The 144,179-nt window shown below is 47.3% G+C and overlaps 2 protein-coding genes, 1 non-coding gene and 1 pseudogene across 3 annotated transcripts in view; 1 reads left to right on the top strand and 3 right to left on the bottom strand.

The window, feature by feature from the left end:
- Positions 1-3,682, top strand: part of HSP90AB1 (heat shock protein 90 alpha family class B member 1) — an 8,092-nt gene extending 4,410 nt beyond the window's left edge. The window contains exons 6-12 of the mRNA XM_088445387.1: positions 1-277; positions 356-521; positions 757-947; positions 1,463-1,610; positions 1,709-1,977; positions 2,116-2,449; positions 2,908-3,682. The exon at positions 1-277 is cut by the window's left edge and continues 32 nt beyond it. Of these exons, the coding sequence (XP_088301513.1) occupies positions 1-277; positions 356-521; positions 757-947; positions 1,463-1,610; positions 1,709-1,977; positions 2,116-2,449; positions 2,908-3,017 (1,495 nt within the window). The 3' untranslated portion in view covers positions 3,018-3,682. The remainder of the gene's footprint in view (positions 278-355; positions 522-756; positions 948-1,462; positions 1,611-1,708; positions 1,978-2,115; positions 2,450-2,907) is intronic.
- A 48,533-nt stretch (positions 3,683-52,215) lies between these two features.
- On the bottom strand, positions 52,216-112,420 carry SLC35B2 (solute carrier family 35 member B2). Its single transcript, XM_088445330.1, has 4 exons — positions 111,889-112,420; positions 80,738-80,928; positions 54,520-54,677; positions 52,216-53,510 (listed from the first exon to the last, which is right to left on the bottom strand). Exons 1-4 carry the CDS (start codon positions 111,909-111,911, stop codon positions 52,572-52,574), a joined length of 1,311 nt encoding a protein of 436 aa, XP_088301456.1. The 5' UTR covers positions 111,912-112,420; the 3' UTR covers positions 52,216-52,571.
- Positions 112,421-136,004: 23,584 nt separating this feature from the next.
- On the bottom strand, positions 136,005-136,115 carry LOC148507956 (U6 spliceosomal RNA). The gene has a single exon (XR_015869653.1). It is a non-coding gene; the product is annotated as a U6 spliceosomal RNA (small nuclear RNA).
- A 178-nt stretch (positions 136,116-136,293) lies between these two features.
- Positions 136,294-136,443, bottom strand: LOC148507955 (U1 spliceosomal RNA; annotated as a pseudogene).
- Between the last annotated feature and the right edge of the window lie 7,736 nt (positions 136,444-144,179).

The following is a 144,179-nucleotide window of genomic DNA, read 5'->3' as shown; positions in this document are numbered from 1 at the left end:
CGATGAGGCAGAGGAAGAGGAAAAGGAGGAAGAGAAGAAAGATGAGGAAGGCGATGAAGAAAAGCCCAAGATAGAGGATGTGGGTTCTGATGAGGAAGAAGAGGGGAAGGACAAAAAGAAAAAGACAAAAAAGATCAAGGAGAAGTACATTGACCAGGAGGAGTTAAACAAGACTAAACCAATCTGGACTCGTAACCCTGATGACATCAGCCAAGAGGAGTATGGAGAGTTCTACAAGAGCCTGACCAATGACTGGGAAGACCACCTTGCTGTCAAGGTAAGCTTGCTCAGTGGTGCAGCTGGAAAATAGTCTGTCATGGACCTTCTCTGAAGCTCTTGTGTCCTGTTTTTCCAGCACTTCTCTGTGGAAGGTCAGCTGGAGTTCCGGGCCCTTCTCTTCATTCCTCGTCGGGCTCCTTTTGACCTGTTTGAGAACAAGAAGAAAAAGAACAACATTAAGCTGTATGTGCGCAGGGTGTTTATCATGGACAGCTGTGACGAATTAATTCCAGAGTACCTGAGTAAGTCTCTTCCATTCATTATGACCTAAGTGCCAATGCAGAAATAAAATTAGTTTGTAGCAACAAGACTGTTATGAACTATTGTATGAGTTGGAAACTGTATTTGATTCGAAGTGATGTGGTTACTGGCTTTCTCTAATGCTGAATTGATTTTTATATTTTTTTTCATTGAGTTGCTCAATTGTTCTATCCTGCATTATATAATCTAAATGTCTACTTTATCTTCCTTTGTCAGACTTCATCCGTGGTGTGGTGGATTCAGAGGATCTTCCTCTGAATATCTCCAGAGAGATGCTCCAGCAAAGCAAGATCCTGAAGGTCATCCGTAAAAACATTGTGAAGAAGTGTCTAGAGCTCTTCACTGAACTGTCGGAGGATAAGGAGAACTACAAGAAGTTCTATGAAGCTTTCTCCAAGAACTTAAAGGTGAGGGCATATGTAGTGTGGTAGAGCTTTACCCACGTGTGAGTTGGGCAATATACATGTATACTGTTGGTGAAACTCGCATCTGGATATAGTAAGTGAGGGTATTTTAATCTCTATTTTATTATAGCATTTGCTAAATGCACTGCAAATATGTAAGGGGTATATTAATGTTTCCGCACTGTCTAATGCAGTTTCTGTTGGGCTTCAGTAAGGCTTAAACCAGAAAATGCCAAATACTACGCAGCTTGTGTTCGGTAGGGTCCTAGAAGTCTGATGGGCTCTTCACTCCTGCTAGGGTAGGACTTCCTAGAAATGCCGTACTTGTGTCATTAGACCTCAGGTGACTGGGTTCAGGGGGTAATGCAGCCTGTGCTGGAGTTCTTTAATGCAAGCCCACATCTTTGCTCCCTTATCTGCAAGATATGGTGAATGCAGCGCTGGTTGTAGAGACTGCTACTAGGGTTAGGAGAAAAGGATTTGGTTTTTCTGTTTTGACTTTCATTCTCCCTATCCAGCTTGGGATCCATGAGGACTCCACCAACAGGAAGAAGCTGTCTGAGCTCTTGAGGTACCACACATCCCAGACTGGAGATGAGATGGCTTCTCTCACAGAATACGTGTCTCGTATGAAGGAGACTCAGAAGAGCATCTACTACATTACTGGTGAGCACTTGATGCTGGTGTCATACAGGTGCATTCGATGAGGGTTGCTGGCTTGTTAACTGGGGTGATCTGATTGATCGTTCTAATCCTGGCTACAGGTGAGAGCAAGGAGCAAGTGGCCAACTCTGCTTTTGTGGAACGTGTGCGCAAACGTGGCTTTGAGGTGGTCTACATGACTGAGCCCATCGATGAGTACTGCGTTCAGCAGCTGAAGGAGTTTGATGGAAAGACTCTGGTTTCTGTCACAAAGGAGGGTCTGGAGCTTCCCGAGGATGACGACGAGAAGAAAAAGATGGAGGAGGACAAATCAAAGTTTGAGAGTCTGTGCAAACTGATGAAGGAGATCTTGGACAAGAAGGTGGAGAAGGTGAGGTCCTGACAGGAGTACATGATTGATTGAAGGGTCTCCTGTATCCATAGTATTTGCTAACATAGGTGTCAATGAATATGTGGAACCTTATATTTTATACTCTGGCATTAAATTCAGTGTCATTATCTCTGACAGGTGACTGTATCAAACCGCCTGGTGTCCTCTCCATGCTGTATTGTCACTAGCACCTACGGGTGGACGGCTAACATGGAGCGTATAATGAAGGCACAGGCTTTGAGGGATAACTCCACAATGGGCTACATGATGGCCAAGAAGCATCTTGAAATCAACCCGGAGCATCCAATTGTGGAGACTCTGCGGCAGAAGGCAGAGTCGGACAAGAATGACAAAGCCGTTAAAGACCTTGTTGTTCTGCTGTTTGAGACCGCTCTCCTGTCTTCTGGCTTTTCCCTGGATGACCCCCAGACACACTCCAACAGGATCTACAGGATGATCAAGCTTGGCCTGGGTAAGTGCTGCACTGTCCCTAGATTAGTTAGCAGTGTGCTAGTTCATTGTTGACCTGTCAATAGTTTTAACAATTCAGAAGTGTCGCTTTCTCCTTGGTGGAGATGTAGAAGAATTTAAAAGTTCAAAAATCTCAATCATGGCTTAAAATACCACATTTAATGGTTATAGCTGAAATCCCTGAATTAGGTGTCAGTGACTTCACTTCCTCCACATGCTAGATGAAATGTCTCTTGCCCAATTCTGAGGTAATAGATTTAGAATAGATTAATCTTGTTTCACTGTCAGAATTGTCCTGGAATGGACTTTTCTATAGGAAAGCTGGCAGTGCAGTTGTCCTAGAACTGGCAGCAAGTAATCTGTAGCTGCGACTTCCATATAAGGAGCACTCTGGCTGTCTAGTTGTGTAGGACAATCATAGCCGCTGGCTCACTCGCTCACTGTCTGATGTTCTTGCAGGTATTGATGAAGATGAGGCCACGGTGGAAGAGGTGTCTCAGTCTGTCCCTGATGAGATCCCCCCTCTGGAGGGTGACGAGGATGCATCTCACATGGAAGAGGTGGATTAATCTCCGGTTGCAGCATCCTGTTTCCAGTGAGCTCTCTGCTCAGACTCTGGACTGTAAATTATAATTATAATAATGGGAGACTTTCTCCCTTCCCAAATGTAATGGGGTGAGGAGGAAAGGCTTCAAGACAAATGGCTGCTGAGAATCTTTCCTCCAGCCTCTAGTTAATTTGCACTGTGGTACACCCATGCTGCGGGGGCTGTAATTTATCGTGTGCTTGTCTGTTAGATGCTCCCAGCTCACACATGACTTTACATCTGATCTCTTGTAACTTGAGTGGGTGCTCCATACTGTAGTAAAAACCTGTACACGTAATGCCTGTACTGGCCTCTAGATGGCAGTCAGGTGTCTGTTTCATAAGCTGCTCTGGGAACATTATTCCCTATCGGGCATTGTAAGGTCCTGGAACATGGACAGTACTGTGCACGCTTGTAACTATGGCCCAATCCCTTCCTCTTCTCTCGGCTTGGATCCCATAGCCCATACCCTGGTGAGTGTATCCCAGGGTTCAGACTGGTCCCTTACCCCCCTGCAGTGCCCTCAGGAAGTCTTGAATGCTCATAAACCCCTTTGCAGTCTCCTCAGTTGTTGTGTTTGTCCACAAAACTATTTTTTTTGTTGTAAAACTAAAAATGTTATGCAGAATAAAATCCTTTTTACAGTGATTTCTGTTACTTTGGTAAAGTCTGTCTACACCACCCTGTGTGATTCCCGGTCTACCCTGATCTGTGCAGCTTGTCCCTGACAGGATGGTAACACAATGGGGCAGGTGACATGCAGGCATAAGAATAGGTCTTCAGGGACTTCTCTAACACAGCTTATGGATTGTGTAGCTCAGGGGTTCTCTATCTTAACCCTCAGGTTTCCCAACAGGTCACTGAGTATTTTGGTCTGTGGATGCAGGGGGGCTTATTGACACAGCTACATTACCTCACCTGTAATTAAAGAAATCCACAAAACATGACCTGTTGCTGGATTGAGAACCCCTTGTTTAGCCAATTGGAACCCTTATCTTCTGCACACAGCTGTGTATCCTCTTCTCCCTCCTGTCCCCCTCCCCACTTATTCTGTGTTCTTTAAACCTTCTGGGGGGAGATTTGATGAATACGGCTTGTGTTCTGGGATAGATGTATGAAGTAGTGGATAAGTTGCCCATGGCAAATCTGCTTTGAGGTTGCATTTATAAAGTAGATTCTATAAAATGATGGGCAGAAGTTGGTTGCTATAGGCAACTCTCCACTGCTTCATACATCTACTGTTATGTATCTTATAAGATGTTGCTATGCAGCCTGGGTATTCAACATACAGCCCTCCAGCTGCTGCAGAACTTCACATCCCAGCATGCCTTGCCATTATGTTAGCATGTCCTAAAACTCTGGCATGTGTAGTTAAACAGCAGTTGGCGTGCCGCATGTTGAATATACCTGCTATACGGTATGTTGTGTATTTTATGGCAATAAGCTCCACCACCTGCAAGTACTGTGATCTGAGGGTTCTACAGGCTCATGAGAAGGTGCGAGGAATGGGAGTCTTGGCTTAAAGTGTAGTCGTAACACAACTTGCTACTGCTGTGATTTGGGGTTAATTCGTAGTACGAGAGGATGGGGGTAAACTATTATATGAAGTCTCGGATGCATAACTCCTTATCTCCCCAGAACATGAATCCACATGTTCCTGATGGAGGTACTTGTGGACCACTGATATTAGTCTCCCCAACAGGTCAGGTTTTCTAGATCTCTATAAGCATGCACTGGTGAGTGCCTAATTTGCTGGATAAATTTTTTCCACCTCATTCCAGGCAGAAATCCTGTGAACATGGCCTGTTGGGGATGCTTGAGAACTGGAGCTGAGAACCACTGCTCTAAATGACTACCCCTTTTACACTGGAGCTAAAACCTGGGTTTTCTAAATCGGGGTCCATAGGGTATCCACAGGATACCTTGGGGTATAGGTGATGGCATCGGGCACCATAGTTAAGTTTTCAGTCTCCCAGGATGCACTAGGGGCCCCCTCCTATACCCCACCCCCGAGCCAAGGCATCTCAGTTTTGTTGGTGCCCGGCTCTGGGTCGGAGCACATGTTCAGGGGCTATCCTTAGCCCCTCTAAAGTTTTCTTCAAAACAGCTGTGGCTGCACATCTAGGAGTACAGCATGGACAGTCACTGCTGATGTCCATGCTGTCTCTCCTACACCCCACCGGTACTGATCCGGGGATGCTGGTAAGCATCTGGGGTCACGGCTAGCAGTGACCCCAGATGTTTCGGTCCATGGCCGTATTCAAGGGGCAGAAGGTAAGCAGAGGGGGTCCTGCGGTGGGTCCCTCCTGAGCACATGGTCCACAGTCCCCAGACGGGGCTCCCTGGGGACTGGCTGCAGCGTGGAGCCAGGTAACTAACCTGCGCTTCCACTACCCACCTGGGACAGTGGGCTGCAGCTGAGCGGCAAGCGCGGCGTCCCAGGGGTTAATTGCATGCCAGGGGAGCGCGCCTTCCCTGTACACAGCTGGTGCCTCCCCCGCTGCACACAGCCCTCTCTGCGCTGCCGATTGGTCCTGTGGCAATGCTCCACCCCCAGGCTGGCCTCCTCGGTGGCCATCTTTGTATGGTGAACGCTGCTGATGGTGGCATCGCGGTCTTGGTCCCCCGGCATACCTCTCCTCCATTGAAACAGGTCTGTGTATGCAGCGCTGTGTCCTACCAGACTCTGGGTCTGTGTAGTTGAAGGTCAGCGCTGATAGTGCAGGGATTAATTTCTTCTGCATTGTATGTGACTTCTGCTAGCATCTGCTGCCTGTACTTTCACTTTCTGTCAGCCTTTTCACTGTCCCTGCTCTTCTGCTGAAGCCTGTGCAGTGCTTGCAGGGTGGGTCTCCCACTATACTAACGAGTATCAGTGAGAGGGGTCACATACTTAGTACACAAGCTGGAGAGGAAATTCACTCAGACAGCATGTCTTAAGTGCAATGTACTAATAGCAGAGGGGGAGGGTAATGCGGAGGGGCTATGTCGGCAGTGTTATTTATTGGCGCGGCCAATTACTGTCACGGTTCCGGTACAGGAACCTCCCTGGGCTTGTCTCGCTAAAGTGCTTACAACCCTAGTGGGCCAGTTAGCGCTGCCACCTGCGTTTTCCCAGATGGGATTGTCCCAGCAGTCAGTGGTATCGTCCCAGGAACCCCTGCATGGGTGACAACTGATGGTACCCCACAGTCTCCCTATTTCCCCTCCCCAGGTTTCACAGGAGCCTGTGTGGGTTAATTCACCGACAAATGCTGTACCGAATTTGTCAGACGTGTTACAAGGGGAGTCTGTGTTGCAGCCGGTGACGGGGAGTGTCTGGATCTATCTGATGAAGAACCTCTCCGTACTAAAGAGTTGGACGCTAAGTCCAAGGTTTATATTCCTGGCCTTATTCGGGCAGTCCACACGGCTTTCGTTATTGATGATGACGATCCTCCGGTGTCCAAGTCCAAATATGCCTTTTTTTTTAAGGATATTAAGGGTGACTCCAGTGTTTTCTCTTTCGGGTCAGTTAGTAGACTATTTAGCGGAGGCGTGGAAACACCCTGGCAAACGATCAGCCCCAGAGGCGTTTAGCTGTGGCTTATCCATTTGCGGATAATTATTTTTCTAAGTGGGAGTCCCCTCCACAAGTGGATTCTCACGTGACACGCCTAGTCCAATGTGCCACCTTGCCCATGCCCGCCATGTCCTCGAAGGATGCTACGGACCGCAAGGTGGAGATCTGTCTAAAGTCAATTTATTCCCGGGGGGGCATCCAGACTGGCTATGGCTGTATGTTGGGTAGCTAGAGCTATGGAGCGCTGGGCTGATAGTTTGGAGGCGTCTTTGGATTCCCGACTTTTTGCCTACCAACTCGGCCTGTTCAGCCAATCTCCGGGATTTGGCCACTTACATAAATGAAGCGGCCTTGGATATCAGTATCCTCACATCTAGGGTTTCTTCGGCAGCTGTTGCTGCTCATCGCACCTTCTGGATGCGATCTTGGAAGGTGGACGCTGATTCCAAAAAGGGCTTAGAAGCTTTGCCTTTTAATGGAGAAGTCCTATTTGGTCTGGATCAGGACAAAATTGTAGCCACACTGGCGGCAGCCAAATCTGCATGTCTCCTGTCTGCTGCAGTCCCTTCAAATTGGGGTACGTCGTCCTTTCAGCCTTACAGGGCCCAGGGTAGGCCTAAAGCAGTCTTTTCCCCGACAGGCTAGGCCCAAGAAATCTGCCAAGCCCAAGAAACAGGCCTGAAGTACCAGACGGCCGGCCCCTAAGTCAGATGACAAACCTGCGGCCTGATGGTCCGGGCCTCCCTTAGGGGGATCCCAAAGTGGGAGGCCGCCTGCTGCAGTTCGCCCAGTGTTGGTCGATAACCACGACAGACAATTGGGTTCATGAGGTGGTTTCTTACGGGTATGCCCTCTCCTTTCGGCACAGGCCCCTATCCTGGTTCTTCACCAGGGGCCTTCCATTAGACCAGAACAAAGCCTTGGAACTGCGGAAGGTTTTGCACACTATGCTCCAGGCTGGAGTTATAGTGCCTGTTCCATTCTCCCAGGGTTTCTATTGCAGTCTCTTTTTGGTGCAGAAACCCAATGGGTCGTACCGTCCGATCTTCAAGTCCTTGTGGGTGCTGTGGTTTTGGATGGAGACCCTACGGTCCATCATTCTGGCGCTAGAACCTGGAGATTACATGGCGTCATTGGACATACAGGACGCTTACCTGCATGTCCCTATTCTCTTGCGACATCAGTTCCTCAGGTTTGCAATCCGCAACGATCACTTCCAGTTTTGGGTGTTACCTTTTGGCCTGGCGACAGCACCACGAGTGTTCACCAAGGTCATGGCGGCTTACCTGCGGCTGCAGGGAGTCCGCATGTTGCCGTACCTAGACTTTCTGTTGGTGGCAGGATCTCCAGAGCTCCTTCTACGCCACTTGGACCTGATTGCAGTTCTGCAACGTCACTGCTGGTTAATAAACTGGCAAAAGTCCACCCTGATCCCGTCTCAGAGGATTCTGCACCTCGGAGCCTTATTGGACTCCAGACAGCAGAGGATCTTTGTGACGGGGGAAAAGATCTCTGCCTTACAGTTGAGGGTGCGCAGTTGTCTGCAGAGTCGCCGAGTGTGTCTGCACTCGGCGATGAGGTTTCTGGGCTCCATGGTGTCAGTATTCGACATGGTGGAATATACCCAGTTTCACTCTAGACCTCTGCAGCAATTGATCCTGTCCAAATGGAATGGACTGCCTCAGACTCAAGTCCCAGACGATGGTGCTCACTCCGGAGGTTCGCCTGGCTCTAGCCTGGTGGTTGCAGACGACCCACCTCAACAAGGGTCCTCCATTTTGGGTGGTGAACTGGGTCCTGTTAAAAATGGACGCCAGCCTTCGGCGCTGGGGAGCTGTCACGGGTCCACACTTGTTCCAGGGCAGAAAAGGAGCTTCCAATAAACGTCTTGGAACTTTGCACAGTTTTCAATGCTCTCCAGCAGGCACATTGGGTTCTCCAAGGTCACCCCGTGCAGGTCCAGACGGACAACGCCACCACCGTGGCCTACATAAACCGACAAGGAGGAACCCGAAGTCGGGCGGCACTCGTAGAGGTGTCCCGCATCCTGGTATGGCCGGGAGATTGTGCTCCGCCCACATCAGCAGTATTCATCCCGGGAGTCCTCAACTGGGAGGCGGACTTTCTCAGTCGCCAGGACGTACATCCGGGGGAATGGTGTCTGCACCAGGACGTCTTTCAACTTCTGGTGGACAGGTGGGGTCTTCCAGAGATAGACCTCATGGCGTCACGGCACAACAACAAGTTGCCGGTGTACGGGTCTCGAACAAGAGACGAAAAGGCATCTCTGGTGGATGCTCTGTCCGTCCAGTGGACGTTCCGGTTTGCTTATCTCTTTCCTCCCGTTTTCCCTTCCGCGGGTAATCCGGAAATTCAAACAGGAAGGAGGGGACGCTCCTGTTGATAGCTCCCGAGTGGCCCAGTCGGCACTGGTTCTCAGACCTTCAGAGTCTGTCCGTGGACATTCCTCTGCGGTTGCCGCTACGACCGGACCTGCTATCACAGGGTCCTTGTCTTCACCCGGATCTGGCTCAGCTGACGGCGTGGCTGTTGAGACGGCCATGTTAAGGTCCAGGGGGTTTTCCAGCTCTGTGGTGCAAACCATGCTAAGAGCTCGGAAACCATCCTCTGCGAGGATATACCATCGTGTGTGGCATACGTTCTTCCAGGGATGTCGACCGAGAGGTTATGCCCCTCGGGAGTCTCGTCTGTCTAGAGTGTTAGCTTTCCTACAGGCGGGGCTAGACCATGGGCTTCGCCTTGCTTCTTTGAAGGTGCAGGTGTCTGTCCTGTCTGTCTGGTTCCATCGTAGGATTGCTGCGATCCCTGATGTGCGCACCTTTATGCAAGGTGTTCTTCGAATTCAGCCACCTTTTTGTTCCACCGGCGGCGCCTTGGGATTTAGCTGTGGTCCTGAGGGCTCTCCAAGGACCGCCGTTTGAACCACTGGGCTCAGTGAAGCTTAAATGGCTGACAGCTAAAACAATATTCCTTCTGGCCATTGCTTCGGCTAGACGTGTTTCTGGCTTAGGGGCTCTCTCCTGTAGACCCCCTTTTCTGATTTTTAATTTGAACAGTGCGGTGTTGCGCACTCGTCCTGGATTCCTACCCAAAGTTGTTTCAAGTTTCCATATCAACGAGAAAATCGTTGTGCCGGCTTTTAACTCACCTGATCTTTCAGTGGGGCCACTTTGGACGTTGTGCGGGCCTTAAGGATTTATGTTGACCGCACTTCTTCGTTTAGGAAGTCGGACGCCTTGTTTGTCCTCCTAAGGCTTCCATAAAAAGGGTTGGCCTGCTTCAAAGCAAACTTGGCAGGTTGGATTCGTATGGCAATTTCAGAAGCTTATCTTCATGAAGGCCTTCCGGTTCCATCCTCTGTGAGGGCTCATCGCACTAGGTCTGTGGGTCCTTTGTGGGCAGCTCGACGTGGTGCTTCTTCAGTCCAGATCTGCAAGGCTGCCATGTGGTCCTCTGTCCACACCTTTGTGAGGTATTACGCGTTTGACACCTTTTGCCTCTCAGGATGCTTCCTTCGGGCGGCGGATTCTCCTCCAGCACAGGAGCGTCCCCACCCTTAAAGGATACTGCTTTGGGACATCCCAAAGGTATCCTGTGGATACCCTATGGACCCTGATGTAGAAAATATGAGATATGGTAAGAACTTACCTTTATCTCTATTTCTACGAAGTCCATAGTGTTCCACAGGACTCCCCCCCCCCCCCCCCGTCGCACCTGTGCTGCAGATGGGCTTTACTCTGGTCACCGTTTTTTTCCGTCTCCCTCTGGTGAGAATGTGATTCTTGTGTGTGTCCAGATCTTTTTTTTTTCTCTCTTCCTTCTCCTCCTGCGGCCTATGGCTTGGTACGTAACTGAGATGCCATGGCTCGGGGGCGGGCTATAGGAGGGGGACCCTAGTGCATCCTGGGAGGCTGAAAACTTAACTCTATGGTGCCTGATGTCATCACCTATACCCCAAGGTATCCTGATGAACCCTATGGACTTCGTAGAAATAGAGATAACAAAGGTAAGTTCTTACCATATCTCATATTATTGCAGGGGTAACCCGGGCAGCTGCCTGGTGTAAAAGGGGAGAGGGTTAGATCGCCGGGTCGGGTGACCCGGCAATCCAACCCAGCTAAATAGCAGGTTTTAACACTGGCGTAGCCCGTGAAACCCTGCTGTGATAACAGCGCACTCTGGGTCACTATGACCTGGAGTGCGCTGCGAGCTGGCCGATTGGTCCGGCTTCAGTGGTGCTTGGAAATTATGTCATCTCCAAGTGACCACTTACACGCCGGGAAAGCCTGGTCTATGCAGACCCGACTCCAGTGTGAGTGGCGCCGACTCTGGAATATCCTGAGTCGGCGCCGGCTTAATTACGGGTCTGATCCGGATAGGAGTTCCAACTCCGGTTCAGACCTGGAATTTTGGTGGAAAAGGGGCATTAGAGATTTCTCCCAGGTTCTCCTGGGGTCAAAGCTGGAATCTGGTCTAATGGTGCAGACACACTGTCAGATCAGACAACGATGACTATCGTCCGATCGTGCTGGTCTGCCCGGGTCCAAGTCTGCAGGGCCTCGCTCCTTGTTGCTGGCACATTTGTGCAAGGGGTCAACCCAGGACCAAGGTGTAGTGTGAAAGAGGGTTTTGGAGCAGTGACCTGGGCCCAACCTGTGTTCAATAACAGGAGGGGGGGGGGGGGGAAGTGGTATGAGGGGTGAACTGATTGTACATAATATGTGCCACCTACTTAATCAGGGACTAGTTTCGTACACCCATGGATTTGTAACTTGTACCAGCCAATCGGTTCCTAACTGCCATGTCACAGGCTGTGTTTGATAAATGACAGTTACGAGCTGGTTGGCTGGTACCTTTTATCTCTGCACTTTAGCTTCATCCAAGGCTTGGTAAATAGACCCCTTGGTTACCAGTGTCTCCAGCAGTGTATACTGGGATAGTTAATGTCCTCTGCAGCAGAGCACTGTCAGTTTTCTTTGCAGTAGTATTAACAATGGTCTCTGCCATAATGTGATGCCCCATTATCTGGCAGTGCTACAGCAATGCTCTGCAGGAAAAGAGCAATGTTCTGATTTTAGCTATAGCAGAGCCCTCCAGGAGTTGGTACCAGGGTTTGTTGTGCCCTGCTGTGAGATGTCACATTGCTGTGATCTCACAAGGGTGGCTCAGAATGCCAGGGTACATGAGACAGGGTTTCTGCATTATTGCTGTATGCCAGAAAACTGCATTAGTCGTCTTATTGCCAGAGGTGCCTGTATTGCCATTCACTAACTAGGAGCCAGACCATTGTACATGACCAAAACATATGGCAGGGAGGGGGGCCTGTAGAGGCACGGGGAGCAGGGAGGGAGGACTGTACATGCACAGGGGGACAGGACAGTAAGTGATCGGCCCAGGGGTATACATATTACTGGTTGAGTCTCCGATATCCAAAATGCTGGGGACCAGGGCAGGGCTGTAGGCTAGGGTGGTGCGGTCGGTGCCTCCGCACAGAGCGCAACATTGCTGAGGACGGAACACTGACCGCCCACCATCTCTCTATTGTTGTTTCATCTAGGGCCGGGCGTCCGCTGCTGCGTGTCCGCGGCGCCCAGCACAGAAAAGGCAGGTCAGACAGACTCTGCTTCTCCGCCTCCTTATGACATAAAGCCTCCGGCTCCGGCATCCACAGTATTAGAGCAGCCGGGCAGGAGAGACGCAGACGTGATGACATCATGACGTCTCCCCGCCCAAGGCTCCAAGAGGACAGAGGAGCTGCTGGCTGCTGTCCTGTGTGCTGGGGGTGGCTGGCAAGGAAACGCGCAGAGTGTGGACACAGCAGACAGCACACACCAGGGCTGGAAACCAGATGCTACAGGACCGGAGAGCTGCTACTGCCAGGTGAGGTCTGACTGTGACTGGCAGTATTAAAAGTAATGGCCAGCCCAGCAGCCTCCCCATTACAACTCGTGTGCTGAATTTATTAAATAAATGTGTATACTATATATATATATATATATATATATATATATATACACACACACATATATGCAGTATGTGTATATATATATATATATATATATAAATTTGTGCAATGGCCCGCACTCCCTTGCTGTAAGCAAACAGCCGCGTCCGTCACCCTCTCGTGTGTCCAACCTTGATGGGCACACCAATGAAATGTTACGGAATGAGGCGGCACTCAGATGACTCAGATTTTGTTATATAGGAAGTTGGGGGGGGGCACCAATGTACTTTCTCGCACAGGGCACCAAAATGTCTAGCTACGGCTCTGGACCAGGGGTATTTTGGATAACGGAATATTCTGTATTTTGGAATATTTGCATATCATGAAATGTCTTGGGAATGGGACCCAAATATACACACAGAATGCATTTGTGTTATACACACAGCCTGCAGGTCATTTTATACATTATTTTCGATAATTTTTTGGCTCAAACAAAATTTGTGTACATGCATAAAATTCAATTGTTTCATATACACCCTATACACAAAGCCTGAAGGTAATTTTATACAATAGTTTTAATAATTTGTGCCCTAGACAAAAGTTTGTGTACATTGAACATCAAAAATCAAAGGTTTCATTATCTCAGTCATGCCAAAAAAAAAAAAAATCCGTATTTTTGGATATGGGAGACTCAACCTGTATAGGTAACCTTTTCCTCCTGCTGTGGCTGCTCCCAGTCACTCTTCTGCGGCTCTGCTCCATCCTCTGGCTCCTTATAGTCCTAGCTGAAGACTATGCGCTGCGGCCTCTGTCGTTCTACTGGTCGGCTGTGTCTCCCCAGACGGCAGGGTCCATTAGCTGCAGGGGTACTAGGCTCAACGTGTCTGGCAGGCATCGAACACCATGTGTGCGGCGGCAGCAACTCACATCACATGTCACAATGAGGGGGCGGAGCTGATCCTTCCTCTCTACCAGGCAGGCTCCATTGTGACTGTAATGCCTGACAGTGCCGTTGATCGTGGCCCGAGATGCCGCCTCCTTCTTAATGCCCGCAGTGACTGACCGGCCAGTCACTCAGACTCATTATTAGTACTGCTAATGCCAATTAGCTTTATTTTTTTTAGAGTACCTGGCTTTTGTAAAATAGGGTCGCCAGGACGAAAATTTTAGTTGCCATGGCGACCTGGGATTTGTCGAGCCCTGGTCTAGGCCCAGGGAATGAGTGCCTGTAAGCAGCAGGACACCTGTTTGCTTAGAAGACCTAATGGGATCTATCCACTCCATATAAGAATATCAATGTTCTACCCTTTACTGTAATGTTAAATGGTTCCCAGCACCTCCCTGGGTAGTATCGAATGGCTTCTCCTGGGGGTGACCCTTCATAGGCCAATCTGATTAGGGTTTATCACTTAAACATTTTCTGAACCCTGGGGGCGTGGCTGGTCACCGCTCCCAGAAATGGGGGCATAAGGCCAGGGTCTGCATTGGTGGATGCAGACTTCCTGGCTTTGCAAGTGACCAGAAACCGAGCAGGCTACGGTAAGCTGCACTCTAGCCAAAGGAGCAACCATCTGTCACAATGGTTATCCAAAGCTGCGTCCTTTGTAGACCAGTGGTTCTAAAACTCTGTCCTCAGGACCCCAAACAGTTCACGCTTTCCAGGTCACCCAGCAGGTGCACAGGTGTAGTCATTACTCACTGACACATTTTAAAAGGTCCACAGGTGGAGCTAATTATGTCACTCGTGATTTGGTGAGGAGATCTGGAAAACATGCACTGTTTGGGGTCCTGAGGACTGAGTTTGAGAACCTGTCCTATAGACACCTGCTGCCGCATTAGCATTTTGGATGGATGGAGTTGCAGAGCTGCTTGTGTGTGGCTTTGCAATTTCATCCATCTCTGACACAGGCCCCTCTGTGTGTAGTCTCTGCTCTGTAGCTGTTATATGCATGAGGTCTGGTCAGTGTGACAGGAGGGTGCAGCCGCTATTGAGGCTGATACAAGTTTCAGCTGCTAAACAACCCCTAGCAATCTAAATAAATATAAAAACCTGCACTCCCTGCCATACAGCTAGTTAGGCCTATTTGTGGAGTACATGTCCCACCTGCTGGAAGAGAGGCCTTTCTTCAGGGTCCATAGGGCTCCCCAGGGAGTCCTGGCGGTGTAGATGGTGGTTGAGGACTGGGCACAACGCAGTTAAAGCTTTCAGCTCCCAGGATGCATCGGTCCATCCCCCTATGCCCTGAGCCAGAGGTACCTCAGTTTTGTTGGTGGCTGGCCGGAGTCGTGTCACCATTCTGCAGTGGGCTGCTTAGGCAGCCCAGATAGCTTTATTTTATTTTTTTTTTGTAGTTTTTCTGCTGAGCGGGTAGCAGCAGACTGTCCACAGGACATCTGCACTCCCACCCCGTCACCCCTCCAGGTGCCGCAACGCCGGCTGGTGGTTAATCAGCATGGGGAGGTCAGCTTTCCCCATTAAAGCGGCCCCTCAGCTCAGGGTGCCATTCCACCTGAGGTCTTGCTTGCCTGAGCTGCTCTCCTCCGACCATGCCGACTCAGAGGTCTCCAGAGGGCATTTTCTCAGGCTCAGCCACAGCTCTCTCAGGGAAACGCTGGGTCCGGTCCCCCTACATACCCTGGAGTCAGGTTATGTAGCGCTATAGCCTACCAGATGTTGAGTCTCTGACCACTGAATCTGTGTAGTTGACTGTAGTGCCATTCTGCAGTTATATTGTATTTCTGCATTGTATGTGACTTATGCTAGCGCTGCTTGTCTGTATATTTCTCTATACTGTCAGCATATATCTTTCCCTTTTTTTCCTTCCTTTGCCCTAACATACAGGTGTGTTCAGGGTTTTCCTGTGCCTCACATCTCTTGTATTTGTGAGGGTTGTCACATACAGTTGGTTACTGCACTGTGCCATATTTGTGCTATGTGCTCCTGCAGCTTGCCCAGGCATAAGACAGGATCAGTATATTGTATTCCTACTTGTATTCTACATACCTAGTGGTTGCATTATACCCAGTGCTCAGGCTCGGCGACAGGGGGGTACTACGGGTACAACCGTCCCGGGCCCTGAGGTGCAAAAAATAGGACCGCAGCACCCAATTGTTGCTTATAAACTGACTGGCCACCGGCGCGGCACCAGTGGGCAGATCATAAAATTAATAAGCGGTAGCCGACCAGGGTACCACTACCCCATCCTGTCACCTGGTCTTGTGTCCGTGCGCATACCGCATAGCCTTATTATGAAAGACGTGGTGATGTCAATATGTTTGGGGCGGCATCGTACTGCCCCAGCCTGCCTTCCTGCTGCCACGATCCACCTAATAGGAGCACGGACAGGCAACCTGGCGGTGAGTGCAGTATATATATGTAAGCAGAAGTTGCATTTCATTTGTTAAGACTTTTGTTGTCTGTATTCATCACGTAGATATTTTAATATGTGAATCTTAGTTGTGCTTTGGGTACAAGTATATTTGAAATAGATACTTGCTTTGGGTTGATAATAGCACAACATGCACAGTATATTGCAAAGACGGAGGTGTAGTAGGTGCGGGGTCAATGGTGGTGGTAGGGGGTCGGGAGGGGCCCCAGAGATACCAGTGTACCGGGCCCCAAGATTTCTGTTGCCGGCCCTGCCAGTGCCATATTGTGTGCTGTACTACTTTGCAGCTATGTCTAGCAAGAGTAGCAAGCAAGCATCTGCAGCCATACTGCTATCATGCAAATTATGTGCTGCAGGCTTAAGTGAGGAGGATTTCATACAAGATGGGTTATGTGCTAAGTGTTATACCCCACCAGGCCCATGAAACTCCCCAGTTCCTGCACAAGAGCCCCCCTGGGTTTCCTTTTCTCAGATGCTGGCTACTATTGCGGACCGCCTAGCGGTCCCGGCTGTAATCCCCCCTATGGGGTTTCCACAACAGGTTCAGACTATACAGGTACCTCCTGTTCCCCCTCCATGGGTAGACATATTTTCTTGCTCAGTTATGTCTGGTGGCTACCTCTACAGCCTTTCATACTATGTTGCAAGGTGAGAAGCCCCCACTCAGTAAAACGTCTAAGCGTCCTGTCCACGCAGCTCTCAGATTCTGAGGTGTCATCTGAGGCGGCAGAAGATGTAGATCTCTCTAACACTGACTCCCCTCCGGAGGAGGATGAGAGTCGGTCAAAAATAAATTTTCCTGCTTTGGTGCGAGCTGTTAGATCCATCTTACTAATAGAAGATGACGAACCAGCCCCTAAATCAAAGCACCCACTGTTTAAACGACAGAAGGTGGCTTCAGCAGAATTCCCTCTATCGGATCAACTAGCTGAACACATGCCAGCAGCCTGGCAGACACCTGGTAAGAGGTTTCTGCCCCAAAAATGTCTGACCTCCTGTTATCCATTTCCTGCGGCTCATTGTTCAAACTGGGAGACTGCCCATGCGGTGGATTCTCATGTTATGCGATTAATTAAGAGAGCTACATTGCCTATCCCTACAGTATCCTCTCCGAAGGACCCTACGAATAGAAAGGTTGAATCTTGCCTTAAATCGATCTACTCTCTTTCAATAACTGTTGCTCGTCAGACCATGGCTATTGCATGGATGGCTTAAGCAATAGAGAGCTGGGCTGACGCACTTGAAGACTCTTTTCCCTCAGACGCATCTAAGGATCAGATGTCTTTCATAGCTCACATATGAGATGCAGCTTCCTATATTGGAGAAGCGACATTAGGTGCCAGTCTCCTAACTTCTAGAGCAGGGGTTCCCAACCACGGTCCTCAAGGCACACTAACAGTCCAAGTTTTAAGGATAGCCATAGTTGAGCACAGGTGACTTAATTAGTACCTTAGTTATTTTGATTTAACCATCTGTGCTTAAGCATGGATATCACTAAAACCAAGACTGTTAGTGTGCCTTGAGGACCGAGGTTGGGAATCACTGTTCTAGAGTCTCAGCCACAGCGGTGTCTGCCCGCCGTACCCTGTGGCTACGCTCATGGAAGGCCGATGCGGATTCTAAGAAGGGCTTAGAAGTATTGCCCTACAACGGGGAAATCTTGTTTGACCCAGACCTTGACAAGATTGTAACCACATTGGCGGCATCAAAAACAGCAGTTCTGCCTTCAGCGACTACTACTACAAAGCCTCGGTCTACATCTTTTAGGACCTTTCGTACTGAAGGAAAGCCTAAAGGTCAGTCCTTTCCTAGGCAGTCGGCTACCACTAGGGCCGCCAAGCAGGCCTGGACCGCCAAACGCCCTGCTTCAAAATCTGAGGACAAGCCCTCAGCCTGACTGGATGGGCCTCCCCCTAGGGGACCCCAGAGTAGGAGGCCGACTTCTTAAGTTTACCCAGTGCTGGTGTCAAACCTCCACGGACGCTTGGGTAAGAGAAGTGGTCTCTCACGGGTACGCCCTCTCATTTCTAAGACGGCCACCCCACCAATTTTTCTACACAGGCCCTCTTTCAGACCCAAACAAGGAAAAAAGAGAGAGACCAGATGCACCATACAACCATTAATAATTATACATCATATACCAGGTTTTTGGCACAAATTTGCCCGAAGTTATGAGCTTACCCACCATCGTCAAAGTAACCTCATCAGGTAAGTCCCTAACACTATGGGGATTCATGTCTCGGGTGTGGGCCACCCCCAAACCATCCCAGCCAAACCACACAAAATAAAATAAAAAATAGCAGTGAAGCGTTGAAGTGTTAGGTAAGTGAAAGTGGCTACTTAGTGGTGAAAGTGTTACATAATATAAGAAAAAAACAAACATAGGGCCGTATTCAATTAGTTTCGCACCCGCGGAAAAGTTTTGCCTGCCCGATTTTTCGCCGACATCGCGGAAACTTATCGTGCACGTCCCCATTATTCGCCGTATTCAATTACAAACCACGCAAAATCGACAAGCGCCGGATTCAGAACAGGCAGAAAGTGCTGTCATAATTGGAGAAATCAGCCTGAACCCCCCAAAAAGATGTACTAACATTGGGGATCAATGTAGATGTGTCCGAAAGCCCTAATAAAACTGGGGGTACTTAAGTTGTTTCAATAGCTTCCTATTAGCGTCTTTGCACAAGTGGTGAAGAATGGCATTTTGCAATATTTTTTTGGTGACAATAAGTAGTCCTGTCAAATTTGGGGTACATGAAAATGGGTGCTAGCATACAGTATTTTAAAATCTCTAAAGTGGTTTTAAAAAAAACGTGAAAAACGCACCTGTGGCATACACCTGCAATCATAAAAACACCTGACCCCTCCTTGCAGACCCCCAAGAAGTCTATTTCGCTAGTTTTTATGCTTGTCCCCCCACTTTGTTTTTTTTTTTCGCCCCCAAAATGAAAGTACTTTTTTGGGGTGTTCTTAAGTTTTTCCCCGGGATTTTTTTTACACAGTTGTCCTTTGCGGGGATGTCCCAAGGGTTCTGAGTGTTTTTCCCACCTTTGCACCCCAAAATAAAACTTTTGCACTTCTTTTCACCTGCTATTCAGAGGCGAATCTTTTTCGCCTATTACATTGTATTGACTTTTCGCGTAGGCAAAAACCGTCTGGAAATGAATATAAGATAAGTTCCGACCACGCGAAAAGCCGTGAGCAGCTGTACTTTTTCGTGGAAAACGGCTTTTCGCTTCTAATTGAATAAAGCTCATAGAGTGATATAAAGTGTTAAAAATAAGTGTTAAGTGATGATGTCCCAAAGAAGTCCAGTCAGAGCAGTTTAAGGGGCCCCACGCCCCAAAATTCACCCCATACCTGACTTGCTATATAGTTCTAAATGCATATAGGTCTTACCTGTGGCTTTGTTATACTGTGCAGTCAGCAAATGCTGGGTCCCTAATTAAAAACATCAGAGGCAGGTGGGTGGGGTGCTAGTCCAGATTGAAGGAGTCTCGGCCTTCATGTGTGTATACAGCCATGGCCAAATGTTTTGAGAATTACACAAGTATTGGTTTTCACAAAGTTTGCTGCTTCGGTGTTTTTAGACCTTTTCGTCAGATGTTACTATGGTATACTGAAGTAAAATTACAAGCATTTCTTAAGTGTCAAAGGCTTCTATTGACAAATGCATTAAATTTATGCAAAGAGTCAATATTGGCAGTGTTGACCCTTCTTTTTCAAGACCTCTGCAATTCGCCCTGGCATGCTGTCAATCAACTTCTGGGCCACATACTGACTGATGGCCGCCCATTCTTGCCTTATCAATGCTTGGAGTTTGTAAGAATTTGTTTGTCCACCCGCCTCTTGAGGATTGACCACAAGTTCTCAATGGGATTAAGGTCTGGGGAGTTTCCTGGCCATGGATTTAACATTTCAATGTTTTGTTCCCCGGGCCACTTAGTTATCAATTTTGTATTATGGCTAGGTGCTCCATCATGCTGGAAAAGGCATTGTTCGTCCACCAAACTGTTCTTGGATGGTTGGGAGAAGTTGCTCTTGGAGGATGTTTTGTACCATTCTTTATTCATGGCTGTGTTCTTAGGCAAAATTGTGAGCAATCCCACTTCCTTGTCATTCTCAAAACGTTTGGCCATGGCTCTACATACACATAATATAGTAATTATTTTAGGGGAAGGGGGCCTGGACTGCACACCCTAGCTCTTTCTAATGGGATGTGCTACCTAGCTGAGACTTAATGCTACAACATAGAAAAAAAGAGAGAGACCATATGCACCATACAACCATTAATAATTATACATCATATACGAGGTTTTTGGCATAAATTTGGCCAAAGTTATGAGCTTGATATAGGTTAAAGATAATAACAGCGCTATAAACACATTTATATGCCAATTAATTAATTAGAATGGAATGGATTGTGTAAAAAAATACGAATTTAATATGAATTTGTAATAGTTAAAATGTTCCACAATCAACCTGAGCAATTTCACCTCAATAAACATATATAGAATAGCAGATACATGAATCCCCGATGTATAAAATAATAAAATAAATAATGAATGAATAAAAGTCACTTGGTAATAAGCATCTGGGATAGTTATATGCAATGTACACATGTTCCTATTATAGTCTCTTGTATTAAAGGAATCCGTTGGCTGATGTCATATGAATGATATCAAACAGTCTCATACAATACCACTATGGTCCGATAGTATAAGGTTCTTTAGCAGATGATCCTGCAAGTTGGTAGTCCCTTAGTATGGATGGTCCAATGTGGTCAGAGTGGCTGTAAAGATGGTAAGTGACAGTAAGCCTCTGTAAGTCCAGCTTGTAAAGATTTTCCGGGGCTTGGGCCAGGTGTTCAAAGGTAGTAGTGCAATGCAATAAAAAAGTCCAGTACAAGATCTCTTGACGCGTTTCCCTGTGTGTCCCAAAGCTTTATCAAAGGATAATGGTCTGTATTCCATGAGGGTTTAAATACCCTAGCCAATATGGCTTCCAATTAACACACCTGTGTGACACAATCCATTCCATTTAACAACACATTTCTATATATATAGATAAATTCATAAAAATAAGCACACTTGCTAATAGAAGACAGACCTTAATATCTATCTTATAAATGCATAGTATAGTAAAGTACTACTAGATTTCTTAGAGGATTATGTTTCTCTTATATTATTGATTAGACATTAGCAGGGGCGTTTCTAGAGAGGAGGGGGCCCGTGTGCAGTCTCCGACACGGGCCCCCTCCTCTCTATCCGGCGGTCGGCAGCGCACTGAGCTGTGTGCGGCCAGCGCCGGAGTTATAGACTCTGGGCACTAGAGTGTGCCCAGACTCTAAAGAGTATGCGCAGGTCCCCGAGAAAATGGGCGCGGCGGCCATTTTCCCTGTACTGCGCATGTGCAAACGACGGGAAAATGACCGCTGCGGCCACTTTCCAGTCGTTTTTACAGCACCGGACCCCCACGACGACGTGGGACTCCGGAGAGGTAAGTAATACTATGGGTGCAGGGTATGCGGTGCGGGGTCCCCCTGGACCCAGGGGCCCCGTGTTCCCCGCACACCCTGCACCCATTATAGATACGCCCCCGGACATTCGTTTCCTAACAGATTGATAGAAAACACACAATCACATGATCGCTGGTTGCAGCTACAACAATCCCTGAAAGGGATTATTTGGGATGCGTTAGAGAGCACTGCCTCGCTCTGAATCAGTGCCCTCCTCCATGAAAATGGAGCGTCCTCCCGGACGCTCGTATAGCTGTGGGTCACCACCCACAGCATATACGAGCGTCCAAAAAGATGGTCGCGATGGTCCCATGGGAACGCCTCCGTCTGGCCGCCACGCCCCCGGCACGCCCACCAAAGGGGGCGTGCTGTCAATCAACATCGACAGCACGCCCCCTTTGGTGCGAGACCCGGAGCGACAGCTTGGCTGTCGCAGTCCGGGTCTCGCGCATGCGCACGACGGAGCTCCCTCCGTCATGCGCATGCGCAGTGGGGAACATCGACCCACTTGCGAGCGTACTGCTGCTCGCGAGTGGGTCTGAATGACCCCCCTAATTCAGACCTGCTCGCTAAGATGCATACTATCGCTGCTGCCGATGGTATACAGTGTGTATGCATTGCGTGTATGCATCACAGTACTCATGCGCATACCTTAGCGAAAGTTCACAATGCATTCGCTTGCTGCGCATAGACAGCCCATCAGAGTGAGTGACAGGAGAAGCCATTTGTAGGTGGTAACAGGGGCTGGCCATTAAAAACGGGGGAGTGGAGGTGCAAACGCAGGCGTGCCTGAGCATCTCATACACAGAAAATAAGGGGGGTTTGGCTGCACATCCTGAGCATCTCAACAGCGTTCTAGGGGGTGTGCATAATTATAAGACAGCATCATAGTACACATCACCTGGCTTGTTTTTACACTGAAGTGATCGCAGTGCTTGCGGCAGGGTATGGTCAACCTCAAGCGCTGCGAAAGCATCCGATGTTATCCGATGGTTGCGTACACTTCCTGGTCATGACGTGCACAAGTGGGCATCTTAAAACAGGCTGGTGGATATCTGCATACACTATGTGATCACTTTCTAAGAAATACTGGACAAGCTAATGCATTGCTGTGCGATTGCACTGCCTACGCAATTTGCATACATATCGTGAGAGCGAATAAGGCCCAAAGTTCCTTCGAGGATATGAGGGCCTAATTCAGACCCACTCGCGAGCGCTGAGCGCTTGCAAGCGGGTCGATGTTGGCCAAGTGCACATGCACACGACGGAGGCGGCTCCGTCGTGCGCATGCACGAGACCCGAATAACGACGGCCAAGCCGTCATTATGGGTCTCGCACCAAAGGGGGCGTGCTGTCTAAGGTGAGTGACAGCACGCCCCCTTTGGTGGGCACGCCGGAGGCGTTGCCAAAAAAAAACCGCCCTGATTCAGAGCGGGCGCTCGTTCAGAGCGTCCGGCTCTGAATCAGGCCCTAAGACTCCTTGAAAGGGACGTCCTTCTAGATGCGAAGAGCATAACCCAAAAAGATAAACACAATAAAGATCAAGACTTAGCATTTGCTTCCACTTATAATAGTAAATATTTAGACATTAAGAAAATCATTAATAAGAATTATGATATCCTTAAACAGGATAATATTCTTAAACAAATACCGTTAAAACCTAGGTTTATCTTTAAAAAGAATAAATCTTTAAAAACTACATTGGCCCCGAGCCATCTGAAAACTGTATCATCCAATGTATCTCAAAAAGATCTATTATGGTTACAACCAAAACCGAAAGGTTCTTATAAATGCGCCATGGATAGAAAAACCACACATGTCCCCGGAATCAACAGTGACAATCCATAATATATGATATAAAAAGTTTTATTAATTGCAATTCCACCTTTATCATTTATCTTTTGACCTGTGGATGTAATCTACATAATACAGGGAGAACAACAAGAACCCTCAAAACAAGGTTTATGGAACATCGTAGGAACGTCTTAAAGCATGTACAGACACATAGCGCATAGTTGCCTACCTTTAATTTCTCCCCGGGAGATGTCCGGGGAGGAGAAGCAAGTGAGTTGTGACGGGGGGGGGCCTGATGGTTCGCGTAATTAAGCCCCGCCCTTTCACGGTAAATTGCTGCGATTGGCGCACATTTACATATGGGGCGGGGCTAAATGACGCGATTCATGAAGAATCGCGTAATTAAGCCCCATCCCCTACACGGGGACCCGCGATCGGGAAGTGGGCAGAATGCGGAAGAAGTGCCTACCCTTCCGGGGGTGCGGGGGGGGTTTCTAAACATTTTCACAATTTCCATGAAGGAAACCCAAAATCTTTAAAGGTAGTAGGTATAGAACAAATCCCAGCGACCATAAGAGGAGGTGATCGTTTTAAATTACTTTGCAAACAAGAAATATATTGGATGTTTAAATTAGATATAGCGTATCCCAATGTGCTGAAAGAAGCTATGGAGCTGAATGTTGTGTTATAACCACCTCCTCTTACCTGTTACATGTCAGAATCATCTATTCGAAAAGAAACTTACCTGTACACTAGACTACCAAATGTCAAATCTCTCTTAGAAAGTGAAAAATCTTTCTTTATGATGTTTATTTCTACAAACAGCAGGACAGTGCCTGAAAAAAACCAGACTGTACCGCTGAAATTGGGAATGGCTGGGAGGGGTGCCCTCTATGGGGTGCCAGCCCTGTTCGACTGCCCTGGTCGAACATGCCTCGAGCTGGCCCTGTGCGGGGTCAGGGTGTCTGACTGCTACCATGTCTGGACAACCTCCTGCTCTTAGGAGGATCCCCAGAGGTGCTTCAACACCATCTGCAGCTAACCATCGCTTTCCTTTCCAAGCACGGATGGTTAATCAACTCTAAAAAGTCCTCCCTGAATCCCTCACAAAGAATGGTTCATCTGGGAGCTCTGCTGGATTCTCAGGATCAGAGAATCTTTCTCACATCAGACAAGGGCCCTCATTCAGAGGCAGTCGCAAGAAGCGATCGCTCTCTTTGAATGAGGGCGGACGCTTATTTTTTTTAGTGCGGCCTCCTGGTCGCTAGCTAAGCTGTGGGTTACCACCCACAGCTTAGCGACCGACCAGGGTGATGGTCGCGATGGTCAAGACCATCGTGACCATCGGGGCTTGCGACGAGACCCTAAGGTTGGGTCTCGGCAACCGCAAGCCCCAGGGAGCTTCCTGCTCTGATCGAGCAGGAAGCTCCCCACTGACATCACTGCTGATGTCAGTGCGGACGCCCACAAAACGGCAGGCGTTCGCTTTGGAGCGCCTCCGTTTGTGAAGCCAACCCCCTGCCCTGCCTACAAAACGGGGCGAGCTGTCGATCAACATCGACAGCTGCCCCTTTTGTAGTGAGCTCCGGAGCGAGAGAGATTCTCTCTCGCTCCGGGGCTTGCGCACGCGCAGTGCGGCAGCTGTGCGTGCGCAGGGCCTTAACATCGACCCGGTTGCGAGCGCTCAGCGCTTGCAACCAGGTCTGAATGAGACCCAAGATCTCCACACTTCAAAAATGAGTGCGCAGATTCCTCCACCGTCGCCGAGTGTCAGTCCACTCAGCAATGCAGCTTCTGGTATCCATGGTATCCACCTTCGATTTGGTGGAGTATGCTCAGTTCCATTCCAGGCCTCTGCAAAGGCTAATCCTCTCCAGGTGGAACAGGTTGCCCCATAGGATCAGGGCTCAGATGATGGTGCTCTCTCCAGAGGTTCGTCTGTCCCTACCTTGGTAGCTACAGACATCTCATCTAACCAATGGTCGCCCCTTTTGGATCCCAGACTGGGTACTCCTAACAACGGACACCAGTCTCTGGGGCTGGGGCGCAGTGACCAGTCAACGCTCCTTCCAGGGCCATTGGACATCGGTCGAATCAAGCCTGCTGATCAACATATTGGAACTTCAAGCTGTCTACAGGGCCCTCATACTGGCCCAGGACATGCTTCAAGTAAAACCTGTACAGGTACAGTCCAACAATGCCACAACAGTGGCTTCCATCAATCATCAAGGAGGTACTCAAAGTCTTGTAGCTATGACAGAAGTGTCATGCATTCTGACATGGGCCAAGAGTCACCTCCCGGCCATCTCTGCGGTGTTCATTCCAGGAGTTCTCAATTGGGAAGCAGAATTTCTCAGCCATCACGACGTGCATACCGGGGAATGGTCTCTTCACCCAGAGGTTTTTCAACTCCTAGGGAAGAGAAGGGGCCTCATGGCCTCCCGGCACAATCACAAACTGCTGGTGTACGGGTTCAGAACAAGGGATGCCGAGGCAACCTTCATAGATGCATTGTCAGTGAAGTGTACCTTCCAGTTTGCGTACCTATTTCCTCCAGTCTCCCTTCTTCCTCGAGTTCTATGGAAGTTCAAACAAGATGGAGACACTGTCCTGTTGGTGGCTCCAGCTTGGCCCAGACGTCATTGGTACGCAGATCTTCGGAGTCTCTCCATCGACACTCCGTTCCTGCTACCTCAACGTCCAGACCTGTTGTCTCAGGGTCCTTGCCTTTACCCGAACCTGGGTCATCTGTCTTTGACGACGTGGCTTTTGAGACATCCCTCCTGAGGTCTAATGGATTCTCTAGCTCTGTGGTCCAGACTATGCTCAGAGCACGTAAGCCAGCCTCTGCTCGGATATACCACAGAGTGTGGCATACATATTTCCAATATGGTGTTGTACCAGAAGCTAGTGTTTAGGATTTCCAGAGTCCTGGTCTTCCTTCAAGCTAGATTGGACCTTGGACTCCGTCTTGCCTTGCTGAAAGTGCATGTCTCTGCTTTATCCATTTGGTGCCAGCGTAGACTTGATCCATTACTGGATGTCCACACCTTCCTCCTGGGTGTCCTCCCTTTGTCCCACCAGTGGCTCCATGGGATTTGTCAGTAGTTCTCCGTGCCCTCCAGGGTCCTCCGTTTTAACCCCTGGAATCTGTGGAACTCAAGTGGCTCACAGCAAAGACTCTTTTTCTTCTGACTATGGCGTCCGCCAGAAGGGTGTCAGATGTAGGGGAGCTCTCCTGTCGCTCCCCATTTCTGATATTCCATCAGGACAGGGCTGTGCTTCCAACTTGCCCTGGTTTCCTTCCAAAAGTTGTTACTCATTTCCACATGAGGAAATTGTAGTCCCGGCCATTAAATCACCAGACCTATGGACAGGTGAGGGCTTCTTGGATGTGGTTCAGGATCTACGTGGACCATACCAGTTCTCTTATTTGTGCTCTATGGATTTCACGAGAAGGGATGGCTGCCAACAAACAGACATTGGCTAGATGGCTTCGCATGACTATATCACAGGCTTACACACAGGCAGGCCTTCCTGTACCGGCTACTGTTACTGCTCATTCTACTCGCTTTGTGGGTCCCTCGTGGGCAGCTCGCCATGACACTTCCGCTGAACAGCTTTGTAAGGCGGCCACGTGGTCCATGCCTTTCTGAGGTTCTATGCCTTCAATACATTTGCCTCTTAGGATGCCTCATTTGGGTGCCGGATTCTCCTCTCAGCACAGGAGTGTCCCCACCCTTGAATGACTGTTTTGGGACATCCCCAAGGTCTCCCTGTGGAGCCCTATGGACCCTGAAGAAGAAAATGAGAGTTATGGTAAAACTTACCTTTGTTAACTCTTTCTTCGAAGTCCATAGAGTCCAGAGGGCACCCGCCCTGACGCACCTGGCTCCACATGGGCTATGTTTCTGGTCACCGGCTTCCCGTCTCCTTCTCCGTGAGAGTGTGCTTCTTGTGTGTACCAGTCTTCCTTCTCTATTCTCCTCCTCCGGCCTTTGGCTTGTCATAAACTGAGGTGCCTCTGGCTCGGGGGCAGGGTATAGCGGAATGGACCGATGCATCCTGGGAGCTGAAAGCTTTAACTGCGTGGTGCCCGTTCCTCAACCACCACCTACACACCAAAGTCTCCCTGTGGACCCTATGGACTTCGAAGAAAGAGAGTTAACAAAGGTAAGTTTTACCATAACTCTCATTATTTAGAAATGTAGATATGTTTGATGGCACTATGTCACCGCAAGAGTGCATTCCTGGTCACACTGGCATCAACACATTTAGGACCTTATTCAGAGGTGGCCGTACGGTCTACGACCGCACGGCTGCCTCGATGTTTGGCCAGTGCGCATGCGCACGAGGGAGCCGGCTCCCTCGTGCGCATGCGTGAGACCCGCTACGACCGACAGCGCCGGTCGTAGCGGGTCTCTTTCCAAAGGGGGCGAGCTGTCGATGTTGATTGACAGCTCGCCCCGTTTGGAAGGCGGGCCGGGGGGGTGGCAGCCCAAACGGAGGCGTTCCCATGGGAACACCAACCGTTTGGGGGAGGCCCCACTGACATCACTAGTGATGTCAGTGGAGAGCTTCCGGCTCTGACTGAGCCAGAAGCTCTCCGGGGCTTACGATAAGTGAGATCCTACCCTAGGGTCTCGTCGTAAGCCCCGATGGTCGCGATGGTCTACGACTATCGCGACCATCACCCGAGCGGTCGTTAGAGCTCTGGGTGTAAACCCACAGCCTAACAACTGAAACAGAGGCGGGCGGTCAGGATGCAAGCGGCCGCCCAGTTTCTGAGCGACCGCTTGCATCCTCCGACTGCCTCTGAATGAGGCCCTTAATCTCTGGCACAAGATGTTTTATTTAATAACGCATTCATTATATTTAATAAAGCATTATTAAATGTAATATTTGGGCACACGTTTCGACACATGATGGAGCACAGTACCGGAGATTAACAAGTTCGATGCTGGCAGGACCTGAAATTAACTCTTGGCACCCCAGTGCCATCATACATACCTATGTTTTTAAATTCTACAATGATTCACTTACCCTGGGGATCCAGGGCCCCTTTGCTGGTGTGTGACCGACGCTCCAGTTCCCGTGTGCTGTGACCAGAAAGCCGTGGTGCCGGATGGTCCCCATCCTTGGTGGTCCAAGGGAGAGAGCTGCAGAAAGTCCAGTGCTAACAGCTACAGTACAGAGGCTGCTGGAGGAGTCTTTCTAATCTCCCAACCAGACTGGAGGGACCTGTGCATCTCTCCCTGGGAAAGGCTCTCCCCTCTCACCCCACCCATCAACTAGTTACACTATACATCTAAAATGTTAAACCGACCAGCACTCCTATAATCTGCTGTCTGTAAGTCGCTTGGTACCACTGTGACCCCAACAGGACTTGAAAATAAATATGAATAATAGTGTAACACCTGGTACAACACACAATATAAATCTAAGCAACCTGTATAGTATAATGCTTATTTGTGATCCTTTGTCATATCTGGAATCTTATATTGTTTACTCCAGATAACATGTATAACAAATATTAAATATATAAAGTGCAGTATATTCAGTGATACATAAATCAGCCTGAGTGAGACAAAAAGTGTCCTTGATCCTGCAAATAGGGAGAGATCCGTCACGCTGAGAACCCTTATACTGCCTTTCATACACTGGAAAATGGCTAAAAACACATTTATCTCCACTGTATCCTTTCTTCGCAATTAATATGATATCCCAGCGGCTGAATAGCCGCCGGTTCAAATACTGATGCCGGAAGCCCAATCGTCCAGGATCCCGATAGCAGTGGTAAGTACTCTAACTCTACCCATCTCCCCCCCTAACCCTAACCTCCCCCCGATGTGCCTAACCCTAACCACCCTCCCTGTAGTCTATCCCTAACCTCCCTGAGGGGTGGCTAACCCTAACCCCCACCTTCCCACACCCAAAACCTAACTCTCCCCAGGGGATGCCTAACACTAACCCCCCCTCCCTGTAGCCTATCGGGCATCGGGATCCCATCCGCCGGCATATTCAACGTATACACTTTCTTCATGTATATCAAGGGAATGGCTTCCAGTGTCCTACATTTGAGAACCACATACAGTGAAAGATAAAACACCCAAGATTTTACGGGATGTAGTTGACATCCCGGCTGTGAGGATGCCGGCACTTAGAAAACTGGCGCGAAAATCCCGGCAGCAGTCGGAATACCATCACCAGAATCTTGACCATTGGCAATTATTAGGGTTAGTGGTTAGGCACTAGGTGGAGGGTTAGGGGGAGGGTAAGGCTGCGGGGGAAGGGTGGGGGTTAGGGTTAGGCTGCGGGGGAGGTTAGGGTTAGGCTGCGGGGGGAGGGTTAGGATTAGGCTATGGGGGGAGGGTTAGGATCAGGAAAGGTGGTTAGGGTTAGGCTACTTACCTTTGGAACGTCGGAATTCTGACTTTCGGGATGCCGCCATTGGTATTCTGACCGCCGGGATCCCGTACTCAACCCGATTTTATTTACTCACTTTGATATATTGTTCCTATCTTTATTAATAATTACGCTTCCAATAAAATGGACATCTATATAATATAATGCGCTATGGTCTGTTCCGTCTCCATCATGTGGATGGGAGCAGGGGGCGCAGTCAATGGAGACCGGAAACATCAGGAGAGGAGACCCCTGAAGCGCTGGCACAGTGTAAGTACAGCGGGGCGGTGGTGGGGACGGACCTAGCTAAAGACGGGTCCAAAACTGTTAGTATCCCCCAAAAAAGGAGGATAGAGTCTGTAATTCTTCCTACTGACATGAACATACATGACGCGGTTCCTGGGATCTCCTCCTCTGTCTTATTTGTAGGTGGAAATCAGTATCCGGGGGAAGCGTAGCCCAATCTCCAAGATGATACGGGGGTATGAGGATTATCTCCGGTATTTACGCCTAGAAGCGCCTTAATTAAACTCTTCACTTCAGAAGACGAGTGGGGTTTGTCCTCTGCATATAAAGTGATGCAGGCAACATAACAAAAAAAAAAAAAGCACCCCCCCAAAAAAAACCTTGACTTACTGGTAATCAGTACTGGTGGGGAGTAGCTGCAGGCCTGTATGGTAAGCTCATGAGTGGGCGGTGTTTGGTCCGCACTGCACAATTGTATTGTTGGATGGGCAGGGCCGGCTCCAGGTATTCTAGCACCCTGTGCAAGAAATTTTGGAACACCGGCCCCTGCCAATCCAGCATCATTTAAAAGTAATACTCATTACCTGAAAAAAATATTTCCTAGTTTTCAATTAAATTATTCCACAGAAGAGAAATAAAGGAATACTGAGGAGTCAAGAAAAAATACACACTGATTAATTGCCGCCACAGGAAAAAAAATAAAATGCAGCTGTTACTCCCATACTAATGGGAGTAACAGCTGACAGGACCTGTATGTGGATAGATGAAGAGCAGCTGCTATAGTAACACACACACAGGGTAACAGATCGCAACAACCTAACAAAAGGATGGGGTGGGAGTTTGAGGTGCAGTCTGGATGAATTTGCAGTCACTCCTATTGGGTGTTGAAGTTCAGGGTGTTAAGGAGGAATCGGTTGTAATGCGGGCGGACTAAATACCGACGCTGGAAGCCCGAACCATCAGGATCACGACTGGGGCTGGTAAGTACCCTAACCCTCCCCTCTCCCCCCCTAACCCTCCCTTAGTGATACCTAACCCTAAACTCCCCCTTCATGCACCCTAAACCTAACCCTCCCGGGGGGGTGCCTAGCCCTAACCACCCCCCAGTGGCGCCTAACCCCTCCGTCCCCTAGCCTAACCCTCCCTGGGGGGTGCCTAACCCTAAGTCCCCCCGGGAGTGCCTAAAACTAACCCCCCCCCCCCCCCCGCAGCTAACAGTCCCCGCTTACCTTTGTTCGGGATGCCGGGCGTCGGGACTTCGGTGTCTGGCTAAAGGTAGGGTATCTGTAGTACAGAGTTGAACTTCCAGCATCGGGATTCCGGACGTCGGTAAATGAACTGCATCCCATTAAGGTGTCCAGGTGCATACCAGGTGATGTCCTCTTGGACCGGATTGCTAGGCTCCTGCTTGGCTGTATGGAAGGGGGAGGGTGTGTGTGTGTGCAGCATTCCTAGGGGCTCTGGAGTCCCATCTTTCAAATAATATGCTCCCTTGGGTGTAATTGTCTGGAGATCAATGAGCAATTACACCCAACACTATACAAAGTAGGGATGTGGAGGCTCGGATAGGTTCGAGTTTGCACGCTGAGTTCGGATTTTTCCCTCCAAAAAAACGTAACTCAGAAAGAGGCAAAGCGTCATCTTGCATGGACAGACATCATCATTCCTGGACAAAAATCCAGGAATGATGATGTTTGTCCATGCAAGATGACGCTTTGCCTCTTTCTGAGTTCCGTTTTTTTGGAGGGAAAAATCCGAACTCAGCGTGCAAACTCGAACCTATGCGAGCCTGCACATCCCTAATACAAAGCATTAAATATTCCACAATTGGAAGAGGGAATCTAATGTTCAGACGTTTACTGAAGTTAAGAAGGGTCTCTATACCCCTCTGGTGGCAAAGTTAGCACATCCCTATAGATTGTAAGCTTGCGAGCAGGGCCTTCCTACCTATATATCTGTCGGTTATTACCCAGTTTTTTTCTATTAATGTTTACAATTGTAAAGCGCAACAGAATATGCTGCGCTATATAAGAAACTGTTAGTGAACCAGGTGGCAGAGCAAGCCTGTCCGGTCACACTGGGGTAAAGCTTCAGTGTCAGGACGGACTTATTCTGTTGCCCTCTCACTCTCTTGACTCCTACTGCGCACTAGTTGAGAGGGAAATAGTTGAAATCCCGACAGCCGGGATGCAAGCGCTCACAATGCCAGCACCGGAATCCGGACGGGGAGAAGGGGGAGGGCTAGGGTTAGGGAAAGGCACTAGGGGGGGAGGGGTAAGGTAGGTTTAGGGTGCGGGGAGCAGGGACGTGCAGTCAGGGGCGGCAGAACCTCCCCTGTCATACTCCTCAGATTTGATATAAAAATGATTAGAATAATACAAAGAAAAAATTTCTAATCATTTTTATAATTAACACTCACCAGCTTTGTGGAGCTCTCTGGGACTGCAGGGAGACAAGAGATGAGGCAGCAAAAGCTCAGCCTCGCTTCTATATAGTCAGACACTGCTTGCAGAGCTGGGGGCGTAGCCACACCATGGGATTAAACTGAACAGAAAGTGAGCTAATAGAGGCATGCCTCTGAGTATGGGGGGCATGCCTTGAGCACTGATGGACACCTTGGATGGGTCATGTGACCAGGAAGTGCACTACAGTGTTTTGAGATCGGAGCTCAGCAGCAAGAGAAGACACAATGATACAGGTAGGAGAATCATTGGACACTGAAGCTTAGTGTAGTGAGGGGAGAGTTACAGTCAGTAGGGGGTGAGACAGGCTCCCAGCACTCAGACCCATCTCCATGTGTGCCTCCCCAGCCATAGACCTCACTGCACGTCACTGGCAGGGAGGGAGGGGTAGGGTTAGGATACCTACCAACAAGTGTCGGTTCCCTAATCCTGTCGGGATACCGGCATCGGGATTCTGACCGCCGGCATCCTGAGTGCCGGCATCCTGTACCCAACCCGTAAGACAAGTAGTCACAGCCTCCACCATATTTCCTAATTGGCACCCGGAACCCCTTCTGAATGGTTGTTACAACTACTGCAGCACCTCTTTGCTGTATTTTTCAAATTGTTTTCACTATTTGTTATCATCAGTGAGATCAGTGACTGTACTATATACTGCTATACGAGGGTGGATCCAAAAGTTGGTCTCCTGACCATAAGTAACAGAGAAATTTAAGTTCAAATGGCATTTATTTTTTGACATAGTCTCCATTTACTTCATAACACTTCTCCCATCGATGATCCAACCTCTTGATTCCGTTCAGGAACAAGTCAATTGATTGGTCCTCAAACCAGTCCTGTACAGCAGTCATGTCTTTGTCATCAGACGCAAAAGTCTTCTCACGAATGTGTTCCTTGAGCTTGAGTGTGAATTTAGCGTCATCTTCATTTGCAGATATTAAATGACGTCTTGAATTTCAGTATTCTCCATTTTTGTTGTTCCGTTTATCTTATATATAAACTTCATTGGTCTGTTTGTATGTTTTTTTGTCTGTTCGGGTTATGCATTCGGGCACCCCTGTACCGATTGGGATGAAACCAACACATAGTGGTTCAGCTGGATCCCGGCTAGGTTTTAGGGGGGTTAGGGTCCCGGTCGTACCTCCCATTGGTGTATGCTTGGTAGAACTTTGACCCGGGGATCAGAGGCGGATTTAGACCTAATGGGGCCCTAAGCAAGACACCGACATGGGGCCCCCTTTCTTCAAATAATCCATAACACTATATTTTCGTTTCTCATTTATTCCCTATTTTTCCTACTTATATTGTAATGTCCCTTACACATTATGCCACACAGTAATTCCATTTACATATTATGCCACACAGTAATTCCATTTACATATTATGCCACACAGTAATTCCATTTACATATTATGCCAAACGGTAACATATAACATACTGTATATAATGGTGCCTTGTTTTTAAATGGGTTGTCTCATGTTATTCCACTGCAGCTATGAAGCTACAGGGCCTAATTCACTACGGATCGCAATTCTGCTTATACGCCCGCAATGCAGTTGCTAATATCAGCGGGGATATGTAAATGTTTGCATTGGCATTGCGTTCGCAGCCTAACATAAGGATGGCCACTTCCCCTTACTCACATCTGTATACTTGTCAACATAGCAAAACAATCAGTAACATTGAGTAACATCAGATCCATATACGGCAGGTCAGACCTCACTCAGGAACTGCATACTTCAGCTTACTCTATGCAGCCTCAGGCTGCGTATGGTATTGCAGTGGCTAATTTATGCACGCCCCTGCAACGCCGTTGAAACGCACTGGCACGCATGAGTTCACCTGACCATCCCCCACCCCCGTTACCACCCACAAATGGCACTTCCTGTCAATCACTGTGCCATGGGTCTGTGTATCCTCTGCGTTCGCTTTCCGGTTCGCATGCACTGCGATGCATACACTTATACAGTACGCAACAATCGTCCGATTGCGTGCGTCTTAGCACTTGCGATCCTTGCTGAATCAGGCCCACAGTATTTATAAAGAAACACTGAGACTCCTGCATTGGGGCCGGCGTTATATAACTCAGCATGAGAAGTACAGTACAGCCTTTTGTGTTCCAAAATGTACTTTATTAGAAGGGCACTAATTTATCATATAAGGTTCATCTGCTTATTGTACTCTATATTTTTGTCAAGGGTCTGGAGAATGACATAATATAGGAAATAATAATGAGCATATTTAATATGTACAACATGGTCTGGCCCAGTCTGATAAACTACAGCCAAAACGAGACAACCAACTTCGCAACTCCCCCCCCCCACGCGGACGGAACCACCCACGGATGACACCCCCCTCCCTCCCCCTGCCGTGGTCAACCACCCTCGATATCTACTAGAGCTGGTGAGTGCTGCTTAAAATCACACTGCCATCCACCACCCAACACTAGGCTGGCTCCCAGCCAGAAACAACCAACTCTGCAGACAACCCCACCCTACGGCCAGCCCCCCCTCCGCGGCTGACCCTCTCCCCCCCCCTCCTCCCGGTAGATGCACCGCTGCTGCAGCTGAACTAAGGTGCCCCGATCCACCACCCGAAATCGCTGACACTCACCATCTGTTTCTTCTTGTACCCTCTCTCTGGAGCCTGGACGGCAGCAGCGCGGCACCTCGGCTCAGCTTCTTCTTGGCTCCTCTCTCTGAGCGTGTGACGTAACACACGGTACAGTGCAGGGGGGAGAGCTCGGAGAGGAGAGTGAGACAGACAGAGCGGCACCCGGCGGCAGCTGTCCAATCGATCATGAGCTGCTGCTGACAGTCTGCCGGGGCCGCATGAAACCATATAACAAGCCTCCATACAGCCCTGTCAGCGGGCCCCCTGGGAGCCGCCGGGCCCTAAGCAGGCGCTTATGTTGCCTAACGGTAAATCCGCTACTGCCGGGGATGCTAGGCAGAACTTTTTTTTTTTGTTTAAAGTACTTAATTTAAATTTCACAAAAATACAAATAATACAAAGATACGTCATACCTGCCGACTTTCTGGCTGCTCCTTCCGGGAGGGAGCAGCCAGATCGGCAGGACAGGGGGGGCGTGGCCGGTACAAGGGGGAGTTGCCGGGCGGGTGACATCACTTGAAGGCGTGGTGGGGCGGGGTCACGTGATCGCGTCAGTTTGGCCCCGCCCCCGCTATGCAATGCCGATAAAATAGGCATTGTGTAGCAGGGGGCGGGGCCAAAATGACGCGAATCGCGTCACCGGCCCCCTCCGCTGCGGGGGTTGCAGGGGTCATTGCGGGGGGGACAGGAGGGTTGGGCGGCAGCCGGGAGAATTGCCTGCCTTCCCGGGAGGTCGGGAGCGGCACCCGATTTTCGGGAGGCTCCCGACCAAATCGGGAGGGTAGGCAAGTATGAGATACGTGCATAAGCAAAGGGGGGGGGCAATTGGTCTGTGATGTCTAACGGAGTGGTTGGGGTCCCGGTCGGACCTCATGGTGGAGTGCGTCGGGAAGAAATTTGACCCAGGGAGCCTGTTCTGGGCCTTCCACTGCATGGATTTGGATGGCATCACCTAATAAAACTTAATAACCTGAAGATTTAAACTCGGGCAAAGCCGGGTACTTCAGCTTGTTATTCAATATCTGCAAAAATACAAGAAGAATTGTGCTGTAATTTTCCACAGTGTTCTACCAAGACCTCTAGTACATACATACAGAAAATCAATATGGAGCGACATCTACTATTACGTCTGGACACCGACTTTTGGATCCACCCTCGTACATTTGAATCATCTAAAGCAGTGATTCCCAACCTCGGTCCTCAAGGCACACTAACAGTCCTGGTTTTAGTGATATCCATGATTGTGCACAGATGGTTAAATCAATATAACTGAGGTACTAATTAAGTCACCTGTGCTCAAGTATGGCTATCCCTAAAACCTGGACTGTTAGTGTGCCTTGAGGACCGTGGTTGGGAACCCCTGATCTAAAGCATATAATGCTATTAGGTCATGCTAAAAACTGTGGCAGGATATGCTGTTATGTGTACTACAGCAGCTGGAGGGCCGCATGTTAAATCCCCCAGATCTAAAGGGTGTTTGTCGTAGCTGCAGTATATACCGGTAGTGGACAACAGAATATAAACACTTCAGTTATACCCCTTTTAAACTGGCCAAAATAACCCAAGTTATTGCTGTGTCAACCTAGGTCGTGGATCGGTGTAAACAGGTCCCCGAAAAATACCCCGGGTGCAGTGATCCGGCAATTCAATCTGGGTAGAGAGCAGGGTTGGAGATGGGCATGACCGGGGTTACAGGGCAATCTAAATGGGTGACCCGGGTCCCGTTTACAGCATAGGAGCAGCTGACTCATCGGCGCTTGGAGATTATGGGGCAGATGTATTGCGCCCTGGGAAGTGACAAAGTGAAGAGTGATAAGCGACCAACTGTTCAGCTCCTGTCATGTTACAGGCTGTGTTTGAAAAATGACAGTTGGGAGCTGATTGGTTGGTCATTTATCACTCTTCACTTTATCACTTTCCAGAGCTTAATACGTGCCCCTATGTCATCTCCAAGCTCCAGCAGAAAAGTTAACCCAGGTCGGAGCCGCAATGTGAATGGGGTCTGTCCCGGGTAGAAACCAAGTTCCAAATCCCGGGTCAGACCCGGGATTTAGTGTAAAAGGGGTATTATTAATTAGGGTCGACAAGCATATTGAAAGGAAGGACTGCTGCACAAGTGTGGCGCGTTATACAGCCTATAAGCTCTCTATGATCAGGGTTATGTATAAGATGCTGGGCTGTCCTGGTTGTCTATAGTTATTGCATCTCTGAGAGACCTCAGTGATTATGGACAGGCCCGTTGAGAGCTCAGACAGACATGGGTACTGGGAGGGTGCGTGGCTAAATCAAGGGGGCGCAGTGTTGCGTGCTCGGCACAGGGGGACATCTCTTGTGGAGGGAGTCAGTGCGATTTCCTCCACCTGTAACCTCCTCTCACTAGCACTGGCCACTGCAGCAGTCTCTTATCTCACACTACCCAATGTGCTACCGCTGCTATACAGGCGTGGCCAGCAGTAGTGGGCAGAGCAGTGGACAGGTCCCGTCAGGCTTCTCAAACCAGCCCGGGTAAGTAGTACCTGCTCCCTCCCTACTCTCGGTGCCTCTGATTATGGAGGGGTGATTATTATTCTGTGTTTAGCAGAAACTTCAGTAATGTAAACAGCTCAACTGTTTCACAAAGAATCCTAAGGCGATGTCCAGGGCTTTTATTCAGGGGGAACGCACCGGAACGCCATTCCGGAAGTTCAAGTGAAAAATGACATCATCCATAAAAGCGCCACCTAGCCTAAAATGTTTTATATTTAAAGTTTGGAAACCATCTGCAGAGTAGCTTTTCTAAAGGTGCCCATACACGATGCGATTGGTATACGATGCAATCTCGTATACGATTTCCCTTGAAAATTCTTCCCTCAAAATTCTTTACAATTTGTGCCAACAAATGGTACGATTGCACAAACGAGCATACGATTAGATGTGTCGTAAAACGATTGCAAATCGTTTACAATATATATTATGCAGCAAACAACCTCAGGATGCATCTGATGGAATCGCAATAGGGGAGGGCTTATCTAGGGGGTATAAAAGGCAGCATCCATTTTAGATCTGGGCACACTCTGCTCTGTGACTAGCGAGGCTTGGTTTCATAACCTGCTGAACGCTGTACATTGCTATTGTGCTTTGCTTTGTTTTGGCCTTGCCTTTAACAAAGTGTGTTCTATACTACATTCTGTGGTGATGGATTCCTATCGCTATATATGCTTCCTCTAGCCTATGGCTATATAAAGCTCAGTGGTGATGAAGCTGAGGAGTGGAGGTGGATGAGGTTGAGCTGGACCAAGGAGTGGCTGATGAGGAGGGAGACCTGCTCCCATATGCCCCTGTTGATGGAGATTAGGGAGAACTACCTGGATTACCGCAACTACCTGCGTATGGATGATGCCACCTTCCAGGAGTTGCAGCGTCTGGTGACCTCCTATATCTGGAGGCAGGACACCAGCATGAGGAGGGCCATCCCGGCTGAGGAGAGGCTCATTGCTACCCTGAGGTACCTGGCTTCAGGAAGGTTCTTTAAAGACCTGAAGTTTGGGACCCTCATTTCCCCCCAGGCTTTGGGGCGCATCATCCCAGACACCTGCGATGCCATTGTCAATGTCCTGAAGTTCCACTACTTTAAGGTGAGTAAAAACACTACACATTTTTTTTTCAGGTGAAAGAAAAAAATTTCACACTGAGGGAAAAAAAATCAACCAACATAGCTGTAAATATCAATAAACGTAATTATACCAACATGGCTGCTTTTTAATATTTACCAAAACCAACATGGTTTTAATTGTATACAAACTGCTATATCAACAAATTTTCTCTCTCCCAATAGCTAAGCATAGGTATACGGTGTGTCAGACGACAGATTGAATAGGTCAAGAAGCACATGGCACAAGTCCAGATTGAGGCCCCGGCATTTCCCAATCTGTCCTTGCGCCATGCGCTTAGTGACCCTGTCCAATCCAAGTCATCCGCACCGTATACCATGCAGCAGCTATTGGGAGAGATAAAACTTGTTGATATTTAAAATTATAATTTTAAAAATGTAAAAATTGGGGTGGTTCCTCATCCTCCGCCAACATGGCTCTGTAAAGAACCTCTGTGGAGGATATGGAGGGGTTGGTAGGTTCTGGAGTAAGGTAAGTGGGATGGGGTGTAGGATGGGATGGGGTTGGCCCCAGTTGTGTGGCTTGGTAGCTTGGTGGCGGGTAGGAATGGGATGTGGATGACCCATAGCATGGCTGCACCGTTGTCAGGGGCAGAGGCTCATCGGTCAGCCTTGTTGTGGTGCCCAGCTGCTTCAGTCTCCCCCGGATCACTGTCTTGTAGCTGATCCTCTGGGTGTGGATTTGTTGTGTTTCATCCATTTCCCGGAGACGACTGGCTGAGTGCCCAGGTGGTCAAACATGTGCGGGGGCTTTTGTAGGGCCTGCTCAACCTGTTTAAGCAGAGGATCTGGCTGCGCCTGGGTCTTGTGCTGGTACCTACGCTGTCTTGAAGCAGGCTGAATAAATTCGGCCTCGCTCTCGCTTTGGGTGGCCCTTTGCGGTCTAGTGGTGAGGTCGAGGTCTGGTGTTGTAGACTGTTCGAGGAGAGAGAGAAAAAGAATAATGTTAATAACATGTTTTGTAATATTTAGTTCCCAACAACGGTGGAGGAGTGGCAGACCATTGCTGAGGAATTTGAACGTAGGTGGAATTTCCCCAACTGCGGTGGAGCCATTGATGGCAAACATAGCCGCATTAACCCACCTGCCCACAGCGGATCCTTTTTTTACAATTATAAGGGTTTTTTAAGTATAGTGCTCATGGCGGTGGTGAACGTCAATTACAAGTTTATTTTTGTTGATGTGGGCAAAAATGGCCGTGTTTCTGATGGAGGGTTTTTTAAACAAACCCTCTTCTATGAGGGACTTAACACCAACTGTCTGAATTTTCTAACTACAGCGGAAACGAGCCACGGCCTAAACAACGTTTTTGTGGCTGTTGAGGCGTTTGCTCTCCATGAACACATGCTGAAGCCCATATGCGCAAAGGGGCCTGACGAAAAAAAAGTGCATCTTTACCTACCGCCTATCCTGGGCACGGAGGATAGTGGAAAACACCTTTGGCATTCTATGCAACGGATTCAGAATTTTCCATATGGCTATGAATCTTCGTGTGGACAAAATAGATTCAGTCATCTTGGCCTGCTGTGTCCTCCACAATTTCCTACGCAAAACTTCGTCTATACAATAGAGGACAGTAGACACAGCTATGGCAGACGACCCGGCCCATCCGCAGGGGACATTGCAAATGCCTTCTGTGGCTCCATCTGCACTTGTGGAGTCAACAGGGCCTGCGCGGGCTAAAGAGGTCAGGGAGCAATAGCTGGCCTACTTTAATGGAGTGGGGGCAGTAGGACAGTACCCGCTAGTGTGATATGAACAATTGTGGACTAGTGAACTTTTAAAAACCATTTGGCATGGTGTGTATGCACTATGTCTGTACTTAACACATCCAAACAGGACGGTTGTTCTGTTTCAGCAGGGTCCTCTTGCTACTCCTCTGGGACACTCTTGACCATGAGCGCTTGTGAAGCTCTCTGTGGCTCCTGCTCGTGCAGGAACTTGAGGTTGAAGTACCACAAGGTACTGGTGTATACCTCATCTGCCCCCGCTCCAGATGACTGTGACTCCTGCTGTTTTTTATTTTCTTTGACGTACGCAGTACGTCATTTCTGGATCTTAGCTTTCACCCAATTCGGAGAAGCCTCGACATGGAATGGCTTGCTGAAAGATACAAGCTCTTCAGTTGCAGCAGCTCTCTAGAATTTATTGCTGTAGTCGGGCCCCTTTTATGTGCCACAGACATTCGTGGGGTGCGATAGCGCTCGAGAAAACCAGTGACAAATTGGCACTCACTTGCACTGGTCATTTCTATGGGAAAGCAGAAAAAAAAAAAGTTTGAATGTTTTACCAGTTTAATTATTTTAATTAGTTGATATGTTTTTAATGTGTTCTAAATACATTTTTAAACCTGTGTCAGTTTATTTTCATAGTACATGTTTTTTATTTAAACAATTGGGGGACAACTTGCATTGTGCTACACTGTCATAACATTGGCTGGGGCAGTGGGTACATTGCGGGTGCGGTGGATATTAACCATTGATGGGCTAGTACGTTGGTGGCATAGGGTACATTTGGGGGAGCAGTGGTTAATATGCATACGTGGGGCAGGGGTTAATACGCATTGGGGTGCAGTGGTTATTATGCATTGGAGATGCAGGGGTACAATGGTGGATTAGGGCGTACATAGTAGAAAACAGGCGATTACTCACTTTTTATATGCAAACCTCCGCAAGAAACGATGCTGCTGCTTCTCACTTCTCCTGTCATCTGTCACAAAATGGAGGAGGGGAGTGGCCAGGGACATCGTAAAGCGCACATCGCAATTGTACATCAAGCAAAACACCATACGATATGTGTCAAATTCTACACGATAGGTTGAAATCTTACTGCAGGTTCAGTTGATCTGCGACGCCGGGGATGGGCATAGGCATCGTAATTGTACTGGAATACGCCACTTTTTACACGATTGGTCATTACAAATGATCAAATAAATCGCACCGTGTATGGGGACCTTAAGACTGCAGTACTGCTGACTGTGGTGCACGGCAGCCATCTTTAGGAATCCAGCTGACTGCTCAGGGTCCTGACAGGTCTAGAACCAGCGGCCATCCCAGCCCGTAATGTGGCATGGTTTGTGTGCTGTCATACCCTTAGAAGCCGTAGACAACGCTAATCACTACCAAGTGATCATCGCCCCCTCATTTATTATATCTTATTTATGTCACCAGATCTTACCCCAATCCAGCATGTATGGGTTATTCTGGGCCAAAATCTGAGAAAGCCTTTTCACCATCATTAGCCAGTGTCGGAGAAGGGATATTGGGAGACTCTATACCATGAGACAAAGTTGCCAAACATGGTGGCCCAGGCCCGTATTAAGCTACCTTCTGTGGGTGATTACATTGGTTGCATACCGCCTGTGGTAAAATTGTTCTTTACTACTTGATACCTCAGACAAAACAGGCCTTTGGATGTTGTGAATCATTTTCTTAATGCCCTGTACACAAAGTCTGAGGTAGCACCATCTTATTTAGCAGGGTTTGGACATGATATCACCGGAAGGGTAAGATCCCACATTGCCAGTCCTTTCTCATGGGGCAAATACAATCAGTCCCACTTCTGCTATACTCAGAAGAGTAGAGCAATGACTTTGAAGGGTGAGCAGCATTACCAGACCCCACTTTCCTGTACAACTGGGCCCAGGGAGTGGCTGTAGTACCTGCAGTGGAGGTAATTTCGATATTCAATGGAATCATTTCCTGAGGCAGATTTGTTAGACATATCCTGGACAGTTTGGAGATGTAGCCTGCTAACAATTGCAACACGCATTGCAAAGGTGTATTTACAGGTGGAAAGTGGTTTGAGAGATCAGATGCCCCGGGGAGGGATTTGCAAACCTTTATGTACCATGGCCACACCACTTCTTGTTCACACCCTGTTCTAATGTCAAATCTCAAAAAGTTGGTAAGTATGGTGAATGGATTTCACAGAACTCTGCAGTACTCACTTTTGGCCACAAGAGGTCAGGCACAGTCTGTCTTCATCACCTTCATTTGCAATTTAGAAGAAAACTAAATATCCTCTTTGTAGCGTGGCGATGTTGGCTGGAATGTATGGTCTCCCGGGAGATCTGGAGTTTGTGGGGCATTTAGGGTTAGTCAGTAATGAACAGAACTGTCCCCATAATAGATTTGTCACAAGGCATTTCTGCTCTCATTAGTGGTGCCAAATTGTTTCATCCGATCTCAGATATATCCTGGATACCAAGAACTTTCTGGTTAGCAGAGCTGGCCCTAACCACCAATGGGTTCCAGACTATAGACAGTAAAAAGGTCGACAATGTCTAGATAGACACCAGATGTTAGACAGTCAATAGGTCGACTGGGACAAAAGGTTGACACACTAAAGGTAGACATGTAAGAAGGTCAACTGGGACAAATGGTCGACAGGGTCAAAGAGCCGACATGAAAATTGTCGACACATTCTATTTTAATGTTTTTTTTAGCCCTAATCCTCACCATAACCCTCTCCTTGGTCCCTAACCCTCCCCCTGGAGCTGCTGGTCCAGACCGCGATTAGCAGAAGGAGCACTTCCAATGGGAAGCCGCTCCTCTGCCTTTCTTTGAGCCCTATATGGCTTCTAGAGGCTGTAGCTCAGGCCTGGCCAACCTGTGGCTCTCCAGCTGTTGTGAAACTACACATCCCAGCATGCCCTGCCAGTTTTAGCATTCCCTAATAGCAAAACTGAAGCAGAGCATGCCGGGAATTGTAGTTTTACAACAGCTGGAGAGTCACAGGTTGGCCATACCTGCTGTAGCTGATGCTCGCACAGGGTGCTAGTAGATCTGCTGTCTATATTACATCAGGCTTGCCGACATCCTGGCAACCCCCTCAAGTGTTATGAGAGAGAGGGGATATAAGGACCAGGCCCGCAAAGAGCCGTGGCAGGCCCCGGTAATAGGGTGCGTGGCCTAACTGGGAAGGCGTGGCCACGCCCCCTAGCCGAGAAAAAAAAAAGATATGCAGCACCACGAAGCGGCGCTGCGCGCTGGGGGGGCGCTCTGAGCCCCCTCAGCCCGGCGCAAAGCCAGGGGGGGCGCGATCCGTGTGATCGCTCCCCCCCACAGGCATAGGAGACTGCTGTGGCTGCTGCTCAGCAACCACGAGCAGTCTCCACTGCAGCTCAGCACACACTGTGTGCTGGGCTGCTGTGAGGGAGGGGGGGCTGGACCCCTCAGGAAGCCCGGGCAATCTGTACCCGCTCCCCCCCCTATCGGCGCCCCTGACAAGGACTGTCTGTATTACATGTGTCCTCAGGGCCGGCCTAGCCCAAATTTTTTGGTAAGCGAGTATGTTTTTTGGTGCCCCTCTATGCAGTGTCCCTTTTACAGTGCCCCCAATAGTGGTCCCACCTGTGCAGTTCCCTTTGTGCCCCCAGTAGTAAGCCCCTTATATAGTGCTCCCAGTAGTAGTCCCCCCCCTTGTTGTGCCCCCAGTAGTAAGCCCCTTATATAGTGCCCCCAGTAGTAGTCCCCCCCTTGTTGTGCCCCCAGTAGTAAGCCCCTTATATAGTGCTCCCAGTAGTAGTCCCCCCCTTGTTGTGCCCCCAGTAGTAAGCCCCTTATATAGTGCCCCCAGTAGTAGTCCCCCCCCTTGTTGTGCCCCCAGTAGTAAGCCCCTTATATAGTGCCCCCAGTAGTAGTCCCCCCCTTGTTGTGCCCCCAGTGGAGGTTCCCCCCTATGCAGTGCCCCAGGAGTAGGACCCCCTTGTAGTAGCCCTCCCCTTCTTGTGCCCCCAGTGGAGGTTCTCCCCCCAAGTAGACACACATGTAATAAAAACACTTACCTGAATCCCCGCTCCTGCCGCCGCCATCCGCTCCTCAGTCCGTCCTCCCGGGCCGGCCGCTCTGCATTATGGGAGAGACGTCATGACGTCTCTACCATTACCCACTGCGGGAGTCGGAAAGCTCCAGCCCGGCTCAGGCAGTGGGTGCAGTAGCCAATGAGAGTCTGACTGACTGTCATTGGCTGCTAATCAAAACAAACACACAGCTGCCGGCGCCAGCGGTTGTGTGTTTGTCACTGTGTAGTGGTGACCGAACTCCGTCCTGTCAGCGCTACACGCGCGGTGCAGCTGTGTCACAGAGACAGTCTGCCCGCGGCCCACATGGTCGCAGCTGAGGTGCCCTCCACTATGTGGCGCTTTACTCAGCTGCGTACCATGCGTAATGGTAGAACCAGCCCTGTGTGTCCTGAGAGTGATGGGATACAAGGACTGTCTGTATTACATGTGTCCTGAGAGTGATGGGATACAAGGACTGTCTGTATTACGTGTCCTGAGAGTGAGGGAACATCAGGTCTGTCTGTATTACATGTGTCCTGAGAGTGATGGGATACAAGGACTGTCTGTATTGCATGTGTCCTGAGGGTATGCGGTGAGCATCCCGACAAGCGGGATGCCGTCTGCCGGAACCCCGGCATCGGAATCCCGAAATCTGAGACAACACCGTCGTAAAAATCCCAACATGATGCGGGAGGCTGACATTGGGATCCTGGCAGACAGCATCCCGATCGTAAGGATACAGCGGAAAGGTGAGTATCAGCCACAGGGGGCGACGACTCAGGTTTAGGCGCCCCGGGGGGTGTTAGCGTTAGGCTGCAGAAGGGAGGAGGTTAGGGTTAGGCTCCGGGCCGGGGGGAGGTTAGGTTCAGGCACCACCTGGGGGGTTTGGGTTAGGCACTGAGGGGGGAGGGTTAGGTTTAGTCAATTACCAGGGGGGGGTTAGAGGGCAAGGTAGGGTTAGTATTAGGGTACGGGAAAGGAGGGTTTAGGGGTAAATAGGACAGGGAAACAGTACTCCCTGTTCCCATCAAGATTTGAACCTTCGGGATTCCGCTGTCAGTGTATCTCGCTCCATTGCCTGGTTGTTACGTTTGCCTCATACACCTATGCTGCACTTGCACGTATCGTAGAACTGCCGTTTAACAATTTTGCCACCTCAGCAGATTTGCGCTCCTAATTGAGGCCAAGTGCATCTATAGTCTCAATGGTCAGAGATCTTTCAAATGTGTTAATTAATGATCCAGATGTTTATATCCTGTATAAGGCAGATGGTTGTTCATCGAAACTTCGTGAATAGGAAACTAAAGTTCTACAGCAGGGTGGGGAAACTATTTTCTGCTGAGGGCCATTTTGATATACTGTATATAACATTATTTGCGGACCCGGTGCAGGCCATGATCCTTCGTGTGAAATCACATGGGGGCTGGGCCACAATCGCCGGTGATTACAGCAATGCCCGGATCATCCTGAGGATGCTCCGGGGAGGTGTAAGGGCAGTGGTGTGACCATCTGAAGCATCCTAAGGACCCTCCAGGCAGCACTGCTGCATAGATTCTGGCTGCAGGGTGACATTCTAGGCACCCTGCTAGCCAGATGAGGCTAGCAGAACAAAGCTCTGAGGGCCAGACCAAATTAATCCGGGGGCCTTATACGGCCCCTTGGCCTCAGGTTCCCCATCCCTGTAGAATCTACAGTGTTCCTCTGTCGTAGGGGCTGCTGCTCTCAGGACAAAATGATCAAACCTATTCAATTACAAAATAAAATATGAATGAACACTAAACATTTATTTTGGACTTTCCCACATACTGGAGCCCACACCCACATTCCAACAGGTGAAGACATGACAGGTGGTTCACAGACTAAACATTCTGGTTTCCTATTAGCAGAGTCAGTGACAGCAGCCATATACCCATTAGCAGAGATACCCACCCAGCATTTCTTTATAGCAGTGGTTCCCAAAATCGATCTGCAAGGCACCCTAACAGTCCAGGTTTTAAGGATATCCGTGCTTAAACACAGGTGACTTAATTAGTACAGTTTGATTATATCCTCTGTGCACAAGAATGGATATCCTTATAACCTGGAGGGTGCCCTGAGGACAGTGTTTGGGAAACCCTGTGTTATAGTAACATTGGTCTCTAATTAAGATTAATCTAATAGCATCTGGTTAAATTCTGGGGAGATCAGTATCTATATCTAAGAAAGCTAAAACTTAAACGTTATTCCTGTCATCACGGGATAAATTAATAAAACCGTCACTTTTCAAACTCACTGCGTCTTCGACCGCTGGATTGAATGGAGCAATAATATTAATAAGAAAACAAGCCTAGTTTTTGTATTCAATATTGTTGCCCCTTTAAGTCCAGCTGCGGCGGCTTTCAAAAGCGTTGCTTAGTAAATATGACTCTGCGTCTCCCAGTAGGTGAAGTATTAGGATATCAACAAAAGGATTTTATCATGTGAACATTATACAGCATGCAATAAGATCCACAAGGTTACTGTAACCTTCACTGGCTCAGCTAATAAGACAGCAGAATGGTTAGTCTGTTTGTGACTTGTAAAACCGCCCATGTGGCAATGCGGGTGCAGGTTACAATATGAAAGACGAAGCAGCATTTTAAGCGCCTTATTCTGAGTGGGATGCAATGCCCATATTCACGTTAATTTTCTTTTCCAACTACGCATACGACAAAATCGCTAAAAAGTTGTACTACGCATTTGTGTCACAGGGTGTGTACGTGCGGAGTAGCGAGACTGATTAAGGTGGAGCGTTGATGAACGTAGTGTTCCCCCCAAGCTTTTCTTCATTCTCATCTTGATAAGACATTGAACAAATTTGTAGAGAGATTAGTATGATAGTTGCGCTTAGGCTGAATTTAGGTCAGTTAGGGAATATGTCACAGAGAGCAGCGTAGTGTGACAGTTGCACCTAGGCTGTACTTAGGTCAGTTAGGGAATATGTTGCAGAGAGCAGCGTAGTATGACAGTTGCGCCTAGGCTGTACTTAGGTCAGTTAGGGAATATGTTGCAGAGAGCAGCGTAGTGTGACAGTTGCGCCTAGGCTGTACTTAGGTCAGTTAGGGAATATGTTGCAGAGAGAACCTTAGTATGACAGTTGCACTTAGGCAGTACTTAGGGAATATGTTGCAGAGAGATTAGTATGACAGTTCCGCTTAGGCTGTGCTTAGGTCAGTTAGGGAATATGTTGCAGAGAGAAGCTTAAAATGACAGTTGCACCTAGCCCATACTTGGGTCAGTTAGGGAATATTTGCAGAGAGCAGCTTAGTATGATAGTTGTGCTTAGGCTGCACTTAGGCCAGTTAGGGAATACGTAACAGTGAGAAGCTTAGTATGACATTTGCACTTAGGCTGTGCTTAGGTCAGTTAGGGAAGATTTGCAGAGAGAAGCTTAGTATGACAGTTGCACTTGGGTCAGTTAGGGAATATGTCTCAGAGAGAACATTAGTATGACAGTTGCGCTTAGGTCAGTTAGGGAATATGTTGCAGAGAGCAGCTTAGTGTAACAGTTGCGCCTAGGCTGTACTTAGGTCAGTTAGGGAATATGTTGCAGAGAGCAGCGTAGTATGACAGTTGCGCCTAGGCTGTACTTAGGTCAGTTAGGGAATATGTTGCAGAGAGCAGCGTAGTGTGACAGTTGCACCTAGGCTGTACTTAGGTCAGTTAGGGAATATGTTGCAGAGAGCAGCGTAGTGTGACAGTTGCGCCTAGGCTGTGCTTAGGTCAGTTAGGGAATATTTGCAGAGAGAAGCTTAGTATGACATTTGCACTTAGGCTGCACTTAGGTCAGTTAGGGAATATTTGCAGGGAGCATCTTAGTATGACAGTTGCGCTTAGGTCAGTTAGGGAATATTTGCAGAGAGCAGCTTAGTATGACAGTTGCACCTAGCCCATACTTAGGTCAGTTAGGGAATATGTTGCAGAGAGCAGCTTAGTGTGACAGTTGCGCTTAGGCTGTGCTTAAGTCAGTTAGGAAATATTTGCAGAGAGAAGCTTAGTATGACAGTTGCACTTGGGTCAGTTAGGGAATATGTCTCAGAGAGAACATTAGTATGACAGTTGCGCTTAGGTCAGTTAGGGAATATGTTGCAGAGAGCAGCTTAGTGTAACAGTTGCGCCTAGGCTGTACTTAGATCAGTTAGGGAATATTTGCAGAGAGCAGCTTAGTATGACAGTTGCGCTTAGGCTGTACTTAGGTCAGTTAGGGAATATTTGCAGAGAGCAGCTTAGTATGACAGTTGCGCTTAGGCTGTGCTTAGGTCAGTTAGGAAATATGTCGCAGAGAGAAGATTAGTATGATAGTTCCACTTGGGCTGTACTTAGATCAGTTAGGGAATATGTCACAGAGAGAAGCTTAGTATGACATTTGCACTTAGGCTGTACTTAGGTCAGTTAGGGAATATTTGCAGAGAGAATCTTAGTGTGACAGTTGTGCTTAGGTCAGTTATCCTAAATCCATCAGTGAAAATCCTGCACCATGGAAGTGCTCTCAGTCTTTGTTTTGGATGCAATGTCATATTGATTACCTGCGACTGTTAGTAAATAGAATAACACAGATAAGAGGATTAGCCTGATAAGTAGACTGCATCATAGCCAGCTGTAATAGAGTAAAATACAGTTTGCATTGGAAAAAGCAATAAAAACCTTTGTGCAATGATCACCCCAATGTTTTATGTGCCGCCAGCACAAAGTTACTTACTGGTGTAACAGGGTCTACATGAAGGTTAAAAACACAATTGTGTAACGGAGAAGAGTTTTCTTGCAGAACAAACATGGCTCCAAGTGTTGGCAAAGTCTGTGTACACAAGTTAATTATGAATAACGCTGATTTCTTTTCTGGTAAATAAGATTTACATCCAGACAGAGGAGTGTAATGATTATATGAATATATGGCAGAGCTGGGGACTAGTTTTGGCTGTCAGTAAAGGGCACCTATTGCTGTACTCAGTGTGTACATTTTTGTGTTCTCTGGATTTGCTCTCTGCTATTTGTACCCAGAGGTAAGGATGCCGGTGAAGTAGCCTGGGGGTGGCAGCGACTTCTCCCCTACAGCTGGTGCACAGTTGGCACACAGTCTGTGGGCCTTTGGTGGTAAAGGAACCCCAGTAGGAGTAACATTTGCTCACTCACCATAAGAGGAACGCCAAGGCCAAACAGTAAAACCATACAGATAACATGCAGCGAGGGGGAAGACAGGGCGGCAGAGTGCATCCCCGCTGGCACAACACTCATTTAAATCTCTCACCCAAAAGGCTGACATATCGTACAGCGGGTACACATTAAGCGATGTAATGAAGGATGGAACGATCCCTATTCCATCCTTCATTATCTGCAATGGTGCTGCATGCAATATTGTCCAGGTTGGCCGTGCAGCACAGCTGACGGACAATATCACATTCAACCGCGGGAGCGCGCAGATAGTCCGTACACACTGGACAATCAGGCCGATATGTCGTTCTAATTTGGTGGGATGTGTACCCAGCTTTACTCTCACCCTCTTACATCGACCTCTGACCTGTTTTAAGTCTCAAGTAACCACCTCTCACTCCCGCCTACAAGATTACTATGGAGTTCCCTAACACACCCGATCATACTGCCCCACAACCTCAAGTCACTAATCGCTCCCTGAAACCCATCTATGTATTGAGGCCTACCTCACTCGCACCTGCACTACACCCCAACACCTACCCCATTCCTACCTACACCTTAACACCTACTCCACTCACATAACTACACCGTCACACCTACACTGGCCACATTACACCCTAACTCCTACCTCATTCCCACCGACACTACCCACACAACTACACCCTAACACCTACCCCACTCTCCTCTATGCTACTCCTACACTACACCCTAACACACTCATACCTACAGTACCCACACAAATACACCCTAACAAGTACCCCACTCTCCTCTATGCTACCCCTACACTACACCCTAACACCTACCCCACTCATACCTACAGTACCCATACAACTACATCCTAACAAAAGGGGTGGGTAATAAGTGGCCCCCAGCTGTTGTAGAACTACACATCCCAGCATGCCGTGACACAGTTTTGTTATTTGGCAATGCTAAAATTGTTACAAGGCATGCTGGGATGTGCAGTTCAACAGCTGGAGGGCCGCTTATTGCCCACCCATGCCCTAACAGCTACCCCACTCTCCTCTATGCTACCAATATACTACACCCTAACACCTCCACACTCATACCTAAAGTACCCACACAACAACACCATAACTCCTACCCCATTCCCACTTATACTACTCATATAACCAAAACCTAACAACTGCCCCACTTACACCTACAATACGAACAAAAATGCACCCCAACTCCTACCCCACTCCCACCCATACTCACACAACTACGCCCTAATACCTACAACATTCGCACCAATACCATTACGTAGATCCTACTCTCACAACTACACCCCAATATCTACCCCACTCACACCTAAAATACCCCTATATCCTAACTCCTACCCCATTCCCACCCATACTCACACAACTACGCCCTAATACCTACAACATTCACACAACTACCATTACGTAGATCCTACTCTCACAACTACACCCCAATATCTACCCCACTCACACCTAAAATACCCCTATATCCTAACTCCTACCCCATTCCCACCTACATTACCCAAACAACAACACGCTAACACCTACCCCACTCACACCTACAATACCCACACAACTACACCCTAAGTCCTACCTCACTCCCAATTATACTACTCACGCAACTATACCCCACTCACACAACTACGTCACACCTACCCTACCCCATTCTTACTGGTACACTTACACTCCTCTACTCCCACCTACAGTGGTATACCCTCACATCTACCAAACCCCCACCTATGCTACTCGCACTGGTACACCCTCGTAGCTATCCTACCTATACTACTCACTGGTACACACTCACACCTGCCCTATTCCCATCTATACTACTCACACCTACCCTACTCTCATGGATATTACTCACACTGGTACACTCTTAGGCCCTCATTCAGAGGCGCTCGCAAAATGCGAGTGGTCGCTCTGAATGTGGGCGGCCGCTTCAATTTTACTTTGCCTTATATAATTATGTATGCCACATTTCTCATGTCTGATATAATATATATATATATATATATATATATATAGAGCTATATTTTATTTATTTATTTATTTTTGTAAGGTGTGCATTTTAAAACTTCAATAAAAATTACTCAATTTAAAAAAAAAACAAAAAACAATAAGATGTTGGAGTGGCACATGTACCAGTCTGCGTGAGGAATTGATACCACTTCAGCGTGGACGTTATGGCTGCAGGAGCCCCCTGGATTTCATTTATTAATCTAAATTTAGTGTTCTTTCTAATACCTGGGGCATCCTGTCATACAAGTTATAACTGCACCTGTGAATAGTCGAGATATAGGATAAGATATATAGGAGAAAATTTATCAATATAAATGTATATATCAATACTTACAGCATAAATAGAAAAAATGTCAGATTACACAACACCCCTCATTTCCTACCATCGTGCTCAGGCGGCTGCAATGCCCCAACAGCTGCCCTCACTCCCACCCTATAGGCCCTGGCGTCTCCTTCGTGCTTTAAATTGCTGTGTTCCTCGGATTGTGGACGGCACAACAAGACGACGTTCAATGCCAGACACATAGGACAGATATCCAGTGTAAACACCCTAAAACTTTTCCACTAAATATAAAAACATTGTGAGATTTTGTAATCTAAGGAGAAAGGAACATAAATTAGGAAACAACATGTAAACGTACCGTTTAATAATGCAGTACACATTCTGGTCCTCAATTAAAATTAAAAAGAATCACAAATATAATCTTGTTGGACTTTACGTGTCCTCCTTGAAGTCTGCATTTACCGTATCAGTCAAAGTTTCAACTGCCCTAAATATGGCCGCCGGCACTATGTTCAGACAACTACTCCACAATTCGCGCCAACGTGCCAAAGACTCCATACAGGGAAAGTTGTTAAACAGATAAAAAAAAACAAGAACGGTCTTTTCCAGCACCGTCCATCAGTCTGTGAGACAAGGTCCCATTTAATGGGTCAATATACATAATAGATGAGACATTACTTCACTAACGATTAAATTCCATTTTTTAGACTTTCTGCTCCACCGGGATATCAGCCGCCTTTCTGCCCTTCTTCTTCATTCTCCCTCGCGCATAGACACGTAAAAATAAGGCAAGGAAAACCACTGCCACCCCAACTGCTCCAACTGGCGTGACAGGGTGTCCGTAGAGCAGACAAGACAGGAGAATGGCCAAAGCCTGCCGTAGAGTCATAATAATTGTAAAAATAGCTGCCCCAAATTTGTTAATGGTGTAAAATATGAAGAGCTGCCCAAAGGCTGAGCAGACAGACAGTAGAGCTCCATGGAAGGCAAAATCTGGGTGTCGGGTCATGAACAGAATAGACTCCTGCAGAGCACCCTGCTCCAGGAGGGAGAAGACTGTGAAGAGGCAGGAGAAGAGGTTGACCCCAAACATCATCTGCACAGAGGACATCTTGTACTTAAAGAGAGAGTCCTGCCAGTTAGAGGTGAAGCTGTCGAACACTATGTAGCCCATCAGGATGATTACGCCAGAAAAGGTTGTGACTCCAGAAGGTCGATAACTCTCTCCATTGGAAAGTAAGAACATGCTGACCCCAACTGAAATGAGAACAGCAGTAAAATACTCCCAATACTCGTAGCTCTTGTGAGAGACCAGCTTTCCCATCAGCATGACTGGGATGACCTTGGATGCTTTGGCCAGGACCTGAGTGGGGAAACTGATGAACTTGAGTGCCTCGTATTGGCACCAACTGCTAAGGATGTTGGAGAGCGAGGCAAATGAGTATTTGTACATGGGTGCCCCGTGGCGCGGCTGCTTGGTGAAGGCACAGTAGATTCCGGCCACCGTGAGAGCCAGGATACGGTTCATGAACACCAAGAACTGAGAGTCTCTGAACTTTTCTCCTGGGACTCCGGGCTCTGTACTAGTGTAGGTACGGGTCATCACCCGCTCTTGTAGCACGCCCCATGTCAGGTAAGAGATCTGTGTTAAGACAATAAAAAAGTTAATGATTGAATTTGTCACCATGTCTGCCAGCCATTTATCCCGATCAGACCCAAAGTCATTAGGCACCACCGTCTACCTATTAAACACCAAGGCCACTATTTACTACAATCCACATTTCAAATGCGGATTGTAGTGTTATAATTTCACCGGAATTCGCATTGCAAATTTAGGAATCATCAAGAGAATGTATCAACATTCTCAAGCAGGGACAGAGCTTGCGAGAAAGCTCTGTCCCTGCGAATCCTGACTGCACCCTGCTCACTGTATTTTTGGCAAAAAATATACAGTGAAAGTGCCTCCGCGCATGCGCTAACTAGCGCTAAACCCCCCACCTGTCCCCGAGCTGACACTTACACTTGTGATTGGTGAGCTCTTCTCCTATGGTCAGCTGGTCACCAGGGCTCCTGGTCTGAGATGCCAGTTTACAGCACAGCTGACCGGAGAACACAGTGTAGGAGCCACGGCGACCACCTGACCGAAGGAGAGAGCTCACTGATCACCGATTAGCGGAACCCCCGGCTGCAGGTAAGTGTCTGGGATTTTTTTTTTAAACTATTATTTTTGCAGTAATCAGCTGCAGTAGACCACAAAGCTGATCACAGGGGATACAACTCCCGGCTCTGCTCTGCCTGTCAGAGAGGAGCAGAAGTCGGGGAACCGTGGGGAACCCTGCTTAACACCATCTCCAGATGCCGCTGTTATAGCAGAGCTCCCACCCGGTATTTTTTCACAATTCCCCCCTAGTAAATTTCAGGTAGATCACATTTCCCATTACAAGTATTGGAAATGTGATCTGCTTGCTAAAGAAATGCAAATTAAAAGTCTTGGAGTCGTTTTTTCCCGAAAACCATACCAATTGCCCTTTAATACCTTTCAGTTAAACTAAAATAATGTGAAAAAGGCGTAACCACCCGTTTTCGCATTATTTTAGTAAAAGAAAAAAAAATATTGATGAATAGGGCTGTCACTCCTCTCGGTCTCTTACCTGTAGTCCGGCTGCACAAAAAAGCAACTTGAAAATCTGCTGGGTAGTGGACGGGTCAGCTTCTACCCGAGTTGCGGACGAAGGCTCTTCAGGAACCACAGACTTTGACTCGTTCCCAAATACGCATGATTTTACCATAGGGAAACACAGACCACGACCTACGACAAATGTGGATGGGAAGTGAGATGGAGAATACCAAATACAGTTTTCTACAAATAACACAAAAGATTTGCAAAGTTACACAATTTGACCACATGAAAATTTTTGGACGTCCTACTAGGAACAGAGTAACAGGCTGACCTTACATGATACGAGCTGACTGTGGGCAGCGGCCGTTTTGGGACTGGAGATTACATGTACTGACGCACATAAAGGTGGGTTAAAGAAATACTGATGAAGATTCAAAATTGTAATAGGGTATGGAACGTCAAATCCTCCCATGTACAGATCAGAGTCTGTGCATGGTGGTCCCTCCAACTCCTTCATATGCAGGCCAGGACCTCCTAATAATGTGTGGGATCTTCAAAGCACATTACATTGCCAAAATTACTTGTGGACACCAAAACAGCACACTCACATGTGATTGTTAAACATCTGCAAAACCATGATGAGAATTGTTGGTGTCCCTCTTTCTACTACATGGCTGCAGGGATTTGAATCCATACAGCCACAAGAGTATTAGTGAAGTTAGCGATAAGGCCTGGCTCTCAGTCGCTTTGCTCATGGGGCCACTGACATACCAACACAGAAAAGGGCCTTCACCATACCAAACCATGAAAAACAGACCAGACAATTAATCCACAAAGCTGTCAGTAGGTATTTAGGTAGGAATAGTTCTTCCAGGTATCTGTCAAACCAAGATTTGCCAGATGGTGAAGCATAATTAGGGATGGACATTGGAAGCTGATGGTTAGCAACCATCGATGTTCCCGATCCAGCTTTCTGATGCCCCTGCGATGGCTGACAGCCTTGTATGCAGCTGTGGACACATGCAAGGGGTGTTTGTGTATGTGCACATTAGCTGATGTCCAAAGTTCCAACTGCTTCTGCGCATGCACACAAAGTAACCATCGATGGTCATACAATCGAATGGCTTTGATGCGACAGCTAGTAGCCATATCATCACTTGATTTGATATATGATGCCGGACATCTGGTGTCCATCCCTAAGCGTAATTCACCAATCCAAGAATGCTTTTTCACTTCTCCAATGGTGGTGTGCTTTACACGAAGGCTCGACAAATCCCAGGCGCCGAGTAGCCATGGCGACTAAGATTTTAGTCCCGGCATATAAGTTTTACAAGAGCCAGGTACTAATAAAGTTAAAGAAAAATAAAAAAGTCCTTCTCTGGAGGTGGTTAAAGGAGTGGGTAGGACGATATGTGCCTGTCGGGATGCGGTCAATATCCCGACCACTGGGATTCCAGCGGTCAGAATGCAGACGCTGGAATCCCGACACTTGTCAGAAACTCGGCGCCGGAATCCCGAAGGTAAGTAGCGGGGTGGGGAGAGGGTTAGGCACTAGGGGGTGGGTCAGGTTAGGCATTAAGGGGGGAGGGATAGGGTTTAGGTCGCGGGGAGGCAGAGGGTAGATTTAGGCACTGGGGGGGTGGGGGGAGGGTTCGGGTGTTAAGGTTAGGCACCGGGGAGGGAGGATTAGGATACCGACCAACAAAGTGTTGGTATTCTAACCCTGTCGGGATGCCGGCGACGGTATTCTGACCGCCGGCATCCCATATCCAACCCATGTCTGTCTTATGAGAATGGAGGAATGTGTGCCTGCTACAATCAATTAGTGTGGCTTTGCCTCCTCCTTTTTGCCCAAAAGATGGCGCCAAGTAGGTGGCTGTCTGAAGTCTGATTCTTCTCCCTGCCACTGCAGCACTGCCAGCACAATGAAGAGGTGTGAACCCTGGGGGAGCTGGACACTGCCGGTCCACGAGCATGAGCAGCTTTTCTGATCCCGTAAAGGATGGTCATCATAACATGATGCGCAGTAATAATGTTTATCTGCTGAAACAGATGTTGCAAGCAGCACACTTTGCGAGTGTGAGATCCTGAACTGGGTCCTCTAATGAGCTCAGAGTCTGGCTGCCTTCATGGTTTTGTCTGCTGCTGCTTCATTTTCTAAACTGACACCCTCCTCCAATGTTATTGCCATGGTGGGTACTATGCTCTTCTCCAGTTTCTTTTTGGGTTGGGAAACTGTACTGTGTGTCATAATATGCATTCGATTCATACTGTGTGACATAATGGGATTTTGGTACCTACCGGTAAATCCTTTTCTCTGATTCCACAGGGGACACTGGAGGTGCTTACGCTGGGGTATAGAGGCGTGGATAACTGGAGCCGGCACTTTAATTAATTTAGAAGTGTGAAGCTCCTCCCCCTCTATGCCCCATCAGCCCTCAGTTTAGAAAATGGAAGACCGAGAGGAGATGGAGCACAAGCTGAGTAATAAAAAGGAGAGAAGAACACACAATAACTGAATCATACAACATACAGAACAGACAGGCAAAGAGCGCAGAGGTGGGCGTCCAGTGTCCCCTGTGGAATCAGAGAAAAGGATTTACCAGTAGGTACCAAAATCCCATTTTCTCTTTCATCCACTAGGGGACACTGGAGGTGCTTACGCTGGGGACGTCCCAAAGTTTTCCCAACGGGCGGGAGCGCTCTGCGGCGCCTGCAGAACTAGACGGCCAAAACGGTATGCCGAAGCAGCAAACGTACCAAATTTGTAAAACTTGATGAACGTGAGAACTGAAGACCAAATGGCCGCACGGCACAATTGTGACGTGGAGGCTCCTCTACCGGCCGCCCATGACTCACCCACAGAACGTGTGGAATGAGCCAAAATGGACGATGGATGCCCACGGTCGGCACTAACATAAGGCTGATGAATAGTCAGCCGAATGCAACATGCCAAAATCTGCTTAGACGCTGGCCAACCCCTCCGAACAACAACATAGAGAACAAAAAAAAAAAAACGACTCAGACTACGAAGGGACGCTGTCCTGCAACATAGATGCGGAAAGCCCTAACCATATCCAAGGTAGAAGAACCACCAGAGTCCTTCACCGACGACTGTACCAGAAGAGGCTGATTGAAATGAAAAGCCGACACAACCCTGGAAAGGAAGGCGGTATCTTCCGGAGTTCCACCCTAGGTGGCTATAAGACAGAGCACCCAAACCTGAAAATCTACGAGCCGAAGCGAGAGTCAGGAGGAGGACAGTCTTTCAATCCTGGTGCTTAAGATCAACTTCCTCCAAAGGTTCAAACATGGGCGACTAAAGAAACAAAAGCACAAAGTTTAGATCCCAGGGAGCTATTGGAGGTACAAAAGGGGGCTGCACACGCAAGACCCCTAGAAGAAACTTTTGCACCTCAGGAAGGAGGGCCAATTTCCCTTGAAAGAAAATGGAAAGGGCACAAACCTGCACCTTTAAAGGTTCCCAGGCCAGAATCCAGACCTGTCTGAAGGAAAAGCAGAAATGAGACAAACAAAAAATTCTAGACGGAAGACACCAACTGGAACACCATTTGAGATATAAGCACGCCAGAAGCGATGATAATGCACAGCCGAAACTGGCTTTCTGGCGCGTATCATGGTAGGAATAACCGCGTCTGGTATGCCTCTGCATCCTAGGATATCGGTTTTAAGAGCCACCCCACGAAACGCAGTTGTGCTAAGATTGGGGTGTATGAAAAGGGGCCCTGCTGTAGAAGATCCGGGCGCCGAGGAAGGGGCCATGGATCATTCGACAATAGGGACCGAAGGTCCGACAATCAACTTCTCCGAAGCCAGATCGGAGCCACGAGAATTACAGAGTCTCTTGTTTATCCTTTGTAGAAGACGAGGAAGAAGCGGAATAGAAGGAAAAAGGTAAACGAAGTCGTAGATCCACGGACTTGTCAGAGCGTCTACTGCTTCCGCTTGCAGATCTCGAGTTTTGGACACGTATACCGGGAGCTGACAATTCAGTCGTGACGCCATGAGGTCCACCTGAGGACCTCCCCATCGACGTATCAGCGCGATGGATGAAGCATCCATTCCCCGGGATGGACATCCTGTCGATTTAGGTAATCTGCTTCCCAGTTGTTCACACCCGGAATGAATACTGCCGACAGGATTACTGACTGGTTCTCAGCCAACCGGAGGATCTGAGTTACTACTCGCATAGCCATGCGACTCCAAGTTCCTCCTAGGTGGTTGATGTAAACGACGGCCGTCGCGTTGTCGGCCTCAACTCTTACAGGACGAGCCTGTAGAAACTCTATTGTCTCTATCAGAGCATTGTAAATCGCTCTGAGTTCCAACACATTTATGGGCCACGTCTGTTCTAGAGGAGACCATCTACCCTGAAAGTGGAAATCGAGGACTACTGCTGCAGGTATCCGTGTTACGATGATCCAGTCTCCCACTCCGAATTTACGGCCCGCTAAAAAATTGGTGGATTGCGTCCACCCGAAAAGGGCCACTCTGGTAACCGGGCTCAGACAGATCTGTCGATGTAGAAGCAGATGAGACCCTGATCCCTGTGCTAACAGGTCCAGCTGAAAAGCCGTCCAAACTTCAGTGCCTCAAAGGCAGCTACCATCCTTCCTAAGAGACGCAGACAAAGAAGCATTGACACCTTCCCTGTTCTGAGGACCAGCTGGACTAACAACAGGATATCCCTGGCCTTGTCTGTTGGAAGAAAAATCCTCTGTGATTCCGTATCCAATATCATGCCCAGAAATAGAAGTTTCTGGTACGGATTGAGATTTGACTTCTTGAAGTTGACTATCCAACCGTGTTGGTTTAGAGTGTGATAGGTCAGTAAGGCATATCTAATAAAAGAGATACCGATGGAGCCTTGAGCAACAGATCGTCCAAATAAGGGATTATGCGGGGAGCCGAGTATAACCCGAACGGCAATGTCTGAAACTGGCAATGATCTTAATTATGGCAAAATGCAGAAAAGCCTGGTGTGGTTCCCAAATGGGAACCACGAGATAAGCATCCTTGATATCCAGGGATAATAGGAACTCCCCTGGTTTCAAGCTCACAATGTTCACTCCTGATGACCGAAGGACGATACATCTTCAGATACAGGTTTAAAGACTTAAGGCTTAGTATGGGTCTGACCGAACCATCCGGTTTGAGCACTACAAACAGGTTTGAGTAAAAAAAAAACCCATACCTCGCTAATGCTCCGGAACCGGAACTAGCACAGATGACACACTAGAGACCTGAGAGCCTCCTGTAGAATTCGACAGATGCCGTCTTATAAGCACCGTGCATCGAGGAATTCTTCGACCAACTCTCCTGACTGGAGAACAGGCATTAGAGTACGCTTTTGTGAGGTTTTTTTTTTTTTTTTGTAGGAAGTGAAGGGTGCAGGCACCGCTGCACCCCTTACCTGACCCAGGGTGTCTGGAGATTTGGTTAACCCAGCTATCCAGGGAGGTTAAAACCTGCGCGCCTCAGCCAACTTTGCTAAGTCTGACATAACTCCTACCACGTCAGTTTCCCCTGGCGGTGTAGGAGAGTTAGTAATCGCCATCTGTGGATCCGTTGTTAGCATCACATAACGTACAGCACCTGGTATTCCCAGGCGGTCCCATCCAAGTACTAACCAGATCTGACCCTGCTTAGCTTCCGAGATCGGGAGTGTTCAGGGTGGTGTGGCCGTAGGCTGGACCCCGCATGTGGCTTGGTCTGTTTGTTGTTACACTCGGAACAGACAAACAGCCTTTGAGAAGCCTTGGTTCTGTTGGGCATGGTACACAGTCACTCAGAGAAAAGGCATAAAACAGAAAAGACACAGACATATAAAAACAAGAAGGCTGTGGGACACAGAGGAGGAGAAACCCCCTCCCACAGATCAGACTCCCCTGCACTTACACCCCAGTTACTTACAGCCTCTTTACCAGGATGTAATCAGGAGATGTACTTGTCCTGCAGCAGAGGAGTCCAGCCTTCTCTTACACTGTAATCTCCTTGTAATGGAGACGCAGTATGAGCTGCTGTGCATGAGAGAACGGCAGCCCTGCTGTTATACAGCCATTGCCGCGTAGAGGAGAGAGACCCGCGCTGCCGTTAAGCTCCGTCCCTTCTTTATGCCCGAAAGGGCTATACAAGATGTCTGGCCATTAACCTTCCCCCCGTGTGCCTCACCGCATGTACAGCGGGGATAGGAAGAGCAGGTGCAGCCGCGCGCTAGCGCATTTAATTAGCTGCCCCAGGCCACTCGATGAGCGGGGAGAGGGAGAGCCGGCTGCCGCGCGGTAGCGCTTTAGTCCTCAGCCCCGCGCCTCCTGTAATAGCAGGGGGAGGGAGAGACGTTGCAGCCGCGCGGTAGCGCTCAGTATCAGCCCCGCGCCTCCTGTAATAGCACTTAATTAGCTGCCCCAGGCCACTTAATGAGCGGGGAGAGGGAGAGCCAGGTGGCGCGCTGTAGCCCCGCTCAGTCATCAGCCCCGCGCCTTGTAATAGCGCGGAGAGAGCTCTGCTTAGCAGCCCCGCATGCAGTGTAAGAGCGGGGATAAGGACTTAGTCAGCAGAGCAGGGAGCCGTCTTCATTAGTTGCCCAGCACACTAAGGGCCTAATTTATCAACGAGTTTATCACTCAAAACTAGTGATAAATATCACTTTTTATGATTAATTGTGCTCAGCCAATCAACTCTCAACTGTCAACTGTTAGAAAAATGACAGTTGGAAGCTGAATGGCCGGAGCACCATTTATCATAAAAAGTGATATTTATCACTAGGTTTGAGTGATAAACTCGTTGATAAATGAGGCTGTAAGTTCTGTAAGAACGCTGGGCAGCGGCGGGAGCCGGGGGATGCGCAGGTGGTTACTCACCGCGTGGTCCCCGATGGAGTCTCTCTGCAGTTTCAGCACTTCTCTCTTCCTTGTTGAGAATGTGCTGTGGCGGTAAGGAGCTGTCAGTGCTTTTAGTATAAGCGCTGTGCACTCCTTCCTGCCTCCTATAAGGCAGGGCGCCAGGTACCCGGACCCCACCTTTAGAGAGGTGGCGAAGGGTACCTAAAAGTGTTAAAAAGATGCAAATAAAATAACCTAAATAAATAAAATAGATGTGTTGCTGGAGCACACGGATTGTGACCAGCTCCTAGTAGGCACATTTTCTAAACTGAGGGCTGATGGGGCATAGAGGGGGAGGAGCTTCACACTTCTAAATTAATTAAAGTGCCGGCTCCAGTTATCCACGCCTCTATACCCCAGCGTAAGCACCTCCAGTGTCCCCTAGTGGATGAAAGAGAAAATATGTATTTGGGTCATACTGTGTGGCATAATATGAATCTGGGTCGTACTGTGTGGCATAAAATGTATTTGGGTATATTGCTATACTCCCAGTAGATTTTCAGGGTCGGATTAGACATTCCCTTAAAAATATGGAATGGTACTAAACCAGATTGCTGCTGGGTGATCTCCCCATAATATTGGATAGGTAGCTTCTTGATAATTCATTATTCCTTTTGGATCTCTGACGACTCCTGTCTCCAACAAGGGCCCTATTGGGATATGGGTCTGGAACTGACACTAGCGTTCCCACTAGGCTGTTCTAGCGGGGCGCCGCACCCTGCCCTATTTTTAAAGGGCAAAAAGCACCCTGTCCTCCGGCGCGGTGCCAGCTGAAACAGCCTGCGGGTACCGTCCACACCCGCGGGTCGCAGTGTCCCACGGGTGGGGAAAACTGCGGTGTAGCGGTCACCACCGGTGAATGGATGCCGGTTGCCGGGTATGCCCCCCAATGGTGAATGGATGTCCGTAAGTGCTGGGCATGTCCCCCAAGAGTGACGAAAAGGGGATACGTCTTCAAGACACGTCATGCCCCCTTTTCGGGCGCACAGTTGTGCCCTTTCTCTAGGTCCGGTGCTCTTCCCGGCGACGGACCTAGAGTGAACAGTATGATACTGTACTCGATATGTCCTTGCTATTTTGACAATGGTATTGGGCGAATTAGTCGTGTGAATGACTACATTTATGTATATTACTGTATACGATTATAAACATGGAAGTGTTTTCCTATTTTTCTTCTGTATACTTGACACATTGTGCTCGATGTTTGTGATTTGGTGTGATGCTTTAATAAAAAGTGATTAACATTTTTTTATTTGGGGCATACTGTGTGACTTAATATGTATTTGGGCACTACTGTGTGGCATATTATGAATTGGGGGCAATGCTGCGTGGCATATCTTGAATTGGGGGCATGTATGGGGATATGGCAGAATCTAATAACCATGAAGAGGCATGTGTGGTGGTCTGATGGCATGTGGGGAGGTTAAGAGGCATGTGTGGTGGTCTATACAAGTTTTCATATATTTTGGTCCGGACTATAGTCTGGCTCCTAAACTTTTAAGCTGACTCCTAGATTTTAGAAAAATATGTAAAGTGTGTAAAGTGGCTAAACCCATGCAAACTACTGGACGCAATGATTTTAGGCACCCAATTGCAATACAGGAGGGTGCAAGCAGAAATAACGGGTGTACGCGGCAATAATGTCCAGCGGCATAAACAACTGACTAGCTCCCATCATTTTAGACAGGAGCTGCAACCGCACTAAAATAATTGAATTCCCCCTCCAAAGAGTTAGCGAACATGCATGTATCACACTCGCATAGGATCGAGAACATTCATGTACTGTACACTACATGTGTTACACACATGTACTACACTACAGGTGTTACACATATAGGGGACGATTCAATTGCTTTCCCCGGCGGCTGTTACTAATGGGTGCCCGACAGATCAATTCAACTGTTGCTCCATTCGGGCACCAATTCCGCGGGTGCACACATTCCTGCTCGCATGTGTGAAAATTCTGTGGTTTGGGTGCCCGAACCAAGACTTTAACGAATTTAGCCCAGTTTTACGCAGCTAAACTCTGTCTATTTGGGCGTGACAAGCAGGATTATTATTGGGCGCCCAAAGAGAACAGAATTGCTACGTCGAGTGCCCATTAATTAGCATAGTGAAAAAAAACAGCTGAATTACCCACCCCATAGGGTACAATCCATGAGAACATACATGATATCAACACACACACACACTATAGTGTAGATGACAACATATGTTTCTCACATACATATATTATTAAACACATAAAATAGACCTAAATGTTATCATACATGTATGTATTACACACACATAGTATATGCTATGTGACATGATAAATGATCAAAAACAAAGAATACACACATAGGATAATGAACATGAGAGCATACATGTGTCACACATGTCAGATAGAGTACATGAGAATATACATGTATCAGACACATGGGGGTTTACATACAGAGTGTCGGTTTGTAAAACCCGACACTTCTGTTCGTATTTATGCCCGATATTTCAAAGGGCGATGCTTTTACTAGTGTCTTGCAAGCCGTGTCTTGGTAGTAAAAGCATCGCCCTTTTAAATATCAGGCATAAACACAAACTGAAGTTTATGGTTTTACAAACCGACACTCCGTAAATAAAGCCCATAGAATCTAGTACATGAGATCATACATATGACACACATATATTGTGTAGAACACATGAGACTAGATAGAGTACATGCTGAAGGAAAATGTATCCAGCTCTGATATACAGCATGGATCTGTAATGTGTCTATTTTAGTCACACCTTTCAGGTGACAACAAATACCTTACATGGAAAATGACCTTTATTACATACTTATTAGGGAGAGTTACTTAACAACCTGATAATATTATTGCTTGGAAACAGCTGAATGAACGCAAGTCCCTTATCTGCACCATAAAGCTCTACATTGTATAGTGTGTATAAACCTATTTATTAAGTCCTAATATCCAACAAGATGACCAAACCCAGCTGAGTCTTTGCTACTTCCAGTCCACTTCTTTGCACACATCCAAACATTATAAAACAAAAACAATAGACTATTTAATTATAATATCTATTAAATATGGTTTCTCCAAATATATATCCACTTAAGCATTGCAACATACAATGTAATTGGTATATAGCTTCCTATATCATCTATTATCTACTAGATAAGCTCAAAATGTGGTTAAAATCAATGGACACTGGTCCCTTTATCATTTGTATAGAGACAATTTTATATGCACATATCCTGCCTGCCAAAGACAAAACATCACTGATTAGGTTTGAAAACTGGTATACATTGAAATTGGTGCTGAAAAAACAGTCCAGAAAATTAAGTTCAATGCAGATAAACAAAATCCCTCTGCCGAGGTAATTATTGCTGCAGCTCAACTCTGGGCTGTCATATATGATCGTGGTATTAATGCCACGAAAAAATAAATAAATATAAATATATATATATATATACACACACACACACTTATTATCAGCAGGCAGGATATGTGCATATAAAATTGTCTCTATACAAATTATAAAGGAACAAGTGTCCATTGATTTTTATCACATTTTTGATCTTAGCTAGTAGATAATAACAAGAGATATGGTAAGAACTTACCTTTGTTATCTCTGTTTCTACGAAGTCCATAGGGTCCACAGGGTTGACCTTGGGGTATAGCTGGATCTGGATCCACAGGCACCACGCAGTTAAAGCTTTAGCTGCTCCCAGGATGCTCTTGGGTCCAGCCTCCTCTATACCCCGCCCCCGAGCCGCAGGCACCTCAGTTGGTAAGCAGCCCAGGCCGGAGGAGGAGACTAAACAGAGAGAAGGAAGACTGAACACACAAGAAAACCATACTCACAGAAAAGGGAGACGGAAAACCGGTGACCAGCAACACAGCCCTTTTGAAGCCAGGTGCGTCAGGGTGGGCGCCCTGTGGACCCTATGGACTTCGTAGAAACAGATATAACAAAGGTAAGTTCTTACCATATCTCTTGTTTTCTAGATCAGGGTCCATAGGGGGTCCACAGGGTCGACCTTGGGGATGTCCCAAAGCAATTCAACTAAGGGCGGGGACGCTCTTGTGCAGAGAACCCGGCGCCCGAAGGATGCATCCTGAGAGGCAAAGGTGTCAAACGCATAGAACCTCAAAAACGTCTGAATGGAAGACCAGGTGGCCGCCTTACATAGCTGAACAGCAGAGGCGCCACGTCTAGCAGCACAAGAGGGACCCACAGAACGAGTGGAATGAGCCTTAACAGAGGCTGGCACAGGTAAACCCTCCTGTGCATAAGCCTCACAAATAACGGAACGAAGCCAACGGGCTAACCTTTGTTTGTTGGCAGGCCAACCCCTCTTGTGAAAACCGAATAAGTCAAACAATGAATCAGACTTTCTAACCGAAGCAGTTCGGTCCACATAGATTCTAAGCGCCCGGACTACAGCTAAGGAAGCCTCACCAGCTGAAAGATCAGGTGACTGAAACGCTGGCACAACAAGTTCCTGATTGATGTGGAACTTCAAGACCACTTTAGGCAAAAACTCAGGACGAGTGTGGAGCACCGCCCTGTCCTGGTGAAAAATCAGAAAAGGAGGGCGACAGGAAAGCGCCCCCAATTCTGACACCCTCCTGGCAGAAGCAATCGCCAGGAGAAAAACGGTCTTAAACGTCAGCCACTTGAGTTCCACCGACTCAAGAGGCTCAAAAGGAGGACCCTGCAAGGCCCGTAGCACCACCGCCAAGTCCCAAGGAGCCACAGGGGGCACGAAGGGAGGCTGGATCCTGAGAACACCTTGGAAAAAGGTGTGAACATCTGGCAGTGTAGCAATCCGTCATTGGAACCACACGGACAAAGCGGACACATGAACCTTCAGAGAGGCAAGACGTAAGCCGAGGTCCAAACCTGATTGAAGAAATTCCAAGATCCTAGAAACTCGGAACACATGAGGATCATAGCTTCTGGACTCACACCACTGAAAGTAAGTGTGCCACACCCTGTGGTAAATCCGTGCGGAAGCAGGCTTGCGTGCCCTGAGCATGGTACCAATAACCGAACTGGAGAAGCCCCGAGACCTCAAGACGGCAGTCTCAAGAGCCAAGCCGTCAAAGACAGCCGACCCAGATCCGGGTAAAGGCAGGGCCCTTGAGAGAACAGGTCCCGACGCTGAGGAAGAAGGTACGGAGCGTCGATGGAGAGGCTCCTCAGATCGGAGTACCAAGGACGTCTGGGCCACGCCGGAGCTACCAGCACGAGCGTGCCGCCGTCCTGCTTGAATTTCCGCAGAACCCGAGGAAGTAGGGCTATCGGAGGAAACAGATACGCCAGGTGAAACGTCCACTTCACCGACAGCGCGTCCACCAGACATGCACCTGCATCTCCGTAAACGGGCAACTTGTGATTGTGACGGGAGGCCATCAAGTACAGCTCCGGCAGCCCCCATCTGTCCACGAGTAGCTGAAACACCTCTGGGTGAAGCGACCATTCCCCGGGATGCACGTTGTGACGGCTGAGGAAGTCCGCCTCCAAATTGAGGACTCCGGGGATGAAGACCGCCGAGATCGCTGGAATGTGGCACTCCGCCCAAGCAAGGATGCGAGACACCTCCGACATCGCTGCCAGACTGTGAGTTCCTCCTTGGTGGTTGATATACACCACCGTGGTGGCGTTGTCGGACTGCACCTGAACCGCCCTTCCGTGAAGAGCGGGGTCGGACGACTGCAGGACCCTGTATACTGCCCGCAATTCCAGGATGTTGATGGGGAGAAGAGCTTCTTCCGCAGACCAACGACCCTGAAGCGACAAAGAGCCGGTCACTGCCCCCCAACCCCAGAGACTGGCATCCGTCGTGAGCAGGACCCAGTCCGGGATCCAAAAGGGGAGCCCCTCGACCAGATGAGCTGTCTGAAGCCACCAAGACAAAGACTGCCGAACCTCCGGGGACAACACCAGCATCTGAGAGCGGATCCGGTGAGGTAACCCATTCCATTCCGATAGAATCAGCCCCTGCAGGGGCCGGGAATGGAACTGGGCAAATTCCACTATGTCGAATGTCGACACTATGGACCCCAGAACTCTCATAGCCGAATGGAACGACAGGCGGCAACTGCTCAGGCAACTGTGTATCCGCAGCTGTAGGGAGGAGACCTTCTCCGGAGTTAGGAAGATCCTTTGCTGACGAGAATCCAGCAGGGCTCCCAAATGAACCATCCGCTGTGATGGAATCAGGGAAGACTTTCTCCAATTTATCAGCCACCCGTGTGCTTGCAGGCAAGCGATCGTCAGGTGGAGATGTTGAAGCAGTACCTCTGGGGAGCTCGCCAGCAACAGGAGGTCATCCAGATACGGCAGCAGCCGTACATTCTGGTTCCGAAGATGTGCGGCCATGACAGCCATAATCTTCGTGAATACCCTTGGCGCAGTGGAGAGACCAAAGGGTAGCGCCCTGAACTGATAATGCTGCTGAAGGACAGCGAACCTCAGATACCGCTGGTGCGAAGGAGCTATCGGAACATGGAGGTAGGCGTCCTGGATATCCAGGGACACCAGGTAATCCCCAGGTTCCATCACCAGAATGATGGAATGTAACGTTTCCATCCTGAATTTGTTAGAGACTTCAAATTGAGGATAGGGCGATGAGAACCATTGGGTTTCTGCACCAGAAACAAACACGAATAGTACCCCGTCCCTCGTTGTGATTGAGGAACGGGAACAATGACCCCTGCTTTCAGCAAGGACTCTATAGCCTCCTGAATCTGCAACGTCTTGGTCTTGTCCTGAGAAGGACTCGTGCAGAAAAACTGGTGGGGCGGTCTGTGCCGAAAAGACAGGGCGTACCCCTGGGAGACCACTTCTCGAACCCAGGCATCCGTGGTGGTATTGTGCCAGCACTGGGCAAATAGAAGAAGTCGGCCTCCCACTCTGAGGTCCCCCAGAGGGAGGCCCGTCCCATCAGGCCGCAGGTTTATCTTCCTGCTTGGAAGAAGGGCGCCGAGCACTCCAGGCTTGCTTCTTGGGTTTAGAGGCAGTCTTAGTCGCCGACTGTCTTGGGAAGGACTGACCTTTTGCCTTACCGTGAACCCGAAAGGAACGAAAAGCCGAGCTCCGGACCTTGGCAGGCGCTGCCGCTGAAGGGAGGAAAGCCGACTTGGATTTAGCCATGGTATCCACTATTTTGTCCAAGTCCGGACCAAATAGTAATTCACCATTGAAAGGTAAGGCCTCCAGGTCCTTCTTGGAATCAGAGTCCGCTCTCCAGGACCTCAGCCATAAGGATCGGCGGGCAGACACTGCTGCAGCTGATACTCGAGAAGTCAGCAGACTAGCATCCAAAGAGGCTTCTTCAATGTAGGAAGCAGCGTCCCTCATCTGTCCCAACAACGCCCTCTGGACATCCGGAGCATCGTCCGGAAAGGTATCCTCCAATGCGTTGGCCCATCCCTCAATGGCCTTGGCCACCCACGAGATTGCCATGGACGGTCGGGCCACTGCCCCAGAGAGGGAGTAAATGGACTTTAAGCAAGTCTCGACTTTCCTGTCCGTGGGATCCTTCAGCGAGGATATAGACGGTAATGGCAAAGTAGCGCTCCGTATTAAACGGGTGACGTGAGAATCCACCGCCGGTGGAGTTTCCCATTTTTTACAATGTGCCTCAGGAAAGGGGTAATTAGAAGCCAACCGCTTCTGAGGAAGGAATCTCTTACTGGGCGCCTGCCAAGCCACCGCCATATGATCCGTCAACTGATCGGACAGGGGAAACACCGCAGAAGCCACCTTAGTTTTTTTTAAACTAGGATACTTCGACTTAGGAACTGGCGCCTCATCCTCTATTAGGAGAATGGCTTGCACCACCCTAACCAGTGCTCGCACATTAATGGATGACTTGGTATCCATTTCCTGGACCGATGTGTCCGAGTCAGTGTCATCAGCAACCTCCCCATCATCTGAGGACCCCTCTGAGTCCGATACATGAACCGCCCGCGCCATTAGTGTGCGTTTTGACGCCCTAGAAGGCATGTCAGTCTGCAATATTGACTGAAAAGCCGAAGACGCGGCCGCCAGATTTTGCACGGAGTTGGAGAGCACATCCACCCAGGGTGGAGGAGCCGCCATAGGGGCCTGGAAGGGCACCACAGATTGCTGCGTCACAGGGGAAGCCTGTATATACATAGGTAACCCCGCATATGGACCAACAGACTGAGACCCGGGAGGGCTCCGCAATAATTGCGGGACACCCGGGGAATGGGGGACGGTCGGCTGGGGCAACGCCCTAGTAGGGACAGCAGTCGGGACCGACAGACGGTCTGCAATAGACACCAGCACCTGAGAAAACATCGCCCGCGGTGGTTCCTACGTCACAAAAGGTTTTGATGGGCCAGGAGCCACCTGGCACCGTCTACACAGGCCATCCTGTGACAAATCTTCCCTATCCACTCCTGCAGAACAGCGTCCGCAGGAGACCAACACCGGAGCCACTGAGTGCTCAATCTCCTCGTCCGACATGACAGAATATATTATATAAACAAATATATCTGGCAATAGAGCAGAATCAAACGCACTCACCAGTGTGCTGAACAACAGCCCACAATATGGTACTGTGGAGCACACAACTGTATGTGACGGACCTCACAAATACGTGATTTATATAAGTGAGGTCTGTAGAAACGCCCCTCCCCCACACACCTGTAGGGCTTGTAGGAGAATGAAAGGGATAGGCATAGGCTGACAGTAAGTAGAAATAAGCACAGACATGCAGCACTAGCAAAAGTCACATACCATGCAGAGAAGATATACTCACTGCACCTTTCCACTACAATCAAACTCCCAGATTCAGTGTCTGGGAGGGCTATAGCACTGTGTACACTGTCCTTGTCGGGGGAGAGGTACACAGGGGGACCGGTCCACGTGCTCCCTGAGAGATCTGCGCTGCCACAGAGAAAATGGCCCCCAGAGACCTCAGAGAAGGAGTGGCCGAGAAATCTGCAGCTCGGCGACGCCAGACTACGTGCTGAAAGGCGCGCTGAGCTGAGGGGAGGAGCCGCTAAACAGGGAAGGCTTCCTCCCCTGGCTAGCTATTAACCCCAGGGCTTGCCGGCTTCCCACTTGCCCTTGAAAACCCTGGTGGTCTAGTGGTCCCACGGGGTACTCCTCCTCAGAGGGGGAGCCCGCCGCCACCGCTAGCGGCCCCCGGTCTGTCCCCTAGAACCGGGGGCAAAGGACTGCATTATTGGCAATACCCGCGAGCCGCCACTAATCGGCGACTTGCGGCTTACCTTGTCCCCGGCGTCTCCGGCAGCAGTCCAGGGAGGTCCCCAGAGTCTGGCTAGTACGGACTCTGGCCTCCCGCCGCGATCCCCAGTGCGATACTGGCGTCACGGCGCCAGCGGGGAATAAGAGCGGCAGCGTGGGCGTCTGTATAGACAGCCCTTCACTGCTGCACTGAAGAGCCACTTGTTTTAAAAATAAACCTAACAGACTCTTTTTTTTTTTATTAAATAAAAAGCCCTGCGCGGGGTGACCCGACTCCGGCCGGGCACCAACTCAAACTGAGGTGCCTGTGGCACGGGGCGGGGTATAGAGGAGGACGGACCCAAGAGCATCCTGGGAGCAGCTAAAGCTTTAACTGCGTGGTGCCCGTGGATCCAGATCCAGCTATACCCCAAGGTCAACCCTGTGGACCCCCTATGGACCCTGAAGTAGAAAGATGATATATGAAGCTACTGTATATAGCAATTACAATTCTTAAGTGGATATATATTTGGAGAAACCATGTTTATTAAATATTATAATTAAATATGTAAAAAAACATTTAAGATTGAGTTCTGACTGATTTCTTACTGCCATCTCACAATAATCATATAGTAAATAAGTGCCGAGTCTATTGTTGTTGTTTTATATTGTTTTAGTATTTATGTACTGTAGCTTTCACGAGCTCATAGAGATTCTGCAGCTAGAGTCATACTACTGTGTTTCATAAATAGAAGGTTCATAGATATTAATATCAAATAGCGCTGAAGCTATTTTCAGTTGTTGACACATCGAAACATACCCTGGCCTTACCTCCCACTTCCCTCCTACCCTAATCTGACAAATGCCCTATGCCTAAAAGGTCACTGCAGCTGACACATCCCCCTAGACCTCTCTGTGGCCTGCTCTCTCCTGTTTACAATCCTACCTCTCCAGCATCTCTACTTCTTGCACTCCCTAGCCAATATCCTCCCAGTATCATTACCCCAAATCTAGTCTTCCTCCCCATTGATACCCTCACACTCTCCCCAGTTCTCCATGCCTGCTGCTTTGTTGTCATCATCCTGACACTAAGCTTCACATCACACATGCAGTTTTGTTGGGTACGGAATGTTGGCATTGAATCCCGACCCCAGTATCCCGACAGGGTTAGGATACAGACATTTATCGGTCAGTATACTAACCCTTCCCCTCTCCCTACCCCTAACCCTCCTTCCACGGTGCGTAAACCTAAACCCCCCCTCTAGTGCCTAAACCAAAGCTCCCACACCCTAAACCAAACCCTCACCCCTTTGTGCCTAACCCTAACTCCTTTCCTTCCCCCAACTTACCGTCGGGATGCCAGCGCCGGGATTCTGGCAGGCGCCGGTATTCTAAACGCCGGCATCCCGAATGTCGGGATATTGATCGCATCCCATTCAGTTACCCCAATGTGCAAATCAACAGAACATCCAGAACCCAATACAAGGCTACTGTCGCTCAACATAACCTCCCTCACCAACACCTACCATTCACACTGTACATCGTCACGCCTCTGCCCACTTATATCTGCCTCTGGCCTGAGTAATAACCACCCTCACTCCCAGGCTGCTCCCTTATTTATGGTACTTCCTCCCCGCCCAGACTCTCCCCCAACATTCACTATAAAGTGCTCCCTCACTCAACCAATACTGCCTGGTAAACATTCCCTACCAGCAACGATCCCATAACGCTTCTGCGTCTCACTAGCTCTTACTGTCCCAAGCATTGCTCTCTCCCTCTAGACCAGGCATGTCCAGAAACATTTTATGTGGCCCAACCGTGTGGGCCCAAACACATATATTATGGGGCCCAGTCACCCCTGCCACGATCGGAGCTCAGCTCCAATCGTGGCAGGGGTGACTGGGCCACATAATATTTGTGTTACAATTTGGAATCCGGTCTCTGAAGCGATCCACCAGAGGCCTGCTGGATCTAGTTAGATCCAGTCAGCGGCAGGAGTCTACGCCGGAGCGGTGCCCAGCGGCCAATGTGAAGAGAGGTAAGTAAGAGAGAGGTAAGTACTGCACAGGGGAGTGGGGCCTGTTCTATACTGGGAGGGGGCAAAGCACAAGGGGCATTACTGGGGGCAAAGCATAAGGGGCATTACTAGGGGCAATGAATAATGGGCACTACTGGGGGCAATGTCTAAGGGGCTCTAATACAGGGGCATTGCATAAGGAGCTCTTATAAAGGGGGCATTGCATAAGGGGCTCTTATGCAGGGGGCACTGCATAATGGACACTACTAGGGGCACTGCGTAAGGGGCTCTAATACAGGGGGCATTGCATAAGGAGCTCTTATAAAGGGGGCACTGCATAATGGACACTGCGTAAAGGGCTCTAATACAGGGGGCATTGAATAAGGGACACTGCATAATGGACACTACTGGGGGCACTACGTAAGGGGCTCTAATACAGGGGGGCATTGCATAAGGAGCTCTTATAAAGGGTGGCATTGCATAAGGGGCTCTTATACAGGGGGCACTGCATAATGGGCACGACTACAGTGGCATTGCATAAGAGGATCTACTACAGGGGGCACTGCATTGGTTTATATTAATAATAACCCTTTCAAACTTGCATATAAGACTTTTTTTATTCTTGCGGCACACACTCTTAGACCTTGAATATTCGGCCCGGTTGGTATTTTGAGTTAGACATGCCTGCTTTAGACAGATGTAGATTGAAAGATCTACAGTAAAAGGTAGACAATTTCTAGATAGACACCAGATTTTAGACAGTCAATAGGTCGACAGGGACAAAAGGTTGTAAGGAAAAAAGGTTGACATATTAAATGTCGACATGTGAGAAGGTCGACAGGTACAAATGGTTGACATGGGCAAAATGCTGACTTGAAAATGGTCGCCACAAAAATGGTTGTTGTTTTTTTTCTAACCCCAATATTCATCCTAACCTCCCCTTGGTGCCTAACCCTAACCGTCCCTTCTAGTGCCTAACCCTAACCGTCCCTTCTAGTGCCTAACCCTAACCGTCCCTTCTAGTGCCTAACCCTAACCGTCCCTTCTAGTGCCTAACCCTAACCGTACCTTCTAGTGCCTAACCCTAACCGTCCCTTCTAGTGCCTAACCCTAACCGTCCCTTCTAGTGCCTAACCCTAACCGTCCCTTCTAGTGCCTAACCCTAACCGTCCCTTCTAGTGCCTAACCCTAACCGTCCCTTCTAGTGCCTAACCCTCCGGTTAGTGCTTAACCCTAACCGTCCCTTCTAGTGCCTAACCCTAAACCTTACCCTTAAAAAAACGAAAAAAATGATGTGTCAACCATTTTTGTGGCGACCATTTTCATGTCGACCTTCTTGCATGTTGACCTTTTAGTGTGTCGACAATTTGTCCCTGTCGACCTATTGACTGTCTAACATCTGGTGTCTATCTAGACATTTTCTACCTTTTTACTGTAGATCTTTAGACCGGATCCCCCTCTAGACTGCAAGCTCCTCACCCTCAGTCTCACAGCTGCATCTCTTTCCTCAATCTGATGTGTGTGTGTGTGTGCGTGTGTGTGTGTGTGCGTGTGCGTGAACTGTTTTCATGTCTAATTTGCTTTCATGTATGCTTTGTTATACCCACTGTCCGTTGCTGCTGTGTTTTGTAGTGCTGTACAGAGAAATGATCACTGTGTAAGGCACAGGTGTGTGCACTGTATGCCTAGTATAACTCTGGGCTATAAGCAGGCTGGGAATGTTGCTCACATTGTCAGAATGTCTGAGTGAGAATACTGTGTCCTCTCCGGCTGCATATAAAACGCTCTTCAAAGAAAACTTCATTCTTCAAATCAATTATTTCTATGACAATGAGAACATACATATCACACACACATAGTATAGGGGGTAAGAGAATACATATCACACACACATAGTATAGGGGGAAAGAGAATACATATCACACACACATAGTATAGGGGGAAAGAGAATACATATCACACACACATAGTATGGGGGGTAAGAGAATATATCTCACACACACACATAGTATAGAGGGAAAGAGAATACATATCACACACATATAGTATAGGGGGAAAGAGAATACATATCACACACACATAGTATAGGGGGAAAGAGAATACATATCACACACATATAGTATAGGGGGAAAGAGAATACATATCACACACATAGTATAGGGGGAAAGAGAATACATATCACACACATAGTATAGGGGGGAAAGAGAATACATATCACACACACATAGTATAGGGGGGAAAGAGAATACATATCACACACACATAGTATAGGGGGAAAGAGTATACATATCTCACACACATAGTATAGGGGATAAGAGTACAGGTTGAGTATCCCATATCCATATATTCCGAAATACGGAATATTTTTAGCATGACTGAGATAGTGAAAACTTTGATTTTTGATGGTTTGATGAACACAAACTTTGTTTAAGGCACAAAATTATTAAAAATAAAGTATAAATTGACCTATAGGCTGTGTGTATAAGGTGTATATGACATATAAATAAATTTCATGTATGTACACAACCTTTGTTTGAGCCACAAAATTATTAAAAATATTGTATAAAATTACCTTCAGGCTGTGTGTATAAGGTGTATATAAATCATAAATGCATTCTGTGTTTAGATTTGGGTCCTATACCTAAGACATTTTAATATGGTATGCAATTATTCCAAAATACGGAATATTCCGATATCCAAAATACCCCTGGTCCCAAGCATTTTGGATATGGGAGACTCAACCTGTATACATATCTCACACACATAGTATAGGGGGAAAGAGTATACATGTATCGCACACAAATAGAATAGGGAGTAAGAGTAAACATGTCTCACACACACACATAGTATAGGAGGTAAGAGTACACATGTATCATACACATAGTATAGGAGGTAAGAATACACATGTATCATACACATAGTATAGGAGGTAAGAGTATACATGTATCATACACATAGTATAGGAGGTAAGAGAATACATGTATCATACACATAGTATAGGAGGTAAGAGTATACATGCATCATACACATAGTATAGGAGGTAAGATTATACATGCATCATACACATAGTATAGGAGGTAAGAGTATACATGCATCATACACATAGTATAGGAGGTAAGAGTACACATGCATCATACACATAGTATAGGAGGTAAGAGTACACATGCATCATACACATAGTATAGGAGGTAAGAGTATACATGTATCATACACATAGTATAGGAGGTAAGAGTATACATGCATCACACACATAGTATAGGAGGTAAGAGTACACATGTATCACACACATAGTATAGGAGGTAAGAGTATACATGCATCATACACATAGTATAGGAGGTAAGAGTATACATGCATCATACACATAGTATAGGAGGTAAGAGTATACATGTATCACACACATAGTATAGGAGGTAAGAGTATACATGTCTCACACACACACATAGTATAGGAGGTAAGAGAATACATGTATCACACACAATATAGGAGGTAAGAGTATACATGCATCATACACATAGTATAGGAGGTAAGAGTACACATGTATCACACACATAGTATAGGAGGTAAGAGTATACATGTATCACACACATAGTATAGGAGGTAAGAGTATACATGTATCACACACATAGTATAGGAGGTAAGAGTATACATGCATCATACACATAGTATAGGAGGTAAGAGTATACATGTATCACACACATAGTATAGGAGGTAAGAGTATACATGTCTCACACACACACATAGTATAGGAGGTAAGAGAATACATGTATCATACACATAGTATAGGAGGTAAGAGTATACATGCATCATACACATAGTATAGGAGGTAAGATTATACATGCATCATACACATAGTATAGGAGGTAAGAGTATACATGCATCATACACATAGTATAGGAGGTAAGAGTATACATGTATCATACACATAGTATAGGAGGTAAGAGTATAAATGCATCATACACATAGTATAGGAGGTAAGAGTACACATGTATCACACACATAGTATAGGAGGTAAGAGTATACATGTATCACACACATAGTATAGGAGGTAAGAGTATACATGTATCACACACATAGTATAGGAGGTAAGAGTATACATGCATCATACACATAGTATAGGAGGTAAGATTATACATGCATCATACACATAGTATAGGAGGTAAGAGTACACATGCATCATACACATAGTATAGGAGGTAAGAGTACACATGCATCATACACATAGTATAGGAGGTAAGAGTACACATGCATCATACACATAGTATAGGAGGTAAGAGTATACATGTATCATACACATAGTATAGGAGGTAAGAGTATACATGCATCACACACATAGTATAGGAGGTAAGAGTACACATGTATCACACACATAGTATAGGAGGTAAGAGTATACATGTATCATACACATAGTATAGGAGGTAAGAGTATACATGTATCACACACATAGTATAGGAGGTAAGAGTATACATGTATCATACACATAGTATAGGAGGTAAGAGTATACATGCATCATACACATAGTATAGGAGGTAAGAGTATACATGCATCATACACATAGTATAGGAGGTAAGAGTATACATGCATCATACACATAGTATAGGAGGTAAGAGTATACATGCATCATACACATAGTATAGGAGGTAAGAGTATACATGTATCACACACATAGTATAGGAGGTAAGAGTATACATGTCTCACACACACACATAGTATAGGAGGTAAGAGAATACATGTATCACACACAATATAGGAGGTAAGAGTATACATGCATCATACACATAGTATAGGAGGTAAGAGTACACATGTATCACACACATAGTATAGGAGGTAAGAGTATACATGTATCACACACATAGTATAGGAGTTAAGAGTATACATGTATCACACACATAGTATAGGAGGTAAGAGTATACATGCATCATACACATAGTATAGGAGGTAAGAGTATACATGTATCACACACATAGTATAGGAGGTAAGAGTATACATGTCTCACACACACACATAGTATAGGAGGTAAGAGAATACATGTATCATACACATAGTATAGGAGGTAAGAGTATACATGCATCATACACATAGTATAGGAGGTAAGATTATACATGCATCATACACATAGTATAGGAGGTAAGAGTATACATGCATCATACACATAGTATAGGAGGTAAGAGTATACATGTATCATACACATAGTATAGGAGGTAAGAGTATAAATGCATCATACACATAGTATAGGAGGTAAGAGTACACATGTATCACACACATAGTATAGGAGGTAAGATTATACATGCATCATACACATAGTATAGGAGGTAAGAGTATACATGTATCACACACATAGTATAGGAGGTAAGAGTATACATGCATCATACACATAGTATAGGAGGTAAGAGTACACATGTATCACACACATAGTATAGGATGTAAGAGTATACATGCATCATACACATAGTATAGGAGGTAAGAGTATACATGTATCATACACATAGTATAGGAGGTAAGATTATACATGTATAGTGTTCACTCTAGGTCCGGCGTCAGGCAGGGCACCAGACCTAGAGAAAGAGCTCTTCTGCGCACACCGAAGGCGCGCCCGACAAGGGGTCATGGCCAATGAAAGAGTGACTTGTCGTCACTCTTGAGGGCGTGCCTGGAACATATGTAAATGCAGGGGCAGTCCCCAAGCTGCCGGGCATGTCCAAGTTGCCAATGGATGCAGGTCGCTGCACCGCTGTTTTCCTCACCCGCGGGACACTGTGGCCTACGGGCGGATACAGAATCCGCAGGCTGTTTCAGCGGGGCGCCGAGCCGGTGGGCAGGGTGCTTTCTGCCCTTTAGAAACAGGGCTGGGCACGGCGCCCCACTGAAACGGCCTAGTGGGAATGCTACATGTATCAGACACACTGACCGGATGACCTCGCTGTCAGGCGATCACAGATTTTTGTCACCAATAGAGTAGAGTAGAGGGTGGTACCCGTCCCTGAGTAACCAGAGTGGACTCACTCCACCTAAGTAGCGTTTTGCTATATTCTGGTGGTCACAGGATATAAGCAGATGCAGGCGTCTTAAGGCAAGATGTTTATTGCTCAATGTCTTTAAAAAGACAAGTCCCCTTGCTGAAGGGGCTTGGGACAATCTCAGCATAGAGATGTCACAGGAATGCAATCCTTCCTGATGTTCAGAGGATATAGTCTCACTCAGAGCCACATCAGCCCTTTATAATAGTAAGAGGGAACAATGCATTCTGTAAACCTCCAAAGACTAGTAAACAAATCAGACAACGGTCTTACCAAATATAAATATATACATCTTACATCTCACAGGAACTGAACAATTGCCATCCTCCTTTCCTATCTATCATATCTACCACCAAAAGCAGTTTGCTTTAAATCCAATCTGATTAAGCACACAACTGTCTCTTTCCTAAACACCTTTTTAGAAAATTCAATAAACACAGGAATAACCCCTGAAATACATTTCAAAGAAAGTGCTTTAAATAAAGGCTTGGTCAGTCAACACCAACCCCCCCCTCCGCCTTCTAGTACCAGAACAATAACCATATAACTTTTGTTGATGCTAGATCCAAGTTGGCAGAAGGGCCACTGACGTCACAACCATGTGACCCACGACGTCAGGGGGAGAGGCAAGGCCGGTGAGATACCACTTTTACTACGTCAGGGGGAGAGGCAAGGCCGGCGTAACCACTTTTACTACGTCAGGGGGAGAGGCAAGGCCGGTGAGATACCACTTTTACTACGTCAGGGGGAGAGGCAAGGCCGGCGTAACCACTTTTACTACGTCAGGGGGAGAGGCAAGGCCGGCGTAACCACTTTTACTACGTCAGGGGGAGAGGCAAGGCCGGTGAGATACCACTTTTACTACGTCAGGGGGAGAGGCAAGGCCGGCGTAACCACTTTTACTACGTCAGGGGGAGAGGCAAGGCCGGCGTAACCACTTTTACTACATCAGGGGGAGAGGCAAGGCCGGCGTAACCACTTTTACTACTTCAGGGGAGAGGCAAGGCCGGCGTAACCACTTTTACTACTTCAGGGGAGAGGCAAGGCCGGCGTAACCACTTTTACTACGTCAGGGGGAGAGGCAAGGCCGGCGTAACCACTTTTACTACGTCAGGGGGAGAGGCAAGGCCGGCGTAACCACTTTTACTACGTCAAGGGGAGAGGCAAGGCCGGCGTAACCACTTTTACTACGTCAGGGGGAGAGGCAAGGCCGGCGTAACCACTTTTACTACGTCAGGGGGAGAGGCAAGGCCGGTGAGTTACCACTTTTACTACTTCAGGGGAGAGGCAAGGCCGGCGAGTTTTACTAACCATGTTTACAGAGTGGTATTATTAACTTGTGGAGAACGAAGCAAGACCACGAGGGTAAACTTTGGCCTCCACATTCTGAACCGTGCTCCCCCCCTGCTGTCACAAGTCAAATGGTTGTCACGTCAGAAATCCTGCAGCCCACTTCATTCTGGACCTGACCAGATCACTTCCTATGTCACAGAAGATGGCAATTGCTTAGAATATAAAATACTGAATAAACAACAGAAGTGCAAAGTCCAATATACAATTCCACAACTACACACTGTACATTAAATATAACATGTTAAAACACATTATTACATATACATTTACAGTACCTAGCGCCTGATCGTTCATATGAAAATGGCGCTGCTGCACAAGGGATTAACCCACTCTGTGCCGTGTCCAGCCATAAACACATAATGGAAAGAGAACATGCACATATTACACACACAGTACACGGGAACATTATGTATTACACACATGTAACACACAAGTTTCAATAGGTCACTCAAAATACAGAACATGCACATATTACACACATTCTAGAAAAGATGCATGTATCACAAGCACAGTACAAAGGGCATGCATGTATACACACACAATACATGCCAATCTCATACACACAGTATAAAGAACAAGGAAATATCACATCCACATATAGGTTACAGTATATGAGATCCATGTTTCACATATACAAATGATTGCATACATGGGAACATGTATGCTTCACACACACACGGCAGAACTGTATCACACACACAGGATAGCGTACATGAGACTATACATGTGTCCCCCAAGTGCAGACCCCTCTCTCACCCGTCTCCAGATAGTTCCTGCGTTTGAAGTAATGTATGAGCAGACAGCCCGGTACCAGGATGGTCCCATATCCGGCAATATTTATGATGAAACGCACCAGCCAGAATTCCCCCCATGTGTCCTGAGCGGTGAATTTGGGGGGTGGTTCTTCAGCACAGACCCCAAGGAGAGTTACTAGAAGGAGCAGGAACCTGCACAGAAGGAGAGGTTGTTACCATAATATACACACTACTGCCCACCTAGTATCAGAGTACTACAACTCCCAGCATATCATGAACACATATCCCAGCCTCCTCCACAAACTTCTGTGACGGATGGCACAACACTGCTATATCAAACCAGCCCAGATATTGCTGTAATGACCATCTCTCTCTATTAAACCAGAAATCCACAGATGTCACCATGACCCCCGGGCACAACCAAGATAAAATAGCAGCTTATAACGTACACAGTACAATTTTATATTGTGCATCTTAATAACAACATTACAGAGAAGTCTACGATGTATGGTAGTAGCAGCATGCAAACTGGGATCATTACTAGAACACCTCGTTGCATATTGTCATGTTACTAAATGATATGTTTGTGTTCTTATCATTATATAATTACTCAGCGATGCTTGTGTTTTTTGCATGGATCTCCTCACAAGTTCTCTGTGGGGAGTAAATGGAGCCAATAATAATTATGTTTCGCAATAAGACATTGCCCCACAAGCAGTTATTGGCAACAGATTATATCTCAACTGGGATGTAGTCAGCATCCCGCCTGACGGGATGTCAACGGCCTAAATACCGGTGTCGGAAACCAGACAGCATTCGGGATCCCGGCTCCAAAATACCGACCGCCGGCATCATAAAGGTAATTATCAGGGGCTAGCCACTAGGGGGAGGGTTAGGCACTAAGGGGGGAGGGTTAGGGTTAGGCACTAAGGGGGGAGGGTTAGGGTTAGGCACTAAGGGGGGAGGGTTAGGGTTAGGTTTAGGCACTAGGGGGGAAATAAGATCATCCCTATATGATAACTGGCAGAAAATACATTAAACAGTAAGAATACCATTGCCAGTCCATGCAAGAGAAATGTAACTGCTTGGCTTTTGAAATTCTGTTTGCATTCCCTCTGACAGATAATAGATAAAGTGTTACTGACAGGAAGCGGTTGGAATCTGTCCGATAAGACGTTATCTGGCGTCAACGAAAGAAATTGTACAGATGTGTCAGCTCTGAGTGATTTTACATACAAAGCATGACCCCAATGCATCTCTGTATGTATTCCTTTAAGCTGGGTACACACTTGGCGTTATATCGGCCGTTCAATCAAACGGGCGATATATCACGAGCGTTTCCACAGATGGCTGATATATCGGTGCCTCTGTCGGTGTGTACGGGCGACCTGTCTATATAAAAACAATAGACCAGGCGGCACTCAAAAGATGTATAAATGTGATTTATTTAAACCACATACACATACACTATATGGACAAAAGTATTCGGACACATGACCATTACACCAACAGGGCCTGTAATGGCATTATACTTTAATATGGAGTTGGTCCCCGTTTTGCAGCTATAACAGCTTCCACTCTTCTTGGACATTTATGCCAGTGGAAGTTTGGAAATCTTCAGCTATGGAATCAGCAGAGCGTTGGCGACTTTTACACACCATTTTGCGTGGTCTACTGCTTTGTGACTGAGTTACTGTTGTTCTTAAATACTTCCACTTTCTTTTTTTTATCTTTTATTTTAAATACACTACACACATACAATATAATTTATCCAGTAAAGATATCAAAATATGGGTAGCGAAAATAGAAAATATAACACAACAGAATTGTCACATTCTGATTTCCTACATTATTACAAGTAGTGTAATTTTATATTTTTTACTAATCTTCTGACCTTTGGGTCAGTCACTCGTTAGCTGCATAACTGACAGGTACCTGGGCTCTTATCCCTCTATCGCTCCCGGGATATTCCCTAGTTCTTTTTTAATTCTTCTGCCTTTTCAGTCACTGTGGAGCCTAGTGCTCACATCAGCTTCACCCTAGAGTCACAGTGAAGTTCTGTTCTCTATTACTAGGTCAAATACATCTCAAAATGCCTTGAACACAAACAGGTTACTAGATTCAGGACCTCATTCAGAGTCGGTCGTTGCGGCCGCTCGCGTCGTAAGGTAAAAGGGTCCGGATATGCAAATGAAGCGCTCGCAAGTTCCGTCGTTAAGATGGGATCGTTAGCTGGACGAGCGAGGGGAGGATGCGGCCGTAAGACTAAAAACACGCCCCCTTCTCGTTCGCAATACACGTCATCTCCGGGCATATAAGGATTAATCGAGACCATCAGGAACCATCGGAGCTGGTCGTAGAGCTTAAGGTTGACCATACCCTCTCTTAAGCACTACACTACACTAGTCAGTGTAAAAACCTCCCATGTCACCTGGCTGTGTTCAAGGTGAGAGCATTTTCTGATCGTAATAGCTAGTTTTCGCACGCGCATTGCGAATTTTACGCATGCGCAGTTTAGTGAACATCGGTGGCGTATGACCGAGCGGCCGCAACGACCGACTCTGAATGAGGACCTCAGACCCAAACTTTAGTACCCGAGGGAACTTGAACTTAAGTATTTCAGCGGATTTGAAATTGAATCACATTTGGCCGGTTTGAGGCCTCAATATTAACACTGCTGCCCTTGAACAGGGGGCCTGATTCAGAGCCGCTTGTAAGCGGCCGCTCGTTCGCTCCGAGCGATGTTCGCACATCTGCGCATGCGTATGGGTCGTAATGCGCATGCGCCAACCAGTCATTGCGGTCGGAAATCGAGCGCTCGCAAAATAGCGAGTGCCTGCTAATTTGAGTGACAGGATGAGGCGTTTGTGGGTGGTAACAGGGGAAGGTGCTTGAAAACGGGGAGTGGTGATGCGAACGCAGGCGTGCCAAAAGGTCAAAACGGGCGTCCGTCTCTGAATCAGGCCCAGGGTTCCTTAAAGTTGCTACATTAAAGTTATAAAATGTTGCCTGTCCCAGTCTAAACGGCAACATTCTATAGAACAGGGTCAGGAATTTCTAACAAAGCGTAGCTAACAAACAGGTTTGAGATCCATTTTTGAAAAAGATAATCTCTACTCACGTTACGCGAGCCAAAATGGCTCCCGATGACTAAACTGTCTGTGCAATTAAGTCTTGTGCATCGGAGCAGATATATAACGCTTTCAGTCCTGGCAAAGATCAGCTGACATGTAACTAAGTGGCACCTTCAATTATGCCAACCACAAGGCCCCATGTCTATTACAGAGGGGTCAGTCAACAGAGCATGCGACCAACAGAATAGCGCAAAACGCTATTCCGCACTCCAGGTGTACTGGATTGAGACCAGGGTCGGCAAGCTAAAGCCCTCCACCAGCTGCCCAGCAGAAACATGGTCCATGGTGAGGGACCAGTGGAAGCTAGTCGACACTATGTAGGAAATGTTGCAGCAGCGTGCCCGAACATACCCAGAAGTAAGCAATTCCAGGTGCCAATGTTAGGAGCCTGGGTGGAGGTGAAGGAGCTTGGTGGTGGCAGCGCCCACGGCGCAGTGATCAAAGTCATTAACAGATGATTACTGGCGGTAAGAGTGAATCCCTAATACCCCAAGATCCAGTGGGATCAAAATAATCTGTTATTGCCTAGTGTTCATTCTAGCACCCTGCACCTGTTAAAACACGTGCAGTTCCTCTTTCCTGCCTGGGGTGTCGCTCTCTGCTCTGGTGATTGAGGAACTGAATGGGTTGTTACAGGTGCAGGGTGCTAGAATGAACACTAACTACCTGGCGAGGCGAGGTCATCCGGTCACAGAGCACAATATTTATCCAAGGTGAACCCTATCCATATCCATTTACAATATGAGCTGGATTATTAATACTATACTAAACAATGAGGAATGACGTTCCGCTTCAATAAATGTCCAGGATGTCCCCCGGCTTCTGGCCAAGCTCCATTTTGGCAACGTCCCCATTTCTCAAACAAAACTTTAGCAATGGCTCCTCTAGCCCGAACACATCTGTACATATCTTCATTTAGATCTGCTAGGACCAGGATGTACTAGCTGACAGTGACATGTCTTAGCGTTCAGTGAAACATATAAGCACCAGTTGTTATTTATTCATTTTGCTGCCTTTACAAACTGCCCTTTTGGCAGCTTCAGTGTATGTAGAGCAGGCGTCGACCAGTAAGAGAAAAGCATCACCATTAAATTCCATGATTTTAGAGATGAAGACGGCTCAAGCAACAGAAAGTTATGACCATTATATATAAATTCTACTCATAGGGGGTGATTCAATTGTTTTATAGGGCACCTAAACTAATGGGCGTCCCACAGAACAGTTCATTTGTTGCTCCATTCGGGCGCGCATAGCCGTGGTTAGACAAATTTCTTCTCGCAGCCCCGAGGTGGCGAGCGGAAATGTGCGATAAGTTGGAAGTTTGGGCGCCCCAATTCAGGACTTTAGATGGGGTTAGCTGCTATACGAGGCTAAACCCCATGCTTTTGGGCATGCCCCCGTGACACTGCGCAACAAGCTAATTTGCTCTATTGGGCGCCAAAAAAACTATTGAATTGCCCCCCTCCCAACGTTATGAAAAATATATTTGGGTGGGTAGTAGATCATCACTGTCTAGATAGATACACAATAGATGGACAACAGATGATAAACATATAATAGGTCGATAGGGACAAAAGGTTGACATTTTTTTTTTATGCCTAATCTTCACCCCAACCCTCCCCCTGGTGCCTAATCCTAACCCTAACTTTCCACCTAGTGCCTGACCCTAACCGTCCCCATACGCAGCCTAACCCTAACCTCCAGCAAATGCCTAACCCTCCCCTTGGTGCCTAAACTTAACCTAACCCTAACTCTCCACTTAGTGCCTAACCTTGTCTATATACACTTTTGCCACAGTCTACCATCTAGTATCGACCTACCGAGTGTCTAGGCACTGTGGGCCTGATTCAGAGCCGGACGCAATTAGCGCTCGCTCGTCCTGAAAATAGGGGTGGCTATTCAAATGAACCGTTCGCTGTTTGCGGTCTGTTCACGCCTCTAGGTTTGAACGAGCGAATAAAACTTGCAGTCGTTTTTTGGGAAACTACGCCCCCTGGCCGCTCGCATCATACGTCATGTCCGCTATTTATTAGATTAATCGAGTACATCGACCAGGGTATGAACTGCTCGCTATTCTTGTGGTTGGTTTTTGCTACCACAATTTTGCGAGCAGTTCTGGCTATTAAATAACCCAGTGACGCGGTCAATGACGCTGCTGTTTTAATTATGCACACCCATAAACCGCCCGTTTTGACCTTTAAGCACGCCTGCGTTCGGATCTCCACTCCCCGTTTTCAAGCACCTTCCCCTGTTACCACCCACATATGCCTCTTTCTATCACTGAAATTATCAGGCATTCGCTATTTTGCGAGCACATGACTTTCGGCCGCACTGACTGGTTCGCGCATGCGTATAACGATCCGTACGCATGCGCATTTGGGCAAACATCGCTCGGAGCGAACGAGCGGCCGCTTTCGAGTGGCTCTGAATCAGGCCCTGTATCTTTAGTCTGGATACTGGTATATTTAAACCTATTTGTACACTATTGATATAGCTGTGTCTTTGTTCCAGCAGTGTTAATGGGCAGTAAGAGACATCTCGCACAGTGATCACTGTACAAATCTGAGCCCCAAAGCCAGGTACACACTATACGATGTGTGTACCCAGCGGCGATGCGATGTAACGATACATGACTCGCGTCATACACACTGCATGATCCAGGTATACGACAGCCCGATGTATCGCTACATCATGCACACAATAGTACTGCGTCGTACATTGTATAGTCCCATCTGCCGTGCAGGACAGTAGATGGAACAATGCGATGAACGACAGATCGGGTGCACACACTGTACGAGGTGTATGATATATTGTTCTGATCCACGCCGAGGTGGCATATGGTATAGTGTATACCCAGGTGTGCAGTACATGAGGTGAAAATACAGAACGTGTATCTGGAAATGAAGAGGTTACTGGAAGTGTGTTCACACATATGACAACTGTAACGCTCCCTTATCTCCTTACAATAACAGAGTTGGTACCATAAAACACTGACGAATGTATATGTACTAAAGGTTGAGGCCGAAGACAAAGCCTGGAGATGGATCCATACCGGATCTAATGATTGCCTCCTATCTCAACCCGCTGACAGTAGGCTGACTGGGATCTGTCAGATATTCATTAGGATAATCTAGTGGACAATGACCACATCTGCCTGTCTGTCCGTTGCCGAAAACATATGCTTTTATCCCATACAAACCATTCATATACAGCACTGTGCCAAGAAGAGGATATGTGAATCAACCCATCAGATTCTAGTGATTCTTTTATAGAATGTACTAGATCAGTGGTTCTCAAACTCGGTCCTCATGACCCCACACAGGTCACGTTTTCCAGGTCACCCAGCAGGTAAACAGGTGTACTCATTACTCACTGACACATTTTAAAAGATCCACAGGTGGTTATAATTATTTCACTTTGATTCTGTGAAGAGACCTGGAAAACATGCAGTGTGTTGGGTCCTGAGGACCGAGTTTGAGAACCTGTGTACTAGATAAATGAAAGCTGGTGTCTGATTGGTTAGGCAACACCTCTACTTGTCCTCTTTAAAAAGGATTGATAAAACTCTCCCTACAATCCACGTAACACTATGGACGTTATAAATCTTTGAGGATTCCATAACACCCAGTGCCACAACGTTACGTCCTAACCATAGCATTAACACTGATTTGGGCACCACAAATAAGCTGGAGTACTCTCTTTGCTCACCTACCCCCGGTATGTCTGTGCACGTCTCACAGAGGCCTCAGGTCATGCTCATGAACAGGTGACGGAATGCTAGTAACTGTTATAATTAAGGATAATGACTTCTTATACTGAAGAAAGAGCACCACAGTTCCCCTTCAGTAACACGCCCAGGACGTCCTCCCGGGATTTGGCAAAGCTCCATCTGCCAACATCCGCATTTTTCAAACATAACTGTCACAATCTACTCATGAAATGTGACTTTGATCATTTAGGTAATGAGACAGCTACTTCATCCAGTGTTGCGCATAACACATGTATGTGAGGAAGTACCAGCACTCCACGTTACCCAGAGTTGGATTGGGGGCTAACTATGTCATGCTACCCAAAGTGGCATAAGGGCTTGTACAAGTCACTGGGGTGTGCCATATTTCCCATTGTTTGCCCAGCACTGATCCTCCTAAAAACATTTAGTAACAGTTATTTTTTATAGCGCACACACTCTGCAGGGCTTTACAGAGAAGAATATTTGGCCACTCACATCAGCGCATGCCGCAGTGGAGCTTGCAAACTATATTACTTACCACATGGACACACACACTCTAGGGCAGAGGTTCCCAAACTCTGCCATTACAGTCCACAGTTTAAGGATTTCCATGTTTGAGCACAGGTGACTTAATTAGTACCTCAGTCAATTTGATTAAGCCATCATGGAGTACATTTACTAAGAATCAAGTTTGGTCGAGTTTTTATTTTTTTTAAACTCGCTTTTCTTCACCGAAACTCGGGAGAGTTTACCCTTTAACAACTCACAAATTTACAAAGAAGTGAGTTTAGCTGAAAGTGAGTTTTCCGATGGTGAAGCAGATCGAGATTTCTCCCCCTATTTGTGAGTTTAGATGAGATTACTCACCCGAGATTGCAGTGTTTTCTCTCTGCCAAACTCACCCGAACAAGCAGCCCGCACATATCAGTGAGATATGTGTAAGCTGCTTGTGTGTTGTACCTGTAAAAAACGGGTTAAAATATATTTTTAAAAAAATGATGTAGGGTCCTCCCCCAAAAGCCTAAACAGCCCCGGACTTGTCAGCCAGTCCTGGTACCTAAAATTACGGGGAACAAAATGAGTAGGGTTCCACCGTAAGTTAGGTACCAGCACCAGGCTGCAGGGCCAGTCCTGGTTTTAGTTGAAGAGGGGGAAAAAATGCATAGGGGTCCCCCTATAATTAAAACCAGCACCGGACCCAAAACGACCGGGATGTAATGCCACAGCCCGGAGACCCTATTACCGGGTCTCCAGGGCCAAAGCATTCTCACCCCAAGCCGAAGATCTCAGGGGAGGTGGGGACCCCCCCAAAAAAGAGGTCCCCCCTCTCCCGAAACCCCAGGCTTGGTCTGAAGCCCGGGGCTCTTCCCCGCACCCCTGGGCTGTGGGTACGGGGGTAATAAAGTGGAAAATCAAAGTAAAACTATTGTATTTTACAGTGGAACTACAGGTGCCAGCATGCCTGCCCTTTTGCACTTGTGGAACTACAAGTGCCAGCAGGCGGCCGGCACCTGTAACTCCAATGTAAAATAGTTAAATAAAGATAGTACACACCGTATACAGTAAAAGTTTAATAAACACATACTTACCTGCTGCCAGATGTTCACATGAAGAAATCCGTGAAGAATTACCTGCAAAAAAGTTCCTATACTCGCCTCCATCCTGGAGGTCTCCGTAGCATGCAGGGTGGTCTTTGCAAAAAAACAAACCACATACACCACCAACCGGCTACCAACTGTTCAGTGAAAACTGTCAGGAGCCGCCAGTCAATCTGGTACCTAAATTACGGTGGAACCCTACTCATTTTGTTCCTCGTAATTTTAGGAACCAGGACTGTCTGGCAAGTCCGGGGCTGGTTAGTCTTTTTTTTTGGGGGGGGGGACCCTATGTTATTTTTTTTTATATAAAAACACTTAATATTAGGTATACAGGCAGAAACATACACAAATCACACTGATCTGTGTATGTTTCAGCCAAACTTGCAGCTCAGGAGGTGAGTATTTAAAACTTCAATTTCACAGTGAGTTTGTATAATCTCACATGAGATTGGAAACTCGATTCTTAGTAAATTTGCGAGTTGCATCTTTATCATGTAAAGTGCCTCCTAATTTGTGCGATGGTAAGTTTTTTCGAGTTTGCAATCTCACATGAGTTTAATAGTGAAAGGAGAGAACTCACTTCCAAATTCACTCGAGTTTGTCTTTAGTAAATTTGCGGGGTGAAAAACATGCCTAAACTCATGTGAGATTCCAAACTCGATTCTTAGTAGATTTACCCACTGGACTCAAGCACGGATATCCTTAAAACCTGCACTGTAATGGCCGAGATTGGGAACATCTGTTCTAGGAGTTTTTTGTTTTGTTTTTTGTCAGAATTCAATTAGCCTAGCAGTCTGTTTTTGAATGGTGGTTGGAAACTGGAGCACCAAAAGGGAACCCATGCAAATACGGGGAGAACATGCAAACTACACACATAAGGTGGGAATCAATCCCAAGACCTCAGTGTTGTGAGGAAGCAATGCTAACCACTGCACCAACTGTGCTGCCCCAACCATTTATAGCTGTCACTGAGAGAGGCAGCACTGAAGTGGGACATCTTTCGTAGGACGGCGGGACAAGGCAGTTCAGTTTCGGGCAATGAAATCAGTTCCTGCCACGGATCTGGCCTTATGCAAAGTCGACCCTATGACTCAAACTGGAAGAATTTATTATTATTATTAGTTATTTATATAGCGCACACCTATTCCGCAGCGCTTTACAGAGAAGATCTGGACATTCACATCAGTCCCTGCCACAGTGGAACTTACAATCTATATTCCCTACCACATGTACACGCACACACATACACACTAGGGTAATTTGTGTTGGGAGCCAATTAACCTACCAGTATATTTTTGGAGTGTGGGAGGAAACCGGAGTACCCGGAGGAAACCCACGCAAGCACAGGGAGAATATACAAACTCCACACAGGTAGGGCCATGGTGGGAATTTATGTCATGTCTCCTGATGACACTTTAAAAACCACTGAGGCATTGTCACACTATCTTCAGCTAACATTGCTGACTGACTAATACAATGTCAAGTATTTCTATTCAACTTGATTTATATAATTAAACTAATGAAGCCATCAAATCTATTATTACCTATTACTACTTCTCATACACCCGGCTTTTTTTGAATAAACTACCTTGCTTTCGAATTATTTTTAACTATGAACCCATTGTCCCCCCACTTTTACATTTTGACAAACATTTAACATTAGTATAGACTCTTTCCAGAAATTTTTTGTCAACGCATTTTTTGAAATAATCATGATCAAAAATTTCAGTTTGAATTTGAAAAAAGTTTTTCCTCACAAAGCCTATCATGTTGTATATCATAGGAAAGGGCATAAAAAACACAGTAAAATGACACCACTCCCACCTCTCTAGCATAATGAGGAGAGCTGCTATGGCAATTTGAAAAGATGCTGGTTGTGCGTTTTTGCCAGATTTTTGAAAACTTTACATATTTTGGAAATGGCATGATATATTTAAATAATATTTTGTATTTTTCTTATACTACATATATACTCTCCATATACAAAATCTGAGCTGGTAAGGGAAAATCAGTGTGTTGATTTGACACGGAATGACCCCTGGGTGAAATAAGTTCATGAGAAGGAATATTTAAAAAGCATAAAAACCAACAAATGTATAATGATATTCACTAATGCTGTCATGCTGGGTATGTAGTATGCCACTGTCCATAGTGACCGAATCCCAATTCTAGGGACAGCAAGCAGCCATTCTGAATTGCATTATGTAATCCTAGATGCTGAATGGACAGGTAAAGGTTCTAGGCTAAAGCTGCAAAGTGTGAGGAGTTAGCCTAACTGGCCAATGGAATCTAAATAGTGGTGGTGGTTAGCCCGAAGGCTCAACATTCAGGGAACATTCAAAATGTGTTAACTATTGGAGATGGTTGCACTTTAGACCAGCTCAGTGCCCACAACATAACTTTACCACAAATATAGAACAAGCACAAATTTGGGAAAACAGAGAGAAATATTTGCAGTGGTACCAAGGAGGGGTGTAGTAGGTATTACCACCGGCCAAATCCCGACAGTTCGGCAAGGGTGAAAATCCTGATCGTCAAAAGGTAAGTATCGCTAACCTAATTCTACCCCCTAACCCTCCCTTAGGGGGTGCCTAACCCTAACCTCCCCCCCCCCACCTGCTTAACCCTAAACCCCCCTAAGTGCCTAAACCTTACCCACAGCCTAAACCTAAGTCTACCGGGGGGGTGCCTTACCCTAACCTCCCCCCGGGGGTGCCTAACCCTCCCTTTCCCTAGCCTAACACCAACCCTCCCGGGGGGAGCAAAACCCTAAGTCCCCCAGGGAGCCCTAAAACCTAAGCCTCCCCCCCCCCCAAAGCTGTCCACGCCCGGCGTACCTTCGTTTGGTATGTCAGGCGTCGGTCTTACGGGGTATGGATAATAAGAGGCGGCGAGTTTTCCACACAGGGATTAGAGAGTCGGGAAGCCGGCGGTCGGTATTTAGACCGTCGGCTTGCTGCCTACATCCCCCCCAAGGAGTTCACACACCAGGGACAAGGTTATTTAGCAGGTCTGCTGAATACCGTCAGCTGCTGGACCTGGTGAGCTCTCCTATTATTGCTGTTCTAGCCCTACTCCTCCCCTGGTGATCTCCATTGCCGCCTTGGTGACACAAGCAGCCAGCGAAGATAGGGGAACAGTTGTCCTTCCTCTTTGTCCATCAGCGAGCATGAGAAAGTAAAACCCTGAGCTAAGCACAGTTACTCTGGACAGACAGGTAATTGCTAGTTACAGCTTGTGTGGTGTGTGTGTGCGAGGGGATGGGCTCTGTTGGTTACAACCTGTGGTGTGTGGGGGGGCTCTGTTGGTTACAACTTGTGGTGCTTGTGTCGGAGGGATGGGGGCTCTGATGGTTACAACTTGTGGTGTGTGGGGGGCTCGGTTGGGTATAACTTGTGGTGTGTGGGGGGCTCTGTTGGGTATAACTTGTGGTGTGTGTGGGGGCTCTGTTGGTTACAACTTGTGGTGTGTTGCGGGGCTTCGCCGGTTAAAACTTGTGGTGAGTGTGTGCGTGTGGGGGGGGGGGCTCTATTGGTTATAACTTGTTGTGTGTGGGGGGCTCTGCAGGTTTTAACTGGTGAGGCAGCTACAGGACACTAGCTTTCCACATCCACTGATGGCTCCCCTGCCCTCACCACCTCTTCCAGTCAGATAAGCGCCTGAGTGAATGAGAACGTGGACTTTTATACTTATATAATATATAATGCATGTATGTATGAAGGATGGGACAACGGTCACTACAATACAGTATCTGTACTTATGTACGTATGGATTGCTGCACACAGCCACTTGTTCTGTATGATGGGATAATTCTCATGTATGCAGAGCTGGAACATCCATCATCCAACCTAGGCTCCTGCCTAGGGCCAGTGGGCACTGACGGGCCCAGACTGACCTAACCTGTTTCTATGCTTTGTTATTTTAACAAATGGAGGTAGAGGAGGGGGACAGGGCCCAAACCAGTATGTTGCCTAGGGCCCATGGGTCGTAATCCGGTTTTCTGTCTGTATGGATGGAGGCCTGCACAGTTTTCTATGCTGTATATAATTCTCAGTATCTGCCCATATGCTGCATGTAAGGACAGCTGCACAGTACCACTTCCCGTGTTCTTTATAATGAACATGATGTTCAGCATTTGTTCTAAAGTCCACACTGACAGATATATCGCCCTGCGTATGTGTTGTTAGATTTTACATACAGACACCTGCACAGTACCATTTCTCCTGCACACTACCACTTCCCTTAGAGCTTTAATTTCCTTTACATCTGCATTTTCAGGCATTTTTGCTATGAGAAGAAACAAAACGGGCAAAAGGTGACGGCTGAGAACTGGTTACCACCAAGTCAATGTGGCCACCAAACACGCAGCTGGTTGTAAATGTGTCGTTGAGGAAAATGCACTAATACAACCAGTCAGATACACCCATAAGGAAGAATGGGCCTGGATTCATTACGGATCACTGTTACAGTTCTGCTGCGAAAGCCTGGTAATGTTTGCAGCTGCTCAGCCAGCATAGAGACGCCCACTAACGCTATCTCACATCCGTCGGAGCTCGCAGTCCTGCATATACATCGGCCCCTCACGCACAATTACAGCAGCTCTGACCTGTCTGAGAACTTGCATGTCTCGTTGCACGCAGTGAGTACTCGCAGAGGATAATTTATGCACGCCCAAGTAACTGTGTTCAAACGGACAAGCACGCCTGTGTTTCTCTGTCCACTCCCCCGTCACCACCCCCAAATGTTGCCGTAACACAATGCTAACCTGCACAAGCGCACTGCATGCGCAGTACGCACCATCGGCCGATCTGCGTACGCTGTTGCAACTGCGATCCGTGATTAATCAGGCCCAGTGTCCAGAACCCGGTGCACTATTACAACCATCAACATTCTGCACAGAGGGGTCAGATAGATCCAACAAAAGGAACAATGGGCCTTATTTCATTACGGATCGCAACTGCGATTACACATGCAGTCTCACTGCGAAAATAGTCTAATGATTGTGATCGCTATGCCGTCACACCCTAACATAAGGACGCCCACTTCACCTTACACACATCCGCAATGCTTAGCAAGTCTGCGAAACCATCGGTAACATCGAGTACCAGCGGAGCTTCACGTGCACTTGCACAAGGTCTGACCTTACTGCGTATGGCATCGCAGTGGCTAATTTATGCACGCCCCTGTAACGGACATTCAAACGCACTGGCACGCCAGCGTTTTGCGGACCACCCCCCCCCGTCACCACCTCCAAACACTCACTTCCCACCAGTCACTCTGTGATGGGTCTGCGTAGTCACTGCGATCGCAGTCCGATTGCAGTGAGACCTTCGTGCACGTGCAGAACGCCATCTGCATGCGTAAATCACATTTGCGATCGGTAATGAATCAGTCCCAATGTGCAAAATCTGGCACTCTATTCCAACCTAACACATTCTGCATGGAGCAGACAGATACCCCCATCGTAAAGGAACACAGGGCCTGATTCAGCTTCAGGCGGAACTGCAAAGCCGCTCGCAAGCAGCTTTGCAACTCCGTCTGTGTGGATACGGTAATGCAGCAGGAGGCATCACTCCTCCTGCTGCATTACGTATCCGAGCTGCGTTGTCCAACGTAGCATCGGATACTCTGCGGGACAGATCCACCCATCACAAGGAACAATGAGCAGTTCTAGGAGATAGAATTGAGGCAGCAGCACAAAGCGAGAATAGGAGACGGCGGTTTTCACACGCTCAGGCTGTGTCAGTACATAAGGAATGATGCAGAATATGAATACAGTTTACAGCGTCTGCGGCAGTTTCAGGGTTACCATCTCCTCAGGTGCCCCTGGGCTCGCAGCACTCAGGTTAGGTCACAATACTCCTTTTGTATACACAGCCCAGTCTGTCCTCTGGCTGGAGGGAAGGCAAATAAAGGAGGGTTTGAGAGACCCTGCTCTCATTCCTGCCCCCATAGACGTGTCACAGGCTAACAGACATACACTTGTGCCATGCAGACATCACACACTGAGGTTTTACGTCAGATGTACATAAAACCTGAGGTTCCCCTGAGTCAGAGAACTGAGGACAGAGAAAAGGAGACAAGCTGCACCCATCCACTGGGTTATATTAACAAAATACAGTCCAATGATAACATAGCTATATAGCAGGCCTGGCCAACCTGTGGCCCTCCAGCTGTTGTGAAACTACAAGTTCCAGCATGCCTTGCCAGTTTTGCTATTAGGAAATGTTAAATCTGTGTCAGGGCATGCTGGGATGTGTAGTTTCAGAACAGCAGGAGAGCCACAGGTTGGTCAGGCCTGCTATATAGTGTACATCAGTCATTGTACCTATACCCATCTGGGTATGTCTCCAACACTAGACTGTAAGCTCTTCTGCCTGTATAGGAATAGGAATGGCTGCTAAAAGACACAACGTATCCCCTGTGGTTCAATAGAAAAGTATCCAGAAAAAGAGCATAACTTAAAACTGAGGCAAAATTATATAAAAATATGCACTCGCATGTAATATAATAGGATGATATCAAGCAACTAATACTAACAAAAAGTAATATACAATAGTAAGCATACAGTATGACCCATGAATGATGCATCTAAGTTCATATAATGTAACAGTATAAGTAAACTGACGCTAGATACAATGTAGTAAGAAGTATAATAAAGTCATATAATTATATTAGAATACATAATGGAGATACATAGTAATATGTACAGTATGTAACAGACAACAGTGTAACAAGTAATATGTATATATTAGATATACTGTGTAATGTGCATATAATATACAGTATATCTTATATATATATATATATATATATATAGCGTTCCCGCTAGGCTGTTTTAGCGGGGCACGGCGCCCTGCCCTCCTTCTGGAGGGCAAAAAGCACCCTGCCCTCCAGGAGGAGGGCAAAAAGCGCCCTGCCCTAACAGCCTGCGGGAGCCGTTCTCACCCGCGGGACGCAGCGTCCCGCGGGTGGAGAAACATGCGGGGACCCGGTCACCGCCGGAGAATAGACGCCGGGCATCTATTCTCCCTGTCTGCAGGGCTTGGGGGCTGCCCGGCGTGTCCGTAAGTGCTGGGCACGCCCCCAAGAGTGACGAAAAAGGGACGCGTCTTATAGACACGCCCCCTTTTCCGATGACCACGCCCCCTTCTCGGGCGCGACATGCCCTCTCTAGCTCCGCTGCCCTGCCTGCCGCCGGAGCTAGAGGGAACACTATATATATATATATATATATATATATATATAATGTAATATGTTTATGAGAGAGAGAGTAATATGAAGAGGGTCTCTCTACAGTAGAGAATCACAGCAAAATGTATACAATAGAGTTAGATTTACAGTGTAATAGTGAGTAAATATATAAGGAGTGTTTGTAATAAGATAGACAATGCTGAAAACACTTATAATGTACTTTAAAATTGATAAAACTCTGTTTTACTGAATAAAAATAAGTATGATGTTTTCTAGCTCTCTTTGGGCAAGGTGGCGGGACCTGGAGGCAGGAGGTATGGATGTTAATCAGCCGTGGCTTCCGACGTTGGATGCAGAAGACAGCGCTTCGGATGGTGAGTAATTAAGGACTAATTAAGCCAATAGGAAACTTCCAATTACTTAAGTAGTCCTCGGGGGTGCGGCCGGGGTCACAGAGCAAGACCCGCTGATTTTTCCTAAAATTAACGAACTTGCTCTGGAGGTGAGATAACAAAAAAAGTCCCATTTTCAGGCATCTAAATGAATAGAAAAACCCGGCGGCGGTTTTTAACACTGCCCGTCCGCAATTGTATTCCCCCCTTACAGTTTAACAAGTATATACTAGAGGCACAGTCAGGGGCGGAACTTGCGACAGAGCAGCCGATGCTTTGCACCGGGGCCCGCTGTGGTGCAGGGGCCCATGGCCGCCTGCATCCGACAGCGCCGCTGCCCGCTGACCTGGTCCCCATTACCTAAATGGCTGGAACTGGAGCGGGCCCGCTTCGGCTCCAACATGAGAGACACCCACCGCGGCCCGGCCCCTTGCTCCAGCAGCCAGGCCCCTTGTTATGACATGGCGCATGGCGTCATGACGTCATGTGTGCCGTGTCATAACAAGGGGCCGGGCTGCTGGAGTAAGAAGATCGAGAGGAGCCGCGGATCGAGATGAGCAGAAGAGGAATAAATAAGGTAAGTGGCGGTGGTATGGAGGGGGGGGGAGGGTGAAAGAGGCTGAGACACGCTGGGGGAGAAAGAGGTTGAGACACGGGCTGGGGGGGAAGAGGCTGACGCATGCTGGGGCTGGGGGGGGGGGGGGGGAGGCTGACACACACACTGGGGCTGGGGGGGAAAAAGGCTGACACACACACTGGGGCTGGGGGGGGGGGGGGGAGAGGCTGACACACGCTGGCGCTGGGGGGAAAGAGGCTGACTCACGCTGGGGTGGAAGAGGCTGACACACGCTGGGGCTGGGGGGGTAAAAGGCTGAGACACACACTGGGGCTGGGGGGGGAAGAGGCTGACACATGCTGGGGGGGGGGGAAGAGGCTGACATGCTGGGGCTGGGGGGGGGGGGGAAGAGACTGACACATGCTGGGGCTGGGGGGAAAAGAGGCTGACACACGCTGGGGCTGGGGGGGAGAGAGGCCGACACACGCTGGGGTTGGGGGGGAAAGAGGCCGACACACGCTGGGGGGGAAAGAGGCTGACACACGCTGGGGCTGGGGGGAAAGAGGCTGACACACGCTGGGGCTGGGGGGGAAAGAGGCTGACACGCTGGGGCTGGGGGGGAAAGAGGCTGACACGCTGGGGCTGGGGGGGAAAGAGGCTGACACACGCTGGGGCTGGGGGGGAAAGAGGCTGACACACGCTGGGGCTGGGGGGGAAAGAGGCTGACACACGCTGGGGCTGGGGGGGGAAAGAGGCTGACACACGCTGGGGCTGGGGGGGGAAAGAGGCTGACACACGCTGGGGCTGGGGGGGAAAGAGGCTGACACACGCTGGGGCTGGGGGGGAAAGAGGCTGACACACGCTGGGGCTGGGGGGGAAAGAGGCTGACACACGCTGGGGCTGGGGGGGAAAGAGGCTGACACACGCTGGGGCTGGGGGGGAAAGAGGCTGACACACGCTGGGGCTGGGGGGGAAAGAGGCTGACACACGCTGGGGCTGGGGGGGAAAGAGGCTGACACACGCTGGGGCTGGGGGGGAAAGAGGCTGACACACGCTGGGGCTGGGGGGGAAAGAGGCTGACACACGCTGGGGCTGGGGGGGAAAGAGGCTGACACACGCTGGGGCTGGGGGGGAAAGAGGCTGACACACGCTGGGGCTGGGGGGGAAAGAGGCTGACACACGCTGGGGCTGGGGGGGAAAGAGGCTGACACACGCTGGGGCTGGGGGGGGAAGAGGCTGACACACGCTGGGGCTGGGGGGGAAAGAGGCTGACACACGCTGGGGCTGGGGGGGAAAGAGGCTGACACACGCTGGGGCTGGAGGGGAAAGAGGCTGACACACGCTGGGGCTGGGGGGGAAAGAGGCTGACACACACGCTGGGAGGGGGAAAGAGGCTGACACACACGCTGGGGCTGGGGGGGGGAAGAGGCTGACACCCACACTGGGGCTGGGGCTGAAAGAGGCTGACACACGCTGGGGCTGGGGAGGAAAGAGGCTGACACACACACTGGGGCTGGGGGAAAAGAGTCTGACACACACACTGGCACTGGGGGGGGGGGAGAGGCTGACACACACACTGGGGCTGGGGGGGGAAAGAGACTGACACACGCTGGCACTGTGGGGGAAAGAGGCTGACACACGCTGGCACTGTGGGGGAAAGAGGCTGACACACGCTGGCACTGGGGGGGAAAGAGGCTGACACGCTGGGGTTGGGACACACGCTGGCGGGAAGAACGAGGCAGAGACATGCTGGGGATGGAGGGAGAATGAGGCTGACACACTCGGGCTGGACAGACTGAATTTACTGACTGGGGGGGCAGTGAGGGGTGGTGAGAAAACAAGGCTGGGCGGCAGGACAGACACTGTAATTACTGGGGAGGGGTGAGGGGTGGTGAAAAAATGTTGGGGTGCCAAGAATGGGTGGGGTGGGGGGCCCAAAGCATATTCTTGCACCTGGGCCCACCACTCTCTAGTTCCGCCACTGGGCACAGTGTAACAGTTATAGAATAGAGGCACAGTGTAACAAGTATATACTCGAGGCACAGTGTAACAGTTATAGAATAGAGGCACAGTGTAACAGTTATAGAATAGAGGCACAGTGTAACAGTTATAGAATAGAGGCACAGTGTAACAAGTATATACTAGAGGCACAGTGTAACAGTTATAGAATAGAGGCACAGTGTAACAAGTATATACTAGAGGCACAGTGTAACAAGTATATACTAGAGGCACAGTGTAACAGTTATAGAATAGAGGCACAGTGTAACAGTTATAGAATAGAGGCACAGTGTAACAAGTATATACTAGAGGCACAGTGTAACAAGTATATACTAGAGGCACAGTGTAACAGTTATAGAATAGAGGCACAGTGTAACAGTTATAGAATAGAGGCACAGTGTAACAGTTATAGAATAGAGGCACAGTGTAACAGTTATAGAATAGAGGCACAGTGTAACAAGTATATTCTAGAGGCACAGTGTAATAGTTATATAATAGAGGCACAGTGTAATAGTTATATAATAGAGGCACAGTGTAATAGTTATATAATAGAGGCACAGTGTAATAGTTATATAATAGAGGCACAGTGTAATAGGTAAATAACAAAAGGTATGATGTAATATGTATAGAAGAGATATACTGTAGTGTATATGTTACACTATATAAATGTATATGGGATACACACATTGTAATATGTACATAAACATAAAAAAGATGTGGCGTAATATGTATATACCAGAGACAGTAAAATATGTATAAGACAGAGGTACAGTGTAATATAGAAGAGAAACATGAATATAATAGAGAAATGCAGTGTAATATGAGAGAGATAAATGTAGATATTCAGCATATGTGTAACCTGTATATAATAGTGAGTTCAAATGTACATGTTGAGTCTCCCATATCCAAATATTCCGAAATACGGAATATTCCGAAATACGGAATTATTTTGGCATGGCAGATAATGAAACCTTTGCTTCCTGATGGTTCAATGTGCACAAACTTTGTCTAAGGCACAAATTATTAAAAACATTGTGTAAAATTACCTTCAGGCTGTGTGTATAAGGTGTATATGAAACATAAATGAATTTCATTTCTGTACACAAGCTAAGCTTGAGCCACAAAATTATTGAAAATATTGTATAAAATTACCTGCAGGCTGTGTGTATAAGGTGTATATAACACATAAATGCATTCTGTGTGTATATTTGGGTCCCATTCCCAAGATATTTAATAATCATATGCAAATATTCCAAAATACGGAATATTCCATTATCCAAAATAGCCCTGGTCCCAAGCATTTTGGATATGGGAGACTCAACCTGTAATATGTATATAACACAGATGCATGCAGTGTAATATGTATATTATAAATACACAGTGTAATGAATATATAATATACAATTACAGCATATGTACAGTATATAATAGAGAGACACAGTATAATATGTAACAGAGATAAATGCAGTGTAATATGTATATGATAGAGACAGTGTACTATGTATATGACAGAGACACCATGTAATATGTATGTAACAGAGATGCATGCAGTCTAATATGTATATGATAGAGACACAGTGTAATGAATATACAATTACAGTATATGTATAGAATAGAGAGACACAGTATTATATGTAACAGATGCATGCAGTGCAATATGTATATGATAAAGACACAGTGTAATGAATATATAATATACAATTACAGTATATGTATATAATAGAGAGACAGTATAATATGTAACAGATGCATGCAGTGTAATATGTATATGATAAAGACAGTGTAATGAATATATCATATACAATTACAGTATATGTATATAAGAGACAGTATGATATGTAACAGAGATACATGCAGTGTAATATATATGATAGAGACACAGTAATAAATATATCATACAATTACAGTATATGTATATAATAGAGAGTTACAGTGTAATATGTATATGATAGAGACACAGTGAAATAAATATATCATACAATTACAGTATATGTATATAATAGAGAGAAACAGTATATGTAACAGATGCATGCAGTGTAATATGCATAACACATATGCATGCAGTGTAATATGTATAAGGTAATGAATATACAATTACAGTATATTTATATAATATAGAGACACAGTATAATATGTAACAGAGATGCATGCAGGGTAATATGTATATGACAGAGACACCATGTAATATGTATGCAACAGAGATGCATGTAGTGTAATATACAGTATATATAATAAAGACACAGTGTAATGAATATACAATTACAGTATATGTATATAATATAGAGACACAGTATAATATTTAACAGAGATGCATGCAGTGTAATATGTATATGACAGAGACACCATGTAATATGTATGTAACAGAGATGCATGTAGTGTAATATGTACAGTGCATCCGGAAAGTATTCACAGCGCTTCACTTTTTCCACATTTTGTTATGTTACAGCCTTATTCCAAAATGGAATAAATTAATTTTTGTCCTCAAAATTCTACACACAAAACCCCATAATGACAACCTGTAAAAAGGTTTTCTTTAGATTTTTGCAAATTTAATACAAAAAAAAAACAAAAAACTAAGAAATCACATTTATACCCCTTTTCCACCTAAAGTCCGGGTCTGACCCGGAGTTGGAATAAAGTTCCTATGCGGAACAGACCCGGAATTTTGCCGGCGCCAACTCGGGATATTCCCGAGTCAGCGCCGCTCACACCGCAGTCGGGTCTGCATAGACCCGGCTTTTGCGGAGTGAAAGTGGTCGCTTGGAGATGACGTCATCTCCAAGCGCCACTGAAGCCGGACCAATCGGCCGGCTAGCAGCACACTCCAGGTCATCGTGACCCGGAGTGCGCTGTTCTCATAGCAGGGTTTCACGGGCTATGCCCGTGTTAAACCCTGCTAGTTACCTGGGTTGGATTGCCGGGTCACTCAACCCGGCGATCTGACTCTCTCCCCTTTTACACCATGGAGCTGCCCGGGTTAACCCATCGAAAACCCGGGTTTTAGCTCCGGTGTAAAAGGGGTATAACATAAGTATTCACAGCCTTTGCCATGAAGCTCAAAATTGAGCTCAGGTCCATCTGTTTCCACTGATCATCCTTGAAATGTTCCTACAGCTTAATTGGAGTCTACCTGTGGTAAATGAAGTTGTTTGGACATGATTTTGAAAGGCATAAACCTGTCTATATAAGGTCCCACACTTGACAGTGTTTGTCAGAGCACAAACCAAGCATGAAGTCCAAGCAATTGTCTGTAGACCTCCGAAACAGGATTGCCCGCCTGCAGTTTGCCAAAATGCACCTGAAGGACTCTCAGACCATGAGAAACAAAATTATCTGGTCTGATGAGACACAGATTGAACGCTTTGGTGTCAATGCCAGGCGTTATGTTTGGAGGAAACCAGGCACCGCTTGGTGGTGGCAGCATCATGCTGTGGGGATGTTTTTCAGTGGCAGGAACTGGGAGACTAGTCAGGATAGAAGGAAAAATGAATGCAGCAATGTACAGAGACATCCTGGATGAAAACCTGCTCCAGAGCGCTCTTGGCCTCAGGCTGGGGCGACGGTTCATCTTTCAGCAGGACAACGACCCTTAGCACACAGCCAAGATATCAAAGGAGTGGCTTCAGGACAACTCTGTGAATGCCCTTGAGTGGCCCAGCCAGAGCCCAGACTTGAATCCGTTTGAATATCTCTGGAGAGATCTGAAAATGGCTGTGCACCGACGCTTCCCATACAGCCTGATGGAGCTTGAGAGGTGCTGCAAAGAGGAATGGGCTAAACTATGCCAAGCTTGTGGCATCATATTCAAAAAGACTTGAGGCTGTAATTGCTGCCAAAGGTGCATCAACAAAGTATTGAGCAAAGGCTGTGAATACTTATGTACATGTGATTTCTTAGTTTGTTTTTATTAAATTTGCAAAAAACTAAAAAAAAAAAAAAAAAAACGTTTTACACGTTGACATTAAGGGGTATTGTCTGTAGAATTTTGAGGACAAAAATGAATTTATTCCATTTTGGAGTAAGGCTGTAACATAACAAAATGTGGAAAAAGTGAAGCGCTGTGAATACTTTCCGGATGCACTGTATATGATAGAGACACAGTATAATGAATATACAATTACAGTATATGTATATAATAGAGAGACACAGTATAATATGTAATAGAGATGCATGCAGTGTAATATGTATATGATAGAGACACAGTGTAATGAATATATATATATGGGCAGCACAGATGGTGTAATGGTTAGCGTTACTGCCTCACAGCACTGAGGTCATGGGTTCAATTCCCACCATGGCCCTACCTGTGTGGAGTTTGTATATTCTCCCTGTGCTTGCGTGGGTTTCCTCCGGGTGCTCCGGTTTCCTCCCACACTCCAAAAAATATATACTGCTAGGTTAATTGGCTCCCAACACAAATTAACCCTAGTGTGTATGTGTGTACGTGATAGGGAACATAGATTGTAAGCTCCACTGGGGCTCCACTGGGGCAGGGACTGATGTGAATGGCCAAATATTCTCTGTAAAGCGCTGCGGAATATGTGAATATATACAATTACAGTATATGTATATAATATAGAGACACGGTATAATATGTATAACACAGATGCATGCAGGGTAATATGTATATGACAGACACCATGTAATATGTATGTAACAGAGATGAATGCATTGTAATATGATAGAAACAGTATTACAGGTTTATGACAGACGCAGTGTAATGAGTGTAAAATATACAATTATGGTATATGTATATAATAAACAATTATTGTATACTAGCTGGGATACCTGGCGTTGCCCGGGTTGAAGACTAGACCCTGAAGTACACCTGCAGCCTTTGTTTAGATTGTCCTAGTCTATAACCCCATTCCATTGATCATGAGAAGGACCCCACTGTTTGCAAACAGTGGCGTAGCTACTGTGGGTGCAAGAGGTGCGGATGCTATGGTGCCCATGCTGCCTCTGTGGTCCGCTGCTCCCCCTGCACTCAGTCACTCCCACAAGGTGGGCCGGTCCAGTCAGGGCAGTCAAGAGGGGCCCGGGTGTCAGCAATGTTGATTTGGCACCAGCTGATTAAAGCTGGCGCATTGGCACATTGGCGGCGTTGGTCGTGAGGCAATCAGAGCTCGCGGACTGGAAGTCAATCAGCAGTGGCGGCTCCTGATTGCCTGCCGAACCGCAAACTCTGATTGGCTCGCGACTGGAACCAGATTCAAATGGCACTGTCTGTCCATGTTTGCGCTGCCTGCCGGTGCACCAGCTGTCAAAACTGGATTATTGGCTGAGACAAGATCAGTTTAAAATTGAATCGCAGCGACACCATCTTGCGACTGGCCGCAAGACGCCATTTTGCGAAATGGCCGCCTAAGCGCCATTTTAGATAAACTCACACTTTAGTACATGTGGCGATAATACTATTAGCATCATGCGAATGCATCTGTGACCATCGCCTTAGGTTAAGGCGATTCACCAAAAGCCCATTTCATTACTTTACGTATTATAAAGGATATATATTTCAGAAATGGCTTTACAGTAGAGCAAGTGGCCAGGTGACAACTGGCTTGTGTAGATAAGCTTCCTGGATAGTGTTTGCCCTCACAACAGGTGGTCTGGCTCGAATACACACCTACATTAGCAAGCTTCCTGCAATGGCATGATTTCAAAGACTAGAGTGTCATCTTAGGTCTGTCTCTTGTAGCTGGGTTATTTGCATTTCACACAAGAGACTGGAAGAATAAAAGAGTTTTTCTTTTGAAGTCTGGGACAGGTGGGGGGGACTGCTCACAGAGTGGGAATGTGGAACTACCTGGCTCAGCATGACACACTGCTAAAATGTTCACTCAGTGAGAGTTAACTGCACCCCTTCCTCATACACACATTAATACGTCTTTATACCAAACCCCGAATACTCACACATTACATATTCACACATAAGGTTTAATAAGCTTTAAAGTATATGATTTAAGTTGATTCAGTTAGTTTAAATGCTGTGAAATAAAGATATTTGATAACTAAGGTTCTATACATGTTAAGACAGCAGTGTTTGGGTTTGTACTGATGCATACTCTTTCAACAGAATTCCGGTACTATCGGTGGGGAGATCGCATCATGCATTCTCGAGTTATGGATTGCAGAGCCTACAAGCAACAAAATGTATATTTTAGGAACAACTGTTAGGATGCAGCATGGGGAGGCGGGAGGGAAAAGACCCACAGTTGTTAGAGGCTGGGCGAGTCTATTTGAACCAACCTGTTAAATGCACTGTAACATATGCTTCTCCCCTGGGAACCAATGGCATAAGCAAGAAACTTCTCTATTGGCCTGTCTATTCTGGGGGGGTATAAACATGTGTGCTCAAGCACTGGGCCTTAAGTCTTCTTGCTGAATGCTGAATGACGGGGTCTCTTGCTAATGCCTATCACCGGGTCTGGAAGCGCGGCGTATGTATACTGTACTTGGGGGTCTGTATAATTCCTTTGCGTCTAATTGTGTATGGATCAATAGCGTGTAACTGACTGTACTTTTTACTTGAATAATACTTTGCTTTGGAACCACATGTTCTAAGTCTGGAGTCTCTATTTACTGTATGACTGCGTACGCAAATTAAGCATCATCCTTAGAGGTTTATAGGTAGGATTTTAGAAGGTACAGGCAGGGGTATATAGAGGTTCAATTTTAATATCAACACAGCTGTAATTAGCCAGTGGCCTGGCCCCAAATACACACCTGCTGGCTGCTGATAGCACACAGGGGAAGGTGAGAGGCAGCTGGAGGGGGGGAATAATGTGCAAGAGGCACTACTATTGTGTGGAATAACGTGCTATATGAGGCGCTACTACTATGTGGCATAATCTGTAAAGGGCATTACTGTGTGGTATGATGTGTAAGGGGCATTACTGTGTGGCATAATGTATAAGGAGTACTACTGTGTGGCATAAACTGAATGGGCTCTGTGTGGCATAACATAAATTGGCTCTGTGTAGGAGCAAATGTATGTGGTTTCTTTTTTTACCTCTGGGGGGGCCCTTTTAAGATCTTGCTATGTGGCCCACAAAGTTCTAGTTAAACCCAGGGGTGCCGAGAGGGGAGGGGAGCGGGTCCCCCCCCCATACCTGTCAGCAGCCCAGCACACAACCCTCCCCCCAGTGCTCAGCACCTCCTTGTGGCGCTGCAAAGAGAATTTTTTTCTTTCTAAGTAGTCTTGTAGTCCACGCTACGCACCCTGTATAGATAACTCATATGGATAAGTCCTCTCTAGAAAGATTTTACACAATAATAATGGAAGGAACAATATGCTATAATACAACTCCCCACCGTAGATTTTAAATGTGACAATTATCCTCTTGTAATGATTTTGATTATATTTTTTAATATGTAGTAATTTATATAGTTGAGGCACCGTTATATGTAGGTCTGAGTATATCTGCAGATTGAATATGTTGAAGCCAATTATATAGCCCGTACCACTGGAACACCCCCAGTGTGTGGAATATGACTGATATACTATAGGGCTGCGGCCTGGATGGAACAGAGGTAGGGCAGAAGAGAGATACCTCAGAGAGGATGGAATCCAGGCGCATATATCTAGCAGCGGTTTCAAGTATAGATCACTCTGCAATCCTGAGGAAGCCTGCGGTGTCAGGTGAAACGCGTAGAATGCAGAGAGATCGATACCCACTCGCACACGGAAAATGAAGTAGATCATCTGGTGAGACGGGGGAAACAGTCTGCCGGCAGACGCCGCGCATACAGCTGCCACCAGCCAAACAGACTTTATGGGGAACTTAGAAGTTAATACCCAAAAGCTGCTTGCACGGATCAAAGGTACCATTCCCTATACACTCGACCATTAATAGGATTGGGTACTGGCAGGGGATTATTTTTTACCCAAAGGCCATACGAACATTCATACTGTCCGAACCATCGGGAAACAGGAGGGTACGTTCAGAGGATCAGGAACATTTATCCATATACCACTATTAATAGTGTGGAAATCCTTACTACTGAAACTTTTCATTCTGGTTTTTTTTTTTCTTATATATTTTTTTTCCTAGGACTGTGGGGCAGATGTACTAAGCTCTGGAAAGTGATAAATTGGAGAGTGATAAACTAGCAGCCACTCAGCTCCCAACTGTCATGTTACAGGTTGTGTTTGAAAAATGACAGTTGGCAGCTGATTGGTTGGTAGTTTATCACTCTCCACTTTATCACTTCCCAGAGCTTCATACATCTGCCTCTTAAGTGTCTAAAAAAACAAAACCATTTGTATACAAATTTTTTGTGTGTGTTTGTGTTATGCATGTTAGACTTGTATACCGGTATTAGGCACTTCAGGCTATTTTTATATTCTACTATGTGCATTATATTTATGAAATAAACTTTTATGTGAAATATATACATCTACCTCATTTATTCATCAAGTCTACATATTATAGAATAAATCTTATTTCATTAAGATCATAGTATATGGTGATGACCTAGTGCACTAGAGGGATTTGCGCAGGTACTTATTGGTTCTGTGATTGAACAGTACAATGAGTATATAATAGAGACACAATGTAATATATATGTAACAAAGATGCATTCAGTGTAACATGTATATGACAGGCAGTGTAATGAGAATATAAACGCGACAGTGTAATATGCATGTAACATAGATGCATTCAGTGTAATATGTATGACAGAGACACAGCGTAATGAGAATATAAACGAGACAGTGTAATATGCATGTAACAGATGCATTCGGTGTAATATGTATATGATAGATACACAGTATAATGATTATATAATAGAGACACAATGTAATATGCATGTAACATAGATGCATTCAGTGTAATATGTATGACAGAGACACAGTGTAATATGTATGTAACATAGATACATTCAGTGTAATATGTATGACAGAGACACAGTGTAATGAGAATATAAAAGACAGTGTAATATGTATGTAACATAGATGCATTCAGTGTAATATGTATATGATACAGACACAGTATAATGATTATATAATAGAGACACAATGTAATATGCATGTAACATAGATGCATTCAGTGTAATATGTATGACAGAGACACAGTGTAATGAGAATATAAAAGACAGTGTAATATGTATGTAACATAGATGCATTCAGTGTAATATGTATATGATACAGACACAGTATAATGATTATATAATAGAGACACAATGTAATATGTATGTAACATGGAATGGGTATGATATGCCGGTGGATCCTGACTGCTTTATCCCGGCGTGGGTTAAATGACAGGCGTCTATATCTAGACGCCTGGCATTTTCCCGACGCCGGGCGCCGCGAGCAGACAGCCGCAGGGGGGGGTTAAGGTTTAGCGCAACCGGGGGGGGGACTTAGGGTTAGGCACCCCCCCGGGAGATTAGGGTTAGGCTAGGGGGAGGGAAGGTTAGGCACCCCCGGGGGGGACAGGGTTAGGTTTAGGCAGCGGGGAAGGGGGGGGGGTTAGGAACTTACAGGGGGGATTAGGGTTAGGCACTTGGGGGGGGGGGGGAGGTTAAGGTTAGGCACCCCAAAGGAGGGTTAGGGGGGTTAGGTTAGTATATACTTACCTGAGGACGATCAGGATTTCCAGCGCTGTCGGGCTGCCGCTGCCGGGATCTGTCGGCCTGCTGCTGCTGGGAATCATACCGATTCCATTGCCGGCGGTTCAAATCCTGACGCGGGAATCTCGTCTCCGGCTGGTAAGTACCCTAACCCCCCCCCTCCAACTCTCCCTTGGTGGTGCCTAACCCTAACCTCCCATGGTGGTGCCTAACCCTAACTTCCCCTCAATGGTGCCTAACCAAAACTTCCCATTCCCGCACCCTAAACCTAACCCTTCTGGGTGGTGCCTAACCATCACCGGGGGATGCCTAACCCTAACCTCCCCCAGTGGTGCCTAACCCTAAACCCCCCCCTCCCCGCTTCCTAACCCTCCCCAGTCAATGCCTAACCCAAACCCACCCCGGGAGGTCCCTAATCTTAACTTTCCTATTACCAGGTCATACTTACCTTCGGGATGTTTTTTTTAATTTTTTTTAACAAATTTATTTAGAATTTTACAAAAATAAAATAGTACAACAATATATGCATAGGCAAAATAAATATTTGAAGTATACAAAAACAGAAATGCAGAATAACATAGTATCCTATAGATACACGTAGCAATAAACTGTTCTGAAAAATAGATAAAATATAAAAAAAGTAAAAACTGATATATATCAGATCACGTATTAAAATAGACTGTAGATAACCAAAGTATAAGAAAGGAGCAAATGGGAATCAGAAGAACACGTAGAGAGAGAGAGAGAGAAAGAGAAAATGTAAAGAGAAGAAGAGGAAGAATGTGTTGGGGGTAGGAAGGAGGCCGAATCCGGGTCTATGTTACACATGAGAAAAACCTGCTTAAAAATCGCTGTAGCTAAATGGGAAAAAAATAAACTAATAAATAATATTATAAATACATTGTAATCGCTAGAGAAGGAGGTTCGAAAAGCCTGAGGGCAGGGTCCCATGTGGCATGGTGCTGTTATATAGGAACCAGCCACACCAAACCATTAGAAACTTAGGAGAGGTATTGTGGAGATAAGCTGATATTTTCTCCATGGCCGCCACGTGCCAAATTTTATTTATAAGTTGTTGGCGAGAAGGAGGGTCAATAGCTTTCCAGCGCCTTGCAATTAGACATCGAGCTGCATTTAAGATATGTGACGAGAGCTCATCGGCTGTCGGGATGTTGATGTCGGTATCCTGTTGGCATTTTGACGGGCGTCGGGATTCCGGCGTCGGTATATCGACGTCGGGATCCCGTCCACTGACATCTTGAACGTATGCCATGTAACATAGATGCATTGAGTGTAATATGTATTTGACAGAGACTTAGGAGTCTATTTACTAAGTCTCAAATTTAACTTTATGGAGATAAAGTCCCAACCAATCAGCTCCTAACTGCCTTGTCACAGCTAGGAGCTGATTGGCTGGTACTTTATCTCCGTTCACTCTATCTCCATCCAAGGCTTAGTAATTAGTCCCCACAGTGTAATGAGAATGAGACACAGTATAATGTGTATATAATAGTCAGTGTAATAAGTATGTAACAGATGCATGCAGTGTAATATGTATATGACAGACACAGTGCCGTATTCAATTAGGAGCGAAATCCCGTTTTCGGCGATGACATCATTGTCGCCAATGTCATTTATCCCAGTATTCAATTTCAGCGTCGTTTCGCCGGTGCGAAAACGCAATGCAATGTAATGAAATATAATACCGGCGGGAAAAAATGCAAAATTGGGGTTGTGGGGTGCGGAAACCCCTCTGTACCCCCCCCCCCTTAACACAAACTGCGTAAAAAAATACGAAAAAACACAAAGGACACCCCAAAAAATGCACTTTGAAAATGTGGGTGAAAAAAAAAAATCAAAGTGGGGGTACAACAATCAAAAACTAGCGAAATAGCCTTTGGGGGGGTCTGGAAGTATGTGGGAGGTGTATTTTTGATTGCAGGTGCTTGCTGAAGGTGCGTTTTTGGCACTTTTTAATGCTTGACATTAGCCATTTTTATTTTCCCCCAAAAAAGTCGCAAAATGCTATTCTTCACCACTTCCTCAAAGACGCTAAATAGCGCCTACTGAGACCATTTAAAACCCCCAAATACCTTTGGCAGGGCTAATCGGGGGTACCCATAGTGATCCCCCATGTCAGGCCATCTTTAGGGGGGGTGTCAGGATGATTTCCCCAAAAATGACTGGACTTTTCGCCAGGCCCCGTTTTTGCACATTTGCAATTGAATATGGGGGGACACGCGCGATAAGTTTTCGCCAACAAAACTTCAGATGACGGCGAAATTGAATACGGCCCACAGTGTAATATGTATGTAACATAGATGCATTCAGTGTAATATGTATATGACAGACACAGTGTAATATGTATGTAACATAGATGCATTCAGTGTAATATGTATATGACAGACACAGTGTAATATGTATGTAACATAGATGCATTCAGTGTAATATGTATATGACAGACACAGTGTAATATGTATGTAACATAGATGCATTCAGTGTAATATGTATATGACAGACACAATGTAATATGTATGTAACATAGATGCATTCAGTGTAATATGTATATGACAGACACAGTGTAATATGTATGTAACATAGATGCATTCAGTATAATATGTATATGACAGACAGTGTAATATGTATGTAACATAGATGCATTCAGTATAATATGTATATGACAGAGACACAGTATAATGAGCATATAATAGAGTCAGTGTAATAAGTATGTAACAGATGCATGAAGTGTAATATAATTATGATTGAGACAGTGTAATGGATATATAATGTACAGCTACAGTATACGTATATGATAGACACACAGTGTAGTATGCATGTAATTTGTATATGATAGAGACACAATATAATGAGTATATATATGTATATGATAGAGACACAGTGTAATATGAGGCAGTTACTCAGTATTATATGTATATATAGCAGAGATAGATTGTACATAACCCTCGGAGTGACTCACCCGCTCCGGGCTGTGCTCCCCATCTCTCCGATACCGGGGACAGGACACAAGTCGCCTCTCTGAGTCTGAAGTCAAGCCAGAGTCACTAACATAACAGCCCAGCGCGTCTCCTGCTCCGACCATACAGCACAGCGACGCCTACCAGACCGGAGGTCTCACTGCAGGAACTCATTCACCTGAGTGTCACGACACCGACCATGTCCCACTGTGGGGACTGGGGAGCTGGACGGGAGTGAGTGAGGGTATCCTCCAGGAGGATCCAGTGTGTGAGAGCAGGGAGTGAGTGAGTGGATGGATACACTGTGTGAGAGCAGGGAGTGAGTGAGTGGATGGATACACTGTGTGAGAGCAGGGCGTGAGTGAGGAGGATCCAGTGTGCGAGAGCAGGGAGTGAGTGAGGGGATACACTGTGTGAGAGCAGGGAGTGAGTGAGTGGTTGGATACACTGTGTGAGAGCAGGGCGTGAGTGAGGAGGATCCAGTGTGCGAGAGCAGGGAGTGAGTGAGGGGATACACTGTGTGAGAGCAGGGAGTGAGTGAGTGGTTGGATACACTGTGTGAGAGCAGGGCGTGAGTGAGGAGGATCCAGTGTGCGAGAGCAGGGAGTGAGTGAGGGGATACACTGTGTGAGAGCAGGGTGTGAGTGAGGAGGATCCAGTGTGCGAGAGCAGGGAGTGAGTGAGGGGATACACTGTGTGAGAGCAGGGAGTGAGTGAGGGGATACACTGTGTGAGAGCAGGGAGTGAGTGAGGAGGATCCAGTGTGCGAAGCAGGGAGTGAGTGAGGGGATACACTGTGTGAGAGCAGGGAGTGAGTGAGGGGATACACTGTGTGAGAGCAGGGAGTGAGGGGGATCCATTGTGTGAGAGCAGGGAGTGAGGAGAATCCAGTGTGTGAGAGCAGGGAGTGAGTGAGGAGAATCCAGTGTGTGAGAGCAGGGAGTGAGTGAGGGGATACACTGTGTGAGAGCAGGGAGTGAGGGGGATCCAGTGTGTGAGAGCAGGGAGTGAGGAGAATCCAGTGTGTGATAGCAGGGAGTGAGTGAGGAGAATCCAGTGTGTGAGAGCAGGGAGTGAGTGAGGAGGATCCAGTGTGTGAAAGCAGGGAGTGAGTGAGGATCCAGTGTGTGAGAGGAGGGAGTGAGTGAGGGGATACACTGTGTGAGAGCAGGGAGTGAGGGGGATCCAGTGTGTGAGAGCAGGGAGTGAGTGAGGAGGATCCAGTGTGTGAGAGCAGGGAATGAGTGAGGAGGATCCAGTGTGTGAAAGCAGGGAGTGAGTGAGGATCCAGTGTGTGAGAGCAGGGAGTGAGTGAGGAGGATCCAGTGTGAGCAGGGAGTGAGTAAGGGGAGAACCGGAAATCTGCAAAGACATAGTGGTTTAGAATGACACCAAACACGGTCTGCTTATCATGCACTAAACCTTAGATATCAAACAACATGTATTTCACAACATTACTGATAATGAATAAAACCTTAAATATTAACCTTAATGCTAGGGAACCTTTTTATGTAAGTGTGCAGAGTGTAAGTATTGGGGTAGTTAGCGTTGTGCGACTACATGTTTTGTGGAGTACACCATGGTACGTGTTGCAGAGTTGATCATATTATGTTTTAGTAACTGTATTTATATAATGAGGACTTTTAAAAATGTTCTATTGCGTGGTAATCACACGACGCTAAATAATAGCATCGCCGTATGTACTTATAATGTGTGAGATTCGCTAAAATGGGCGGCCAGTCGCAAAATGGCGTTGTGCAGATTTAATTTTAAACAGATTCTGTTTCAGCCAATTATCCAGCTTCGACAGTGAGAGCAGGGAGTGAGAGGATCCAGTGTGTGAGAGCAGGGAGTTAGGGGAGCCAGTGTGTGAGAGCAGGGAGTGAGGGTAGCCAGTGTGTGAGAGCAGGGAGTGAGTGAGAGGATCCAGTGTGTGAGAGCAGGGAGTGAGGGGGATCCACTATGTGAGAGCAGGGAGTGAGAGGATTCAGTGTTTGAGAGCAGGGAGTTAGGGGAGCCAGTGTGTGAGAGCAGGGAGTGAGGAGGATCCAGTGGGTGAGAACAGGGAGTGAGTGAGAGGATCCAGTGTGTGAGTGAGGAGGATCTAGTGTGTGAGAGCAGGGAGTGAGGGGAGCCAGTGTGTGAGAGCAGGGAGTGAGGAGGATCCAGTGGGTGACAGCAGGGAGTGAGTGAGAGGATCCAGTGTGTGAGAGCAGGGAGTGAGTGAGGAGGATCCAGTGTGTGAGAGCAGGGAGTGAGGGGGATACAGTGTGTGAGAGCAGGGAGTGAGTGAGGAGGATTCAGTGTGTGAGAGCAGGGAGTGAGGAGGATCCAGTGGGTGAGAACAGGGAGTGAGTGAGAGGATCCAGTGTGTGAGTGAGGAGGATCTAGTGTGTGAGAGCAGGGAGTGAGGGGAGCCAGTGTGTGAGAGCAGGGAGTGAGGAGGATCCAGTGGGTGACAGCAGGGAGTGAGTGAGAGGATCCAGTGTGTGAGAGCAGGGAGTGAGTGAGGAGGATCCAGTGTGTGAGAGCAGGGAGTGAGGGGGATCCAGTGTGTGAGAGCAGGGAGTGAGGAGGATCCAGTGTGTGAGAGCAGGGAGTGAGGAGGATACAGTGTGTGAGAGCAGGGAGTGAGTGAGGAGGATTCAGTGTGTGAGAGCAGGGAGTGAGGAGGATCCAGAGTGTGGGAGCAGGGAGTGAGTGAGGAGGATCCAGTGTATAAGAGCAGTGTGTGAGTGAGGAGAATCCAGTGTGTGAGTGAGGAGGATTCAGTGTGTGAGAGCAGGGAGTGAGTGAGGAGAATTCAGTGTGTGAGAGCAGTGTGTGAGTGAGGAGAATCCAGTGTGTGAGTGAAGAGGATCCAGAGTGTGAGAGCAGGGAGAGAGTGAGGAGGATTCAGTGTGTGAGAGCAGGGAGTGAGGAGGATCCAGTGTGTGAGAGCAGGGAGTGAGGAGGATACAGTGTGTGAGAGCAGGGAGTGAGTGAGGAGGATTCAGTGTGTGAGAGCAGGGAGTGAGGAGGATCCAGAGTGTGGGAGCAGGGAGTGAGTGAGGAGGATCCAGTGTATAAGAGCAGTGTGTGAGTGAGGAGAATCCAGTGTGTGAGTGAGGAGGATTCAGTGTGTGAGAGCAGGGAGTGAGTGAGGAGAATTCAGTGTGTGAGAGCAGTGTGTGAGTGAGGAGAATCCAGTGTGTGAGTGAAGAGGATCCAGAGTGTGAGAGCAGGGAGAGAGTGAGGAGGATTCAGTGTGTGAGAGCAGGGAGTGAGGAGGATCCAGTGGGTGAGAACAGGGAGTGAGTGAGAGGATCCAGTGTGTGAGTGAGGAGGATCTAGTGTGTGAGAGCAGGGAGTGAGGGGAGCCAGTGTGTGAGAGCAGGGAGTGAGGAGGATCCAGTGGGTGACAGCAGGGAGTGAGTGAGAGGATCCAGTGTGTGAGAGCAGGGAGTGAGTGAGGAGGATCCAGTGTGTGAGAGCAGGGAGTGAGGGGGATCCAGTGTGTGAGAGCAGGGAGTGAGTGAGGAGGATTCAGTGTGTGAGAGCAGGGAGTGAGGAGGATCCAGAGTGTGGGAGCAGGGAGTGAGTGAGGAGGATCCAGTGTATAAGAGCAGTGTGTGAGTGAGGAGAATCCAGTGTGTGAGTGAGGAGGATTCAGTGTGTGAGAGCAGGGAGTGAGTGAGGAGAATTCAGTGTGTGAGAGCAGTGTGTGAGTGAGGAGAATCCAGTGTGTGAGTGAAGAGGATCCAGAGTGTGAGAGCAGGGAGAGAGTGAGGAGGATTCAGTGTGTGAGAGCAGGGAGTGAGGGGGATCCAGAGTGTGAGAGCAGGGAGTGAGTGAGGGGAATCCAGTGTGTGAGAGCAGGGAGTGAGTGAGGGGAATCCAGTGTGTGAGAGCAGGGAGCAGGGCCAGATTAAGGTCTGTGGGGGCCCCTATATACCACTGTCCCCTGTAGTAATGCCCCTTATGCAGTGCCTCCAGTAGTGCCCCCAGACCCAGTAGTGGTCCCCCCTATGCAGTGCCCCTTATATAATGCCCCAGTAGTGGTCCCCATATACAGTGCCCCCATTAGTGCACCTTACATAGTGCCCCAGACCCAGTAGTGTCCCCCCCTATGCAGCGCCCCTTATATAATGTCCCAGTAGTGGTCCCCCTATACAGTGCCCTCAGTAGTGCCCCTTATATAGTGCCCCCAGACCCAGTTGTGGTCCCCCCCATGCAGTGCCCCTTATATAGTGCCCTCAGTGGTCCCCCCTTATGCATTGCCCCCAGAAGTAGTCCCGCCCCATACACTGCCCCCAGTAGTAGCCCACCCCTATTCAGTGCCGCTAGTAGTTGTCCTATGCATTGCCCCCAGTGCAGTGGCGTAACTAGGGCAGGGCGAGCAGGGTGCGTGCCCTGGTTGCCGTGGGACCAGCGGCGCGGGTGGGCGCCGCCGTCCACCCACGGTCCGGCCCGCCCTAGTTAGCCACCAGTGTAGTGCCGACCGCAGTGAGTGCGGTCAGCACTACACATTTACACAGGACCGGCGCTAGGCTTCCAGCGCCGGTCCTGTGCTGCACACCTGAGCCCGTTCCCTCCCCCTGAGCGCTTGCCCAATAGCGCCAGGAGGTGGGCTCAGGCTGTGCATAACACACGCAGCGCTGGCAGCTATGCGTGTGTTAAACAGCAGCCAATGAGAGTCAGATAGACTCTCATTGACTGCTGCAGCACCCACTGCAAGAGCCGGACTTCCGTCCGGGTCCTGCAGTGGGTAATGGGACAGACGTCATGACATCATGACGTCTCTCCCATAATGCTGAGCGCGACAGCCTGGGAGGACTGGCGGGCGGCGGCGGGAGTGGTGTCGCGGACCGGAGCAGCAGCGTGGATTCAGGTAAGTATATTGTTATACATTTTTTTTTAAAACCTGCCTGCACTACTGGGGGCACAACGGGGGAGGGGGTGGCTACTACTGGGGGGACCTCTACTGGGGGTGGGGGCACAATGGGGGGGCTACTACTGGGGGCACCATTATTGGGAGGACCTCTACTGGGGGCACTTAATCGGAAGGGGGAACCTCGACTGGGGACCACTACTTGGGTTGGGGACTACTACTGGGGGCATTATAAAAGGGGCCTACTACTAGGGGCACTACACTGGGGGGACCACAACTGGGGGCAATAACAGGAAGGACCACTACAGGGACCACTGGATAGGGGGGTCACTACTGGGGGCCTGCATCAGGGGGACCACTACTGGGGGCACTGCAAGGGAGGGGGGGTACTACTGCTGGGGGCACTATATAAGGGGCTTACTGCTGGGGCACTGCACTGGGGGGACCACTACAGGGGGCACTACATAGGGGGGGATCACTACTGGGTGCCTGCATAAGGGGGACCACTACTGAGAAAACTGCATGGGGGGGGACTACTGCTGGGAACACTATATAAAGGGCACTGCATAAGGGGATACCACTACTGGGTGCACTGCATTGTGGGGACTGCTAATGGGGGCACTGCATAAGTGAGAACACTACATAGGGCACTGCATTTGTGGGGACCACTACTGGGGGCACTGAGTAAGGGGAACTAATTGGGGGCTGTATAAGGGGGACCACTACTGGGGATACTGTATAAGGGGCACTACTATGGGCCTGCATAAGAGGGACCACAACTGCATACTGGGGGTACTGTATAAGGGGTACTACTGGGGTTAAAGTGCATATGGATAGGAATGTTCAGCGTGAAAATAAAGGGGTGTGACATGTTGACACGCCCCATTTTTAAGTGACCACGCCCATTTATCGGGGTGATGAGGGGGGGGGCTCCCTTTTAAAATTTGCCCTGAGCTCCAAATACCCTAGTTACGCCACTGCCCCAGTGCCCCCGTGAAGCGGCCCCCCCTATGCAGTGCCCCTTACACTCACACACAAATAAACCCCCAAAAAACACAACTTACCTGAAACCTCCGCTCCTGACGCGACCACTGCTGTCCGCTCCAGCTCCTCTTCTCCTGCAGTATGGGAGAGACGTCAGCATCATGACGTCACTCCCATCATCCCCCATGGGGGAGCCGGAAGACGGAGCTCATAAGTGAGCTCCAGCCAGCTCCCTCCGTTGAAGCAGCAGCCAATGAGGGTCTGTGTGACTCTCATCAGCTGCTGTAACAAACACACAGCTGCCGCCGGTGGCTGTGTGTATGTCACTGTGTAGTGTGGCTGCGCTCACTGCGCGGTCTACACTACACTAGCGGCGGGTGAAGCCACCCTCTGTGTGTGGGGGCCCAGGGACGACTGCCCCTCCCTTACTGAATTCAGTGTGTGAGGGGTTTGGTATAGAGATAGACAATGTCTATGTGATGTGAATAACCTAGTTAATAACAAGGTTGGTAAGGTTAGGGTGCCCATCCACTAGGCGATTAAATTGAGCGATTAAACGATAACGACATCGTTATCGTTAAATCGTTTATTAATCGTTTGAAGATCGTTCACTAAAATGACTAAAACAACCAGCGATGTGCGCTATCATCTATCATCGTGCAGACAAGCTGGTCAACCTGACGACAGCATGTTAGCAGATGATTGATGTTCCTACACTGTGACTGCTCATTCAGTGTATTATTTGGAGTGATAGAACAAGCAAAACTTAGTCACACTTTCACAAAACAATTGGTATTTCAATACAATTACTTTGTTATCAACAATTCAGTAACCATTCAAAAAAATTATTTTTCAGGAACTCTGCATTAAGGGCCTGATTCAGACCCACTCACGAGCGGCTGTCTGCTCGCAAGTGGGTCGATGGTGTGCACTGCGCATGCGCACGACGGAGGGACTTTCCTTCGCTCGTAGTGTCTGATCAAAGGGGGCGTGCTGTCGATGTTGATTGACAGCACGCCCCCTTTGGTGGGCGTGCCGGGGGCGTGCCTGCCAGACGGAGGCGTTCCCAAGGGAACGCCTACCGTCAGAAGCCGGCCCCACTGACATCACTAGTGATGTCAGTGGGAGTGATTTTGGCTCTGATAGAGCCAAAATCACTCCTGGCCTTGCGGTTGAGAAACTCAACCGCAGGCTTCTGCTCGCACTGGCGATGGTCAAGACCATCGCGACCATCATCCTGCACGCTCGTATAGGCTGTGGGTGGTGACCCACAGCTATACGAGCGTCCACGAGGACGCTCCATAATTATGGAGGTGGGCCCTGATTCAGAGCGAGCGCTCTGGTCAGAGCGTCCGGCTCTGAATCAGGGCCTAAGTCCGATCAACGGTCATTTTAAAAAAGGTTAGTACAATCAACGTATTTATCGTAACAAGAGCTATTATCAGAATGATCAAGGTAAGTATATTATGGAATTACAGTAACAAATTCTAGTTAATAATGTACCTTATCTATACTATAACTCAGTTATCTTGGCCAGATACTATTAGTTCAGTGAGAATTAAAACTCTCACTTCCTTCTTAGAAGCTCCTGTTGGATTATAGATAAATACCGACTGTTTTAATCAACATAACCTCATATACTGTATCACTCAGCACCAGAAGTTATATATTGCTGGCTACTTATAATCTTTTATTGTTTTATATATGATTTTAAGTGTTACTGTTTATGCATTATAAATGTTTGTTGTCTACCGTTTGCAGGTGCTGGTAAGGGATATTTCACATCTGCCGGTTTTCACCGGCTGGCAAAAATCCATCTGTTTTTTTGCCGGGTGTGAAATTTAGTGGTGGATGGAAACGGGTGGGTCCTTTCACATGGCATGGTCACCGTGTTACAGCTGGGAGTATCCACTGAGAAGGACGGCTGCCGGGCCGTGCCCATGCCGTCCCTGCAGGCCAGAGGAATTGCCGTACAAGCCGGCCGGTGTGTGAAAGGAAACATTGGGCCTGATTCAGAACCACTCGTAAGCGGCAGCTCGTTCGCTCCGAGCGATGTTTGCCTAACTGCGCATGCGTACGGATCGTTATACGCATGCGCGAACCAGTCAGTGCGGCCGAAATTCATGTGCTCGCAAAATAGCGAATGCCTGATAATTTGAGTGACAGAATGAGGCGTATGTGGGTGGTAACAGGGGAAGGTGCTTGAAAACGGGGAGTGGAGATCCGATCGCAGGCGTGCTTAAAGGTCAAAACGGGCGTTTTATGGGTGTGCATATTTAAAACATCAGCATCATTGACCACGTCACTGGGTTATTTTAGAGCCAGAACTGCTCGCAAAATTGTGGTAGCAAAAACCAACCACAAGAATAGCGAGCAGCTCATACCCTGTTCGATGTACTCGATTAATCTAATAAATAGCGGACATGACGTAGGATGCGAGCGGCCAGAGGGCGTAGTTTCCCAAAAAACGAACGCAAGTTTTGTTTGCTCGTTCAAACCTAGAGGCGTGAACAGACCGCAAACAGCGAACGGTTCATTTGAATAGCCACCCCTATTTTCTGGACGAGCGAGCGCAAATAGCGACCGGCTCTGAATCAGGCCCATTGTCCACAGAAGAGTAGTAAAAAAATAAACCGTAACAATGGCTCAAAGCCGCAGCATGTGAAAGGCACTGAGTGCATGAAAAAAACGTCCAGCTTCTGTCTGGTTTATGCCGGCCGGGCAAAACCGGCAGATGTGAAATAGGCAATACACTGCGCACCGCCGTGTCCTGCTAATTATTACTGAATATTGTTACTTTACTAGGGATACAATTGTATCCATTATACCACATGAGCTACATTTAAATAATAGTATCATGTTTTGGAACCTTATACTGATTTAAGGATTCTCACTGTTCTTTATCCCTTTCTATACTGTACATAGGTATTTTCAGAAAGAATGTCTATACTATGGACGCAGCAGAGATGCTAACTTATGTTAATGCAGCAGGAGTCGTCTGATGACAGAAGACTCGGAAGTGGAAGAAGTGGATGCGGCATCGGATTACCATCAAAACCGTTGCCCGTGATGGCTGCAGGCATCGCCCATATGAGTAAACTGAAGCTTATTCAGAATGGGCAACAGAACTGCTCAGCTGGGGCCAGAAAATGTGTGCGTCAGAAGACGCAGACCCTGGTCCAGGCACGCCTACGAAATGGCCCCCATCCTTGTCCCATCCCTGCCACCAAATGGTCACAGCATCTCAATCATGCAGGACCCGCTCTGCACATGCGCAGTCCCCGCGCCATCGGAGTTGTATGCAGACCATCGAGTTTTGTACATCTCTGAATTGGACCCATAAAGCAGACATATTGCTAAAACGAGTTGATGTTTATTAGCTCCAATAAAATGTACAGTATACAGATATATGTATATAATATACACATCAAGGTGAACAATAAAATTGACTTTATATGGGTTCAGAGTACCCCTTATTACTGAAGCAAGAGAAGCCCCGGAAAGTGAAGCAGGAGGATGGCGACGGGGGTAGGGGTGGGGGGGGGGGTTTAGGAAGGAACGGGGCCTGATGATTCACACCATTAAGAGACACCCCCTCGTGGCAAAGTGCCTGCGATTGGCTCAAATTTAAATAGGGTGGGGCCAAATGACACAAATCATGAATTGCGTCATTAAGCCCCGTCCTCTGCACGGAAAACCGGGATCACCGGGAAATTCTGCCCACTTCACTAGGAAGTGGGCAGAATGCGGGAGAAGAGCCTACCCTTCCGGGGGTGTGAGGGGTTACCCGAAAAATCGGGAGCTTCCTACGGATTCCGGGAGGGTAGGCATGTATGGGGTAGAATAAGGAATTGTGAGCAAACCTAGAGGCTGCCTTAGAGAGCGCAGGTGAGGACTAACAAGGCGGACCAGTTGGGATGCATGTGGAATCCGTCCAAGGAGGACTGTGGAAGCTACAAAGCCCAGTGTGCCTGGAGGCCAGTGGGGGCCAGGCTTGGTCGGTGTCCAGACCTGCAGTCAGGCAGCGAGGGCCGCAAATCTCTGGGACTGTTTGTGTGACTTTGTGGAAGTTAGGCCAAGAGGCCAGTGTCCAGACCTGCAAGGCCAGGAGGCTATAAACTAGCTGCCCATTATAGTGTACTACCCGGCGCACTACACACTGACCAAAATGAACCACGGCAGAAACCCAAAACAACACACCTCCCCCTCGGTCCGACAGCGCCCCGGCTGAACGCCCACCCCCTAGTTATGCCACTGGCCTCCAGGCACTCACTGTTGGGGCTCCAAGGAGGAAGACAGGAAAGCCACATCTTTAAACGGTGCAGACTGATGTAGGTACGCTATGCACTGCCTGTTACTTCCCGTAGCTGGCAGGCACTAGTTCCTGGAGTGCTTCCCAGTGGAGCGACCTCTGTCCTGCATGGCTCATTGCCGCGTCTTCTCTGTCTATACTAACGTATATATCCCCCTGAGTACCTGCCGCAGTGGGAGAGTGTATAAACCCCATTAATACACTGTATTACCACTGCACTGTGTAATAACTATTCCACTGCCACCACTATATAAGCCCTCATAGTGAGCACCACAATGCCCAATATAATCCAAACGCTCCTGGTTGCAACTGGACAGTCCTGTCATCGTGTACCTGCTAGAATAAGATATTGAGCGCTATGTATATTATAAATAATAATGTGGCAGCTGTAAAAATAGAAATTGGTTAAAAAACAATTTTGTTTATAGCTCCTTTTGGAGAATGTGGTGAGTTCCTTCGTGGAATGGACTGGCACTTCCGCCCGCAAAAGTTGATGTTACCTATCTCTCCCTACCTTACTCTTCCTGAGACCGGCCGCTCCTTCTCCTCCAATGCGGTGGTTTCGGTTGTGGTAATGGTTGGGGAATCAGAGAGCTGAAGCCTGGCCTTGGCTCTCTGTAGTCCTGTGGCGTCTGGCCGCAATCAGCCGCTGGTGATGACGTCACCTGGGACGGGACGGTGTGTGCAGCTGCCTGTAAATCTGATAGTCCAAAGAGCATCCACGATCGCCACCTACTGCCTCCAATGCGTTTTGTGCGCTTGCGCACCTTTTCAAGGATGGCATGTCCTCCACCAGTTATGGTTTAAATAGCAAAAAAACTTTATTTAGAAACCGGAACTTCCTCCAGGAACTAGGTTAAAAAGGCGGTAGCCATATGCTTCTCCTCCATGTTTTCTAAAATGACAGCCTTAACAAATCAACAGATCAACTTCATAAAGGAAAACATCAAATTCATTTTAACCCACAACTATTTTTGGTATGAGGGCAATTTTTACCTTCAAAAATGCAGTACCGCGATGGGAATTTCCTTTGCACCTAGTTATGCAATTTTTTTTTTCGTTTCTAAATGGGAAAACAAGTACATCTGGGACAACAACCAATATAAAAACAACCTAGTTTGTTGGTAACGATTCATAGATGATATTTTCTTCATATGGAACGGTTCAGAAGAAGATCTACATGGATTTATCAACTATATCAATGAAAATGGAATCAACTTGGAATTTACAACCACAACAAGTAAGGAGAAGATAATATTCCTATATTTAAAAAATCTATGTAAAGGACAATAACCTCCATTCCAAAACCCATGTGAAGGAAGTGAAAGGAAACAACGTTTTACCCATTTCCAGTAACCACCACAGAAACTGGGTGAGAAATATTACTGGCGGACAGTTCAGGAGATATAAAAGAAACTGTATGGAAGAGTTAGTATATCAGACGCAAAGTGAGGAATTAAAAAATAATTTCATAAGCAAAGGATATAAAGAAAAGGATTTGAAGGTTGAATTGGAGAAAGTGAACAAACTGGAAAGAAGAGATCTCATTACTCACAAACAAAAAAATGAAAATGAAAAAATGAATTTACTATTTATAAAAGTTCAATAGTAACAATAAAACAATTGAAACAATATTGAATAAACACTGGCATATTTTAAAATTGGACACAGAACTGAACTCTGTAATTCCCCAAAAACCCCGTGTGGTTTACAGAAGAGCAAAAAATATAAAACAAGAACTGGTAATAAGTTTTATTCCTCTAGAAGAGAACCATCTATTGGGGAACAAAGATTATCATTGTTGCCTCAAATGTCCAGCATGCAAAAATTCAAAAATAACAACTACAAAACCATTAAAGGAATTTAAATCCAACATCACTGGAAAAACTTACACAAACAAAGACTTTACAACTTGTGACAGCGAAGAAGTATTTTATATTCTGGAGTGTCCATGTGGCCTGCAGTACGTGGGCCAGACGAAGAGAAAAGTAGGAATTAAACTTGCAGAACATGTCTAGAACATAAAAAGAGGATTGGTGACCTACAGTGTCTCTAATCATTTTTTAGAAGTTCACAAAAAAAACCCCAGAAGGATTAAAATTCACAATTATTAAAAAAATCCATCGCAATTGGAGAGGAGGAAATGTAGTTAATAATTTAAGAAGAGCGGAAACAAGATGGAATTACGAATTGAAAACTTTACACCCATGTGGATTAAATATAGACATTGAATTAAATGCGTTTATATAGACTCGAGTAACATTTTTATTGACAATTTATCTTTTAGTATGATCTTAAACATATAGTAAACATTCTAAATATTCTGAATATTCTAAATATTTTAAATAAACATATAATAAACATTCCAAAAATGTCATGTACTTTTTTATATGTGGCACCTTCATTATTTCTTAAATTATCTTTTCCATCCAAAAACATGGAGAAGCATATGGCTACCACCTTTATAACCTACTTGCTGGAGGAAGTTTCGGTTTCTAAATAAAGTTTTTTTGCTATTTAAACCATCACTGGTGGAGGACATGCCATCCTTGAAAAAGTGCGCAAGCGCACGAAACGCGTTGGGGGCAGTAGGTGGCGATCGTGGATGCTCTATGGAGTATCGGATTTACAGTCAGCAGCACACGCCGTCCCGTCCCGAGTGATGTCATCACCAGCGGCCGATTGCGGCCAGACACCACGGGACTACAGAGAGCCAAGGCCAGGCTTCAGCTCTTTGATTCCCCAACCATTACTACATCCGAAACCACCGCATTGGAGGAGAAGGAGCGGCCGGTCTCAGGAAGAGTAAGGTAGGGAGAGATAGGCAACATCAACTTTTGCGGGCGGAAGTGCCAATCCATTCCACGAAGGAACTCACCACATTCTCCAAAAGAAGCTATAAACAACATTGTTTTTTAACCAATTTCTATTTTTATAGCTGCCACATTATTATTTATAATATACATAGCGCTCAATATCTTATTCTATCCATTTACTCTCTCAATTGAGCTGCTGAAAACACTAGAGTGCGGTGGTACATTAACTTCTCCATATCCTGTACCTGCTGTTAACCCCGTGTTTACCTATTCCTGTTTCTACCTGGTTAATAAATCTTCCCAGTTGAAGTCATCTGGCGTGTGGACTAACCTCCATTTGCACATCGCTGCCACCTACCACCGTAGTGTCTGCCAGTACAGACTGTGTAAATGTAGCCTATGTAAATGACTGTGCGCTACAGGCAGTGTGCCTCCATTTATAGATGATGCATTTACACAGACTGCATAATATGTCGCTGCCCTTTCCCGGACATCACCTCTAATCACCATGTACAGGATTACAGGGGGTTGCTGCAGGGATGTTTCAAGAGAGGACGGAGACCGAGTGCAGTCTCCGGGGCCCCCTTCTCTCAGTCCGGCGGTGGGCACTAGAGTGTTCAGCGCATGTGCAGGTCACCGGGAAAATGGCCGCTGGGGCCATTTTCCCTGTGTTTTCCATACTGCGCATGTGCAAAATGCTGGAAAAATTGCCTTAAAGTATTTAATTAGTACTTTGGTCAATTTTATTTAACCACCTTGACGCAAGCATGGATGCCCTTAAAACCTGGACTGTAATGGCGGAGTTTGGGAACCTCTTCTATACAGAATTTCTCTGTATATTCAGATTTATTGGGGTCTGTAAAACCTGGGTATGGATCATTGTGCCTATACCTAAATTCCTATGCAATCAATCTGTACCTACCATAATTGATATACTGGAAACACGGCACTTCTAATTTATGACTAATTGCTATACTGATTTAACCTTTTTCTACTAAAAATAGCACTCAGTTCAGCCCTATCTTTGTCTATAAATGAGAATGAGCGGCATGATTATGCATCGCTTCTGTAATTTGGGAAGTTTTAAAAAAAAAAAAAAACATTTTACGTTATAGTACACAATTGGGCGTTGCAAAAGGCCTCCAACTAAAAACCGAAACCAAGGCAACTTTTGCGTAAGTGTAAAATTGTAATTTTCCAGGGAGATGCCCTAATACACTGGGTCCGGCTCTGTACATGCAAATTTGTGCTTCCAAACTCATTTGCATAATTTTATCTCGCTAAATTAAATTTCATTATTGCATAACTAAAAATATTCACATATCCAGCCAGCACTCAGCAAGGGCCTGCTCAGCTCCTATAAGAAGTGTTAACATATTATACACCTACTGTATTGCAACATATATAAATTTAAATAATGTAAGCATTCAAAAAAGTGTCAATGTGCAACAGTATTTCTGGCTGCTCATATTGCCTCAAGATCAATACTCTTAGTAGATATTAAATTGCGTATTAACCAGTACTACCAAATAGATAGCACAAGTTCTGGCAGGTGTGTAATATGTATAACACCTGTCTCTGATTCCACCTCCTGGTAAAGGCCCCCATACATCAGCAATCTGAAAACCACAATTGAACAATTTGAAGATTTATTGCCCGATCTTAGGATTTCCCAATCGAGGAATCTGCGCCCATACACTACAGATCTTTTTCAGTGATTTGCAGATCGATTGCAGCAAACACAGATCTGGCAATCTTGAAAGGCCCATCATTTTGCTAGAAACGGTCTGCTGATCATGTCCATACACTAGCAATCTACAGCCCCAATCCATCTGTGACATCCAACATGTTGGACAATCTGATTGAACAATTCCAATCACTTTTTGGTTGCAATCTGCGATCTGTGAAGCCCATACATTGCAGATTTTTTATACACAATTGATTGCAAATTGCACGATTGCTGCAATCCATCTCTGATGTATGGGGGCCTTTAGTCTTCCAATAATTGAATAAAGTATGCTGTTCACTTCCAATTTAAAGATCTATAATACAATTACCTTAATTGATCCCAATGCCAGGGCAAGCAGTCACTAGTTTTTAGTGTGACCTAGGCCCCCATTTATCAATGATAGCTTTTGCAACGTGATCAGGGCATGCCAGTAATGCCCATGATCGCATTGGAAAATGCGATCATACCGGCCGGATGTATCATCTGGGACAAGCAGGGACACGGGCTCTGAAAGGAGCCCGTCCCTGCGATGTCTCCGGAGAGCTGCCGGCCAGTGCAGGGGGTGCTATGCATGTGTAGTTCCGAGGACTGCACATGCACATCCGCCATAGTCAGGGAGGGTTCCAGCGGATCCCTCCGCCGGCTAATTATGCGCGGTGTAGCCCATAGGCGACAGCAACTAACGTCCTCTTCAGACGGCGTTAGCTGCGGGGGGCAATATCTGGAATGCATCGTGTATTTGGGTATTGGCTTGATGTGTCCATCTTCTGAGAAGACCTTAATGTTGTATTTGGGTATTTCCAATACCCTCAACTGAGAGCACTGCCCATTTTATTGGAACTAATAAACATCGACCTGCTTATAAGACACCTGCATCTGCTTTTCCGTTCCAGGCACCCTGCCAGCCAGAATCAAGAGCCATGGGGCAGCGATGGTGCTGCCCCTAGAGCCCTGCACTCTGTGCCGCTGATTGGCTCCACACCAACCAGTATTATGCAAAGACAAATAAAGGTCAGCTGGATCTATCCAGGCAACATTCTCATTCTGTGTTCTGGTAAAAACTGACCTGGCTGTGATCATTGGGCCTGATTCAGCACAGATCGCATGGCTGCATTCGCACGCACCCGCTAGCTGCGAAAATATGTTAATGAATGCAATCGCATGGCAACCGCAGCACTATACCAAGACGCCCATCACTGTATAAAGCCGCCCACTTCCCATGACATGCATCCGCAAGTCAGTGTAAACATCAGTAACATTGACCTGACCCTACCTCACAAACTGCTAAACGTCCTGTCGCCATCTAGACCCCTGCCAGCGTACGCAATCGCAGAGGCTTAATTATGCACGCCCCTGTAACAGCGTCCAAACGCACAGGCACGCCTGCGTTCCGCCGACCACCCCACCTCTCCACCCCCAAACGGTCAATTCTTGTTAATCACTATGACATGGGACTGCGTGCTCGCTGCAATCGCTTCCTGATCGCAGCGGCCGGTTCGCTCACGCGCACTGTGATACATACACATGTGCACAGCACAAACATTGACCGGCTGTGTGCAAATGCAGCCGTGAGATCCAACCTGAATAAGGCCCATAGTACAATCTGACAACCGGTTGGCGTATCGGTTAGTATGACTGCCTCACAGCAATAAAGTCAGGAGTTTAATTTCCAGTTATGGCTCATTGGTTTGGAGTTTGTATGATCTCCCTGGACTGTGGAAAGATCCCCTGACTTCCGGACCATCCAGAGAAATCCCAGACGGATGGCAACCCTATGCACTGGGTCAAGACCACTCTCCCTATGGAAGCGCATTTCGTCCAGAAGGGAGAGCCTTCTGAGATGAGATCTCCCACCTAGATATACTGTACTGGGGCTGCGACTTACTGTCGTGTCTGCGACTTTATACAAATGATGCTGCAAAGCCATTTTCCTGGTGTACATCGGTGAATACTGAGAAACCTACTTGACGCTGTAATACTGCTTGGTGTGTACTTGGACGCATCCATGGTTGCACCATGAAAACTTGCACCAGCTCTACGTCAGGTGCCGATTCTCCATCTGTGAATGGCCTCCAATGTGTGCAGCGGAGCGTCTCTGTACACAACCACTTTCAGTGACAAGCCCGTAACACGGATCATCTCCCTGACTCTGCTAAGCCACCTTCCCGTCACCTACTAGGAGCGCCCAATACATTTTCACGGGATGGGTACGTCAGAGTTAGAATACCGACAGTATTCTAACCCTCCCTCCCTGGTGCCTGGTTCTAACCTCCCCCACTGGTGTCTAAACCTAACCTCCCCCTTAGTGCCTAACCCTAACCCTTCTACTTACCGCTGGGATTCCGGCAGTCGGAATGCCGGCGCCGGGATTCTGACAGGAGTCGGAATTCCGGCGTCAGCATTCTAAGTGCCGGCATCCCAACTGTCAGGATTTTAACCACATCCTCATTTTCAAAACATTTCAGAGACTGTTCGGCTCCCGTGCGTCTCAATCGCAAGTAAGACTCTGTGCACACACTAACTGGAGGCATGCGCACTGCGACTTACCCGCATGTGCAGAGGAAAAATAATAGCTCCGCTGCATCAGACTCAGAATCAGGCCCACAGGTGCCAGGTAGTCGTAGAGGCCCCTCTCTCCCTGGCCACCTCATGTACAGAGGTGAAAACACTCCCCACACCTGCACAGGGCCGGCAACAGAAATCTTGGGGCCCTGTACACCCTTTATTTTAGGGGCCCCACATCTCCGGTTACTTGGTACAGTTTATGTTTATCACAGGACACAAGCAGGGATGGAGGGAGAGAGAAAACAAATAAAATACAACTGACCTTTCACCTACTTCTTCAGCAGAGACGCTACCTACAGTAGGGAACCTCTCCTGGCCGTTGCAGCAGGGCAAAGCCAGAGCCCGTATCCCTGGCTGCATCCAGGAAGTGGCTTTTGCGCCGGGGCCGGTCACTAGAGTGTGATGTCAGGCCCCCTGGCAACAGCAGTGTGAGAGAGTAGGTAAAAGGACGGGAGGGGTAAGAGGGCAGGAGACGCGAGGGGAGGAGGGCGGTCAGACCGCCTCATTCTGTACTACGGCCCACGGGGCAGTGTACTATAACGAGTCAGTCTGACTTATTTTTAGTACTACTGTCAGTGCCGCTGCCCTCATTATCGCGGGCCCCGGCCTGCACCGCCGGACATTCTACGGCTGGTGCAGTGAGCGCTGCAGGCATGTTCGGGCCCCATCTGCCTGTGATGGACTATGCAGTGGTGGGGGCCTGAACATGCCTCTGGTGCACCCTGCATCACTTCAGCAATAGAGCAGGTTTGTCTGTGTGCCCCTAGAATCTTGGGGCCCGGTATGGCTGTGCCCCTAGTCCCCACCTGTCGCCAGGCCTGCACCTGCACACTCACCAGGGCGGACTGGCCATCGGGCACTTCTGGCAAATGCCAGAAGGGAGAATGGCCACATGGGACGGTGGGCAGAGCGCAGGCTTACTCGGCAGCACAGCCTCCCAGGTGGCGCCATGCTCAGTAATGCTCAGCACGCGGCTGACCCGGATCACCGAGCGTGGGACCAACCCCACCAGGGAAGAAGCCCCTGGAGCTGCGGACAGAACGACAACCACAGAACCACCATCACCACCGACCCGATAATGGATACCTCCTCCTTCCCCCCCATTGTGTTGTAACAGGCGGGGATAACTAGCGGCTGGACACCGGCCACCTGTCACCCGTAGAGGCCTGTCATTGTGTATGTCCGATGAGTACTGATGAGATGTGTAATCTTATACTGTGGTGATCTCCTATTCACCTGCCCTCGGTAACCAGCCCGATTATGGGATGAGTGCTAGTTCCTGGGGTTAGGGAGGTGGCATCTAATGTACAACTTTTTCTTTTTGTTTAAGATACAGTACTTAAATATATCCCCATCTTTGCTGACAGCCCAGACCTGTGCTCCACACTCTGCATTCTCTACATAGCACAATAGTTAATTATATACAATAACGCAGGGGTTCCCAGCCATGGTCCTCAAGGAACACTAACAGTCCAGGTTTTAAGGATAGCCATACTTGAGCACAGACGACTTAATTAGTACCTTAGTTATTTTGATTAAACCATATGTGCTTTAGCATGGATATCACTAAAACCAGGACTGTTAGTGTGCCTTGAGGACCGATGTTGGGAATCACTTAAATAACATTTATATAGCTGCATATTCTGCCATCATTTATATAGTGCCTGTGTGTTCTGCAGTGGTGGATCTGGCCATAATATCAGGGCAGGAGGGTCAAGCTTGCAAGTTTATAGTACTTGTCTTTTTCTAGTAAATGGATATTTAGTGGTCAATCCTATTCCATGCAAAGGGTCCGAGGTGCCGCTCTGAGCCCGAATTCGCTTAAGTTTGCTCAAAGCCCTATGGGGCGGCGGCGAGCACTTTTAAGCAAATCTGTGCTGCCGTTAAGCACGGCCATTGTTGCGATGACTTGCAGCCACGAGAACATCACATGGAGTAGGATTGGCCCCTAAATGTGATCTTGTTGTTGCTACAATCTTCATATTGCTCGAGCCTGTGTAACTATTGCCGTGTGCTTGTACCTATGTACGGGTGATGTAACCGGAATGTAGTTATGAGGCCGCCGGTCTCAATGCCGACGCTGAAATCCCGACAAGGGACTTAAAATATCTTAATCCCATTGCCGGAATCCAGGAGATGCGTGCCCGAATGAAGGTAAGCTGGGGCGCCCATTGTGTTAGCAGTGGGGGGGAGGGTTAGGTTTAGGCACTGTGCTGAGGACAGGGTGGAATCACTGGATTGTCACCTGTGACCGCAGTGACGCCATGACACGGGCGGCCCAGGGATGAAAAGCACGGCAGGGGCAGGCGGAAAGCTGACTGGACGGACTGGGTGCCATCTTCGGACACCTCATGATCTGCTGACAGTCGCCATCTGCAGACGCCAGGGTATTACTGTGTGTGGCATAATGTGTTATAGGGGTATTATTGTATGTGGCATAAGGTATAAGGGGCGTTACTGTGTAGTATAAGGGGCACTACTACTGTGTGGCATAACGTGAATAGGCTCTACTGCATGGCGTAATGTGAAAAAGGGACACTACTGTGTGACGTAACGTGAAAAGGGGACACTACTGTGTGAAGTAACGTGAATAAGGGGCACTATAGTGCAGTGTAATGTCTTTAGATTGTAAGCTCTCACTAGCAGGGCCTTCTTCCATCATGTGCTTCTCCTTATACTTTCTTCTACTCCTTTCTCCCCATAATGGCATCTACTCACTTGATTGCTGACTCCCTGCTGCTTATTTTGAGCGTTATAATCGCTAATGCAGCATATTGTATTGTATTGTACTGTAAGTCACTGCTTTCTTGTTCACTTATTTGTATATGTACTTTGTAAGGCGATGCGGAACACTTGTGGCGCCATATAGAGGATAATAATAATAATGTGACTAAGAGGCACTACTCTGTGGCATAATTTGAATTGGGGGTACTATTATGTGGCTACGCCCCTTCCCAGCAAGACCACACCTGGATTTTTGGACGCACACCTTCGGCACGCGCTCTCCCTGCTCATGGATGGCAGCACAAACGCTCTTTTGTCAAAATGTGTAGTTACAGCTCTGCTGTGGTGTGCACAGATGTGTCGTCCTCTGCATTTAGCCCCCCTGCCCTAAAAAAATCCTCCCATGCACACTATCTAATCCTCTACAACTTCTACAGCTAGGGCTTGGTCAACTGGGAAAATGCCTTCCCTTTTCTTTGTGTGTGACCTACAACAATGAAGTTCCAGCTTTACCTTAAGCTGGCCACACATCTAAAGATTATCTGTCCAACCAGCCAACTAGTTGATTGGTTGGAATGAAAATCTGGTAAGGTATGAAAGCAAATGACAATCAGCAAATTGCTCCCAAATGCCATGACACACACCAATGTAAAAACACTGCGCGTGGTTCCAGCAAGCACGCTCCAGGACTCAGGTTAGATTGGTTTAGGGCACAGGTTCTCAAACCCGGTACTCAGGACCCCCCAAACGGTGCATGTTTTCCATGTCTCCACACTGAATCAAGTGAAATAATTAGCTCCATCTGTGGACCTTTTAAAATGTATCAGTGAGTAATGAATACACCTGTGCACCTGCTGGGTGACCTGCAAAACATGACCTGTGTGGGGTCCTGAGTTTGAGAACCACTGGTTTAGGGAGACAGCATCTGGATTACCGCCTGCTGTACTGTGTGCCTGAACAATATAAAAAAAAGCTGCTGTGGCCCTGGAATGTATGTAATCAACTTGAACTGCTTGATGTGTCGATCTTCTGAGAAGACCTGAATGCTGTATTTGAGTATTTCCAATACCCTCAAACTGAGAGCACTGTCCATATTATTGGAGCTAATAAACGTTTATAAGACACCTGCATCTGTTTGTTATCTCATCATTATCAGATAAGCGCAAACGCCTAACCGTTCTTTCTGGCTGCGCAGAGTGAGCCCAGTGTCTCCGAACTCACCCTCTGCTCACTACCACAGCAGAACTGGTCCAAAGTAAGCGGTCAGTGGGAATTAGACAATCATCACCTAGGAGGTGCTGCAGCAGAATTGCCACACACGTACACAGCAGTAAGCATTTCCAGGTGACGATGCAGAGATTTGCCACATACACACTTAACGATATGCTTCATGAGCGATATCGTTAAGTGTTTCCCCTCCACTGGTGGGCTCAGTGTCGTTAACCATATTGTTCAGTGACGGCACCCTCCCTCATCCCCGAACTTGCAGAACCTGGCGACATCATCAGGTTTCCCTGCAAGTGTGGACGATGAAAGACATTGTTAACGATGTCTTGCATACACACTGAACGATATTGAAAGCGATGAACGATAACGTTATCGTTCAATTTATCGTGTGTATGCGAGTCAGAGCCAGGCGATTTGTTTTCAGAAAGATGCAACATTACCGATATACCGTGAATTAAACCGAAGAAAAATATAATCTTAATAAGCTTATTTGAAATCAATATTCCACTGTTTCCCAATTCTTCTTTGATTAGGAAGATGCCTTATAGCATAGCTATTATTGAGATAAATCTGGTTATCTTATACCCCTTTTACACCGGAGCTAAAACCCGGGATGGTGCAGAGTTAACGCGGGTAGCTCCTTGGTGTAAAAGGGGACAGGGTTGGATTCCTGGGTCGAGTGACCCAGCAATCCAACCCAGGTAACTTGCAGGGTTTAACACGGGAATAACCCGTGAAACCCTGCAGTGTAAACGGTGTGATCCGGGTCATGATGACCTGGAGCGCTCCGCATGCCGGCCGATTGTCCGGCTTCAGAGGCGCTTGGAGATGGCGTCATCTCCAAGCGTCCACTGCCACACCGGAAGAGCCAGGTCACTGCAGACCCGACTCCAATGTGAACGGTGCCGACTTGGGAATTTCCTGGGTCGGAGCCGCCTAAATTCCGGGTCTGATTCGGTTTGGAACCCTGTTCCAACCTCCGGGTCAGACCCGGAATTTAGGTATTTAAGCTGTATTATACTACTATTGTAGTGTGATTCCTATTTTTGGGGACTATACGTTGAAATAATATTGCGCTATGTGTTTTTGAGTCTTATTAAAGAAGAACTGGCAAAGGAGAGCGGTCTCTAAAATGGAATTTTAATTTCAGATATGATTTTTGTATTTTCTGCACTTGTGGTAAATATAACTCAGTTCGGCACTAGGAGGCGCCCTTGTGTTTTGTTTTGTTTTTTTATATTTCAGATTATGGTTTAGGTGCGATTCATACAAGGTCTGCGCCCATCCTGTAACCAGGATACCACAAGGCATTTTACATTTGGACATTTTTCTTTATATATTTTGTGATAGAACAAATTTATATTTTTGATTGTATTAATTCACATTATGTATAATTGTATAATTCACATTATGAGGAATATTCAATTAGACACAAAAAGTCCCGTACTTTTCGCATGCCAGACTTTTTTTTATAAAGGCTTTTATAAACTTTTAGAACCAATTCCCTTTTTTTTTTTTTTCATAACCCCCCCCCCCTCCCACTGCCATCCCCTCCCTTCCCTTCAAGTTTCCATGTGAGTAATTTGTTGGTTTGTCTGTCTTTAATGTTAGCTTATGATTAAAATAAAACTCCATCATTCAATTAACAACAGTGGCCCTGATTCAGAGCCGGACGCTCGCTCTGAATCAGGGCTGTCCTTCTCTTTTTTTAGAGCGGCCTCCTGGCCGCTCACATAGCTGTGGGTGACCACCCACAGCTATAGCGAGCGGCCAAAAAGATGGTCGCGATGGTCTTGATCATCGGGCTTGCGACGAGACCCTTGTGGTAGGGTCTCGTTGCCGCAAGCCCTGGAGTGCTTTTGGCTCTAGACGGTGGGCGTTCCCATGGGAACGGCTCCTTCTGGGCAGCCACGCCCCCAGCCCGCCCACCAAAGGGGGTGTGCTGTCACTCAACATCGACAGCACGCCCTCTTTGTAGCGAGACCCGGAGCGACGGGTTGCCCGTCGCTATCCGGGTCTCGCGCATGTGCGCTCGGCCAACATCGACCTGCTTGCGAGCGCTCGCGAGCGGGTCTGAATCAGGCCCAGAGTCTTCTTACAGTCATTTTTAAATTTATATTCACATTTATTTACATTCTAAATTTTATTTGTACAATCAATTTACTCCTATTTTTAACTAACCACAATACCTTAGATCATCAGGGCTCATACTATGTAGACCACATACTTTTTTAAAGCGGACCAAAATTTCCTAAGGGGAGCGCTAGCTACCCCAAACTATACTTTGCCCGAGGTACTTTCCTGCCTCTGTCGGGATCTTCATCCTGTAGGACAGCCGCTGTCGGGATTTGAACCGCTGGCATTTCAATCCCATTCCATCTATACAATAAGAACGGATTCCACAGACCTCTTCAACCAGAGTATACAGGAAGTCCAGAGCGAAGGATAGAACAATTCCAGGACCCAAAATGAGGTCCATAGATTATGGGGATTGCAACCAGCAGAAGGAGATTATAACACCTCACAGATGATCAGATAGCCGGACAACCCATGCTGGATCAGATATATAAGAGAGCAATTTGAACCCTTCAGCGAGCCCAGACGAAGATCAGCGTCTGTCTCGTCTAATAAATTCAAACCACCACAGCATAAACCCTAAACGGAGAATGTAGGGAGAATGTAGTGGGTACCAGCCAATGCGGAGGTCTCAATCACTTGGAGCAGGTCCCGAAGCCTAGTATACGGCGTCCCAGACAGGAGCTAAAGGCACATATTACTGTGCCCGCCATCATATAGGTACCTTAGATAAGGGGAAGATACACTTTATGCTTTGCAGTCGAACAGCTTACCAATGAGCTATCTGCTGTTACCCTAAAGAGGCCTTCCGTAAATAAGAAGTTGAACACTTCACGAAATTGCTTGTCATCCTAGCTCAGGGGCCATGCTAATCTTCTCTGTAATGTACCAGCTTTAGTCTATGTGCTTCTGTAGACAAGAGTCACTACTAATCTCTAGTGCTGCCTAAGAGATGAACAGGAGAGTTCTCAAACAAGCGACCATCCTAGTGAAGCAGAAGTGCGAGCTAATCCCCCGCTCCAAAGAGCAAACTACCATTTTTCCCAGGCAGAAAGTTGAAGTATGAAACATTCCTAGCAGAGAATGACGGCCCCCTAAAATTGTAAGGGGAAAGTGCGAACGCTGTCCCCCACTACCACAATTATGCAGTCGAGTCTCCCACATTTGGGGAATAGTGGCTGAAGTGCAATGAATGAGCCTTGCCCCGGGAGAACTACCTTCATGATCATGGTATCTCCCCTGCCAGGTAAGTATAAGAGCAACGTTCCAGGAAGAAGCCTGACAAAGAGGGAAATGTATTTCCCGAAAACTGGACCTGGAACCGACTCCCATGTGTTCTCAAGTCTCAACCAACAATGCTCGCTCACACCTGTCTGTGACATAATCTCTGGCAAGATAATAGGGAGGTATGAACGACACCCATGGAGACAGACAACCTATCTCACTGGGAGGAGGAATAGAGCTTGCTGGAACTATGGACCCACACACTGGAAAGCCCTAAGGTGGATAGCCAATAGACAAAACAGGTAACCTACCTGAACGGGAGACTACATCTGCTATTAGCATATTACCTGACTGAGGCCTGAACCCAGGTCGTGTTGATGAGTGGAAAAGGAGCTCTGTCGACTGAGTGTTAGAGTACGGGTATTATCTTTTGTATGTATTGTCCAGCAACAGCCTTGATGGCTGGAACACTTGGCTAGCTGCGGCCATGGAGCAGCCTTGAGGGCTGGTAAGTCTTGGACTAGTTGGGATCCGGGGTAGTGTGGTATGATGCGGCCTTTGGGCCGTGTAGCAGCCTTGGCAGGTTGTGGCCAGTGGGCCGTAGAACTAGATGCGGCCTTTGGGCGGTGTAGCACCCTGGGCAGGCTGTGGGCCGTAGAACAAGATACGGTCTTTGGGCCGTGTAGCAGCCTTGGCAGGCTGTGGCCTGTGGGCCATAGAACAAGACGCGGCCTTTGGGTCGTGTAGCAGCCTTGGCAGGCTGTGGAGGTCTGAAGAAGGACCTGTGCCGTCGGGTTGACACAGGCGGTGGTAAGCAGGATTGCGTACTTAGGACGCTGGATTGCGGCCTGTGCCGCCTGGTTGACACAAGCGGTGGTACGCTGGATTGTGTACTTAGAATGCCGGAATGAGACCTGTGCCACCGGGTTGGCAAAAGCACTTGGACGCTGGAGTGCGTCCTGTGCCGCCGGGTTGACACAAGCAGCTGGACGCTGGAGTGCGGCCTGTGCCACCGGGTTGACACAAGCAGCGGGACGCTCGAGTGCGGCCTTTGCCGCCGGGTTGACACAAGCACCTGGACGCAGAACTGCGCACTCTGGACACTGAGTGCAGTCCGTGCCGCCTGGATGACACAAACGGCAGATGGTGGATATGCGGACCGTGCCGCCTAGATGACACCAACGGCAGGTAACAATAGCAGGCAGGAGGACTGGGTACTCGACTGGATAACAGGAGACATCACCAAACCGGAAACACGTGAAACGCTATCACCGGCACCGAAGCAGCATTCGCACCAGAAGGAAATAGCCACAGGAACCAATCCAGAACAGATCAGGGATGATGGACAGTTGATGGGTGGAGTTCAGCGAACGGTTCCCCGGCGTTCGCCAGAGCAGCTTGTGACACTGAGTCTCTGGTCAGGCCGTTTGCTAGGACAGCCACAAGAGTGCAGGAGGGAGTAATAACAGTTATGAAATGTCAGGTATGCATTATTAGGAGCATCATCCGAGGCATTAGTGGAGTAATCCCGCTTACCTGTGAGCGTCCAGAAGCCCCTTGGACGCTGTGTGTAGGAATTCACTGACCTTTCCCATTTCGCAGTGTCGAAGCTGGATAATTGGCTAAGACAAGATCAGTTTAAAATTGAATCGCAGCGACGCCATCTTGGAAATGAGATCGCAAGATGCCATTTTGCGAATGGACGCCTAAGCGCCATTTTAGATAAACTCACACTTTAGTACATGTGGGGATATTACTATTAGCATCATGGGATTGCATCTTTCATCATTTCTCATACACACATTAATACGCACAATTGCGCTGTTAACTAGTTGCATATTAGCGAATGCATAAGAACCTGTATGAAAACGCTGAATATTAGCTTCATGCACACGCATCTGCCCCAAGTTAACTAGAATCTTTACATCAAACCCCACATACTCACACATTACATATTCACATACAAGGTTCCATAAGCTTTAAGGTATAAGATTCAAGTATGCACATTTACTATAATTGCTATGAAATAAAGATTATTTTGTAACTAAGGTTTTATACGTGATAAGTAAGCCATGTTTGGTATTGTACTGATGCGTACTCTCTCAACAGTATTCCGGTAATATCGATGGAGAGATCGCAACATGCATTCTCAACTTATGGACCGCAGAGACTTCAAGCAACAAAATGTACATTATATGAACAACTGTTAGGATTTGCATGAGGCGGGAAACCAGAGACCTCCAGTTGTTAGAGGCTGGACTGTGTCTATTTGAACCAACCTGTTAAGTGCCTTGTAACATATGCCCTCTCCTTTAGGACCAATGGTATTAGCAACAAACTTCTCTATTGTGTTGTTTATTCCTGAGGGGTATAAATATGTGTGCTCTGACCCTGGGTTCCTAGTCTTCGTGCTGAATGCTGATTGACGGGGGTTTCTTGCTGATGCCTACATCTGGACCAGAGAGCGCTGCGTATGTATAACTGTACTTGGGTCTGTATAATTTCTTTGCACTAAGATTATATGAGGATCATAGCGTGTAACTGCTGTACTTTTACTTGAATATTACTTTGTGCTTTGGAACCACAGGTTCTAGGTCTGGAGTCTTTATTTACTGTTTGACTGCGTACGCAAAATAGGGTCATCCTTAGAGGTTTATAGGAAGGATATTAGAAGGTAGAGGCAGGGGTATTTATAAGGTTCAAAGGCAGTATCGTTAGCAGCAACCAGCCTTGTCAAGAATGAAGATTAACTATAAGTTCTGTAGGTGGTCTAAGACCCAATGATCTACAGCTTGGACTTCAGACTGAAGCTGTTGTCATAGAAAAAGCTGTAGAAAGTCTAGAATTGTTAGTGGAGACATTTAGGTCATACAACAGAACCGCACTCTGTGATCTTACCTGGGAGTGCAATTTAGAGATGTATATACTGTGATACTTGGGGTTAATTAGCTTGGTAAACTGAGGTCAGTGGGGCAGTGAGCAGGTGCAGAATTAAGGGGGGCATCCACTACACGATTTCAGCAGGCGATTGAACGATAAAGACATCGTTATCGTTCAATCGTTCAAAAATCATTAATAAATCGTGCAGTGTTTGTTCGTTAACAATCAACGATGCGCACTCCCGCTGGTCGTTTGATCGTCTCGTCAGTTGACTGAACATGCAGGTCAATTTCACTTGATCTATTAAAGATATGGTGGTGCGTACACACTAAGCGATTAAAGTGGACGACTGAACAATAACGATATCGTTATCGTTCAGTCGTCCATTTTTAACAAAAATAATAAACAATAATGACGACGTGCGTTCCCGTGGGTCGTTCGTCATCATCGTTCATCGGGTTAACATGCAGGCCAACCTGACAATGTCGTCAGGTTGCTGCATGTTGGGGAATGATGGAGAGAGCCCGGCGCTGAACGATATCGTTAATGATATCGTTCAGAGGATGTGCTCAATGTCATGAACGACATTGAGCAAACCCTGCCGGGGACACACTAGATGATATCGTTCAGGGAGCATATCGTCTAGTGTGTACGCACCAATAGTTTGCAAATCGTTCAGACTGAAAGATAACATTTCAAGGGAATATCGTTTAGAGATTGGACAGGGAGTAGATCATCTACTGGATGTGCCCCATTAGAGTCCACACGTAGCGTTCCAGTTAAATAAACATAAGTGGTGCTTTACTATCAGCATGTGAAATCAGGAAACAGAAAAATAACAAACAAACCTAGCCCTTGTTTAGGGCACTAGCTCACTTCTTGAACCCTCTCTACAGAAGCAGCTAATCTGCATGAAAAGTCTCTCACAGTCTCTGAGATTTGTGGTCCTTCCTGCCACATGCAGGACTGGACACTGGCCTCCTGGCCTGGTATAGCTTTCTCAGCTTGTTGGCTGCCGCCTCTCACAAGGACAGTAACAAGCTTCAGAGGTATAGGGATCTCCCTGCCTCCTTGCAGGTATGATCCTGACCATCTGGTCTGCTTCACTCACACTGTAGCCCCACCTGGACTGTCTGGCTGTGTCCACCAGCAGCCTCACCTGGGCTCTGGTCATACGGCAGCCATTATACATCTTCCCACAATGCTTTTCTACTCTGTGTGGGCGGATCTGTCTTGCCCCACACAGAATCTGCTGCTCACCAGTGCCACCTCTGGTGATACTGCTACAATACCTATAAAGAATATGTCTAAACACATTCAGACCCTGTCGTAAGCACTGCCCCAGAGAGAGAGAGAATTTCTCTCGCTCCAGAGCTCACTACAAAAGGGGCGGCTGTCGATGTTGATCGACAGCTCGCCACGTTTTGTAGGTGTGGCGGTGGGGTGGTTTCACAAACGGAGGCGTTCCTTAAGGAGGCGTTCCGTTTTGTGGTCGGCCGCACTGACATCAGCAGTGATGTCAGTGGGGAACTTCCTGCTCGATCAGAGCAGGAAGCTCCCTGGGGCTTGCGGTTGCCGAGACCCAACCTTAGGGTCTCGTTGCAAGCCCAGATGGTCGCGATGGTCCCTGGTCGGTCGCTAAAGCTGTGGGTGGTAACCCACAGCTTAGCTAGCGACCAGGACGCCGCACTTAAAATTACTAGCGGCCGCCTTCATTCAGAGCGAGCGGTCGCCTCTGAATAAGGGCCTATGTGCTTAAGAATTTTAGAGAGGCCTATTCTAAAGCTGCATACACACACAACGATTTAGTAAAGGAACGATTTTAGTAATCGATTTTCGTTCATTTTTTCAAGGGAAAAATTAACAAAAATCGTTTACTAAAATCGTCATTTACTAAATGTAATGAACGATTTTTTTGAACTACAAACGATTTTTGCATATTCCCTTAATGAAAATCGTTGAGTTGGTCAGTCTGACTGAACTACAAACGTGAACGCGCATGAACGATAATCGTTCATAGTTTTAACTCAGAAAGTGAACGATTTTTTCAACGATAAACGATATCGTTAAAAAACTCGGTGTGTGTATGCACCTTTACTCTTATACTGTCTAGCAGTGTAACGCTTATGCTGCCCATCCACTAGGCGATTTTGACAGGCGATTGCACGATAACGACGTCGTTATCAAGGAAATATCTTGCAAATCGTCCGCAAATTGGGCACTTTTAAATGGGAAACGACTAGCGATGCGCATGCACGCTGGTCGTTTCCAACATCAATCATCGGGCAAACATACTGGTCAACCCGGCGATAACGTCAGGTTCCGCATGGTGCCAGATGATTGACGAGCCTGCACTGAACGACTGCTCGTTCAGTGTAGGCTTATCACAGACATAGAACAGACAACACGATTACAATGTCGTTTTTATGGCCTGCTAGTGGATGGGCAGCTTTAAGGTGGGTACACACCTAACAGATATATCTGCAGATGATGGTCGTTCATACACACTGACGATCATCATCAGCATGCTGCAGCCGGTCGGGCCGGACTGTGGCCGGGTAGGGGGCGTGGCCTCATCGTGGAAGACCTGGCCACTCCCCCTACGGGGGACAAAAAACATCTGCGATGCGGAATTTTTTCTAATGTATATACTCGTAGTTGTACAGATTTGACTGCTCTTAAATAAATGTAGCTCTGTAGTGCCGATAAGCCCTGCCCCCAGCTAGCGCTGTATATAATATGCCCGCCTGTATATAAAATGGTGGGACCCCTGCCAGGGAGTAGTCAGAGAGTGGACCATAGTTGTATTAAATAGATGTCTCCGGAAAGCTGTCGGACACTACAGGGGCAGGTACGCATGCGCAGTCCCGTGGACTGCACATGCACATCCGCCATAGCCGGGGAGGATTAGGCCAATATATCAGCAACAAAGAGTGTACACCGGAGCTTCCTTTACTCTCCGGAAGGGGCCCCGGGTGGGCACTATTATTGCTACCTCCATCCTTCATAGACGCCGCTCAACCTGAGCCGCGTCTATGAAGGATGGAGGAAATAATAGTGTAGCGTGTGGCCCTCAGAGTGCCCGCCCGGGGCCCCTTCCGGAGAGCAAAGGAAGCTCCTGTGTACATTTGGAAGAAAGTGAGGATTATTTATCCTCGCTCCTCACATATATTGGCCTAAATCAGGCCTTATAAGGGTACGCAGTATATACGTAGATTTCTGGTGTGTGAACTTGGTAACCTTGTGAGCTGCACTATGAGAAGTGGTTTTATGTTTTGTTTTTGAGGTATTGTGAGAAACGCTTCCTGAAAAGGAACTTCGGTTAGAAGAGGACTGAAGAAAATTATCGTTTGGAAATTCCCTCATCTGAACATACACATCCCATAAAGTATAAATAACAGTCAGGAGACTTTTTTTGAGGATTTATTTGAAAATCTCCCACGGTCATCCCAAGTTTCAAAGCGCAAAATTCTATATTGTTTGTTTTGTATTTATGTTTTCCCAGTAGTTATTGTGGTCACTACTAAGAATTTTAGCTGCATCTTATTTTGGAGCGCAGATAAGCCAAATATTTTGTTCACTAGACTTGGCTGCTTCTTTGTAAAGTAAAAATTAAATAAATAAAATACTAAAGGGGCTTGGAGACAGCCCCACTGTGCACCGGCTCTCTGGGGCACAATTTCTAAACTGGGGCTGTTGGGACATAGAGGGGGAGGAGCCAGTCACACTTCTAAATTATTTAAAGTGCCAGGCTCTACTCTACCAACGTCTATACCCCAGTGTTTTCAGCTCCAGTGTCCCCTAGTGGATGGAGAAGTATACTCCTGACAGGTTCATATTGGCCTTTGCTGGGTCTGCATGAGCTGCTATAGCTGTACTCTGCACAGGCTTGCACGTCCCCTCCCTTCCCTGTCTGTGAGTCAGTATAGAAACTTCTCACACTACCTTCACCATTTGCTAAATCACTACATTATTCACAGCAGTAAGTGGTTTGCATGTAAAAGAAGGCTGCATGCAGTATTGGAGCCATTCTATGGGGGCGATTCCATTCACTTCGCAGTTTAGTCTGACTACTATCACTTAAGTCGGAGAATGCTGGCTCTCGCGACTTAACCTGGGTGTCTAGTAGTGCCGGCCGCGAGGCTGTTACCACCGCGCTAATCTGCAAAACAGCCTCGCAGCCGGCATTTAAGTCGGATTTCTCCTTGCATCCTCAGGAGGGTGCAAGAAGAAATCCTTTAGTCACCGACAGTTCTTTCAACAGCGCGCTGGATTGACTCGACCCCTATGTGAGTTACTATTAAATATAGTTATTCTTGTGTTTATTTCATGGTGTATCATTCATGAGAGACATCTATGGCATGAGATTTGTATGGGAAAAGAACGTACAATGAGCTTGTGTTTTTCGATGAATGTGATTATGTGCTCGAGATGACACGTACCATGTGACATGGCGGATTACCCTCCTGGAATTAGCCATTAGAAGATTCATGGACTGTGGCCAGGATGGGCTGACATATCGGATCCTGGGTACACATCAGAGCGATGTAACAGACGACGGAACAATCACTCATTACATGGGGCGGCATGCGATATCGTTGAGTTTGATGTGCAGCACATCGAACCTGATGTCACAAGCGACTGCAGGAGCGCTTATATCGTGCATACACTACATCAGGGGTCTTCAACCTTGGCCCTCCAGCTGCTGTGGAACTACACATCCCAGCATGCACTGCCAGTTTTAGCATGCTGTTATATCAAAAAGGTGGCAGTGCATGCTGGGATGTGTAGTTCCACAGCAGCTGGAGGGCCAAGGTTGAAGACCCCTGCACTACATGAAATGCCCGATTTGGCAAATCGGAACATCGCTTAAGTGTGCACCCAGC

Source organism: Taudactylus pleione, unplaced genomic scaffold (genome assembly GCF_031769625.1).
Source record: "Taudactylus pleione unplaced genomic scaffold, aTauple2 ptg000378l, whole genome shotgun sequence".
NCBI classification, from domain to species: domain Eukaryota; kingdom Metazoa; phylum Chordata; class Amphibia; order Anura; family Myobatrachidae; genus Taudactylus; species Taudactylus pleione.
This window is presented reverse-complemented; position numbering and strand designations above follow the sequence as displayed.

What these genes read in the sequence shown, in the direction of transcription:
- SLC35B2 (XM_088445330.1), bottom strand. Translation starts at nt 111,911, where the DNA reads ATGGGGAGCACAGCCCGGAGCGG. An exon ending in GGGAGCACAGCCCGGAGCGG is followed by an intron (nt 80,929 to 111,888) that starts GTGAGTCACTCC and finishes CCTTCTGTGCAG; the next exon opens with GTTCCTGCTCCTTCTAGTAA. An exon ending in CAGGAACTATCTGGAGACGG is followed by an intron (nt 54,678 to 80,737) that starts GTGAGAGAGGGG and finishes CATTTGTCGTAG; the next exon opens with GTCGTGGTCTGTGTTTCCCT.